General features: G+C 37.2%; 5 protein-coding genes across 7 annotated transcripts; 4 read left to right on the top strand and 1 right to left on the bottom strand.

Annotated features, from left to right (window-relative positions):
- Positions 1-8,505: 8,505 nt before the first annotated feature.
- LOC113063883 (twinfilin-1-like) lies at positions 8,506-24,163 on the top strand. The gene is given in 10 exon segments (XM_026234293.1): positions 8,506-8,605; positions 9,317-9,394; positions 10,276-10,454; positions 11,567-11,662; positions 11,754-11,858; positions 21,152-21,173; positions 21,176-21,276; positions 21,516-21,666; positions 22,338-22,459; positions 22,626-24,163. Coding segments are annotated over 10 exon segments (1,047 nt in total). The 5' UTR covers positions 8,506-8,580; the 3' UTR covers positions 22,794-24,163.
- A 62,413-nt stretch (positions 24,164-86,576) lies between these two features.
- On the top strand, positions 86,577-108,341 carry LOC113063575 (prickle-like protein 1). 2 transcript variants are annotated; one of them, XM_026233977.1, is made up of 8 exons: positions 86,577-86,788; positions 101,423-101,605; positions 103,532-103,645; positions 103,978-104,112; positions 104,969-105,172; positions 105,266-105,452; positions 105,869-106,714; positions 106,802-108,341. In XM_026233977.1, the coding sequence occupies exons 2-8, from the start codon at positions 101,435-101,437 to the stop codon at positions 107,722-107,724; spliced, it is 2,580 nt and encodes an 859-aa protein (XP_026089762.1). In that variant the 5' UTR covers positions 86,577-86,788; positions 101,423-101,434; the 3' UTR covers positions 107,725-108,341. The 2 variants fall into 2 exon arrangements, with proteins under 2 accessions (XP_026089762.1, XP_026089761.1); XM_026233976.1 differs by lacking the exon at positions 86,577-86,788 and adding an exon at positions 99,417-99,462.
- Positions 108,342-108,470: 129 nt separating this feature from the next.
- LOC113063751 (periphilin-1-like) lies at positions 108,471-128,665 on the bottom strand. 2 transcript variants are annotated; one of them, XM_026234084.1, is made up of 11 exons: positions 128,526-128,665; positions 127,754-127,802; positions 127,344-127,408; positions 127,010-127,219; positions 124,359-124,426; positions 121,051-121,188; positions 120,792-120,967; positions 119,847-119,882; positions 118,153-118,229; positions 116,017-116,148; positions 108,471-109,331 (listed from the first exon to the last, which is right to left on the bottom strand). In XM_026234084.1, coding segments are annotated over exons 2-11 (1,098 nt in total). In that variant the 5' UTR covers positions 127,755-127,802; positions 128,526-128,665; the 3' UTR covers positions 108,471-109,136. The 2 variants fall into 2 exon arrangements, with proteins under 2 accessions (XP_026089869.1, XP_026089862.1); XM_026234077.1 differs by having other exon boundaries at positions 109,065-109,331; positions 128,551-128,664.
- Positions 128,666-128,890: 225 nt separating this feature from the next.
- Positions 128,891-131,773, top strand: LOC113063824 (zinc finger CCHC-type and RNA-binding motif-containing protein 1). The gene is made up of 8 exons (XM_026234175.1): positions 128,891-129,038; positions 129,148-129,246; positions 129,695-129,723; positions 129,827-129,938; positions 130,021-130,128; positions 130,275-130,387; positions 131,178-131,247; positions 131,349-131,773. The coding sequence occupies exons 2-8, from the start codon at positions 129,163-129,165 to the stop codon at positions 131,487-131,489; spliced, it is 657 nt and encodes a 218-aa protein (XP_026089960.1). The 5' UTR covers positions 128,891-129,038; positions 129,148-129,162; the 3' UTR covers positions 131,490-131,773.
- Positions 131,774-132,192: 419 nt separating this feature from the next.
- On the top strand, positions 132,193-143,747 carry LOC113063841 (YY1-associated factor 2-like). Its single transcript, XM_026234226.1, has 4 exons — positions 132,193-132,345; positions 132,644-132,769; positions 139,958-140,086; positions 143,097-143,747. The coding sequence occupies exons 1-4, from the start codon at positions 132,320-132,322 to the stop codon at positions 143,335-143,337; spliced, it is 522 nt and encodes a 173-aa protein (XP_026090011.1). The 5' UTR covers positions 132,193-132,319; the 3' UTR covers positions 143,338-143,747.
- Positions 143,748-144,179: the final 432 nt, after the last annotated feature.

Genomic DNA, 144,179 nt, shown 5'->3' with positions numbered 1-144,179 from the left:
GGGGGGGGGGGGTAAGAAAAGAAAGTGTTTGTAGTGCAAGACAAAAATATTTTATTTATTTGTTTGTTTGTCTTGTAAAAAGCAAAAATTACTGGTAAAATAATTATTTCTAGTGCAAGGCAAAAATATTTATTTTATTGTCCTTTATTTTCATGTAATTTATTTGAAACATATTTAGATATTTTTATTGGAGAAAAGGCCAACAATATGAGAAACTGTTTTATACTGCAAGGCAAGAAAATATTTTATTTATTTATTTATTTACATTCCTGAAAAACTGAAAACTGAAGTCTGTGTGCTGTTTCTGTTCCTGCTATACATAGGCAACAGATTACATTCACTTATTTACCAAATCCCTGCTCAGTATATCCCAGCGGCTCTGAATGAAGAGCATCAAGCGGTCATGAACAGCAATCATCTTCATTCATTAAACAGCTCCTCTTTGCATCATTCCTGAGAGAGGCAAAATCTTAATATTCCCCTCAGCAAACTAGTGACAAGCTCTGGACTAGCTTGTAGAAATGTCATTAGCAAGCTGTGGGGGTCACGTTCCCAGCCCTCTAATCGTTTTTCAGTGGGCTGCTCTCCTACCCACTACAGCAGCATGAAAAGGTGTCCGTTCACATGATGCCATGCATCACTCTGATAGCCAGACCCCCTGGGCTCTTCATTAGACCTCCGTTTCCGCCAGATTGTGTGTGAGGGCCAGGGTTTGAATACGCAATGGGGCTTCTGCACAGACCAGGAATGAGCCGAGCTCATTGGATGGCCTGAACGGAAGTGTAGGATCCTTTGCATTGGCTCAAATGCAAGAATCGTGGCCATATGTTTAATATGCTGCTATGCTGTGTATGATACATGTATTTGAAAAATACCAAAAATAGTCAACTAGATAGAGAGACCACTTAATTTAACTCAAATTTTCAGAAAACAAGCATTTAAATATAAGATAAAAACAGATAGATAGATAGATAGATAGATAGATCATCATTAGGTGTAATATTAGTCTAAATAGCAGCAACATTATCCTAATTTCACTATTCACAGTGAATTTGCTGAAACAGTGAATGGGGTCAACAGGAGGAAGGATGGAGAATGGAAGACAATGAAAGGGAGGAGTGGAACGGAGAGGTGAAGTAGCTGCATGCTGTAATCCGGCTAAGCAGGCGTTTCTAATGGCCCTCTCAGTGTAAGACATTTACCGCCTCAAAATCCCCCTCACAATAGATCATTCTAAATAAATCCCTCTGCAGCACTCCCCAACACACACACACACACACACACACTGCGCTCTAGCAGTGCTTGATAAATGGCAGTGTGTAAACTGAGGTGATGTTAATTGAATCTGCGAGAGTTATTCATGCTGAGAGAAGCATTTTCAGCAGTTTGACTGGAATTTTCATGGTCAAATACATTTCTGTGCAATTAAGCTAGTTCATTAGTATTAACAGCACTGCCATCTACAACAGAGGAAACCCCTCTATAGGACTTCAGATGAGGAAATCAGCTATAAAGGGAACATATGTCATGATAATGAGATCCTAATATAGGTTCAGTCTAATTAGGTACAAGGATATTTTCTCCCCAATTTCTGGCCATTTCTTGTAATGTTGAGCAATGCAGTGTTGCTGATGTATGAAGGCAAAGAATTTAAACCTCACTTAGTGCTTTAGGACTAATTTGGACCAGGCACAACAGATGTTTTCCCTCTTTGCTTTTTCACAGGTTCCGGCAGGTCAGAGAGACACAGAAAAGTTCAAGCTCACAATGTGTTGTGGTTCCCTGCTTTTGCTTCAGGAACCAGATTTTATGTTGAGCACCAATTGACAATCCAGCACAGTAAAAAAAAATATATATATATATATATACACACACACACACACATATATATATATATATATATATATATATATATATATATATTTATATAAAGAAAAAAATAAAGAAAAAGAAAAGGAATAAAATAATTTATAATTATTTCTACAAATTTAATTATTGATTTATTATTTAATTCAAATTATTAAATGTTGTTATTATTTTTATTGTTATATGCATTTATAAATTATATGATTATAAATAATAATACAATTATATTAGACACACATTACAGAATTTATTATTTTGTATATTAATGTTGTCATAGTTGAAAGTATGTAACTCAACCTGTCTCCATTTATTAGTTTCTTTGCAATTTTTTTGGCATTTTATTTATTTATTTTTGCTTTAATATTTTGCCTTTTAGTTTAAAAATTAATATGTGGAAATACTACTACAACAATACTAATAAGTATAATATTTATAATATTATTTATAATAATATACTTAAATATAATAATATGATTAAATGTTATTTATTTATTTGTGTGATTCATTACCTATCAAGGAAACATTTACAAAGAGGCTTTAACATTAACTGTTTGTGAGTTTTGAGTTGAAAACCATTGGATTATTATGGTATATAAAAGCTGATGTTCACTAGGTTCTAATTGCTTTCAAAATATCATATATAAAGAGAATTACAGAGAGAAAATGCTGCTTATTCAGCTGAAAGAAAGAGGGAAATAATAGGTGAGATATTTCTTAATGGAAGGTGCTGACAAAGCTGGATGGTACCATCTAATTTCGGAGCTTCAAACCACACCCAACTCTGCAGCCAGAGAACAATGAACAAAAGCAAGAAAGATGTTTATCAAAAATTTTTCTCTCTTCATTTTTTTCATCCAGTCCAAAAGATGAATCTGCTATTGCAACTGTAAGTGAAATTAAATTACAAGATAATTGCGATGTGTGAAAGAGATCTCTCTCTTCCTGGTCCAGAGGATGTCCCACCCCCATCCCATGACTGATGTCTCCGCCACCTTTCATGACCTGAGCAATGGATGGGGTGATTACAAAAGCATGTACCCTGCCCCCACAAAACCACGAAGAGAAATATTCTGCTGTCCTCCAGAGCTGCTCTTAATGTACGCACATCATGAGTTGTTGGCTAGAATTGGTGCAACTATAAAATATGAGTTTAATAAAATAGACGGTGTAGCACTGGGGCGCTGTTGTGTCACCCATCATTTCTTGATTCATTGATAAGTCTGCACTGTGGAATGGTGAAAGCCAGTTGCACATCCCAAGGGCTGTCTCGCGTTTCATGTAGAGCAAATGTGGAGTGTCATTAGGTTAGCTTGAGATGGTCTTGGAGAGAATGCCACAAAATAGCATTTGGAGCAAAACTGTGCCTCTTGGTTACTTGTTTGTAGCTTGTTTCACAATGTTTTCCAATAACGTCAGGATTTTGTAAGCAAGGGAAAGGAAGAGAATTATAGGGGTCATGCCATGAATTTTCATATTTATCGCAAACTGGACCCATTATAATGCACAAATTTTGAGTTTCAGAGAGTGATACGCTCTTAAAAGGAAAACACGCCCCCACATCTCTACCTCACTATGTGGGAAGATTTGCATAACGCCACCCAGATGTTCACAGAAAGAAAGAAGGCATACCTTTTATTCTCGCTGTAGCATTGTTGTTGCCCTCGCCACCATGTTGTATAGACGCTGTGTGTTTGGTTGTGAAAACAAAACTACTTTGTTTGGGCTTCCAAAAGAGCATGATATCCGCTTTGTCATGCCTGGAGCTGATCTGTGCTGTTCGTGGAAGAAATACACAAAGTAAACTCCTTCGTATAATCCACCAGCCAGGCCGTGACTCTAGACCGCGGCTCACTCAAGGCCGCAGTGTGTGATGCTGTTTCGTTGAGAAAGAAACTACTTTGTTTGGCTTTCCAAAAGAAGATATGAATAGAAATCATGTTAATATCACATTTATAAAGGGTTTTATGTTTATGTCTTATCGCTCCGCCTGGAAAGGACATCCTAATATGTTAAGGGGCGTTACATTTCCGTCACACACTTGAGGTATTCAGCCAATCACAACACACTGGATAGCTGACCAATCACTGCACACCTCGCTTTTCAGACTGATTAACTTTGTAAAAATCGACGTGTTTCAGAAGGCGGGGCATAGAGGAGATGTACAGTATGTGGAAAATAATGTTTTTTCAACCACCAAATAATATTATTTTTAGCAACATCATATGACCCCTTTAAAGGGGAGGTCTAATGCTATTTTATGCATTCTGACTTATTTACACCATCAAAAAGTTGAATTCTAATGCTAAACATGGCTAAAGTTTCAAAAATATATATTTTTGGTGATGGAATATTGGAAGATATGAAGGATGCAATACTACTCTATAGGTTCTCAAGATTAACATGAGATTGGCTGAAACTGTGTGTGTTATATTTACTCTTTAAGAGAATGATCTTAGAGCATAAACTTTTTAGCTAAGAATATTGCTAAGAATGTTCTACGAATACATTTTACAGAATGTTCAAATTGCCAAGAAAGAACGTTCTTAAATATCTGAATGTTTAGAATGTTCACAGACGTTTCATTTACATAATGAAAATGTTAGAAACACATTTTTATAACTTTTTATATCTGTTAGTGTGCCTGATTTCCCATGATGCATCAAGATGTATAGTAGCTAGGCTTGCTTCTCGATAATTTAACTCATTCCGAAAGAACTACTTCGGTGCTAGGATGTTTGAAATCCCATGGCTCTGGGGAAAGCTTATAAATTATGAAAAATTGTGTTCCCTGCATGATTCATGGTCGAAAGAAGAAAAAGAAAAAGCTGTACAGAAGTCACAACTGGGAAATTATTTCATAATCGAGAAGCACTCATCAATGCACAGTCATTACACCTCGTGTAAACGCATAGTTTGGCAGATGAACATGTCTTAGAGTGACAATAATTGCCTTGATTGGTCCCTCTACAAAATGTTTCAAGTCACATTGTGAAATGAAACACACATTCATGCTGATTGTAAATTCAACTGGCTTTCCATGAGCCTCCTTTATAAATGTAGCACTGGATGTTGTGCGGCGACCATAAATCTCCTACTCTGCTGCTGAAGGTCATGAAATTTTAAGCACCAAAAGTTGGTGATGTCCATCTGGATATGAGCTATAAAGCAGCCAGACTGTGCCAAAGCCACTAAACCCGGAACCCACTGACGGATGAAGGTAAGAATGCTTTCAGCAGTGATAAAATGAGAAAGCATTCATCCATTTTATGACTAATGCATGTGAATTTTCCTGCAGATCCTTCAAACACAGGTATAACATCTTCTTTGGGGTGTAATTTGTTTTTTGTTTGGTTAAGAGGATGAATGGTGGGATTTTTCCTGTGGTGATGTTTTTCAGTAATGACATTTGAAAAGGAGCTAACAGTTGGATCCATTATAGCTCATATTAAGCGTGGGCATACAATATGCATCATTACAGTAGGTGATTTTATAAGCATATGCATAATTCTGTACACTAATATCATGAGCAGAAATATCTTTTCAGCCTCTATCTATTCTTTTCTCTACCTTTCACTATCTCCTTCCTACGCACACAAACAAAAAGCACACAAACAAAAAGCATAAGCCTACACATATTCATTCTCTTTCTCAGTCTGTGGCGTCGCCACACACACGTACACACACTCAAACAAATGAGACAGCTTGAGTTATGGCCTCTATATGTATCTTGATAAGGCCTTTCAGTTCTGAACAAACACCTGATGGCAGCTTTAGATGGGTCTATTTATTTTCCCATTACAGGAAGGCCAAACAATATTGGGCCTATTGTGTGTATTGGAGATTTTTTTCATATTTGTACTTGCCTGAGAACCTTCCTGACTGAGTATGTGTCCCATGACAGCTTTTTAATTTTGTCCTGTGCATTTTAATTCTTTTTTTCTTTTCTTTTCTTTTTTTTTCTCACTGCTGTGTTTCAGAGATGGATTTAACGAGTAATGAAGATTCACTCCTCTGTTAAGTTTATAAAATGACAGCATCTGGAGAAAGTGAATACTAATCTGCAACTGCTTTCCTGGATTTATATGTCGTATTTAGTCTAAACTTGTTAGTCTAAACAATTTGATTAGTGATGAGTCTAGAGGAGCTCCTAAAATTGATAGGATAATTGCGCCACCTTGTGGTCAATCCAGCAGACCTAAGCCATTAGTTTTTGACGGTTAAACAGCGTCCAGTTAATTGTACTGTTGTTTAGCAACATAACGATTGTCCAGCTGTCGAAACAGTTGTGAGCTGTGATGTGAAGTTACAGTAACTTCACATACAGCGCGTGACATTACGGTAAGTCTGTCGCTTACAGCCTCGTTTTGATCCGTGTTAAGGTCAATATGCCGTCTTACCTGATTACAGTCTATTGCCGATGTTTGAAACAGAATACAAATGTACCTCTTTTTGAAGACACAGAATACACTGTATAGCCTACTGTGGAAAAAAAAAGTTTCAAATTTTTCAAAAGGCTGCGATTTATGTAGGCCTAGATTTTAGCTCAGCCTACTAATATACACCTTTAAAGTTCCAGTACGCACCTTTAGGGGTTAAAAAGGTACAAAGATGTAATTACCTTTTGAAAAGGTATTGCCCTAGTGAGTGTAGCCTATATTTAAAAAAAAAAAAAAAAAAAGCAAACCATAGATATTACTACATAATTAATGTTTTGATAAGCTGTTTGCTACACATATCACACTGCATTTGAAAAGCATTCAGTTATAATTTGGAAAGTTACATTCCTTAACATTTGGTAAATAATGAGTCTGATGTTACTTGTTCATTAATCACAATGGAACTGCAACGCATTGCATTATAGATTATAATATTTTTTGCAGTGTGTTCTTTTGTAGGCCTCTACTCCACTTTCTGGCAAATATAGTAGGGCTTTATTGCATGCACTGAAACAAAAAATATTGCATGCTGTATACTGCATATTCCAGAAATAGCTTGTTATTCATCTGCATTTGAATGCTTGAGCTTCTAACTTTATTAGTCATATTGGATAGTGTCCCAGTTTGCTATGATTGTAAATAATCCCCAAGGACGTGTTGAATGTGAGTAGTCATGAAAATCCAGGTACTCTGCATTTCACAGCTGTGAGCTGCTGTCCTTTGCTTCACAAAGCCAGATAAACAGGAGCTTCTCGGATCACAGTAACTGTTGCATGAATCAGGTAATCCGATTACTGCACTTTGTTATTCTTAGCTATAGTGCTAATGAATCACTGAAATAGATTTGCAATCCAAAATAAGTTTTTTTTTTTTTTTTTTAATTAACCAGCAGCCAAGTTTAAGTAACAATAGAAATGTCATCTTTAAATAGAATATGCTATTACACACAGAACTGTTGCAGAGGATCTTGATTAAAGCCTTTGGCAGTGGGGTGTGTGGCCCAGTAACCTCTAATTCACAAGGAAGGTTTAGTCTGCTTTTATCGTGAATTGCCTTGCCATTGCTCTAGTGCCACTCCTCTTTGCTGAGTCTGTGGTTCATTTAACACAGACGCAGCAACTAAATCAACACTCTGGCAGTGTATTTATATAGTATGTCTGTGGGATGTTCGCAACTCCACCCTGCGTTTGAGAAATTCCACCGCTTCCAAGATCTGTCCCAAGTGCACACAGCCAAATGCCAAGTGCCCTGCTTCTTGCAGCATAAACTGCAACGTGCAAGGGTTTTCAATCATTCAGATGCCACGGACCTCCAGTTATGGTCATTCACATGCAATGCTGAAATTTAGCATTGCATGTGGATGTATAAAGACCCTATTTATGTCTAAATAGTATTTGGAAATTATCTAAATTTGATAAAGCTACATTATTATATTGTTTTCCTAATAATTATAGTGTTGTACTATAAAAATATTTATTTATTGACTTGTTTAATTACTTTTTTTAATTTATTTACTTCGATTACTTTTATTAATTTTTTACTATTTTTTATTTTCCTCATTTTTTATTATATTAATCTATTGTTTTTTTTATTTAACTCGTTGTATTGTGCTGTAAAATGTATTATTTATTAACTCATTTATTTACTTATTTTAATCAAAATTGTATTTATTTTTATCTATTTTTTATTTATTTATATTAATACATTTTTATTTATTTTTTTGTATCTTATTTTGTTATTTTTATTATTATTATTATTATTATTATTATTATTATTTAAATTAAATAAAAAAATTACACAGTTTTTCTCTATGATTACTTCATGCAGGCCCCTTGAGGGTCCCCAGATCCAACCCCTGCGGTTGTGGTTATTTTCAATCCAGGTTATTTCACTATTTGATATAAATGTGACCATTATATTGCATAAAAAATCTGATTGATTAAAAAACTCTTGACTTTACTTTTCTAGGTATTATTTACCCTCAATCCCTCGCTGTAAAAATACCACAAAATGAATAAAGTAAATATTACATTAGTCTCTTTACTTTTTTTCAGGACGTCCTCAATTTTCAAACTGAGTTAGCTACTGTAATCATCTTCATTTAGTATATTTGCAGTTTTTGTCTCAAAAATACACATGAACGCGCACACCACGCCGCAGTGGGCGGGGCCACGTAATGTCGTCACATGACAGGCATCTCAAATGACTGTAGTTCATTCTCCGACTTCCGTGTTCTTTCACTGCTACCATCTACCAGCCGGCCGACACGAGAGCCAGAATGTCTCATCAAACCGGCATCCAAGGTAAAATCCTTACGGTCTTTTATTGTCGATTCAAATAACCCGGACTTAGTTTATAGCGTTGCTTTTGTACATGTTCCTTTATTTGGCGCTTGTTTGTAAACAGAAGAACCTGTTGTTGTCGTCGCTGATACTGAATTAACGTTACCTTGTAACGTTAGAGTTTTATCGCGAGCTTCCAGTAAACAAACCAGAGCCAGACAGGGAATCTGTGTCAAGTGTACTCTGCCTTTTGTTGCATTAATATGATCATGCAAATAAACTCGGATTGGTCTTTCACTATCAGTATGTTTTCAGACTGAGTTGAGGATTGGGAAAGAAGGCAGCAGGTCTCAAAGGTCCAGCTGTAATAACCGTGTCTCCTTTATTCAAAGGTGTTGCTAGGCATTATGCAACAGACATCTGTTTACATTGAGCTTTTACTGCAGTGACGTTGTGTTACAGTGACAAGAAGTGTATGAATCAATGCAGTCATGCTGAAAGTTTAATTGAAGAACACCTTGCATGGTCCTATGCAAATAATTTTAATAAAAGAACATACTCCATACTCAATAAAAGAATGGACTGCAGTCTCCAAACTGTCCCTCACAATGCCACTTTAGATTCCTCAATTTGGTTCATAAGCCAAATTTCAATTCCGTTGTCCAGAGATGGTCAGCTTTGTTTCGCATCAGAATAAATGGTCTCATTGTGTCCTGTGCTTTCTCTTCTCAGCTACCGGGGAAGTGAAAGAAATCTTTGCGAAGGCCCGGAATGGAGAATATCGGCTCATCAAAGTAGTGATAGAAAATGGTGAGATGACTGTTGTACACATGAGAGTACAAACATTTGTTAAACAGCACTTACTTTAAGTCATATAAAAAAAAAAAAAAAAAAAAAAAAAAAAACCCAGCACAATTATCCGTGGTTTTCTCTGATTTTAAAATGAGGATGGGCTTTAAATTTAGAACCTTATGATATTTACTTTTATTTGCAAAACATCGGTTTCCCTTCAAACAGAATTGCTTAATTTGTTTATTATTTTACCAGAATATTAGATAAAACATGTCGACAATAGCGATAAAAAATATATATATTGTGTTTTGTAACACTTATATTAAGATAACTTAAACATTAGAACAAATTTATCTTTAAAAAAAATGTACTTAAAGGTACTTAAAGTTTCACTGTATTAAAGTTGTTGCTTTCTTGTTTATCTCGCATCAAACTAAAAGCACTAACATCTTTACAAATATTAGAACTAAAATAAACTAGAAATAAAATAAAATGTTACGAATACATTAATGTGATCAAAATTTTTTTTTATATTTTGGTTGAACTATTCATTTAGTAGTAGTAGTAGCACTACTAAATGAATAGTTCAACCAAAATATATATATATATAAAAAAAAAATATATATATATATATATATATATATATATATATATATATATATATATATATTTATATATATATATATATATAATTACTAAAACTTAAAAAAATTCAACTAAAAGTAAAAAATGAATTCAAAATATTTGTCAAAAGTAACAGTATCTCACATTTTCTGAACTGCTAAATAATACTCTGTAATTTTTTGTTTTACTGTATTTAGTCAAATACAGAAAGAGACTGTCAATGTATGACGCAAGAATCTTATCACACTTTCCTTTCTTCTGTTGTGTTCATGTAGAGAAGTTAGTTCTGGGTGGAAGTAAACGGGCTGCAAAGAAATGGGACCAGGAATGGGACAGCTGTGTTCTCCCTCTGGTGGAGGATGACATGCCCTCGTACCTTCTCTACAGGCTGGATACCACCAACAACCAGGGTTATGAGTGGATCTTTCTGGCCTGGTCTCCGGATCACTCTCCAGTGAGTTGGTTTGCATGCTGTCACATCTTCTTTCAGCTTGTACGAGGCCAAAGGACATCATGAGTTGACATTGCTCAGTGCTTTTTAATCCATCCACTCCATATACATATAATATCCCTGGTTTAAAGCTCTTTAAAAATATCTGGTTGCCAGTTAAGCCTGTCCATATGAAGACAGGTTATAATAAGAGGTTTTTGTACTGCTATGTGGATATGATCTTCGAGGATGTTGTACCATTGTTATAACAAACCTTGTAATGTGATCTTTTACCAAAAGATAATTATCAGGTAAGCTCATATAATGGAAACCTTGTTCATTTAAGCAAAAGAGTTAGACATTAATCTACTTTCACGTTTTTTTTTTTTTAATGAAAAGCATGGTTGACCTGATACAGAAAACGTACAGTTGTGCTGCCAATTTACAATTCTAATTTTCTCCCTTAATGTTCAACAACTAGAGGGAGACTAAAATGGCTAGAGTCCCAATCGCACCCAAATCTAAAGCCTACTCAAGTTGCTCAAACCAAGAGCTTTCCTATAACAAAGCATCTTTAAAATTGAAATCTAGAAATTTCTCCTGGTTGGATTCAAGTATTAAAAGGAATAGTTCACCCAAAAAATTAACATTAGGTGACAATTGTATCCAGCCTAAAACCATACAGGATGTATACGACTCCGTTTCTTCTTTAGAATGGAATTTATCATTACGTCACTTGCACATTACATCACAATAATCCACACGACTCCAGTCCATTAATTAATGTCTTGTGAAGTGAAAAACACAAACCAATCCATCATTAAGCATTTTGAGTCATATGCATTACTTGTGGATTATTGTGATGTTTTTATCAGCAGTTTTGACTCTCAGTCTGACGGCACCCATTCACTGCAGAGAATCCATTTGTGAGCAAATAATGTAATGCCAAATCTGTTCCAATTATCTAATCAAGAAATAAACTCATCTTTTATATATATATATATATATATATATTGTTTGTTCTATGTTTATGATTATATGATTATAGAAATATGTTGGCCTAAAACAGATTAATCTGATGCATGTTCTTGTTCCTAAAAAGAAAACTGAATCCAGACTCCAACTTTTCCTTTCAGGTTCGACAAAAGATGCTGTATGCTGCTACGAGGGCCACGCTGAAGAAAGAGTTTGGTGGTGGCCACATTAAAGAGGAGATTTTTGGCACAGTTAAGGTATGACATGTATCATCTGCCATTCTTTAAATCAAACCTTGCATGGATGGCAGCCATAGGTTTCCCCACTAATGCATCTCTTTCTGCTCAGGACGATGTCTCTCTAAATGGCTATAAAAAGTACCTTAGCTCCCAGGCGGCGCCTCTGCCTTTGACTGCAGCAGAGGAGGAACTGAGGCAAATCAAACTCAATGAGGTAATGCTGACATCAACATAAACACAGCATGGGTGTACACCTTAGTCAGGCTCTGCTGAGGCTTTATTAAAACAGGGCAAAAACACATTAGCCCAACAGTCCAATCAGGCCTTTTGTATTTTAGTAACTTCACGAGCTGAACAAAAAGAAGTTTCTTTACATTACGCACAACATTATCTCGTAACAAAACGATGCGTCTTTGCTCTATAAAAGCCATGTTTGCATTGTGAACTAAAGCACACAATGTTGTTTGCTGAGCAGTAGTAGTAGAAATACTATAAAGGATGTCCGAAATCACCATGTGTATGGAAAAGTCTTTGCAAAAACATAAATGTAATGTAATATTTAGAATCAAACATACGCTGACTGAAAATAGAGAAGCTCAGTCCCATGCACTCTCTCATTTAAACCAGCTCCTGGAACCAATTGCAAAGGATGCTGCTGGCAACGCATACAAACCTCCCCTCATACCATAAAAGGATACGATCTGACTCTTAAACGCTTCGTTGGCTGTTTCAAAATGACAGGCAGCATAAATGAACCAATCAAAAGGCTCTCTGATCCCCCCACCCCCACCCAGAGCAACAGCAGCTGTGGGAGGAAGATAATGCTACACTAATCTACATGTTTGAGAGGAGAGGAAAGCAGCTTTGTGCTGTTTTATTTTTATTAATTTGTTGAAGGAGGGATTTTATTGAGTAGATGGGTGGATGAAATGCTGTTCCCAATCCTGGATGAGAGTCAAAGCTGGGGGTTCATTCAGTGGGTGCAGCACAGAATGTCAGTTTAAAAGAATTGTTTTCTATTTTAGTATATATTAAAATTTAATTTATTCCTGCATTTGTAAAGCTAAATTATATATACAGTGGGGCTCGAAAGTTTGGGCACCCTTTGCAGAATCTGTGAAAATCAGAGTAATTTTCAAAAAATAAGAGAGATCATACTAAATGCATGTTATTTTTTATTTAGTACTGTCCTGAGTAAGATATTGTACATAAAAGATATTAACATTTAGTCCACAAGACAAAAAAAAATGCTGAAATTATTAAAATAACCCCACTCAAAAGTTTGGGAACCCTTGGTTCTTAATACTGTGTTCTGTTACCTGATGATCCTCGGCTGTCTTTCTGTTTTGTGATGGTTGTGCATGAGTCCCTTGTTTGTTCTGAACAGTTAAACTGAGCAGCGTTCTTCAGAAAAATCCTGTCCTGCAGATTCTTCAGTTTTCCAGCATCTTTGCATATTTTAACCCTTTCCAGCAGTGAATTTATGATTTTGAGATGCATCTTTTCAGACTGAGGACATTTGAGGGTTTCAAACACAACTATTTAAAAAGATTCAAACATTCACTGATGCTCCAGAAGGAAACTAGATGCATTAAGAGCTGGGGGGTGAAAACTTTTGGAATTTGAAGATCAAGGCAAATTGTACTTAATTTGTGTCCCGGGAAACATACAAGTATCTTCTGTTGCTTACGAAGGGCAGAACTAAATAGAAAAAAAATATATTTCAACAAAATAAGACAAATTTGGCCATCTTCATCGTGTTCAAAAGTTTTCACCCCCCAGCTCTTAATGCATCTTGTTTCCTTCTGTGAATGTGAATGTTTGAATCTTTTTAAATAGTTGTGTTTGGGTCCCTCAAATGTCCTCAGTGTGATAAGGTGTATCTCAAAATCATAAAGTCACTGCTGGAAAGGGTTCAAATATGCAAAGATACTGGAAAACTGAAGAATCTGCAGGACCTTAAAGATTTTTCTGAAGAACGCTGCTCAGTTTAACTGTTCAGAACAAACAAGGGACTCATGCACAACTATCATGATATATAATCATGCACAATTTTTTTTAAATAATATCAACATTGTAAGTCTAGTATGCACCAGAGATGCTCACAAGTCTCTGAGCTAGAGTCCAAGTCAAGTCTCAAGTCTCTGAGCTAGAGTCCAAGTCAAGTCTCAAGTCTCTGAGCTAGAGTCCAAGTCAAGTCTCAAGTCTCTTTATTATATTAAGTCTTGTAGTGTATTTTCTTCTTCCATGGATCTGAGGAATCACACTATCTCAGGGTTTTGTTTCAATAAGAAAGATTTTATTTTCAAGAGAAAATAAAACCGAGAAAGCTCTGCAGAACAGTCTGTCGAGTCTGTGTCGGTTCTCTATTTTATACAGTGCTTCTGAAGGCGGCTTCACATTGATTATGCCTGATTAATTTACATATTGACCAATAAAAATCTTCCACATTCTCCCCTTTGAGACTTAGTAAGTCTCACATTTGATCATTTTTATCCAGAGTGCTACTCCATAATGCAGTCATATTAGTTACTCTACCTAATGACTAAATAAGTCACATTGTATTATCACCAGTGACTAGATTATGAAATTCCACTCTGAGGGATTACTGGACCAAACATCTCTCTCCTAATTTGACAAGGAGTGAGTAAAAGATCCAGTCTCCCTAACCCCTCTTTTAATAGAAAACATTGTTAAAAGCATGAATTTGCAACTGGTTCAGCATTTGCCTGGTTCTCATAGTTATGTATAAAAGGCATAAAAATACATACATCACATCACACATTGAATATCACAAGATTATAAGAGTTGATCTTCAGCTCAGATACCTTATGTATCACAGAGAGCCTTTTTTGTTACCCTCAAAAATCAATTTCCCATTATCTTGACATTTTTAAATTTAATTTGCTTAGCTGTGGCTTTAACTGGTGCCCTCAATATAGGAAGTATACAGTAAAATAGTAAATCTCCTGTCAATAATGCTTTCCCAATTTAGTTATAAACTATGGTCCTATTTTATTATCTTTCCAACATTTTCTTTTTCGACCATTCTTAGCCTTTTCAATTTGATCAATTCTTCATTAAATGCTCCCTTTTTGAGCAGTATTATTTGGTATATAAATACAGCATTGTCCCCCAAACATAACACATACTTTTCCTTCTTCAGTTTTCAAATAATCTCGAGCTTTTCTATTTTGCTCCTTTCATTCTATTTGTTGGCTCATATCTGCTGCCACGTATTTTGATCTCAGTAGCAGTCCCATCACTCTCTCATTCCATCTTCACCAGGGAGACTCTTTGCGAGTCGTTGCAATGGTCTTTCCCTCGTTGGCAAGGGTGGGTTCGTTACTAGCACGCCCTTCATCCCTCACTTCATGCTGTGTGGAGATGTTGAATCTGGTTGACGTCTTTTAAGGTTAGAGATGTGAACTCAGGTGTCACTCTGTAACCGTTTTGCTGATTAATGCAAGGCTCTCTTGAGATCATAACTGCACCCTCACTGGTTCTCTTTGATGGAGCGAAGCATTCCTTGGCTTTACTGGAACTGCTGTCACCTGTAAATGGAAACCTTAAGAATTTTTTGTTAGTGTTATCAAGCATGCTTATTTGTTCATCTGCTAGTCGTCCTTCTTGGTGTGACCTGTGGAAATGTAATGTGGGTTGAGGGCTGTCTTGGCCCCTTTTTGAGCTTTAACAATTCCAGTGCTGTCCTTATAATAAGAAAAGGGTGAATGCCCATTTTCTATAATATAATAAATAATTTGGTTTTACTCTGTTATTGGCATCCTTACTATTTTTAAATTAATTTAAATTTTATTCTCAACAATTTGCTTATTTAGTTATCTCTTTGTTTTGTAAACTGAGTTCCCCCAGATTAATGGATAATTTATCTAAGCCTATCTTGCTCCGTAGCATAGGCCTTTTGACCTGGAAAACACTCAACCCACTTTATTTATTTTAACAGTCAGAAAGACAATATTTTATCCTTTTGACACAATCAGCTCCATCATGATATGCTGAAAAGAAAGTTAAATGTGGGGTGGACAGAGCAAGCTTGCTTTGCTCTGCTCTGTCTTCCCATGTTATACGCTGCGCATGTGTGGAACTGTTTTTCTTTCTGCCACAACAAAGACCTAGGTACTGACCAGGAAACTTAACCAAATTCATCCATGGTCATTATTTTACTGGGCATAAGTTTGCCCTGTGGGCCCACATTCAAATTTGTATACAGCTGTTTGGGCAAATTGATTGAATTGCCTCAGTGTCTCGTCAGACACTCTCTTTCATGCCATACAACACCATCATTCATACTTTTTCACACTTTTCACACATACTTTTTCACACTTTTACACCCCTTTTTTGCCAAAAACTTTTCTTTTCTTTCTTTCCTTTGTTCAAAATCTAATAGATTAATTTGTTTAGAATATTAGGCCTAGGCATTGGGCATTTGAGAGAGCCAATTATCATTTCTCAAATGTCATGTGTCTAATTTACAGTTTAGTCAAATACTTTTTTGTTATTGCTCATGAGCAGCTCTGAGAAGAGGATTGGAGATCTCTGCATAATCTAGGTTCCATGGCCATCAACATTTCCTTCTTGTTATCCCCAGTGATGACAGTATATGTAATTACATGATTTTGGAAATAATGTTTTATTCAGTTTTACCTTAGAAAATTACCTGTAAACAAAATCGAGTGACCAATATTTCAATTTTTTCAACCATATATTTTTCTATTGTTCATCAAGATACCAATTTTTTTTTTTTTTTTTTTTTTTTTTTTAAAGCACTCAGCATTGTTGTCAAGTATTCATTTATGCACTTTCCCCTAGTTGTTTAATGAAACAGCCTTACTATGCCAAATCCAGCTCCATGTTTATCTGATTGGTGAGTCAAGTACTCACTCCTGTCTGTCAAAATTATTTTTTCTTTAAGACATGAGGCTGGACTGGAACCTATTGAAAAGCAGATTGAGAGAGTTAGTTAAAACACAGAATTTAAAGAAATGCTGTGAGACCAGTGAATAATCAAGATTAAAACATAGTAAATAAGATAATGAAATAAAATAATTAACATTTGAAGCAGTCTCTATGTGTTCATTGAATCTGCAGGACCTGTGCACTGAAGGAATGGAAGTCCTTCTGGTTAGATCATCAGCCTGGGCTGTTGTACTAGGTTGTCAGTCTGTGATGGCACTCAAAGACCTGATGTTGTGGTGTACGGTCTCCGTTGTTTCTCTGCTTCTTCTCAGTCTGGCTTCTGGTTGCTTTCTGCCAGATTTCTGCAGTTCATAATGTTCTTTTCACCCTCAGGAAAAGTCTCAAGTGAAAGATTCACCTTTTCCTGCTTTAATTTCAGTCTTTATCCTTGCTGAAGTGTGTTCTCCTCTTTCAGTAGGGGAGGGGAACATCCATCAGCCCCTCCCTCTTCTTCTCTCTGTAGCTGTGTTTGCTGCTTTGCCACTTCTCCAGTTCATTGCTTTCCTTTGTCAAGGCACTGTTCCAGAAATCATCTGAAAGTTTAACACTCAGAGACTGCATTAATCAAATGTACCTATATAACTTCTGACCAAACTGTGTCTGAGCAATCAGCTTTTTTCTAATTTTCACTCTTCAACCTCTTTCAGTAGTCCCTTAATAAAAACAAAATCATCTGGTTGATAACAGCAGTTCTCTTATTCTTTGTTAGTAAAGCAAGTTCTTCATTGCAGGAAAATAGCAAGCATTTTTTTTTCTTCGTTGCAAGATGCAGAAATCAGCTACCTTTATTATCTAAGTATACAGCAGTAAAATAAAATAAACCTTCCTTTTATAACAGCATGACATGCATATGGTAAAATAAAGACTTCAATCATAATTTTTCTTCTATATTTGCATATATGATTTAGAATAATCTGGTATTGATGAATTAATGTTTCCTAACCAACATAAAATAATTCCTATTATTGTAAATAAAATAATTAAATTTAATTCTTTAAGCAGCTAGTTCCCTTCCTATTATAAAATGCCTATGGCTTTTAAATCAAAATGTCTATTAACTTGGTCACCCAATCTTGCTTTCATTCCACATTGCACAAGTTATTTCTTTTATTTTTACATTTACACAAGCCCAATCTCTGAAACTCTGTAATGGATTAACTTTCATACTGTCCCAGGGATAACAAAATACAAATTTTAGATGTCTTCACATATTAGATATAAAGTTTTAAGCACGTGCATCTTTTAAATTAATCTATTCAGACAAGTTATTAAATAATAAATGCATATCTTATTTTAATTAATTTATTATTATTTCTATATTCCACCATATCTGCCATCTCTATATTAGTCCATTTCTTGGAACATTTATTTTTCTCTAAAACAACCTTCATACAGTTGACTTTATTGTTTTAGGGCTCCTGCATTCCTTTCTCAACACCAGCAACCCCTCTCTGTAACCTGATCACTCCCAAGTGATGGTCCAGGAGGGGAGAGCACCTCTTGCTCCACCCATGTTATACAACTTTACTGTGGAAACGTCCTCCTTTGTTCTCACTCCCACTACACTGGGCTCAGAAAATTTTCTCCCCTTTGCCCTAGACATCCTAAATGCAAAAATCTATTATAGATCTTGGTTCAAACTTTATTGATGCTATTTTCCTAACCTCATTCACACTTTCTGCACTCTTTATTGAGCCAGAGTGCTTATTCTTGCATACTTTTTCCTTTTATTTAAGGGATAATCAGTCATTAATTGTCCTTTTATTATCAAGGCTCATAATACATTCATCCCTCTCAAGTGGATACTAGTTGCGTCCAACTCCACCCAGCCACCCTGAAGTGACTGTCCAAGAATGGTGCGCAACCTTTTACCCACCCAACACGGAATTTCTTTGTTCACACATTCATTCAGTCCGGACACAGATACATTCACACAACAAAACACAGCTCTTCCTAGAGCTCGCTCTACCTAGAGCGTCCTTAAGGGCCCATCTATTCAGTCCTTCGAGAATCTCACTTATACATTCTCAAAGCGGTATCCATGGGACTTTTCCTCGCGATTCCTTAACTAATCTGCTTATCCGTTTATCACTGTCCTTACTCGGCACAGCTATCCAATAAACACAGACCATTGCATACAATGTCTTTCTGCCTACACTATCCAGATTAAAATCAGGCCTTTTCTCAAAGACCTTTCAGTAAACCAAATATGTGTATGCAGTTTTCTTCTGGAAACAAAACCCCCCATTTTTATTTATTTAATTAGTTCTAAATTTGGTAGAGCAGATTTTAAGTGACCTTACCGCTCAGAACTGACCAGTCAACAACACACACTAATTATATAAGCAAAAATGCTTACCTTATTCTATGGTGGCCACCACTGTGTGTGTGTGTGTTGCTCATCAGTCAGCTCAAAAGCAGTCGTCCACTCTGCTCCTTTCCAGTCCCATCTGGGGTGCCAAATGTAGTGTATTTTCTTCTTCCATGGATCTGAGGAATCACACTATCTCAGGGTTTTGTTTCAATAAGAAAGATTTTATTTTCAAGAGAAAATAAAACCGAGAAAGCTCTGCAGAACAGTCTGTCGAGTCTGTGTCGGTTCTCTATTTTATACAGTGCTTCTGAAGGCGGCTTCACATTGATTATGCCTGATTAATTTACATATTGACCAATAAAAATCTTCCACAGTCTCTGGTTATAATAAATGTTCCATCACGTACAGCGACCCATCCAAGCTGCTTAGAACACTGCATAGCTATATATAAGGAATTCAAAGCATGTAATATGTTATTATGACAACTCTATCTATTAGCATACAATATCAACTTTGATTTCGGTATATAATCAGTGTAAACAGGCTATTGCAACATGACAAAAACACCAAGAATGCTTTACTTTTAAGTTAATATCTGTATTTTGCATTTATGGATTCAGTAATGGCCTTCTGTCTGTCCTGGCTGTATAGCTGCACACCTCTTGTCTGGCTTAAGAATGAACAAAGCTACGCTGACTTATGTTATTCATACAATACCTACTCACAAATAAACATCAAAAACAAAGCCGGCTGCAATGAATTTCTGTGCAAAACAGCTTTTACTACAAACACTTCCACACAAGAACATTGTTATCACACAAGAACATTTTGATAGAGAACCAAGAATATTTAAAGTAGATAAAATTAGAATAAATAAAATGGAAATGTCTACATACTATTACTACTGTAAACTTTGCAAATAGGACATCAGACCCTTCAAGTCAGTGAACAATAACAAAGTGGGCTGCAATGAATATCTGTGCAAAACGTCATGGCTCCGCTCCTACCCAATGACAGAGGCACGCAGGTTTTTTTCCACTGGAGTACTCACGTGAAGGATGCGTGCACAACTAATAACTAATATCATCACGCTATAAAGGGTTGGCCTGCGCTGGGTGCCCCCCTCCCCCTATAACTGTTCTGTATCGAGGAGGAGCCCATTTGTGTGCATCTGTGTGAAAAATGCGCTCTGAAACACGCATAGGAAAAAAGAGCGACAGAAAGAACGGCTCCCATCGTTCATGTTTATGAGCCGTTCAAAAGAATCGGTTCGTTCGCGAACGTCACAACTCTAACAGCGAGCTCATCTGCCGTTTACTAAAAATTAACATTGTTCACGAGTCCCGCAGCTCGAGTCCGAGTCGAGTCTGAAGTCTTTCGAGGACGAGTCTCAAGTCGAGTCTGAAGTCACTGTTTGTGCGACTTAAGTCGCACTCGAGTCCGAGTCTCAAACTCGAGTCCCCATCTCTGGTATGCACCCTTACTGAATAAAAGGATTAATTTCCTAAATAACACAGTGTTTCTATATGTATATGTTCTATTTGATTATATTGATATTAATATAAATAAAACAATAAATGCTTAACAATTCATATATAATTGTACTGACACATCCCTATAATTTATCCTTGGTTATTTTGACATTTTATGCTGCAATTAATTATATAAAGCAGGAAAAATGCTTTAAGCTTAGTTTGGTGTGTCAGGTTGATTATTTTAACCCTTTAACTTTCACCCTGTCCCGTATACGGGACGCCTACATTTACTTCACTATATTACAATTAAATCTAATCTAATCTTGACAAACTATATATCGTATACTTAAAATCTCAAAATGTTTCCTTTAAAACCCATTCAAAAATCAGACATTGCATTACCATGTAAATCGTACATCAATATAATGTTACAAAATGTTTTCATTCATGAATTATAAAAATGTAAGTTTGAATCGTGTACTATAAAGTCTATATTCAAAAATGTGAGTGACAGTTAATTTTGCTTCTTTTTGGATGACATATGGCAACACTAGTGGCATGCTAATTTATCAAGGATCATAGTTTAACAATAAACATTCTCAAATCTCAACATGCAGTGTAACAACCTGGCTTTATAATCTAAAACATGAATTGCAGAAGAATCTAACAACCGTTGTGACCGCTTTAGTGTTAACAGGCCAGTGCATACACATTGTTAAAGGCTTATATGTGTGTTTTCAGTTGCAGACAGACATCCATGTTGACACAAGCAGCAGACTCTTCAGGGAGTGGCGTTCCCTATGCAGAGAGAAGCTATTCAGGCTCTGGAGCAGTTCAGGGAGAGAAGGATTAACTACGTTCAACTGGTACTTCAGGCCTTTTCCCTGAACAATAGCATCTCATCCGACCTTTTCATCATTATCATCCTGTATATTGCATTCAAAGAAAACCCCTGAAATGCATAATGGTACTGTATGTTTACAGTTAGAAGGCAGACAGGTTTGGTTGACCCCTACCCACAAAACCACCAATATGTGATTGGGAATACATGTTGTAGAACTGAGTAATTATTCATATACACTAATTATCTCCAACCTATTAACAGGAAATAGATTTTCCTAAAGAATCCATCAAGTTGTCCAGCACGGCTCCCACGGAGCTGAAAGATTTGCCTAAAAGGATCCCAAATGATGCAGCTAGGTATCACTTTTTCCTCTACAAACACTCGCATGAAGGAGACTACCTTGAGTCCACAGGTAAGAGTGACGTGTCTTATGCTCATTAAATGTGTGCGTGTGTGTGTCTCTCTCTCTCTCTCTCTCTCTCTCTCTCTCTCTCTCTCTCTCTCTCTCTCTATATATATATATATATATATATATATATATATATATATATATATATATGTGTGTGTGTGTGTGTGTGTGTGTTATGAATACTAAATAACGTGTATGTATTATGTAATTATTAAATAATATGTTAGGAATTATTACAAAAAGGCTTTTGAACTGTATTTTTTATTATTACTTTTTGTTATATATGTTTGCCTTTCTTTCTTTCTTTTTTTTGGATAATGTCTGTTAATAGTTATTGATTATACAAGTAAGTTGGTCTGTTAGTTAGAACATATTTATCTGATTTATGTTCCAGCTTATTCCTAAAAAATAAGAACACATTTTTTTTTTGAAAATTAGTTGACTATTTAACTGTTCAGGAGAAATATACATTTATTTTACATTTTATAAAAGTATATTTTTTGAATTACCATTACCGGTTATGCATTTTTATTTTTCTAAGATTTAAATGTTTAAAATCTAATGGCAGGTAATATTGGTGGGCTGTGTGACAATAGTTTCAAAAGTGCTTATGATAAACGCATATGTATAATGCATTTTCAAACTGTTTTTTGTGTGTGTGTATGTGTTTTCAGTGTTCATCTACTCAATGCCTGGTTATAAATGTGGCATCAAAGAGAGAATGCTGTATTCAAGCTGCAAGAACCCTCTCATAGACACAGTGGAGAGGAACTTGGGCATTGAAATTGCAAAAAAGGTATTATATGTTATATATGCTTGCCTATATAACCCTTTTCACTGTGGTATTAAATACTGCATACACCATTCTGCTAAATTCCTGGAAGCAAGTGTCATTTTAAGGTTATCAGACCATTTACAACAATGTTAATGTTAGAGTTATCACCTTTGATTCTTCCTTTCAGCTGGAAATTGACAATGGTGATGTACTTACCAGTGACTTCCTGTACGAAGAGGTTCATCCTAAGCAGCATGCATACAAGCAAGCTTTTGCCAAACCCAAGGGGCCGACCGGGAAGAGGGGGGGCCGTAGAATTACACGGGCGCCAGGGGACGGCGGCGATGATGATTAAACCTCTTCCTGTTCTGAATCTGACAGTGGTACATTCCACTTAGTCTAATGAATCCCGTCCTCAAAGCGAATTCCCCTTTTTACCCAGACCCATGTAGACCACAGCCCTATAGACTGATCTATGCACAAAGTAATACACTAAGCCTGTGAAATTACATTTTGTAGCTTGCAATATGATACGCTATGTCGAAGAACACAGATTGATGTAGACGTGAATGTTTTACCAAACTTCACTCGCATTCAAGAATGCCATCTGTGATGTTCCTGGTAATAGTTTTAACACTATTATGCTGTTTACTTGCATATTAGCCAAGATTATGATATAGAGTGCAATAATGTTGAAATAGACACTCCATTTAGTGCTTGTTGTCCAGAAATAGATATTGATTTTCAAACCTTTTTGAAGATAGTTTTTGAGAAAAAGAGATTGTTTCCCATAAACAGATATGTAGTCAAGGTATAAATTGCACTTTCAGTGGTAGCTTTCCAGCTTTCCATTTTAGCTTAGGAGTAACTTTAATATTTGTCCAGGAAAATGGCTGTGGAGATTAGGCATGATTTATGTTTGGAAGTCTGGAAAGTTAAACAGTCCACAGGAAGGTCAGAAGTTCAGATCTGTTTTATGAGGCCATATGCATTAATTAACTTTCTGATTGATTAGGTTGAAGATTTTCTTAAGGAGTGACTACATAAATGATCAGTATTCTGACAGCCACTGAAGCTTGTAGGGATGATTTCAATGAAGGATTTGCCAAGAATATTGTGCTGAAAAGGTTCCAATACCTTTTTTTTTTAATGTTTTAATTCTTGAAAATTGGTCTTGTAATTTTTTTTGTTTTTAAATGTAGGATTGTTTAATTATAGGGATATGATAATAAGATAATAGAATCCATCATAACACAAATCTGAAAAAGTGATGCCTCTCTGCATCTTCGATATTTTTCACGTTATTCTAGTGAAGACTAAACCCGCAGAGATACTATTTTTCTAAGCCTGTACAGCTGTTTGTCCAGATGATGTCGTTGTGTAACATCTTGAAGTGAGTGTCCATGGTTTCAGAGGTTTAGGGTCATCCTGTCTGTCTGAACGAATGTTTTACATGTCATCTAATGGCCAGCCTCCATTTCATGCCATTTGCAACCACACTAATGTATAAGTGCTTGGAGTTAAGTTCACTCAGCATCTCACTTGGGATGCTTTTGAAAGCACTCATAAGGGAAGGGACTGTAAGTTCCAGAACCTCTGGGACGATCCATCTACTGATTCACATCAGGCGAACCACTATTAACATGTCTCCTATGTAAGGGTATTATGAAGTCTGGAAAGGAATCATTGAGTCTTAAATGTCTTTTTCTATGCATTGTATAAGATGGAGGATAGAGAAAAATAAAACGATTTGAAAGAAAATTGTACAGGTTCTGTATTTCTCACTATTTTAACAAAACAAAAAAAAAATATGATTTTAGATAGACACACACACACACTCACTCACAATTTAAGACTTTTATAACCAGAAAAATGTGTTTGTGAGATTGTTTCAATTGTAGCCCATTACCTGACAAATTAGATGACAAAACTTGTTAATCACATAATCCATTACATTACACAATTGAGGTAATGTAATCAGACCATTTTTTATTACTTTTAAATTATCTATTTTCTAACTTGTCTATAACTTCGTTTTAAATAGAATATTCTTCTACTCTTGATATAAAAATACAAAGAGTGCATTCCGTTCATAATTAACAACATGAAGTGTTGAAAGACATAGTAATAAATGGTTAAACATACTGAGTGAAAATTTGAATAAAAATTAATGTGTTCATCAGTGGTTGATGCAATGTTAAAAGACTTTAAATTATTTTTTGTAAATCCAGATGTCAAATGCTGCTCATTGTGACTTAATATGACAACATGCCTCACACATTTTGTATAAAATCAACACTTCAGGTTAAAAAAGTACTGAATCTATTTTTGAATCCTTGCTATTTCTCGGTGTTTGCGCTTCTGTGTCTTTAAGAGCTGTATCAGATGTGAACTGACAACAATAACACGCGGGTGAGTGCAAGCACTATTTTCGAATATTCATATTTTGCTTGCTATGTATTATGACGCTACAGCATTAAACGAACCAGCTTTGTAATGGTGATTCAGTTGTTTGTATTGGATCATTGTAATGATAACACGATACATTCTTCTTTACATTTCATTATAAGTTTAAATTACATGCCTATACAAGTTAATAAATCACTCAAATAATAATGAAATGATTGAGTGACTTAATCAGTATGTTCGTTTAGGGCTTCAGAATGGAGAGGGACACTCTCTCGTGCTTCATATCAGACCATGACGGTTTCCATGGAACCATAAAAAAACTCACCTCAAGACTTATTGAGATGGACACCAATGAAAAACTTGCTAACAGTCCTAGTCTTCAAGAAGAACATAAAAAAGACCTCGTCAACCAAGGCAAGCTATTAAAAGGGATGATAAACTAAAACAATCTAAACCAGATGACGCTGACATTTTAAATCAGGATTGCTTTGATCTGAATGTAATCCTGGGTCCAGCTGTGAACAAAGAGTTGGAGCATTTCACTAACAAAATAAGAGTAGCAGCTGGTGGGCAAGAAAAGGTGGAACTGTCACTGAGCTCTTATCCTGATAAACCGTAAGATACAACTTTCCCCTTTCTCCAGACTGTGACCAACCAATCAGAGACTCGGGTCAGAAAGGACCCAGACTTCAGTGAGCTTGGTAATTGAGCCTTTAAAGGAGAAGCTGAGGAAGTCTTCCAGTACATTGATGCAGAAGTACCAGGTTCTGCATTCACCTTCCTGTCCGATGATAGCAAGGAGCACCGAGCTTCAGTTCACCATTTTGTTAGCGAGCAGTTTGAACGTCTTCTGGTTCCCAGCAGTTAGCAGAAGTGAGAAAAAAAGTGTTTATTAATGATGGACATCTGCTGATGCGCAGGTAATGCTTATAAATCTTCACTGTGTGTTGTTTGCTTGTAAATCTACAGGCTGCTATCATTTTCTCTTTGAAGGAGCACCCCTTTGAAAAGCAAATGATGGTCACTTAAAAAGGTGGGGAAGGGGGTTGAAAAAATGTAGAAGTTAAACCCCCTGCTGTACATTGTGCTGGAGTGCGGGGAGGACACCGATCCCTCACACCTTCTCACTCACATCAGACCAATCACTCATATCGGAGTGATCTGGTTGGACTTGAACCAGCAACCTCTGAAACCATGAGGCAGCTGTCATTTTACAATAAACCAGATACATTTTCAATCCATGACACCACCACAGTCCTGGTTGTGAGTAACACATTTTTAGCCATTAGTGCCACACATTGAGGGCTAGCATTTAGGCCGATGTGTTATATATATAAAGCAATATGAGCTTTAACGCTCAAACTCCACGATCCCAACACAACACTCTGCATCCTGAGTCACTGACCCAGGTGAGTTAATGGTTGTTTTGAACGGGTTTTGTTGAGAGCTTTTTATTTTTTTTCTTAGTTTTGCTAGACACCGTAACAACTTTATCTTCTGCACCACTGCATAGTGGCTTCTGTTGTAGTGTTTTAGATGGGAATACGATAAAATAGCATTTTACAAATTCTATAAGCCACAAAGTTTTTTTTTCCTGTTTAGTGGTAGAAATAATGACAAATTAAGTAATCATAAATATTATAAAATACCTTAAAAGGACTTTGGTTAATAGTAGGATTTGAACTAACGAACAAAAAAGTGACATGACATTCAGCCAAGTATGGTGACCCATACTCAGAATTCATGCTCTGCATTTATCCCATCCAAAGTGCACACACACACACAGAGCAGTGGGCACCCATTTATGCTGCAGCACCTGGGGGCTCAATGCCTTGCTCAAGGGCACTTAAGTCATGTTATTGCCAGCCCAAGATTTGAACCCACAACCTTAGGGTTAGGAGTCAAACTCTCTAACCACTAGGTCATGACTTCCCCTAGTTTGAAAGATTGAAACAGTTTACATTATATCCTGAGTCACTGAATTTGTGGTGTTTAGGTGTGTTTTTCTTTTGTTTTTTTTTTTTTTTTTTGCTGGATGTCAGGTTTAGAAAAGAAAAAAACACACACAAAAAAAAAAACATGCATTAACACCAAACATCAGCAACTCAGCTTGACATGAGTGTAGCATTAGACCGACATCGCTCCATACTGTGTAGCTTAGACTCAACATATTACAGTTAGTCTAAAGTACAGTTTACAAGTAATGATGTATCAAAAATAACATTTTGTTTCAACTGACATTTAAATAAGACTTTACTTCACAGTAAATACAAGTTATCTTAAATCAGGTTTCCTGCACATGGACTGATCACTGGTGGTTTTAATGAGAAGCAGCGCTTGTACTAAACTACTGAACTAGCCTAAGGTTCCGACTGACTCTATTAACCTACAGTAAGTCTACAAAAGAGGCCAAACAACGATTACTGATAATTCTGCTTCATAATATGAATATCAGATGTTGATTTATTCAAAGATTATAAATGCAATGCAACAACATTGGATTCATTTGTGCTTCTGAAGTTCTGACAAGGAGCTCAGCAAGAGAGCAGCATGTAAACGAAGACTAAATAACCTGACAGGGGAACTGTACATCTGAATTACACATAAATAGACACTTAATGACTTAAACACAACGATTAATAATTCTAGACGTGTAATTTTACAAGAGAAATACACTACAAGAGAAGCAGGCGTTACAGGTGAGTCGCGTGACATCTTCCACTCCTGTTAGTTTATGGGCTCAAGTGTTTACTGTTACGTGACATCATGAGTCTGTAACTCAGCGGTCATCTGCAGAGTACGCATGTGTTGTTGTGACTGTTATCAAGCGTCATGTTGTCGAGCAGCATCTGATTGTGTCAAACTGAAGCCTGATTCTGTCGACTGGTGGAGCGGATGGAAACTGCACTTCAGTTTTAACCTTATAAATCAGTGTTTCTCAAACTTTTTCAGCACAAGGACCACTTTATCTTCCAATTTTTTTCTGAGGACCACCTAACAGAATCCCACTCTAACACGCCCCCAAAAACCACCAAAATAGGAAGGATAAGCTACATTTAAGTTTAATATGTGACTGTTTCAAGTCAAAAACGAATTATTCAAACACAAATGCAATAATATGATCAGAAATTATTATATACATTTTTATTTAATTTGAAAAAGTAAATGTGAAATGAGTTGCAGCTTAATATGAGCAACAAACTGCACATGTGGAAAAAAAACTGCAATTAAACATACTGTAACAGCCTAGGTCCCACTTAATGCCATTCCAAAGAGCCATTATTTTAAAACTGAGGTGGTGGGTATAGGAAGTCTATGGTTGTAACTATGGTAACAATAAAATGCTGAAAAGAATGTTCCCCTTAATGTCCAATATCACTGAAATTACTGGGATTTCACACATGAAACAAAAACTAGTACATTACAAAACTAATAGATCTGTGGATTCTAGATTTTGAGATTTCCATCTAAAACTTAACGTGAATATTAATGAGACGGGTGGTGCTGCTTATCACACATCAATGTCTGGCTCCAAACACTTGCCTAGTTTAGGTAATCGTTTCGCGGACCACTAGGGGGCGATGGCGGACCACTAGTGGTCCGCGGACCACACTTTGAGAATTACTGTTATAAATCAAATTGGATGGACATGGATGGATGGATAACAGGCATGAAACCAGATCAGGTCATATCAGAGGCGCTCCCCCTTGTGGACAATAAGTGTATCTGCATTAATACATGAAAACAGCAGGAGGAGCGAGACTGTGTATCCTGATCTTGGTGAGCCACTGTCCTGATTTTTTCTCCAACTCTGATGAAAAACAGCTGAAGCAGCTAATCAAAGTCTTGAGGATTAAACAACTTTCAGGATGATGTGTTGGACTCATGTTTTTTGCATAAGTGGCAATTCATATATTTAATTGGCCTATATCAGAAACGCCAAACAACAAATTGTTGCAAATAATTGTGACTCATAAAACATTGGTTTGCCTAATTCTTTGGTTCAAGTTGAGATAGATTTGATGCTAAATCCAATGGAATAATTTCCTCACTTTCTGGCGCTTTTTTTTCCTTAAATAACTTAAGGAATATTTTGAGGTCACCCCTGTGCACGACTAGAATGCATTTCGTTCATAGTAGGTGCGCTTCATCGTTTTGACCACCAGATGGCAGTATGCAGAAAAGTTTTGAACCCAAATTCAATAAGTTTGTATTGAAAGAGGTTGTGAGATGATACATTTTTCTTGCAGTAGGGTTAAACATAATATTGTACCAAAACATTAAAAAGAACAAAAAACAAATGTATTCTCAGTAAACATTGTTTAGCTAGTGATTTTGTTCAGTCAGTGCTTGAAAGACCAGGTTTGCAGTGACCTGCCAGTGCTCAATATCTGTGGACAGTCGGGCTTGGACTCATAGAGGAAAGTTTATTAAAACACAGGCTCTCATTCATAAGTAACATAAACAGCCTCGTGGCCTCTAAACCCCTTTAAACAAGTGCTCACTCTGTCTCTTATTCTGTATCTGACTTTCTTAGATCCTTAATGTCTCTCATCCTGTATCTTCGTTAGTTATCTCCTCAATACTCTAATCAAAGTAGGACACAGTATTAATGTTAAGCTTTATATGCCAGCATCAAACCCCAAAGGACAGAATAAACAGGATTGGTTAAGGGACTGGGTCATAATGTTCCTTTTCCAGTCATCATAAATGATTGCATTTTGGCTTCTACCACATCCAGAGAATGTTTCACACAGTTCTGACCTCAGAGAGCAGTGTGTTTTGTGTGCCTCCGCTATGGTGGTCAGTGTTTAAATCTGTCAGGATGGGCTATGTTGTTTAAACATCAATGTCAACTGTGGTAAGCAACCGATGAGCAAGCGTAGTCTTCATCTTAGTCTGGATGTTAAATAGTTTGGAACTAAAAACGATGTTCTCCGTCTTGTTTTCACAAGAATTCGGTTGTTGACATTGAGACCCCAGCGTCCTCTCCTTTTCTCTTCATTATGAGATTTGCGAAGCTTGGCTGAAGTGAGCAATTAAAGTTAACAAATCATCAAAGCAATTTTGGAGTTATGTGTTGAACTTCACGGATGAATCTCACACAGAAATGTCTGGGTCATATTTCACCCCAAAATAATAATAATTTTAAAAAAAAACAATAGATTATATTTTGCATACATAAAATGAAACCTTTCATTTAATATAATCCTTGAATAAAATGAGAACATTTTCTTCAGAAGTATAACTGAAATGCAAAAAATTTAATAAAATAAAAAATAAAATATGATGATGAAGATTATTATTAATATTATTATTAAAATGAATACACAGTGAAAACTATCCTGTATGTACACAATGTTACTTAAAAAAATTATTTATTATTATTATTATTATTAAAATGAATACACAGTGAAAACTTTAGCTAAAACTGAAAATCCATGTAAGCAGCTCTCAGATTGGAGTTATATGGTTGCTGGAATTTTAGCTTTGCATCATAGAAATAAATTGCATGGTAAAATATCTTAAAACAGAAAACAGATATTTTAAATGTACATATTATTCAAAATATTTCTTGTTTTATTACATTTATGGTCAAATAAATGCAGCTTTGGTGAACATAAGAAAAAAAAAAAATATATATATATATATATATTTATATATATATATATATATATATATATATATATATATATATATATATATATATATATATATATTTTTTTTTTTAAATATATATATATATATATATACTTTGATTAACTCCTAAATCCCAGTGTCCTAAATTTTCTGTGATGACAGAAACATGGTCCACAAATCTGTTCGGTGTCACTCCGCAGGGCAATCATATTGATCTGTGGAAACCACTAGCTAAATTATCAACAACTGACAGGCAGCGGAGATCGAGAGCAATTGTTGGAGGCAACGTTTCCAGTGTTTTAACATTTCAGAGAAGGACTTGGCCAACTGAAATAAACACACAATCAATTCAGCTCACAAGTTTTTAGCCATGCTGTTTTTTCCCCTTCATTTCATAACCACAGTCTCTTGATGCTATTTTCATGTTTAATCTACAATCGCAACATAATGTTTGGCGTACGAAAATGCCAAAGTGCTTTCCATTGGGAATTTTCGCTGGATGGGTTTGAAATTAAAAGCTCTTGTAAAAACTATTGTGTGCCCTGCTATGATGCGGAGGTATTTGGTTGCCATGGTGAGGCAAAGCTCGTAATTTTTAATGGTTCTATGCTCGGTTCTGCAGAGCCTTAAGCAATGGCTCTGAAAAACTGCCAACCTCAGCAAACGCTCTGCGTGGGGCATGTTATAAGAGTGGAAGCTCCATACACACACTCACACACACATATGCCTACCTGCAAACGCTGGCACACGTAGACGCCTTCAAGAGAAATCCGTCTGCCCTCTTGTGGAGGTGGCCTGCAAACAAACATTTTCATTAACCACTTTCAGCCCACAGATCAGATTTTGTATCTAACTCTAATTGATTGTATAAGATCTTGTCATTAAGGCTGGAGGACAGAAGGAACAGCTGGGATGGAGACTTGTAACAGAATCAGGGAATAATAAATATCTCTCAGCTCCATTCTATGACCATTAGTCCTCAGCAGGAGACACGTCCATCCATCACTGCCAATGAAAGATGGCTAACATTTTTACTCAGTCTTACCTCTCTTCCTTATCTTATTGCACTTTCGCCAAGTAGGACATGTTCCTTAACTGGATTAACAATGTTGATATTAGAACCTTGCTTAAATTGAACCAATCAGATTTGACGAATAACTCCAAAGCACAAAAATGTATCATAAAGTCCATCTACTTACTTACTTCTAAAGGGATCATTCACTCAAAAATTAAATGCAATAAATTATAAATGCAATGCAACAACATTGGATTCATTTGTGCTTCTGAAGTTCTGACAAGGAGCTCAGCAAGAGAGCAGCATGTAAACGAAGACTAAATAACCTGACAGGGGAACTGTACATCTGAATTACACATAAATAGACACTTAATGACTTAAACACAACGATTAATAATTCTAGACGTGTAATTTTACAAGAGAAATACACTACAAGAGAAGCAGGCGTTACAGGTGAGTCGCGTGACATCTTCCACTCCTGTTAGTTTATGGGCTCAAGTGTTTACTGTTACGTGACATCATGAGTCTGTAACTCAGCGGTCATCTGCAGAGTACGCATGTGTTGTTGTGACTGTTATCAAGCGTCATGTTGTCGAGCAGCATCTGATTGTGTCAAACTGAAGCCTGATTCTGTCGACTGGTGGAGCGGATGGAAACTGCACTTCAGTTTTAACCTTATAAATCAAATTGGATGGACATGGATGGATGGATAACAGGCATGAAACCAGATCAGGTCATATCAGAGGCGCTCCCCCTTGTGGACAATAAGTGTATCTGCATTAATACATGAAAACAGCAGGAGGAGCGAGACTGTGTATCCTGATCTTGGTGAGCCACTGTCCTGATTTTTTCTCCAACTCTGATGAAAAACAGCTGAAGCAGCTAATCAAAGTCTTGAGGATTAAACAACTTTCAGGATGATGTGTTGGACTCATGTTTTTTGCATAAGTGGCAATTCATATATTTAATTGGCCTATATCAGAAACGCCAAACAACAAATTGTTGCAAATAATTGTGACTCATAAAACATTGGTTTGCCTAATTCTTTGGTTCAAGTTGAGATAGATTTGATGCTAAATCCAATGGAATAATTTCCTCACTTTCTGGCGCTTTTTTTTCCTTAAATAACTTAAGGAATATTTTGAGGTCACCCCTGTGCACGACTAGAATGCATTTCGTTCATAGTAGGTGCGCTTCATCGTTTTGACCACCAGATGGCAGTATGCAGAAAAGTTTTGAACCCAAATTCAATAAGTTTGTATTGAAAGAGGTTGTGAGATGATACATTTTTCTTGCAGTAGGGTTAAACATAATATTGTACCAAAACATTAAAAAGAACAAAAAACAAATGTATTCTCAGTAAACATTGTTTAGCTAGTGATTTTGTTCAGTCAGTGCTTGAAAGACCAGGTTTGCAGTGACCTGCCAGTGCTCAATATCTGTGGACAGTCGGGCTTGGACTCATAGAGGAAAGTTTATTAAAACACAGGCTCTCATTCATAAGTAACATAAACAGCCTCGTGGCCTCTAAACCCCTTTAAACAAGTGCTCACTCTGTCTCTTATTCTGTATCTGACTTTCTTAGATCCTTAATGTCTCTCATCCTGTATCTTCGTTAGTTATCTCCTCAATACTCTAATCAAAGTAGGACACAGTATTAATGTTAAGCTTTATATGCCAGCATCAAACCCCAAAGGACAGAATAAACAGGATTGGTTAAGGGACTGGGTCATAATGTTCCTTTTCCAGTCATCATAAATGATTGCATTTTGGCTTCTACCACATCCAGAGAATGTTTCACACAGTTCTGACCTCAGAGAGCAGTGTGTTTTGTGTGCCTCCGCTATGGTGGTCAGTGTTTAAATCTGTCAGGATGGGCTATGTTGTTTAAACATCAATGTCAACTGTGGTAAGCAACCGATGAGCAAGCGTAGTCTTCATCTTAGTCTGGATGTTAAATAGTTTGGAACTAAAAACGATGTTCTCCGTCTTGTTTTCACAAGAATTCGGTTGTTGACATTGAGACCCCAGCGTCCTCTCCTTTTCTCTTCATTATGAGATTTGCGAAGCTTGGCTGAAGTGAGCAATTAAAGTTAACAAATCATCAAAGCAATTTTGGAGTTATGTGTTGAACTTCACGGATGAATCTCACACAGAAATGTCTGGGTCATATTTCACCCCAAAATAATAATAATTAAAAAAAAAAACAATAGATTATATTTTGCATACATAAAATGAAACCTTTCATTTAATATAATCCTTGAATAAAATGAGAACATTTTCTTCAGAAGTATAACTGAAATGCAAAAAATTTAATAAAATAAAAAATAAAATATGATGATGAAGATTATTATTAATATTATTATTAAAATGAATACACAGTGAAAACTATCCTGTATGTACACAATGTTACTTAAAAAAATTATTTATTATTATTATTATTATTAAAATGAATACACAGTGAAAACTTTAGCTAAAACTGAAAATCCATGTAAGCAGCTCTCAGATTGGAGTTATATGGTTGCTGGAATTTTAGCTTTGCATCATAGAAATAAATTGCATGGTAAAATATCTTAAAACAGAAAACAGATATTTTAAATGTACATATTATTCAAAATATTTCTTGTTTTATTACATTTATGGTCAAATAAATGCAGCTTTGGTGAACATAAGAAAAAAAAAAAAATATATATATATATATATATTTATATATATATATATATATATATATATATATATATATATATATATATATATATATATATATATATATATATTTTTTTTTAAATATATATATATATATATATACTTTGATTAACTCCTAAATCCCAGTGTCCTAAATTTTCTGTGATGACAGAAACATGGTCCACAAATCTGTTCGGTGTCACTCCGCAGGGCAATCATATTGATCTGTGGAAACCACTAGCTAAATTATCAACAACTGACAGGCAGCGGAGATCGAGAGCAATTGTTGGAGGCAACGTTTCCAGTGTTTTAACATTTCAGAGAAGGACTTGGCCAACTGAAATAAACACACAATCAATTCAGCTCACAAGTTTTTAGCCATGCTGTTTTTTCCCCTTCATTTCATAACCACAGTCTCTTGATGCTATTTTCATGTTTAATCTACAATCGCAACATAATGTTTGGCGTACGAAAATGCCAAAGTGCTTTCCATTGGGAATTTTCGCTGGATGGGTTTGAAATTAAAAGCTCTTGTAAAAACTATTGTGTGCCCTGCTATGATGCGGAGGTATTTGGTTGCCATGGTGAGGCAAAGCTCGTAATTTTTAATGGTTCTATGCTCGGTTCTGCAGAGCCTTAAGCAATGGCTCTGAAAAACTGCCAACCTCAGCAAACGCTCTGCGTGGGGCATGTTATAAGAGTGGAAGCTCCATACACACACTCACACACACATATGCCTACCTGCAAACGCTGGCACACGTAGACGCCTTCAAGAGAAATCCGTCTGCCCTCTTGTGGAGGTGGCCTGCAAACAAACATTTTCATTAACCACTTTCAGCCCACAGATCAGATTTTGTATCTAACTCTAATTGATTGTATAAGATCTTGTCATTAAGGCTGGAGGACAGAAGGAACAGCTGGGATGGAGACTTGTAACAGAATCAGGGAATAATAAATATCTCTCAGCTCCATTCTATGACCATTAGTCCTCAGCAGGAGACACGTCCATCCATCACTGCCAATGAAAGATGGCTAACATTTTTACTCAGTCTTACCTCTCTTCCTTATCTTATTGCACTTTCGCCAAGTAGGACATGTTCCTTAACTGGATTAACAATGTTGATATTAGAACCTTGCTTAAATTGAACCAATCAGATTTGACGAATAACTCCAAAGCACAAAAATGTATCATAAAGTCCATCTACTTACTTACTTCTAAAGGGATCATTCACTCAAAAATTAAAATTCTGTCATCATTTTCTCGCCCTTTGCTTGTTTCAAAGCTTGCATGAGCTTCTTTCTTTAGCTGAACAGGAAAGAAGATATTTTGAAGAATGTTGGCAACCAAACAGTTACCGGTAGGCATTGACTTCCATAGTATTTTAAGTCAATGGCTACTGTATGGTTGCCAGTATTCTTCAGAATATCTTCTTTTTAGCTCAACAGAAGATGGAAATTCATACAGGTTTGGAACAACTGAAGGTGACTAAATTATGAAAGATTTTTCCGTTTTGGGTGAACGATCCATTTTGAAGCCATACTGTAGGATAACTTTGAACAGATCAAAATGTAAGTCAGGCCTGCAATGTTACTATGGGAAAATAAAGCTGATTAACGCTCAGTTTTGCTGTATTAAACTGATACTCAAGCATAAATTCATGCTCATAAGACAGATCTAATTATGTGCACATATGCTGCTTCAGTGAAACAGGCTGTATGCATTAGCTCTGGATCAGTCTGCTGGGCGATGGGAAGGATCTGACCTGATGTCTCTTCAGCAGGAGGAACAGTATAGGTCACACTCGCCGCCTGTTGTTGCTCATGCTCCAGTTCACCAGAAAACATGGGCTGATGTACCAAGCAAAGAGAAGTTTGTCTTCATGTACTTTTTAGTTAAGGATTAGTTCACTTCCAGATTAAAAATTTCCTTTTAATTTGCTCACCCCATGTCATCCAAGATGTTCATGTCTTTCTTTCTTCAGTTGCAAAGAAACTAAGTTTTTGAGCAAGCGTTCTAAGCATTCTACTTTTTATCCCCAAATGCTTGTCTTGCACTAGCTCAACTTCTCGAAGTACATTGTCACATTGGAAGAGTTGTATGTGATTAGTTCTGTACTTTGGTCTAAAGGTAAAAACATCACTTTTTTAATTTATTTTTTTTTTTTTTGGAAAGGGCATTTTACTTTCTCTGCATGTTCGTTTGGGTCCATTCTATGTGACTTTTCCAGCATGATTGCGTGAGGTCGAGCTAGTGCAAGAAAAAAGTATGTAAATTGTAATTTTTTTTTAGGAAATGACAGATCGTTTTCTAAGATAAGATGCTTATTCCTCGGCTGTAGAGCCCTTTGAAGCTGCATTGAAACTGCAATTTGAACCTTCAATGCATTGGCTCTCATTGAAGTCCACTATATAGAGAAAAATCGTGGAATGTTTTCCTCAAAAACCTTTCTTTTCGACTGAAGTATAACAGTTCTGTACTGTTCTCTGACTTCTCTCCAATGCATGGTCTCAAGGGCTGTTCAGTGGATTCACACTTCAGAATCTTATCACAATGAGGATATTATTTGAGTATTTTACTGTGTAGTATAGAAGGCATATTCTGACAGGTGGTATGAAAACTTTCTTTTTCAGATGTTCTGTCTGATAGAAAAGTGACAGCACATGTTTTGTTGACCACTGCACAATTTGAGGTACCTCCACATAATTTTTTGACAATTTATTGACAATGGACATTGTTCCCGAACCCTAATTTCAACGAAAATCCACTAATGGGACTGCACCTTAGCCCTGTATGGGAAACAGGGATAGGGATGTTTGTCTTTGCAGCCGTGACTAATAGTATTTAAAAAGGGTTTAGAACAAAACAGATTCATAAACTTATTTCATTAGAGGAAAAACTGCAAAACTGTGAGTTATCCGTCACATATCTTACAAGTTCTTAAAATACACTGGTTGAGTTGACTTGCAGACAAGTTCAAGATAAGAGCACAGAGATGCACTGGTTATCACTCAAGTGCATCTGCATCTCATTCTCCGTCACAAAGATTCAAGAAAGAAAGGCCACACATGAAGGAAAGCGGTTTCACTTCAGATGCATCAGCTGATAAGAGCTGTCCTTACTGTGACTGGGCAATCTTACCGCAAAAGAGACACTCATCTATTGCTATTGTTGAGCTGCTATCAGCTTCACACTACAATTTTGCTCTGAGTGGCTGCGGTCAATGTACCTCCATCGTCCTTTGTTGTGGCCTTTTTGAGCAGCAAAAAAGACCATTGGGATCATCATAAATATTTTTGCCTCTCCAGGTCAATGTCGGCCCTGTGAAAATAACTCTTTGAAAAGAGATGAGGCTTTGCGTTAACTAGCGCCACGAACACCGCACATGACGATTAAAGAGTTAAAGGTGAAGTCTCCGTTTGATGTGGGGAGACAGAGACAATGATACTCATTATCGCTGGCGCTGCAAGTGTCTCCACCTCTGGATCGGATCAGGTGCTAACAGGTTGACATGAGGGTAATTTCTAGCTCGTCTGGGGTAATTGAAGAGCAGCCATATAGACCAGATTTATAGGCTACATTTTATGGCCCGATGATAACTTTCTCTGGTCGGCTGTGCTGTGGGATTGTTAGGCTTGGCTCTTTGCCTTAAATTAAAGGAGGTTTGGAAGGATGAGAATAAAAATACAACTCTAAACCACTGACATCCAATCCTGATCTGTGAAGTCTTATGAGGTCAACGCCAAAACCCACGTCCCATGATAAGAACTCATATGCCAGAACTCACTTTAATGCCTCTTTTCTGAGAACTGAGAAGGATAAAGGTTGGAAAAGCTTCACGATCTTTTAGTTCCCTTAGGGGGCCTCACATGTCATGTTACACTACATGGGGAAAGTTGTCACAAAGGAACCTGCCATTAACAGTTAAACGTACTGAAATATATCAGTTTTGAAACCGTTCCTGTGTGAAAACCAGCCTTTTCCCTGTGCTTTTCACTACTGGAACAACTGCACAGAGAGGAATCTAGACAAAAGTACAATTATAAATCATATTTCTCAATCCAGGAATAAAAAGCTCATTTTAGTGCCTAAAGTGGTCGAACAGTGAAACGAAGCGTTCCCTTACACTTGAATGATTATCTCTATCTCTGTATCTCTTGGCTGGCCGCCATGGCCACTGTCCGAACCGAAGAAAAAATGAATTGCCTCCATAAATACATTTAACTAAAGAAATAATTGAATCTTGTCTTATGGATGGACCTCAATTGCTTATTGAGCTGTTTTAAAAGGGGAAATTCTTCAAACTGATGTAGACGATGACAGACATGAGCAAAACACTGTGGTCCTTCCACATTACTGACTATAAATATAAAAACGCAGTATTTTAAAGCACAAATGACAAAACAGCTGACAAGATGGGAAGATGAATGTCTACTTTAGCCCACATTTGAGTTTTGGTTTGAGATTCTACATACTTTATACTCTTAAAATGTTTCAAAATATACCAGAATTCGACTATTCATTATAATTGTTGTGATATAATTTTAAAGCAATATCCTAATTTGCATTACTGGCTGAGATACTGTATATAACTTCATTCTTTATGATTTATAAGCTTGTTTCTTCATGGGGATCAAAAATAGTCCTGACAAGAACAAGGATTTTGGATATTTCCATTTCTGTGGGGACATTTAATTCCCATAACCTGAACCACATTTGTGTATTACAATTAAATGGCAAAATAACACCATGAATGAAATGAGAAATGTTTTTTTATTTTTTTATTTTTTTTTATTTGTTTATTTTTTTGTGTATGCTCTTTTCACATATATTATATTATTATATTATTATTATTTTTTTTTATTAGGCAAAACACCATTATTGGCTTGTTGGTATCTACAAGAATTTTAATAACAGTGCATCCTTATTTTTCTTTCTTTCTTATTATGTGAATGTACAGTCAGCTGATTATTATTGCAAAATAAAACCCTTTAGGTCCATACAAGTTTTATTTTGCAATAATGACCAGCTGACCATTATCTGCGTGGAATGTACTAAGTATTATAAGGCGGCTAAATGTCAAAGAGAGTGATTTTTGAGTGACTAAATATGCTCTACCCATCTGGTCTGACACACTTTTTCTTTTGGTCACGTTATCTAATGTGTTCATCTCTGACATGCAGCACAGTCTGTCACTCAAACAACAGTGTGACCATTATCTCCCCTCCACATTAAGCCAGTGCACTAGGCATCAGTTCAATACCAAGCCTCGCGCCCTATATCTGGCCTGGATCAATGCATTGACTCTTTATGCACTCACAAAAGCAGAGAGGCTGAGAGTGGATCAAACGGCCCACATTCCCACGCCGTCACTCGGGCGTCCTGCAAGACAGCACGGGGTCCTGACGCACGTGCATCTGCTCACAAGCCCAGCCGACAGAATCAGCCTGCGATCTCATGACCACGAGACGTGTTTGAAGCAGTGCCGCCGGAGCTCACACAACGACGAGATCTCTGTGAGAAAAGGTTGGAACGAGTCCCTGAGGAGAACAGCTGAGGAAGGGGAATGCTTTGTACAAGATAAAGGGATACAGTGATACACTCGAAAAAGCATGTGACAGAGTGTTATCCACACAGGGGATATGTTTATCTGATTTCAAATACACAGAGAGCATTTTTTTGACTCTTTATAGGTGTTTTTGATGTTTCTACAGGCTGTCAAAAGGACAAAAAGCGAATTGTAAAGCACTGGATATGCCTCATTATGATACACAGTAAATTATGAATTTAATTTTAAAACACGTTTTGACATTTTTGGGGGCATAAAGTCAGACATGTCAGGGTGATACAACTGTCCAGATATCATAATGAAGAAAATAAAGCCTCATTAATTCCTTGAAAAGCACATTACATTATCAAGTACAATGTAAAACAACAACAAAATCTGCTTATACATCAATTTTTTTAAAGTTGTATATAAAGATTATTGGAGTATATTTTACAAGAAAATACAGTTTCAGTTTTTCTACTTAAAGGGGGGGTGAAATGCTATTTCATGCATACTGAGTTTTTTACACTGTTAAAGAGTTGGATTCCCATGCTAAACATGGACAGAGTTTCAAAAATTAAGTTGTATGTTTGAAGGAGTATTTTTGTTCCAAAAATACCTCTTCCGGTTTGTCACAAGTTTCGGAAAGTTTTTTTCGAGTATGGGTCTGTGTGACGTTAGATGGAGCGGAATTTCCTTATATGGGTCCTAAGGGCACTTCTCCCGGAAGAGCGCGCGCTCCCGTATAGCACAGCAGAGACATTCACTGATCAGAGCGAGAGCGAATTGTCACAAAAGAAGTGTGTTTTTGGTTGCCAGGGCAAGACAACCCTGCACAGATTACCAAAAAAAAACAGGATTAAGGGACAAGTGGACGGAGTTTATTTTTACAGAGCATCAACGGAGTTGTGCAAGTGTTTTTGTTTGTTCCCTGCATTTCGAAGATGATTGTTGTAAACAAAATGCGATGTTGTCATCAAACTGCACTTTCCACATGTACAGCTTAAAAAAAAAAAAAAAAAAAAAAAAAAGACGACATAAAGTGGAACTTAGTCATTTTCCAAAACCGCTAAGCAAATATATACAGTTTCAATACATACTAGGGCTGTGCAAAAAATCAAATGCGATTTTCATGCACCTCACATCAGTAAAGACGCTCCTGTAATTAGAAGTATATCTCCAGCATGTGCGTTCAGATCAGGGTTGCCAGGTTTTCACAACAAATCCTGCCCAGTTGCTTCTTAAAACTAGTCCAAAACTAGCCCAATCGCGTTTCCGGGAGGTTCCCCGATAAAAATTGCTTCCCGGGGTTAAAATATAAATTTTCGGGAAGGGTTTCCCTGGTAAAATTAGCATTTTAGGGGCTAAATATCACGTTATTGGTATTGGGATTGCTTCAAACCGCGGACATGAAAAACAACCGCAGACTTGGCAACACTGGTTCAGGTGGAGCGGCAGTTACTACACAGAGCCGTAGTCTACCATCAACTGACACAAAATCACTTTCAAAATCGACAAAGAATCGCCTGCGATTTTAACATCGATTTTGTGTAGATTGTCAGTGAATTACGGCTCGGTGTAGTAAATGCCAACCAGTGTTGCCAAGTCTGTGGTGGTTGTTTTTCATGTCCGCAGGTCACAGCGACCCCAATACAAATAACGTGATATTTAGCCCCTAAAACGCGAATTTTACCAAGGCAACCCTGCTAAAAAAACGTATATTTTAACCCCGGGAAGCAATGTTTTATCGGGGAACCTTCTGGAAGCAGGATTGGGCTAGTTTTGAGAAGCAACTGGGCAGGATTTGTTGTGAAATCCTGGCAACCCTGATCTGAACACACGTGCTGGAGATATACTTCTAATTACAGGAGTGTCTTTACTGATGAGATGTACATGAAAATCGCATTCGATTTTTTGCACAGCCCTAACATAGAGACGTCGTTGCTGATGCTGCTTTTGTTAAATTTCAGCCTCTGGATCTGATTCTGGATCATAAATATACGCTGAATCTGACTGTTAGCCATGTTTTGTTTTGGATGTTTTTTTTCCTCACGGTAATGTCACAGCTTCCAAACGCTCTCAACGCAAAAGCTTACTCGCGCTCGTGATTCTTTAGCTCCGCCCACATGTCACGCCTCCAGGCGCTCGTGTTTTTCCGGGAAAAATCGGTACAGACTATCTTTCTCTTATAAATATAATAAAACTAAAGACTTTTTGGAGTTATGAAGGATGCAGCACTACTCTATAGGTACTCAAGATTAACAGGATATTGAGTGAAAACTAGCATTTCACCCCCCCTTTAAAATGTTTCATTATTTCTTTGTATTTATTTGCTAAATTTACTAGCTATTAAGTGTGTCAAAGTAAGTATTTTAACAAAAACTGCTTCGCTGCTTATTTTTGTGTTAATAATTTGAATTTTCGACAAGACACGGTTAGTTCAGGTTGTAAAATTTCACGTGGTGCAGCTGCTCGAAAAATTTATAATTCATGATATTTATAAAACATACTATTGACCGGGGGACCGGAGAGTGTGTTCCAACTATAGGGGGATCACACTTCTCAGCCTCCCTGGGAAAGTCTATGCCAGGGTACTGGAGAGGAGAATTCGGCCGATAGTGGAACCTCGGATTCAGGAGGACCAGTGTGGTTTTTGTACCGGTCGTGGAACACTGGACCAGCTCTATACCCTTTCCAGGGTGCTGGAGGGTTCATGGGAGTTTTCCCAACCAGTCCACATGTGTTTTGTGGATTTGGAGAAGGCATTCGACCGTGTTCCTCGCGGCATCCTGTGGAGGGTGCTCTGGGAGTATGGGGTCGGTCGCCCCCTATTTAGGGCTGTTCGGTCCCTGTACGACCGGAGCAAGAGCTTGGTTCGCATTGTCGGCAGTAAGTCAGACCTGTTCCCGGTGCATGTTGGACTCTGGCAGGGCTGCCCTTTGTCACCGGTTCTGTTCATAATTTTTATGGAAAGAATTTCTAGGCGCAGCCAAGGGCAGGAGAGTGTCCGGTATGGGGACCATACAATTTCGTCGCTGCTTTTTGCGGATGATGTTGTCGTGTTGGCCTCAGACCAGGACCTTCAGTGTGCACTGTGGCAGTTTGCAGCCGGCTGGAATGAGAATCAGCACCTCCAAGTCCGAGGCCATGGTTCTCAGTCGGAAAAGGGTGGATTGCCCACTTCAGGTTGGTGGAGAGTTCCTGCCTCAAGTGGAGGAGTTCAGGTATCATGGGGTCATGTTCACGAGTGAGGGAAGGATGGAACATGAGATTGACAGACGGATCGGTGCAGCTTCTGCAGTAATGCGGTCGCTGTACCGGTCTGTCGTGGTGAAGAAGGAGCTGAGCTGTAAGGCAAAGCTCTTGATTTACCGGTCAATCTACGTTCCTACTCTCACCTATGGACATGAGCTGTGGGTCATGACCTAAAGGACAAGATCCCGGATACAGGCGGCCAAAATGAGCTTTCTCTGTAGGGTGGCTGGGCGCTCCCTTAGAGATAGGGTGAGAAGCTCGGTTACTCGGGAGGAGCTCAGAGTAGAGCCGTTGCTCCCCTTCCACATCAAGAGGAGCCAGCTGAGGTTACTCGGGCATCTATTTCGGATACCTCCTGGATGCCTTCCCAGGGACGTGTTCCAGGCATGTCCTACCGGGAGGAGGCCCCGGGGAAGACCTAGGACATGCTGGAGGGACTATGTCTCCCGGCTGGCCTGGGAACGCCTCGGGGTTCCCTCGGAAGAGCTGGAGGAAGTGGCTAGGGAGAGGGAAGTCTGGGCATCTCTGCTTAGACTGTTGCCCCCGCGACCCGGCCCCGGATAAGCGGAAGATGATGGATGGATGGACTATTGACCTTGTTCAATATATTTATATTAACACTTTTGAAAGTGAATAAAATATTCATACTCAAACTTACCTTTCCTATACTTCCATACAAATCTTTTGCATTGCACGTGATAAATAAAGTCATGCAGGTTTGAAACGACATGAGGGTTAGTAAATTACAACAATTTTCAGTTTTGAGGGAAATATTCCTTCAAGTCAAAAAACCCATATGTCAGTGTTAATTGCATTATATGAATTTAATGTAATGTGAGAAAAAAAAAACGCATAATGCTACAATGCATCACAAAATTTCCTTTAACAGATACAAAATAGACAGAGGCTTGAAAACTAAGTGCTTCAATGCAACATTCTCATAAAAAACTCCCCACATGCTAATGAGTTTGCCTCTCTTGTTTACGATCTGTGGCTGGACTTGAGTTTGAATGCATTACACCATAGACGCAAAAACCCACAATTAAAGCCATGCCTTTCACATCTTTTTAAGAACCACAAGAAACCAGGTGATCCACAGCATATGCATCAAAGAAAAGACTAAATCCAAAATGAGGCCGACCTAACTGACTTTTCTATATCAGTACCTTTTCATTTAAGTGAGTTTGGCTATGATTTTAAATTCTGCATTGGAAGATTTGCTTAATTAGATCACAGTTTATCCAGCAATCGAGTCGTGAGTTTAATTCAGCCCAGGAAGATTGCATTATGTTGACTGCAGTAGATGAAATACATGTGGGTAAATGGTTTTTGATGACTGCCATTAGCAATTACAAAGACTGGGTGATTAAAAAACACTTACATGAGTTATATAAGGTTAACTTTTTCAATTAAAAGTGAAACAATGTGAAACCCCTGGGCCTGTCGTGGTGGTGTTTTACCATCAGAGCGACTCCCCCTCAATCTCAGCTCAATGCCTTCAAACTGCTAAACAATGAGCCGGATTGTGCTTGCCGCTAGCAGATTTTGTGTAATGCTCCTAAATTAACGTGATAGTGATATAATGCTCAACTCTTTCCCTTGTAGTGTGTGTGAATAGCATGGAGAACTTGCACAAAAGCAGCTTCATGGATCAGTCATTAGCACACCATTACGATTGCTACCCTTTTTCCTAAATCTAAGCAGGCATTATCTGTGGGTGCAGAAGGAGCTGCACATTAACAGCTTAATCGGAATTTAGTTAACTAACTTTCAACAAATATATATATATTGTTTTAATTAAATGCAGCTAAAATAAATTGTTTGCAACCACTTACCTTAAAAAAATGTAATGATGGAAAAAAAGTATTGCTTTTTTAGAGGAAAAAAAGAATGAGTGCAGCCAGTTACCCAGCATACCCTGCAGCAGGTTCAGAAAAGACTAAGTTCGGACTAAATACTTGACTTATTGTCTTAAATTATGTAAAACAGTTTGGGAGAGTGTTCATTAAAACCTGTAGTTTTAGAATTAGCTTTTTTTATTACATGTTGGCATTGTGAGGTTACCCTCATGTAAGCCTGAAGTGCCAAAAGTGTAGTGCTGGGCTGACAAATTCAGTTTTATTGTGTTTGTTACTGATTAACGCTGTGTTTGGGGATGACGTTACAATATGTTAAGCATCATGTGTTTCTATTATTGATGTATAATAGTTTGTTTTAACTAAACGACCATGTGAACATTATATAGCTATACTGAGTAGTGTTTTTGTTTTTAGTTATTTTGTTGAGAATATATGTATATGAGTATTTTTACAACATTACTAAATGAAGAGAAGTACATTTAGATTTCATTATAAATGTGAGCAATGATGGGTTTTTTTAAATTCTAAAGAAATTAGTACTTATTTAAGTAAACATAGTTACCCAGCGTGTCTTGCGGGAGGCTCCAAAAAAAAAGACAAAGTTTGGACTGCATACACCCCTTGTGTGAAATGGTTCATGAGAAACTGAAGTTTTAGAATCTGTATTAACTCATGTTACATTTATGTGGTTTTCCTCATTTAGGTCTATAGTGCCAAAAGTGCAGTGTGTGTTGTCAAAGCTGTTTGTTGTTTGCTTATGTTTCATACTTGTGGTGTTACAAAAGATTTCTGCTGTGTAGTAAAGAAATCTGATGCCATGTTAAGGTCATCGCTTGTTGATCGCTCATGTTAAGGTAAAAAAATTGGAATTAGAATCAATTGTACCAATCCCTTCACTATTTTAAAGTGCACTCAAAACACTACAGCGAAACCCGCTGGTCAAAATGTCCAAATTCAATGATAACTTTGCCAAAACACATTTTACAAACCGCTTGCAAAGGTTTTCATTAAAGTATAATGTATTAAATGAAAGCTATAAATTATTAAATACCATGAAACTGCATAATTTCTGTTCTTGTACTGTTTATTTAGTATGTTTATAGAAAGTCTTGGCTAATTAGGCCAAGCACAGACAATTAACTATCAATTAACTGTTCTTTTTTCATTATTCACGAGTTAGTAATTAAAACGGTCCTACATTTTAAAACTGATAAAAGATCAGTTAAAACCATATGTTAGTTATGGGTGCACTTTGGGTCAATGCCCCCCTAGTGGCAAACTATCTAAATTATAAAACGACTTCAAACGATATGACATAACATGACACTGATTTGAAACAAAAGGCGTTGAGGCTGCAAAGCTTCATGAAGCAGATTCAAAAGAGCCTTCTAGAAAAACTGAGCTTTTTGAAACTGAATCATTCGTACCAATTGATTCACAAATGACTTATTGTTTTAAAGCGCTCAAAACACCACAAGCTAGCTAAAAACTGCTGGTCAAGGTGTGTACATGCAATTATCAATTAAAGGCCCTGATATACTTCAAACTAAATCGAAAAAAATCAGGCAGAAACAAAGTTAATTTTGAGTTCGTTTCAGCAGTCCAAAACAGCTGACCAAAGCGAACTTTCTGGGGGAGTTTGTTTAGGCTCCTAAACACCTTTGAGCTTCCATTGGTCCGTGGCGGTTACAAAATTGGTGGGTGTGTTCTGGAACGCCACCTTCTTTGACGCGCAATTTTCTTTCCCGGATTCATTTCTCATTCTACAGAGATCTGAGCAAAGGACAGCATCTCCTGAATACACTGTATCGAATAGCTAGAGAGACTTTAAAGATTCAGAGAAAGTATTTAATTCCTAAAAAGAAACTGCAATGAAGCTTGGTGTCGACAATCTGGAGTTATGCAAAAAGCGACGCAGAGAAACATCCGGGATAAGTTTTCCAAAGCCATTAAGATTGAAAGGAAAGAGTAAAGATATAAGGTAGCAAGAACCAAATATATGTGTTTCAAATAAATGTTACACCTTATAGCATGGGGGTGTCGGAATTTTCGAAAACAGTATACCGTCGCTCAGCCTTTTCAAACTTCTTTTTGCCCCCAATCGATTAACCAAAATGAACTTCGTTTGAAGTATGCCAGGGCCTTAAGACATTGGTTCATGGGTTCACATCAAGGCCCCCTAGTGACAAACCATGTAAATTATAAAAAAGCTCAAAACACCAGGACATAGGGAAGCATTGTTTGCTTAAATTGACAGTTTGATTCAAACTAGTGGTAAAACATTTAAATTAAATAAAACATTTATGTTTTCAAAGCTTCATGTAAATGCATACAGTGCAAGCAATATAGAATGTGGGTGCTGTTGTCATCCAAACAACATTTAAATTACGTTAAACATTTTTGAAAAAGTTCTGAAAAATTCCAGATACCTTCACATTTCCATTCTTGCAACATCACTGCCATACATCAGCAAACGGAGGAAGCACATGCCACAACAGCACAGCAATCTGTCCACTGTGGAGCCAAATGATAATGGAAGCATGCTACTTATTTCTGTCTTCTCAGAACATGCAGCTATATCTGTGATCAGAGCTCCACTCACATGAATCCAGACGTGAATCGAGGCTCAGTTATTTAGAGATGCAATAAAGAGGATCTGTCTTTAATTAAAAATGCCCATCAAAGCTTTGAGGTCGAGTACCTGGGTTTTGTTCCCAAAATGCACTCTGGCATGTTATGTGTATTTATTTTTCAGTTAGCTTCAGAGACACTGCACCGACCTCCAGCCACAGAGTGCCTTAATGTCTCAAAGAGATCCAAGTACATTATTAAAAACAAAGGTGCTTCACGATACCATAAATTAACCTTTTTGTCTAAATGGTTCCATAAAGAACCTTTTTGAGGCTCTTTGAGGCTATAAGAGTTGTTGTTAAGGACATTACCACAGTGCTGAAGAGTTGTGCTCAGACTCAGGATGGTACGACAACTATTACTTAAATTAATTATTAAAATATAGTATTAACAGCTATGGTTAATATTTTGTTTATTCTGGCAGTCATTCTGTTTCTGAGTCTTCAAGCATGAACAAAATGCTTTGGTTCCTCAACTCATAACACATTCAATTTAATTTGGTTTTGCATGCAAACTGTAGATGTGATTGATGCCAATTAAAGCAGATAAGGTGATGTGTCTGTCCTAAAGGAACCTAATCACATTAACTGGCTCCATATCATGTCTGTACAGTGTAAGCCACTCACTTTAATGCATCCATTTGCATAATGTGCTGCAAATTCCCCCGTGTGGGTGTCTGTCTTATCTGCTATAACCTTGTAAAAGCTTGTCAGCTCTTTGAACATGCTTACACCCAACAAAGGCATTCATGAATCTGAATTAATTTGACTTGAATTCAGCTGACTAGAAAGATTGATGCAAACATGTAACTACAGATACAGCATATTAAGCATGCTTATGAAGAGGCAGCTGCCCATAATGAGCTCAGGAGGAGCATCCATACTAGGGTTGCGACATACGCCTTATTACACATGGAGGAAAAAATTGTGATATACAGAAAATAGATAAAAACAACAAACAGACAAATAATTTGATTATAACTGTAGGGAGAAAAAACTCTAGGAGATGCTATATTATTACACATAAAAGAAATGTTTGGATTTTAAAAATATTTGTAAAAATCTTAAAAATATACATATTCATTTATATCAAAATAAATATAATATTTCATTACAAATTAATGGTTTCAATAATTAATTTCCCCATTAATATATCTCTCTTTTAAATTAAATGTATTTATAAATAATAAATATGCATTAAAAAATAAAAATAAAATAAAAAAACATGATACAGCATATCTTTGGATTTCAAAAATGAAAGTAAACATTCTAATTCTAACATTCTAATTGAAATCTATTTCCAAAAGATTGACTAAATGTTCCAGATTTTGGAGCCTGACCTTTTGTAACAACCTACTTAAAATCTAATGCTGAAATATTCCTTTTCGGTTATTATAATCATGTGACCTGATGCTCTTGGAAGGTTGCAAAACTACATCAGCATTTTATAATCCATATTCATGAGGTTAAATTTGCCATAAGAACTGCAGGCGGTGTGCTTGAACATTGTAGATTTCACTCAAATCAGCATATTTTCAGATAGAAATATGTCTCCTCTGTACTGTTTGTGGATAACAGGAAAATCTGAGTGCTTAAAGAGAATGAGCAAACTTACCAAAATACTGTGAAATAAAAAAAAATACTCCCATCATAATTTAAACAGCTATACAATAGCATAGAACACATATAGGTTGCATTAAGTCCAAGCACTATGGGCCATTGAAAAAGGAACCCATATGTTTTGGATTAGCAGTCGAAGTTCATGCAAGAAAATGCGCAATTATGTTTGATTTGTTTGCCAATTAGAGTTTCTGAGGCAAACCCACTCATCAGAATGGAAAACCTGAGCAGGTCAGACCTTTGAGAGCCCCTGCACTCATAGTCTCCCAGTAAGTCTCGCCCTTGACCCCACAGAGAAAGGGATTGTGGGTAGGCCACTTTTGTTGAGGATGCCCCCTGTGGATTTCCAAATAGCTGACAGAAGGAGACTGATTGGTTGCAGTGGGAAGTTAATCTGTCCCAGGACCCGTTAAGCACACCGGGACAGATCTGAATCAAGAAGACCATCTCCAGATTGCAGGGCAACATCAGTGCAATTGGAGGCTGACCTTTCTGAGTGTCCTACTCAGTAATAATCAATACCGCCCCCTGCCTTATGACAGGAAATATGAGATGATGAATTAATTAGAAACTGACTTCCTTTTGAGGATTAGCCAGACAGAAGGAGGAAACATTTTAGAGCAGGAATCTTAGGAGATCCAAAAGGACACTTCCAATTAAAGAGTAAAAACCAACAGGTGTTGCCAACATGGACATTTAAAGACTATAATACTTATTAATCTGAAGTATTTGCAAATGTTTGTTTTCTGAATCTACCTTCTGAGGTTCAGATGGATGATTAAATAGATGAAAAATAGATCAGATAGAATAGTCAAGATTTTCTGAGATCTATTTGGTTTATAGCAAAATGTACATACATTTATATCAGTTGTCCTTGTGGGCAATGCTCTGACCTTGCAGTGCAGTTGGACAAACCTTGCAGTGCACCTTGTACAACATGAGATCGAATCTTGGTTTTCCAATATTGTCACCCTCTTTTTCATTCACTTTGTTTCCTATCAAACCAAACTGTCCTGTCTGAATAATAAAGCAAAAAGTGCCCAAAACAAGTAACACAACACTTGTAAAGCCTGAGAAATGTGGCTATATGAAAGATAAAATAAATCCACATGAAGCCTTTCCACTGGTTAAATGTGGCAGTGGCGCATATATATAATATTTCTTGTTCAAAGCTTAAAATCACTTAATTTTGACACACTTTTCAGAAAACATGACTTTTTACCTTATAGAATTTTGCTTCTAGAATGTTTAGATATATTTGGACTAGGAAACCAGAAATATACTGAGTGAGACAATCTTAAAAGTATAATTAAAGTATAAAGTGTAGTTCTTTTTCACAAGAGCAAGTCATTTGCGATTCATCATATCATCAGATAATAGTTTGGGTCGAATCCAGAGTTTGTCCTGATACAATGTACACACATGGAGCCAGACTACCTGTCTTTAAAGAAAACAAGCTCCTGTTGCATGCCTGTCACCGCGTCGAATGACAGCATAGGATCACATTTAACTGCTGTTTTCAGGGGGAGACTGAAACGGATTGTCCTTTTACCTTTGACAGAAAAACTAAAGGTAGACTGTGTAAGACAGTGAACACAGTGTGTTTTTCCATTCAACTGCACTACGTTTTTATTGTTTTTCTACGTAGCTAGACGGACATCATCTAAATTGCAAGACCCCCCACAGTGTTTACACCCCACACAGAGAAAATTTTGTTCATTTTCAGTTATGTTTAAATAAAGCATGAGGCTAAAAGTCTCATTGCTAAGGAAAACATGACCACCACGCTTTTGATCGTTAAGAGTGAAATCATCCTCCTTATAGGAAAAACATCAGGAAAGAAAACTTGTCAAGTCATTACAGTGGAATGGGAGCGACTGGTCTTTTTTTTTTTTCCTTGCGTATGTCAGTTGTCTGGCATCCTTGGACTCTATTGTGATATGAGCCAGTGGTTTCATGTCATTCCCTCTTCACTAGAACTATTCTCCATGGAGAGGCTGCAAAAATCCCCCTCATGTAATCAGTCATGTTGTCTGTTCGGCTGCCAGACGTGAGGGCCGTGAGCACTCAGATCTCTATCTCTATTAGAGGCTCTTCTGTCTTTGCGAAATGTTCTCTCTCCTTCAGCGAGCACCATGCGCACCACGGCCCTGTTTACTCTGCTTTATTCACCCTCTTCAGACAAATCTCCCTAAACGAAGCGGAACGCAAACTCAGCGGAGGTCCTGTCACCCGATTTTGGATAAGATGGATCAGTCTCCTGTCCTATCTGCTCATCTCGGGTGGATGTTCCCTGCTGTGCTGTGGGCTTCTGAGGGCCAGGGTGTATTTTCTGGAGGGGGGCCGGTTCTAATATTCCGTCTCAGTGCTGTCAAAACACTTTGGCAGCTGCTTCCCACACTAAAGTCGAAACCTCATAGAACTCATAAATCACATGAGCCATGACACAGGTCTGTGAGACGCTGAAGGCCATTTTTCAGTTCAGTACTAGGAGTTTCTTTTCCTTTGACATAAATCTCAGTTCATTCTTCTGCGACAGACATCTTACAGAATATCTTTGCGTTGTTGCTTTTTTTCCGCTCCGTGCTACAAGTCCAGCTTCTAGCCTCCCTTAGCCGATCATCCGGTAGGTCCAGAAACGTTCCAGCGTACAGTCATAAATTTCAAGGGGCAAAAGTAATGTTTTATTCAGAAGGAAGAGCTTGCGTTGCAGATGCTCATAAATTTCTCAAGATTTATCCAGATAGTGGAAAGTTTTTATTAAAGTCAGGAAATGATTCGCTTATTCTTGCCCGGAAAGTTTAATTTCCTTCTAGCTCTGATACTGTTTTTGAATCTAATCTGTGCATTTTCAAGAAGTCGAGTTTAAATTTGCTGATTATAAAAAATGAGGTAGCGCATTCACATAATCTCACCAGTCATAATGATGATTTCTTTTTCAGAGAAGTTTAATTTCCTTCCAGCTTTAATAGTATAAATGATCATAATCCGTGGTTTTATAAGAGCTAAAGATGATGTTTCTGCATTATCAAGTTGATCTCGCAATGCATATGAAATAATGAAATATGCTGATTACTCACTAACATGCATTAATGCATGTGCACATGCAAACACTCACACCGCCTGCATTCGTGTATTAACTCGCTGCATATTAAAGTGACAGCAAAAGTATATGATTGAACTGTGTCTAAGGCCCCGATGGTCTGTGTTGAATCAGCTGGTGGCGGTGTTTGTCCCAGTTTACCTCTGCTTGAACCCAATTTAGGACAAAATCCCTAGAAGTGTAACTGCCACATAACCATTCTGACACGAACAAGCACATCAAGCTAATCTTTTATAGAGGCGACTATAACACACACACTGGAATGAGGAATTAAATGTATTATATTTTATTTATTCTAGTTGCATTCAAAATAAATTGCCGAAGAATTAAAATAATAATAATTTAAAAAAAAATTCATTTATTTATTCAAGTTTGTTTCATAATTAAAAAAAAGCTCAAAGATAAACACTTTCCATCCAACAATTATTTAACTCAGTTATTTAACACAAAGATTATAAATAAAATTAGCAATACAGTTTATAATAAATAAAAAAGTGAATAAATATTGTTTATGTATTTACTGTATATAATTGTATATATTATGAATTGCATTCAAATCCAATTTGCACAAACCTATTAATAAACAAATACATATACATACATGCATATGTTAATTTGTGCGTTCATTCATTATAAACTGCATTTTCTAATCCAACTGATCATTTTTGATAATGAAGTTACATGACTGAACAATGATTATATAGTTTCTTGAATTTTTATATTCCACTGAAACATGATTTAACCTGCATTCAAACCCACACTGCTGTACTGAGCATTCACTGTAGTGTTCCTTCTTTGTTCCTGATCTTAAAATGAGTCTTAGTCACTGCTTTACCATGGCAGGATAACCTCTTGAATTAAGCTACTGCACACACGTCCTCTGACTCTGCTGGCTCCAGAGCTCTTGCCACACAGATCTAAGCTTTTTATGTCTGTCTGTTTGGGCAAGAAGGAGATGACGGCGTCTGAAGTCTGCCAGCATGTCCCAGTTCTTCTTTAGCTGTGCTGCCCTCACGGTTCAGCTCCTCGGGTCAACAAAATCTTGTAGCCTGCAAGCTATGTGAAAACGTCCCAAGAAATAACGGCAGTATAAAACTGTTTGCCAGAGTCAAGCTCGGTCAGAAATGAAAGATCCAAGTTTCTCTTCCTGCCTGATATTATCTGTGGTCTATATCCTTAAATTGATGGCTCCACTGAAGTGGCTTTTCCAGCATTAGCTTGCTGTGCTGTAAAGCCTGGCCAAATGCGTTTAGTCATGGTTCATAAAAGAGATTTGACAGGTGATATGGCCGCTGAAGAGGTGTTTTGTTGAAGTAGAATGAAGCTTCCATCAACGGAGACATTTCCTTTCGACATAACCGCATTCCTGTGGTTTTAGATGTGATAAAATGTTACCCTGATACCCAATGCCATACCACTTTTAAACCAAGGAGCTATATGGCATTTAGACATCAGGGATTTAACTAGGGTGCAAATTACGAGCGGGGGTTTGGGGGAAGGGGAATTCTGACACCCCTATTTAAGGCTCAAGTAAAAAAAGGCAGAGTGCCTTAAAATTACATATAGGGCCTACTACACTTAAATTCTTTATATTACATTAGAAATATTCACTAGTATTTACAAATGATAAAAACATAAAGTAGGTTTAGACATCAAACAGAAAGAACAAATATCTGCCCGTGGGGTAATTTTGTTTGCCATCTAAATGATTATTTTAGTTTTTTTCACCCCTTGGCAGATTTTTTGTTCTTGTTTCTCACTTTATTTTGACTTTTCTTTTCTTACTTCATATCATAAATCACTTTGTTTCTCAAGTAAATGTGTCTTGATTTAAGAATGTTGAGATATTTGTACAAGACAAAAATACTAAGATAATTTTTTTCTTTTTTTCTTTTTATCTAAACACGTAAACAATTATGTTGATAAGTTGTATTGCAGTATATTTCAGTTTCTTTACTTTTCTTTACTAAATTTACTAGCAATTTCTGAGGAAATTTCATACGTTTTGAAGTGAAGAATATCACAGAAAAGTATTTGAGATAATGCACAAAGGGTAATTTTGTTTTAATTCTGTTTGCATGAGACAGATCTTGACAGATTACACTTTAAAACTGCGTTCAAATATTATTTTCAAAAGTCATATCACCTGACATTCATAGTATGATTTGCACACTGAACTGAACTCACGTTTCAAGGCATTGTTACATATAGCCATTTACAACTGGGTCTGTAAACGCAGTTTCTTGAAAGGGTAATTGCATTTCCTGCTGTCTCGGCTGGAGCCAGTCATTACAGAACCTGTTTTCCAGTCCAGTCATGCACAAGGTTATATCTGCAAACACGAGAGGCCCAGGATTTCCTTGACCTTTGCAAAGGTTAATATCTGTTCAAATCTGAGGACCTGCAGTGATGAAGGACAACATTTGGACTCAATGCTAATTCCAGGGTTAACGGGCTGTAAATTGCATTGCCACGACAACTACGGTGGTGGCGTCCACTCGGTTTCACATTCCATTCCAAGAATGCCAAACAGTCGAGCAGACATGAGACGAGGATCACAAGATGACCTCAGAAACAAGGCCAGGGCCTCGGGGATAAGTAAGACCAAGCGGATCTTACCAGAAAATTATCAAAAACCAATAGTGCATAAACCAACTATGTTAATTAGTCAAACAGTATCACTCCATTAAATGATTATTAAACTATCCAGTCCCATGATGATGTACATCAAAGGATAGCAAGAGCCTAGCATCCCTGAACCACAAAAAATAGCTCTGCATCTTCAAATAATTACCACTCCGAGACGTCTCCAGAAAGATGTGTCACAGAGCAAAGGAAACAACCGAGAGATATTGACAGCCTTGAAACAACCCCAAGATACAAATCCATAAAAATAACACAAAACAGAAATGTCCCACATGCTTGTGATCAAACAGTGCACTTCATTTCACTTGAGGTACTGCAGAGAGATTTATGCTTGCTCATATTTCATGGTGACTGATGATAGTGCATATTTCTGGGACAGATAAAAATGACCCAGCAGGTAAAATGTGGTGGTGTAACTTTGAAGTTGTCCTACACTGCATCCCAAACAGATGCAACAAGATAAGTTTCAAGAAAGTGATTTGTCTCTTCACAGTGAAAGTAAATATGTTCCACGAAGGGGTACAATCGAAGTTGTAAAAATGATTTATCTCGGTTTGAGGGGTTTCTCATATCAACAAAGCACTTCACAGGAGAAAAAATGAAAACTGAAAAAAGAAAAAACAAACAAACACATACTGCGCATTTTGCAGTGAAAAACTATGCATTACAGACAACCAATCATAAACCAAACCAGCTTACCTCATTAAATATTCATGAGCTTTTTACAGTTGTAAAAACAGTAAAACAGATCATATACGTTTAGTTAAAGCATCTGACAGAAAAATAACTGCCAGACCTTTTTACATGTTTCAAGCTGTTATTAAAATTATGAGTTGTACACTTGCATATATAATATCATATAATATAATATAATATAATCTTGTTAATTCTTTTATATAGCATTTTATAAAAACTAATTACACACATTTAAATACAATTTTGAAACATTAACCCAGTGTTTGCAAAAATGATGTATCCTGCAAAAGAATACACAATTAATGACTACCTTGGGGTAAAATATGAATTTAACTAGAATTGCCTTAACCCAAGGTTAATTTAAAGTGTTTACACTGTGCATGAGAGGTCTTTGTTACTAAAGGCTCACTTATATTTGTCACTGCACATTAAACAGAGGTATTTTAACATGGAAAACTGACACACTTCACCTTTAACTCAGACTTGGGTTATATTTTTTTGTCATGTGTCTTTGTAGCTTAACTGCATGTAACAAAGGTAAGAGCTTCTCAGACATCCTGGTCCTTATTTTCTCTGAAACATAATAATTTGAGCCGCCTGACTGCATGACCTGCCTGAGCAAATCTCTAATGTCGATGACAAGTTTGAAAAAGATTTGGGTCCCTCTCATTTCCTGAACGATCACTCGTATCACGGCCACAGAAATCAGAAACATGGAGCGTGATGAAAAAAGACAAATGCAGGAGTGCCTTTCCTTGGGCCCCTTTCAAAGCCATGCCAAACTGTCCACCCCTCCCCAAAGAGCGCTGAGTTACTGCCCTGCAGTCCTCTTAAAGCATTTTTCCCTAAATGTCGAAGAACAGCTCTCAAAAGCGCAGATCTGCCAGCAATACTCCTCCTTGACACTAGTTTTATTAGAAACATCTGGAGGCATCATTACAAGATAGAGAACTCAAATACATGCAAAGAATGAGAGAACGAATGGATTAATGAGTTTGTGAGAGAAAGTGAGAATTAAAAGCAACAAAAGAAGGCACACCTCTTCCTTCATGACGCTGCGTGTCTGAAACCATTGAGATAACAACAATCTCATCCCGAGGCTGACAAGATCTTATTAGAGCTCTTGACTGTCCTGGCCACCTCCACAGAGGGATTCTATTAGAGCCATCTTCACACGATCATCATGCAGGTCCTCATAATTGCTGAACAAACATAAAGACTCTCAGAAAGTTAATAACTGGGAACACTTGAACGTGGAAAGAGATATAAGAGAGAGAAGGTGAGTTGCAGAGGTGTTGTATGGTCGGCCAGAAGAGTAATGGAGCCATATTATCATGCCTTTCCCGTTAGCAAATAGTGCAAAAAGCCAAGGAAATGAGGGATGATAGCTATTATCACCCCATTCCTGACTTGTATGTGTATCTGGGTACAAAAAGGAAAAGGTGACTAATGTAAGAAAATCCAATATAAATGTCCTATCTTTCATATTATATTATATTATATTATATTATATTATATTATATTATATTATATTATATTATATTATATTATATTATATTATAATTTAATTAAATGTTTTATTTTATTATAATATAATATAATATAATATAATATAATATAATATAATATAATATAATATAATATAATATAATATAATAGTAAAATAAAATAAAAATCATACAAAATAATTACTTGTTTTTCTATTATTATCATCTATCAAAATCAGAACATCTAGAGTGTAAAATAACGTCCTATTGTATTTTCACATACATTCTGGGTCCTCAAATAATTTTGCATGTTATTGCACTTTTAGGGTGGAAAGAGTGAAAGATTTTTGGGCAGAGAGAATAGGAGAGGAAAAATAGATTATCATGCATTGTAACAGCATTGTCTCCAGCTGACATTGTGTGGAATGTGCTCAGAGGCCTGATAAGCCCTGTATGGAGGTCTGGGCATGCTGGAAAACATGCCAGGTTTACTGTGTCCCTGGATGTTGTCGCTTTGCCAAAGAACTCCAGGGGGTGGAAATTTTGCTGATTGTAAAAATGACATTCACTCCATTCTCTACTTTATGGTGTTTGTTCATTTTAGAATTTTAGTCTAGTAACCTTGACAACATCTGTGGCGTAGCAGAGGAGAATTAAAGTGTCTATTTAAATCCGGGCGTTCCTTGATACGGGTGACCTCTGTCCTGTGGGAGACTCGTTTACAATTACATTATCATTATGTACTGATGAACAGTTATATAGAACACATTACAGTCGGGATCATTTTATGTAGAAGACGCATGAGTCAGAGAGACACTGATGGTCAGTGTTGGGAAGGTTAGTGAACAAGTCTCTGTGTTATGAGAACATGAAGATTTAGGAAGAAACACATGGTTCTTGTTTAGAGAGAGAGAGAGAGAATAAAACAGAAAGACAGGCATTCCATTCTGCAGTTGGTTTTAACAATGGATAATCTGACTCTATCATTTATTATATGGCAGCATAAGGGCGTTGTTTCAACCATAGGGACTTTTGGCTCGATGGACTTTCAGAAAAACACTTTTCACACTCTCACTAGTTTATTTAATTTTTTCCTCTAACATCTGATATATTTGCATCGCAGAAGAAATGGTTCATTTTTTTTTTAAGTTTGTACAACACGCCAAAGTATTCTGTTTTAGAAATGACATTGTGGAAATAAAATAAAATAATTAGACATTTTAAGCATCCAAAGTAGCCTACATGAACAATATTAATATAATTTTAGAAAGTTACAGCTTGTTTATAAATTCTGTACAATAAAACCTATTCTGTTTACAAATTATATTTAACTTGGATTACACTACTGAGGAATGGTAGTATTTTTTAGGTCTAAAAGAGTAAATACTCTTTGTTTGGATGTTCACATGTGAAAATAGATTTAAAAAATATGACTGAAAGTCTGGGTGTGAGATAGAATAAAACAATAAAATCAGTATATAAATGTAACTAAAATAAGGCATGGTTAAAATGTTTCCAAGACAATTTTGAAAAGATGAGTAAAGAGAAATAATCTGTTTTAATAAAAATCAACCCCTGTGACATAAAAAGTGCCCATAGCTGAAGAAACACCCATAAATGTATGTCGGGCTCTGCTTGTACGCAGACACAGCCGATGTCTGTATGTGTATAACACTGATGCAGTCTGACAAAGTCCTTTACCGTCTTCCCATAGGCCTTTGCATGTAATGAGTCATTGCAGAGATGTGCAGTCTGCTGCTATGAGAGCTGGAATCTTTGTCAAATAAGATAATATTATGTGGGCTACAGATAGACAGATAGAGGACACGTGTGATGTCTTCAGCCAAAGTACCCATATCTCACATGACTGTACAGGTAACCCAGAGGTCACAGATTACACCCTATCAGCATGCCCAGAAGGAATCTGCTCAGTTTTGTTTTTCTTTTTTTCACATTTTAAGGAGAAAAGCACTGAAATTCAACAGATTTACACTTTTACCTTTAGCTAAAAACATGAATAAAGTAGCCAAAATGTTATTAACAAACACATAGGGGTGTGGGATCTGTAGAACTCTAATGGAACAAATATGGCTTGTTTCATCTATAATTCCCTTTTATGAGTCACACCTTCCAGAAGAGCTAACATTTTTCTCTGATGAGGTTCTGATTAAACCAGTAAGGAAACCACTGATATTATTTGGCCCTTCCTTCATAAGAAAGGCCTATGCACTACTCCTGTCAAATAGTGGCTGCTTTATTTACACGGAGCTGTCAAAATCTGTCTCAGGGGACAGACCTAATTAATTATTTTCATATACATAGTTGAATATTTGCTTATTTGTTCAAGGATTAGATTGATAACAATCTTCTGTGATTCCTACAAATCTATCAATTTAATTAACATGGGAAATGGCTGCCGACATGCTGGAAATAAAAATAGACTTTAGACATAAAATCTTCTGAATAAATTAGAAAAAAAGAGCTACAATTATCCCTGCTCTTTTTTATTTATTATTTAGACCTCAGTTCTTTTCCATGTTGTTCTGTTCCTTCACCATCAACATTTTTTTGTGGATTTCAAAAAATAAAATAACAAATCGGTTCATAACCTGCTGTGTTCATAACCACGAAGTGGCATATGAAGACACGGCATGGATTTTGAGTAAATCTGACAGGCCAAATCAACAACAGACCCCTCTTAGAAATTAAACCGAAAACAAACACACACACATAAATAAACACATTCGATTCTATAACAGTAAAATATGGATTGTGTCATATTTGCTGATGTCTAAAAAGTTATATGTATTATTAACTACAGGCTTATATATAGTAAAAACACTTGGAATAGTTTTGATGTTGTTGTTGCTGTTGTTGTTGTAAGCATAAAAAAATGCAATCTGGAAATATTTTATATGATAACCTTGGTAAATGATAGTGTAGTATGCAAAATAATCTAAATAGTGCTTTCACTAGCAAAGATGAGATTCTATATTTGATGCATACCACCCTTGATCACTAGTGAGTGTACAATCATGTTAAACAGAAATCGAAACCTTCAGTGTTGTCAGTTCTTTCCTCCAGTTCACATCCTTGTTTACAGGTAGACCTGCCAAACTGGGTGGCCTGAAGCTCCTGATCAGAACCTGACCTGCTTTCAGCCTCAGGGCTTAACGTTTGTTATAGTCTGCACTACAGGGGGTCACGACTTCCCATGTCACGCTCTAATTATGAATTTCACATTGATGAGCCAAAGATGGGCTTGTAAATAAATTGTGAGCAAACGTTTTTTTTTTTTTTTCAGTGAAGGTGGGAGATTAATGCCTTCTCATGTTTTTCTTAGAATATCACATTGTTTTATTTATTTATGAAATGTTATTATTAAATGTTTGAAAATATTATTTGAATTACTTATTAGGAACTAGGTGTCATTATGAGAGTTTGATATGAATATGTGAATGTGTTTTGCATTTGTTTTCTTTTTTTTTCTCCCTATTTTTCAAATGGAAAAGTGTATATGTATGTAATTGTAATCGTTCTAATTATTATTTTTTTTTTATTTTTTTTTATGTGTTGGTGGTGGGTATTACCACATAAGGAAAAAAAAGTGAACAGAACATAGAAGGAAAAATTAGGAATGATTATTGGTAAAAAAAAAAAAATTATCTAAAGGAAATGTTCATTTGCATAATTGTATTAAATGTGTTTTGAAATGAAAGACATGATAAAGTATATACATTCCTCCTCATATTTCTACATATTTGTATGGGAGTTTGCTTCCTCCATTGTATAAAAAAAGACAATTAGCTAATTATGACGTTTTTTCCTCACATTTTTTTATTTATTTCACAATTCTGACTTTTTTTTTTTTGAAACTTGCAATTACAATATACAGAAAACTATATTTTAAACTATACTTTATATAAAAGTATAAGAATTGTGAGATAAAAAGTCTCAATTACCTAATTTATTTTGTGTTCTGTAAAAAAAAAAAAAATTCTGAGAAAGTTCTGAGAATTTTTTTTTACTTTAGTGTCATGTATACCATGTCAGTAAAAAAGACTTAGTCTCTCCCCCTGCTCTCATTCAAGGCCATCTATGATCCCATTGGGAGACTGTTTCCTATTGGGCAGTCCAGCCTTTGGTTTCATAGTCAGAGCTCGTAAAACACTGAGCAGAGAGGAACGGGGAGTGACTGTCTGCCACACTTACATCAAGCGTGCTGCACTCGGCTGAAGAGGTTCAGCGCTCTAAGAAAACACTGGATGAAGTGCAAGCCAATGTTGTTGCACGTAAATCAGAGACGGAGCCTCGCAGAGACAAGACTTTTATTTCTCTAAAAGATTTATACAGCTAAACAAAGAGAGACATAGACCCTACGGTCTTTGTTCTGCTCAGAAAGAACGTATATGAAAGTATACTATATACTTATATATATATAAGTAAGTGGTGCTTGTTAATGCAAGCCTCGCTACTGCTCATACTTAAGATTAAGCAATCAGACTTAAATGAAATAAAAACTGGACAAACAATGGAAAACATGGGGGGAGATCACATAGACACCATTGGAGGGATGGGAGCCATTTCTTGACTTGGAGGAGGGCTCTTTTGACTTGAGCAATTTCATGTTAAGATATAAGGATGTTCTGAAATCATTTGGGTGCATTGTTCAGTGATTTGTTTCATAGTCAAAATCTAGTTATTTCAATTTGTTTTGATAAGTTCAGGAATTTTGCGTGAGTGAGAATGATTTCCCCACACAGATTTTGCAACAGTGTTACACATATTTCTTGCAGAAAGCTGCTTGGATTAAAGTCACTCGATTCTTCGCTACACAACAAGTGGCCACAAAAATCATTAAAATTTGCTAATGAGACCACATCGCTGTTTGAAGAGACCTCAGTATATAAATGCAAAAAGGATACACATGAAAATATGTTTGTTTAAAAAAATACTTTTTTAAAGTTTATAAAAAAAAGTATATCATTGCAGTTTTCTTCATTTTACAACGGTGCAAAAACTTTGCTCTAATCCTTTAGGCCTCCTTATTTTTTTGTTTTTACATGTTTGATCCTCATTTTGTTCTCTTCCGCAAGCACAAAGTCATGAAGGAGGCATGAAGGATATGAATCTGTGTTTGTGTAGTCTTGGCAAAATTCCCCACACTCCCAATCATCCGTTCCAAGAATAAAACAGCACAAAGCAAACTGAGTTCAATTCATTTTTCACTTGTATCTGATTCAAAGAGCAGCTGTTCATAAATATGTCTGCATTCTCCAGGGTTTGGAGGAAGACAAGGCACTTTATTGAAGCGCACTCACTGTTATGTTAGTTTTGATTCCTCCTTCAACTATAGGAGCTTGAGAGTGTTTTTCCTTCTAGAATGAATGTGATTAATCTATGTATCATTTTCCAAAGCCTGCGCAAGCCTGTTAAATGCAGAAGCATCTTTGAAGACTATGGCATGAGTAGCCAAATGCATTTGTTACAAACACAAACAGGCTTGCCCCATTAATCAGTCAGAAAAAACAAAGGAAGTGTCTCCTTAACCCTTTCCAGCAGAGGTTGTATCAGAAAACATACATGGCAAGTTTACAGGATTCATCAGATCAAATATCAACACATTCATCCATCCATTTCAAACTAACCTTTTTTTCTTTACAAGGACCTCATTCATTTTTAGATTCCTCCTACACATCACCAGAGTTGCTGTCAATCATCTTAGAAACAGTTGTTTCCCTTTAGGCTTGGATGGACTTGTCTATAAAGGACAAAATGGTTAAGGCAAGGCAAGGCAAGGCAAGTTTATTTATATAGCACATTTCGTACACAATGGTAATTCAAAGTGCTTTACAAAAAAGAAAGTAAAATAATAAAGAAGAAAAATAATAACAAGAATAAAACAAGCAATTTTAATGATTTAATGAGAAAATGATTTTACATAAAAAAATATATAGTGCACTCAGTTCGGACATTGCACAGTGCTCATTCAATAAATGCACAGCTAAACAGATTAGTTTTAAGTCTAGATTTAAATGTGGCTAGTGTTTTTGCACCTCTGATCTCTTCTGGAAGCTGATTCCAACTGCGGGCGACATAGTACCTAAAGGCGGACTCCTCTTGTGTGTGAACCCTTGGTATTTCTAACTGACTCGATCCTAATGATCTGAGTGGTCTGTTAGGCTTATATTCAGTGAGCATATCTGCAATATATTTCGGTCCTAGGTCATTTAGTGACGTATATATGAGTAAAAGTACTTTAAAATCAATCCTTAATGTAACTGGAAGCCAGTGTAGGGACCTGATGACTGGTGTGATATGCTCAGATTTTCTGGTTCTAGTCAGAATCCTGGCAGCAGTGTTCTGGATGAGCTGCAGCTGTCTAATGGTCTTTCTGGGAAGGACGGTGAGGAGACCATTACAATAGTCCACGCTGCTGGTGATAAAGGCATGAACAAGTTTCTCCAAGTCTTGGCTGGAAACAAATCATCTAATTCTTGCAATGTTTTTTAGATGATAGTATGCTGATTTAGTTACTGCTTTGACATGACTACTGAAACTAAGGTCTGTCTCCAGAATCACACCAAGTTTCCTGACTTGATTTTTAGTTGTTTGACCCCTAGAGTCAAGGTATGCATTCACCTTGAAAACTTCATCTTTGTTTCCAAATGCAATGACAGTTTTTTCCTTGTTTAAATGAAGAAAGTTCTGGCACATCCAACTATTAATTTCATCAATGCATTGGCAGAGGGAGTCAATGGGGCTGTAGTCATTTGGAGATGAGGCTTGGTAAATCTGGGTATCATTAGCATATTTGATAGGCAATTTGGTTCTTTCTCATTATTTGACTTAGTGGGAGCATATACCGGCTAAAAGAGCGGTGCAAGAATTGACCCTTGTGGGACTCCGCATGTACTCTATAATAGCCTATACTCACATAATAGCCTCTCCCTTCTAAGTATGACCTGAACCATTTGAGTACCATCCCAGAAAGCCCGACCCATTTTTCCAGTCTCTCTAGTAGTATGTTATGATCGACAGTGTCAAACGCAACACTGAGATCTAGCAATACCAGCACCGATATTTTGCCAGAGTCACAATTTAAGCGAATATCATTTATTATCTTAATGAGTGCTGTCTCTGTGCTGTGATGCGGTCGAAAACCAGATTGAAAATTGTCCAGGTATCCATTTGAGTTTAAGTATTTGTTCAGCTGATTAAAAACTACCTTTTCTATAATGTTGCCTATAAAAGGAAGATTAGATATTGGTCTAAAATTGCTTAAAATGGTGTTATCAAGATTGCTCTTTTTCAGGAGGGGCTTAACAACTGCAGTTTTTAAGGAATTTGGAAATGTCCCAGAAAGAAGTGAGGCGTTCACCACTTCTAAAAGATCTGCTTCTAAGCAGTTAAGCACACTTTTGAAAAAAGATGTGGGAAGTGTGTCAAGATTAACAATGAAACCTGATTCTTTCTGTCAGACCAATAAAGATGTGTCCACATGAGTTAGTACATTTATTTTTACAATTAAAATGCACAATAATGGCACAATCTCATGTGCAATCCCAGTTAAAGCCTATGAAACAAATGATCTTTACCTATAGCCGTACATACTTGTGTTTAAATGAGCTGCCTAGTACATATTCAAATCTATAATTAACCAAGCATTAACCTCAAACAATTAAATTACAAAACACTGTCTACTCAATCAGTCGAATTCTGTTTTCGTTGAGTGAAATATAGAAGGTGTTGAAGCATGTGTGCTTACTCACTAATGGCAAAATCTGTTGTAATGGTAAATAGTGTCAGTTCAGACATGTGCACATGAGATCCTTATCCCAAAACAACTGGCGGGCATCAGTGAAAGACAATCCTGGAAGAGAAGAATAGAGAAGAAAGTGAATGTCCACAACACGAGCACACTGAATCAAACATGCCTGAAGGTCAAGGCCTGGCCTTTGTGCACAAATAATGTCTCGGCTGGAAATGCTGTGCATGATTCATTTTAGGGGCAACGAGAGCTCAGGGGCTACATGAAATATGCAATGTTGTAAAACACAGACTTACAGATCTTGACAAGAGTGTGTTGCACTGCAGGTGCCTGCCCAGGGATATACTGTAAAGTGCCCTAAAACACGCACGTAGAGTCACAGAAAGTTCACAAAAATCAAATCTCTCTTTAAAATCTGAATGATATACAGACCAAATGCTGATATTTTGGAAACTATATATATATATATATACAGCTAATATATATAATATATACTATATATAAGCACAGCTAAATGTAACATTTATTATAATGTGTTTATGTGGGCATAAGTTAAAATTAAAAGATGCTATTTTTTTATGTTCTATAATGGTTTTGGCCCATTAAATGTTAAAAATAATGACTTTTGATATTGCTGTTAAATAAAATATGCTGTCTTTAAGCTGTTTCCACTTTAATTTTGTAAATTCGATCTGAAAATATATTTCTGAATATAAATTCTAAGTTGCATTTAATCGCTCTTTATGTCCATGTTTTTATTATATTTCTAGGTTTACATTAGATGTCGAATTACGGATTTTCAATTAGTGTCAAACATTTGGACCCCAAAATTTGATTCCTAATGTACTTTCATGCTTTTTAAGAAAGTGACCAGTCAAAAAGGAGTGAATATTTAGACTACTCAAACACTTTAGTTTGGATATAGTCCAAAAGAAACATGATAGAGAAAAATATGTGTCGATTAAGGCTCTTGTGACCGTTTAAAAACCTCTTTTATTTCATGTTCAGTAACTTTAGTATCCTGTGGTGTGTTTGCGGTATTTGGTTAGCCTGCAGTTAGTTATTAATTGGCACGTGCACTCACGACATTCAACCCACCATACTGGGGGTCTGACCTAACTCCAGCTGTGAATCAATGCAGCAAGCGGGAGAGGTTCAATAATTCCCCATCATGGCGGTTTCACTGCTGTATTGATCTGTAGTGCCACAGATGCTCTGTAGTGAGACTTTGAGCCGCACATCACCTCTTAAATGCCACGAAACTAACTGATAAAAATCATCCACACGTGTTTAATAATGATTTAAGAGAGAGTTCAGATTTTAAAAAAAGAAGATTCAGTCATCATTTACTCGCCTTCATGTCATTCCAAACCAGTAAGGCTTCATTTCTTCTGTGGAAAACTAAAGAAGATAGCTCAAAAAAATGATCATACTGATCTTTTTTTTGAGCTATCTTCAAGCTTCAAAAACAACAAAACACCATAAAAACATCATAAACATAGTCCATAACATCTGTGATTCTATATTTCTGAAGAAACATTATAGTTGTCTCGAAAATCCATGGTCACCATTCACTTTTAATGTATGAGGAAAAAAAAGAGTAGAAAACATATGTAGAAAAACTCTCAAAACATGAGGGTGAGTAAATGATGACAGAATTTACATCTTTATGTCAACTATTGCTTTAACTTTCCCAGGCGTTTCTCAACAGTAAATTACATTTTAAATGACCCAATAAGTTGACCTAAAAAAAAAAAAAGAAAAGAAAAAAAAGAAAAGCATGATAAATTCCCTGTATATATTAAATAACATTATACACTGTAAATAAATAGGACTTTAAATGCCGATTTAATCCTCTGGCATCATAAATGATTTTCTATAAAAGCTGACCTCATTAAGAGCATATATCATATTTGCATTGGCTGTCCATCACAGTGGTGGGTTAAGTTAAGCTCTGTGTCCTATTTTAGAGCCCTGGCACATAATTAATCATGCAAATGAGGTTAATTGCAGCTATTGTTTAATAGTGCCCTACTCCCATTATTGTACTGTTTGCGAAGCTTGATAAAAACTCAACCTCTCATTTGACTGTTCGATCCCACAGTGGGAAAATAACCTATCCATCCCCCCATCCCAAACACAAATACAAACAGAAGTAAAAGAGGATGGTGAACAGCACACACAGTTCGTGGTGACACACAGGGTTCTGTTAAGGACAGGTTGACACCAGCTCTCTTTGTTAATCAATGGTTCAGTCAGTTATAGCTGCAGTGTGTTTTTATAGGAGCCTTAGGGCTGCATTATGAACCAAAGTGTAAACAAATAACCAGGGCTAGGGAGGGGGTGCCTGGATCTTCCCTGGGGCTGTGCCTACATATGGAGGACAGGAGAACAATGCAACATGTATGCAATAAGAGTGAGGGATGTTTAGGGAGGTTTAGACCGCAGAATTCAGTTGGGCATTCATAGAAATTCAGAGGAACCAAATGAATAATTTATAGACATAATCTTTCATTATCATTGAGTCAAACTCTAAATTGAGGATGATGAATGTCCCTAAATTGAGGATGATGGATAAACTTGAAAATAAAATGCAATTAAATAAATCACAAATTTATTTATCAATTTAATAATAACTGATAAATAAATAGAGAGCTTTAATTTAAACATCTTTAAAGTGTAAATCTATTTAAAAATGAAAAACAATACACAAATAAATGTTTTAAGCACAAATAAATTTATAAGATGTAAGAGAGAATGTAAACATTAAATGTTAATATGTGATATGTAATACAAATATATAAAAACAAATGATGTAACAGTAAACTAATACATTTATATAGCTTTTTAAGTGCAAATATGTTTTTAAAATAATGTTTAGAAATACAACAATAAAGCAATACACCAATAAACGTTTTTAAGTGCATTTTCTAATATTAAAGAACATATCAATAAATAGTACATTAATACATTGTGAATATTTTTATTTATTTTTATTAGTATTTAAAAATATTACAACAAAATTATAAATGAATATGTTTAAATGCAAATGCCTTTTAAGTATTTTTTATAATCTTTAAAAATGTAACAATAAAGAAATACATTCCTATAACTGTCACACACCTGGACTCATTTAGTGTTTAGTTTGATTAGTTCCCAGGTGTTTCTGTTATCTTCCTCATGTGTTCCATGTCCCTGTTAATTTAATGATTCCATCCACCTGTGTTTTCCCCATTATCCTCTGTACATAAGCCTTTACCTTTCAGTTCTGTTTTGTCGGGTCTTCTCACTAGCTACTAACTTCACTTGCTACTTACGTGTGTCTACCTCTGTGCTCCATGTTGGAGATCCCCTGTGTTGTATATATTAAAAGCCTTATTCCGTTTATCCGCGACTCCGTATTCCTTCAGGCAGCGTAAAACCTTGACAGAAGACCCGACCTCAAAAGAGAAAGTAGAAAACTGCGTGTTTTTCCCTCCGTTTTGTTTTCGTTTGTTCTACAGTCTTTTCTTTTCGTAGTTTCTATGGATCCCCTCTATCGTCCCGAATTCCTCATCCTCCTGCTGAAGCAGGAAGGACGTTCTCTCGAGGACCATACCAGATAGTTTCTTCTACTAGCTAATGCCACCAGCTACCCGGACGGCGCGCTCTGCACCTTCTACAACACCAGCCTGAACTCCAAATGCAGAGCGTTGTCGTCCGGAGATGGTCCTCGAGAGGATTTCGCCGCATTCGTGGAGTGGACTCTGGCGAGAAATAGCTCTTCTTTCACCATCTGCCCCATAGAGGATCTCGCCAGTCCCACTCCCGACCCAGAGACCAGCCAGCCACCATCTCGCTACACGGAGCCAGAGCCCACCGCAGCCGCAGAGCCCGAGCCATTCACCGACAGGGAGCCGGATCTCGAGAGCGCGACTGACCAGGTGTGTGAGCCGGCCACACCGTGCATCGTGGGAGTCCTAGTGGAGATCGAGGGCGTGGAGGAAAGCCCTGCCCACACTCCTGCGACTGAGGGTGAGCTGTATACAGTCTCTGAAGATCATATGGAGCAAGTTCTGGATCTGATGGACTGGTCTATGGAGGTAATCCCTAATTTTCCTATTTCCCCGCTGGTTCCGTCCAGCCCTGAGTCCCCTGTATACCCTCTCAGTCTCCCACTCCTACCTCCTCCAGTCATTTCCTCTGCTCCATTTCCGCTGGTTCCGCCCAGCCCTGAGTTTTCTGTTTCTCCACTGGTTCCGCCCAGCCCTGAGTTTTCTGTTTCTCCGCTGGTTCCGCCCAGCCCTGAGTTTTCTGTTTCTCCGCTGGTTCCGCCCAGCCCTGAGTTTTCTGTTTCTCCGCTGGTTCCGCCCAGCCCTGAGTTTTCTGTTTCTCCGCTGGTTCCGCCCAGCCCTGAGTTTTCTGTTTCTCCGCTGGTTCCGCCCAGCCCTGAGTTTTCTGTTTCTCCGCTGGTTCCGCCCAGCCCTGAGTTTTCTGTTTCTCCGCTGGTTCCGCCCAGCCCTGAGTTTTCTGTTTCTCCGCTGGTTGCGCCCAGCCCTGAGTTTCCTGTTTCTCCGCTGGTTCCGCCCAGCTCTGAATCTTCTATGTCTCCGCTGGTTCCGCCCAGCTCTGAATCTTCTGTGTCTCCGCTGGTTCCGCCCAGCTCTGAATTTTCTGTGTCTCCGCTGGTTCCGCCCAGCCATGATTTTTCTGTGTCTCCGCTGGTTCCGCCCAGCTCTGAATCTTCTGTGTCTCCGCTGGTTCCGCCCAGCCATGATTTTTCTGTTTCACCGCTGGTTCCGCCCAGCCCTGAATCATCTGTGTCTCCGCTGGTTCCACCCAGCCCTGAATCTTCTGTGTCTCCTGTATTCCCTCCCAGCCTCCCTCTCCCGCCTCCTCCCAAACCTGCTGGTCCCTCTACTCCTCTTTCGCTGGTTCCGTCCAGTCCTGATCCTCCTGTCCTTCCTCCCATCCTTCTCCTCTCTCCTCCTCCTAGACCAGCCAGTTCCTCGCCATCCCTGCTGGTGCCAGTCAGTCCCGCAGCTCACCCTCAGTCCGCGCCATCGGGGCGCGATGGTTCGCCGCTGGACTGCCAGTCTCCAGCTCCGCCTTGACGCGTTAAGGCCCTGTCTCCGCCTCCAGCCTCCGAGCCCTGGACTCCTCCTCGGTCCTTCGACCCAGCGGCTCCGCCTTGGCTCTTAGCTCCCTCGTCTCCACCGTGGCCTGTCATCCCACCTGCTCCACCGGGCTCCCTCGTCCCTCCGGCTCCACCTTGGTCAGTCGTCGACCATCCGCCGCCTCGGGACTCCTCTCCTCCGGTTCCACCTCGTCTTTCCATCCCTCCAGCTCTGTCAGGCTCCTCCTTCCCTCCGGTTCCACCTCCATCCTCGGTCGCTCCGGCTCCACAGCGGTCTGCCAGGACCCCGCCTCTGCCTTGGTCGCCTGAGCCTTCTGCTTCACCTAGGCCCTCCGGATCCTCGACGTCCCCCTGGCTCTGCGGCTGTGCTGCTCCATCTTGGGCTCCTCACCCACCGGTGCAGTCTCCGCCTGTCGGCCCCCTGGTGTCGTCGACCCCTCCTTCACCATGGCTCCTCCCGCCGTCGACCCCACCTTGGATCTCCGTCCTGGCTGGTCTCTGGTGGACCATCTGGCTCCTCCTGCTCCTGTCTCCTCCCTGGCTCCTCCCTCCGTCGTCTCCTCCCTGGCTCCTTCCTCCGTGGTCCCTGTCTGCTGGCCCCCTCCTGGGAGTCCGTCCTCCACCAGAACCTCCTCCCAAGTTCCCACCCACGCCCCCCCCTGTTGTTTCTACGGTGCGAGGACGCACCTACCGGGAGGGGGGAGTACTGTCACACACCTGGACTCATTTAGTGTTTAGTTTGATTAGTTCCCAGGTGTTTGTTATCTTCCTCATGTGTTCCATGTCCCTGTTAATTTAATGATTCCATCCACCTGTGTTTTCCCCATTATCCTCTGTACATAAGCCTTTACCTTTCAGTTCTGTTTTGTCGGGTCTTCTCACTAGCTACTAACTTCACTTGCTACTTACGTGTGTCTACCTCTGTGCTCCATGTTGGAGATCCCCTGTGTTGTATATATTAAAAGCCTTATTCCGTTTATCCGCGACTCCGTATTCCTTCAGGCAGCGTAAAACCTTGACAATAACTTTAAAGTGCAATTATATTTAAAATAGCATTCTAAATAGTTTTAAAATGTATTAATAAGATCATTTTAAATGTGAATAAAAAAACACATTACCCATTTGCCTTTTTATCCATTAGCCAGCTGTTTTTTTTTTTTTTTTAAGACATTCTAATCATTCATCAGAGATAATTCACACTGGAACGTCTTTCCATGTGTTAAATCAAAACTATTATGTTCTTACGACTCTTTTCTAACTTACATTACACACATGGATAAAGCAACTGGGGTTTCCTACATGTGAAATGTGATTAAAGTCTTAAATGAAATTATTTTAAATGGTTTAAGCTGAAGAGCTCCAGTAAAGGGTTAAAGATGCAGACTTGTGATACTGCTGTCCCTCTGGTCACACATTTGGTTACTTTGGCCATGATGTGACCACTGAGCGGCCAAAAATGAGGTTAATAGATGTATGTTGATCTGTCAGATGGAAAGGCGCCTTGTTGGCAATGTTCATCCATCATGGTGCCCGGCCATCCATTTAGCCTCTGACACTACACGAACCAAACAGCCTAATCCAATTGCTCACACTAAAAGGACAAGTTTGGGGTGATGGGGGTGAGTCTTCTTAGGGGGAACAGTGGCTTTCTTTGGACTTTTTCTTTGGACAATTTGAATGCACTTTATTTAGAAATGTAAAACTTTAATTCATCAATGTGAAAATGATAATGAATGAACAAAGCTAATAATCTTTTAAATAAACGCGGATCTGAAATTCAATTTTGTAAGCAGACCTGCAGATTTGTGTCTCTCTAATGAATGTGTGGTGTATATAATGATTTGTCCACCTTCTTAATGATGAAGTCAGACCCCATTAGTCTACTGAATGCCTCTGTCTCCTCAGGCACTGGGGTGTCGCCACTGTTTCCCTCTGGGACGGACGACCTCTGACTTCATCAGCGTAAAGCTTGTCTCCGTGGGGAACCCTGCAGCTTTGGGGCCATGTTCCTGCTGAGAGAAAAAATAAGCATGTAAACACACAGTTGGAGATTTCCAGAAAACAGTCAAATGAGACGGTGAAAGTGTTCACTCCTATCAAGAGCCAATCCTAACCAATACACATCCACCAATCCTTTTGTTGTTTGACAAATCTGTCATGAAATATTGAGTGAATATTTCTTACACCATCAACCTTGCTTTCGAAACTCAGATTTAAAACTAATTTGAATATCTTGACAATCTACATTGTATTCAAAAGCATAAAACAAATCATGGTTGTTAATAAATATTATTTATGTGACTCTGGAGCACAAAACCAGTCTTAAGTAGCATGGGTATATGTATAGCAATAGCCAAAAATACATTGTATGGGTCAAAATTATCTTTATTTATGCCAAAAGATATTAGAATATTAAGTAAAGATCATGTTCCATGAAGATATTTTGTAAATTTCCAACCATAAATATTAAAACTCTATTTTTGTTTAGTAATATGCATTGCTAAGAACTTAATTTGGACAACTTTAAAGGTAATTTTCCCAATGTTTAGAATTTCTTTTTCATTTTTTGCACCCTCAGGTTCCAGTTTTTTTAAATAGTTGTATCTCGGCCAAATATTGTCCTAACAAACCATAAATCAATGGAAAGCTTATTTATTCAGTTTTCAAATGATGTATGAATCTCAATAAATGTAATAAAAAAAAGAACCTTATGGCTGGTTCTGTGGTCCTGGATCACATATATATTTATATAAATATAATATACACACATATATATATATATATATATATATATATATATATATATATGTGTGTGATGCATATATTGTATGCATATATATACATATTGTAAGGCTTTTTGTTTATTTGTTAGGTGCTGGTAAGAAAATCTGAAACAAGATGACTGATGGCACACAATGTTAGCTTCTCTCCCATGAGAAGAAGAAGAAAAAAACATCTTTATCTGTATTGATTTCATATTTACCACTCCCTTCTCAACATCCAACATGAGTGTTTTTAGCACTCAGAGAGTCTTGTCAAAACCATATTTAATTTCAGTAATAAGTAACAAGTGATTTATGGTATATTCCTTAGCTGTCAAGCTAAGTGCAGGAAAACACATACAGCGCTGTTATATATGGCAGCCATGATGAAGACTTTCCTTTCAAACTGGTAAGAGCAGTCTGGAGGCCCTGAGATCTGTTTATGCTTTGTTTAAAACCCTCTCTCGCATTTGTTCAGCTGGGTTGCTTTTCTTGGCATCAAAAACTATGAGGGCCCAGCACTGCAAAATCCAATCCCCCTCACCCAGGTCCTCTCTTGGCTCCAGTGACGGTCTCCACCTTGCTAAGAAGAGATGAGGAAATATACATATATATGGAATGTGAAAAACAAATTGTAGTTCTAACTTTAGAATTAGGAAGCATATTTGTTCTGCTCTGACTCTCATAACAACCTCTGATGCTGTTGAAGCCCCCATAATGCATTGCAACATCAGGAGAGTCCATGAGCCCACAGCAAATACATTTGTGGTTACTTGCGGGTATATTATTCTTTGTGGAATGTGTATCTCTTTGCTTCAAGGGCATAGTTTGTGATTCATGGAATAGAGGGGTGTGTTGGACATGACTACAGTCATTAAGTCTAAGTAAACAATGACTCTGTAAGTATGTTGAAAAGAAGGGCTCTTCTGTTCATATAATAAGAGAATGTTTATGTAGCATTCATCAGGAGCATGCTGACGACTGATAAACATCTTTGTGGGTCTCTTTTGTTGTCTCTTTTTTTTCCCATTCTTATGGCATATCTAAATGCATTATTCAGCAGACTGATGTTTGACTCGTGAATTAGAAACACATCCACTCCATTTATCCACTCATATAACATGTGGCCTCTAACAAACCCTCAAGGGTTTTCTCTCTCTCCCCTGGGCCATTTTTCTTGCTCACAGCTGAGACTTGTAGAAGTAGATTAGATTTAAACTGATCCAGGCCGCAGACAACCTTTTTCCACTAAGGGTGGCTAAAACCAACTGGTCTCAAGCCAGAAACAGTTAACGTTAGTGTGTGTAGGATGCTGTCTGCACCAAATAAAAGAAAAACATCTCATTCCGGCAGAACAAAACTATATTTTTTGTAACAAAAACAGCTAATGCTGCGACAGAGCAAAGTAGCTCAGTCTTTAATATTCTTCATCATTCTAAAATAATAATAATAATAATAATAAATGTATACAGAATAAACATACTTTTATTCAGCAAGGATGTATTAAAAACTGATTAAAAGTGAGAGCAAAGGCATACATAATGTAACTATATATAGTCAAATAATTACTATATATACATATGTGTGTGTGTGCCTGTGTCTGTTTATATATATATATATATATATATATATATATATACACACACACACATACATAAATACATGCACACTTTTTTTTGTTCACCAAGTCTGTTTTTATTTAATTAGAAATACAGAAACAAGAGTAGAAACTCCAATATTGTGAAATCTCATTCTAATTTAAAACAACTGTTTTCTATATTAATTTATTTAACAATGTCATTTATTCCTGTGATAGCAAAGCTGAATTTTCTGCAGCCTTTACTGCAGTTTTCATTGTCATTATTCTAATGACGGTTAATGACGGTTGCATTAAAAGCATCATTTGATATTTGGACGTTAAAGTGTGTTTTCAAAACACGCAAGACAACAGTCGATTCTTTACATCCAGATGTCACACATCAGTTGTGTTGGTGACGCCATTTCAGATCGAGTGCCAGCATGAAGTGAATCTGAAAGGCGCCAGAGGTCTCACCTATTCTCACGGCTGCTAGTCCATTTGGCGTGACCCAGACTGGCAGGATTTATTTCATAGGGGTGTCGTGACAGATGATTTGTGAGGACACGTGCAGTCAGAGACTGTGGAATGAGAGAACGTGGTGTCCTGGATAGCAGAGGGTAGGTGTCAAAATGTTTATCTCCACCACGGAGAGAACATATATACCACATACATACCACTCTATCCTCAGAGCTCCCAAACAGTGTATTATTAACCCCACACATCATTTTGAAAGAACTGCTGCAAAGCCTTGAATAAATCATCTAGCTCATCAATCCAAACCAGATGAGCTCAGAAGAAGCGGCTGAGTCTTTAAATCAAGCCAACATGAAGTGACATTTTGTGTCACTGCTAAATCAGACACAAGACATGCTCAGAGTCATGTCTGACACTTTAAGCTTGATCAGAAGAACCCAGAGCAGGACAGATACAGGTCAACACAGTACACAAAATGAGATCATAGCAAATTGCACTGTGAGTCACTGCACGTCATTTTAATTTGGAACATTCCCCCTTAGATGTTGAACAGAATTCTTTTCTTTGACAATGTTTTTAATAATTAGGATGGTTTTTGTATATCAAATAATTCCTAAAAACTAAATATAAATGAAATAAAATATGTCTTAAAATATTCCTGTGAAAACAAAAATTATTTTTCGGTGAAATGTATGATGATTACAGGCTGTCAAGTTCGGCAGCAATTTTTGCTTCGGTTCATTAAAAAATAAAATTTAAACAATTTTAATATATTTTTTTAATCATTTATAACATTATAATATATTATTATATATTACAATAAAGTAGTACTACAATTTTAGCTCTGGTCATTGCTAAATAAAAACTGTCTGCCAACAACACAGCACAGCACAGCACAACACAACACTAAAATAAAAATAAGGCATGACACCCTTGCTAATTTGTACATTAAACAATACTAAACATAATCAACATCTGAACCCCCTGGGAGCTGGAAATCATTTTCCACCGAGTTATTTGGTCATTTGTTTATTGATTTTTTTTTCTTCATCAGGAAAGGAAGGAAATTATGGCTCAGGGGCTTCAGTCCAGCTCCATCTGGTATTTTGTACAGTTTGGCATCCACACTGAGGTTGCTAATGGATCAATATCTTTAAATTACAGAAGGAAGATTCCCAGACAACATGTAGTTAAGTTCTGGAGCAAATTACACAGTGTTTCTTATAACCAATGTACATTTTTACAGTACTAAATGTAATCACAGACAACGACACTCACTCTTTTCCAAAAACAAGGTTATGTCAAAATTCTAATTAATGATAAGCAACTCAAGATATTAGTTTTATCAAATTTCATAACACCAATTTGTTATAAACATTTCACATTTCAGTAGATAGCTTCACATCTCAAAACTAGTCTCCTAAACTACTTTACATTTGGTGACTGATTATCCTGAAAAAGATATTTAACCTGAGGTACAAAATTTTAATATTCGCTTTTTTTCCCCCTCATAGAACCCTAATCACAAAAATAAAGGACGCTGAGAGTGAGGGGTACAACTGGAATTTCAGAAGTGAATAATGGTTTTACAGTGTACACCTATCCTACGGGATAGTCTGCGAGCCGAGCGAATCACTATGAAGGAGCAGAGATTATATTCTACACACGTTCAGCTGTTTTCGCTGGCACGGCTCTGTGTTTACATAGTTGTGGGAATGGTGAGAGATGCTGTGCTCGGTTGTGGAAATCCACTGTGCTTGTGGAAACCAAAAAGCTGCCTACCTCAGCCCTGAGGTGACAAGCCTACTTTCAAACTGGTTAACAGAGTTTAAAAGCCAAAGCTTTTGAGCTCAGATGTGCCTCTGGCTTTTTCTCTGTTTAAAGTAATTGTCATTGCAGTGTGGTTTGTTTCCTTTTAATCTGTGAGATCAGACCATTCAATATGACCAAAATGCCTTGTCTACAGAATATTATGGATATACTGTAAGCAGTAAAGATGCCATAGATTTCATAGTGCTGTGTTAAGTTGAGAATCTACTTGTGTGTTTGTAAGTAGGCACTAGGAAGCCATCTGTCAGGCCAAATATGGCAATGAGAAAGTATACTTGTTTAGAGAAAGTGGGGAGAAGGTCCTCTGTGATTAATTAGAGATCCTGATGGCAAGGACAGGTGCAGTCTGGAGAGAAAGAGAGAGAGAGACTGGCGAACGGTCTTTTGGGAACAAAACACTCGCGCACACACACCAACACTCACACAGACAGCATTCTATCTGAGCACTTAGAAAGGGCACCTCACTTTAAGCGCGAACACTTTTAGTTACACATACACCCATTTATCATGGTGACATTAGGTTTTGCACAGCTATTCTCTGCTAAAGTAAAATGTTCCTCCGGGGGAAAATATATAAGTCTAACTATGTCTGTGACTCTTTTGCAATGAGTTAAGAGAGGAAATATTAATCAGTTATTCAGCCAATTATTGTCTGGTGTTTTTTTAGTTTTGTTTAGTGTTTCATTTAGTTTTGTTTATGTTATGACTAGCTTCATTTAGTTTAGTGCTTTGTCTATTGTTTCCCTTATTTTGTTTAGTTGTTTGTTTGTTTTTTTTAGTATTTCATTTAGTTTTGATTAGTGATTTGTTTAGTTTTGTCCAGTGTTTTGTTTAGTGGGTCATTTAGTTTTGTTGTGTGTTTTGTTTAGTTTTGTCTAGGGTTTTGTTTGATTTTGTCTGGTGTTTTATTCAGTGTTTTGTTTGGTTTCATTTAGTATTTTGTTGTTGTTGCTTTGTCTAGTGTTTCATTTGTCAAAAAATAGACAAAACTAACCTAATGTTTTGTTTACTGGTTTAATTTTGTCTAGTGTTTTGTTTAGTTTTGTTTACTGTTTCGTTTAGTCTTTGTGTTCAGTGGTTCATTTAGTTTTGTCTAGTGCTTTGTTTATTTTTGTCTAGTGGTTTGTTTGGTTTAGTTAAGTGTTTTGTTTAATTTTTTGCTAAATTTTATCTAGTGTTTAGATTTGTGTTTCATTTTGTGTATTTTGTCTGGTGTTTGTTTAGTGACTTGTTTAGTTTTGTTTAGTGTTTCATTCAGTTTTATGTTTTGTCTAAAGTTTTGTTTAGTTTTGTCTATTGCTTTGTCTAGTGTTTCCTTTATTTTGCCTAGTATGTTCTTTGTTTTTCTAGCCTTTTGTTTAGTTTTGATTAGTGATTAATATAGTTTTGACTGGTGTTTTGTTTTGTTTATAGGTTTGTTTAGCTTTGTGTAGTGTTTCATTTAGTTCAGTCTAGTGTTTTGTTTAGTTTTGTCTATTGTTTCATTTAATTTTTTCCAGTGTTTTGCTTAGTTTAGCTTTGTTTTATATTTTGTTTAGTTTTCAGTATTTTGTTTGTTTTGTTTAGTTATGTTTAGTTGTTCATTTATTTTAGTGTTTTTAAGTGTTTCATTTAGTCTTTTGGCTTGTTCAGTTAGAGTTTGTGTGGTGCTTCATTTAGTTTTTTTTTTTGTTTCTTTTGTTTAGTGCTTTGTTTTGTGTAGTGTTTATTTTAGTTCCAATAAGAGCTGCCCCCTAATAGTTGACCAACCATTAGTCAACCAGAGGAGGCTTGGTTGACCAAATTTTTATCAGTCTCTTGTTGCAGAATACGATAAAAATCCACATTGGCAAAGTCACACAGATTGTTAAAGGCTGGTCTATATGGTAAAACATTGGTTAGGGCAATGCAAATGCTTACATATATCATTCATCAACCTCAAATATGGCTTTATCATCTGAAATATATTAGTAGCAGCAACTTTACATGGCCGCTCAATCTAATGTTGTTAGAGAAATGTGAAATTTATTATTAAATTATGTAAGCACATCACATTAAAGCAGATATATTCTTCTGTACTGGATTATTACACAGGTGTTCTTCTCAGGGATCATATTTTGAACAGTGACTCTCAGTGCTGACTGTCACACTACTGTCTGTTTCTAAACGCCTCTGGCCTGGCTACACTTCAGTCAACAGTTACAGTGCTGAGCATGCACTTGAGTTCCTACAGGTTTGTTCAGTGTCATTTCTTGTTTGTGTGTGTGTGGCAGGGAAGAAAAAAAACAAAGAGGGAGATGACAAAGACAGACAGACAAGGATAAGTGCACGTCTGAACAGATTGATGCACGTAGATATAGATCAACTTCTACAGAGAACTGTGCAAGGTATTTGAAATGGAGGACAGAGAACAAACTGAAAAGTGAAAATAAATGGGAAAATCTTGTAAAAAGTGCCAGACAGAAGAGAACAAAGAGAAAAAGAGAGAGGTTGTGGAAATGATTTAGTGTGTATGGGAAGTCCAAAAGTGATGTTAAAAGGTTTTGGTCTGAGTTTACAGATTAGATTTATGAAGAACAGAATGTCTCACATATAAGACTTTTGGTTTATATATATATATATATATATATATATATATATATATATATATATATATATATATATATATATATATATATATATATTCATTTATCTATTTAAGTCCTTATGGCAGCAACAACTGTTTTCAACATTGCTAATAATATGAATATACACGTTTGAAAAAACTTAAATATTAAACACTTTTGACTGGTTTGAGTGTGTGTGTGTGTGTGTGTGTGTGGGTGGGTGGGTGGGTGTGTGAGAGAGAGAGACAGAGAGAGAGAGAGAGAGACTGTGATACATAATGAGCAAATGTTTAAGCAAAGGAAGAAAGAAATGAAAACAACCTGAATCTGGAAAAATTTAAGAAGAAGTAACAAAAGAATGACAGATGTTGGAGAAAAGAAGAAGATGGGGAGAAAAGATAAAGCACCAAAATTCCACAGAATGGTAGTGAGTGAGAAAGATGAATTAATGTTTATCACACAGTTACAATGAGGGATAGACCAAAACAGAGTAAGAGAGACAGAATCCTGTGACTAGATCTGCGTTAGGGACATAGCAATAGGGCTGGTCTCAGCAAGGCTCCATGTTGAGTGTTTTCCTTGAGCAGCCATTTCTCAAAGTATGTCCTAGAGGTGAGGGCAGAGGCTGTTTGGCACATGCTCAACAGATGTCTCTCCAGGAACTGCCTTTTAACTACAGGGACAAAACTATCTGTATTGCCAGCCTGGACACTCCAGTGCTGAGAGTAATTACCCTAGAAAACCAACCAATGGATCAAAGATTCATTTTAGAAATAGTTAGAACTAGTAGTAAAAAAAAATCCATTTCACACATTATTGCTTCATGTTTTAAGAGTCTATTTTCCTTTACCTGTCATTTAAGGCTTAACTTTTTGTATAATCCTGATTACTTTGAAATGGGTGTCCATTGCTCCAGGCTTGCATTATTGGGTTCACAAACAATGACAATTTATCTTACTATACCCTGCAATGCATTCGTTTTAACTGACTGAACTAAACACCGGGTTCAACATCAGGCTTAGGCATGTGTGCATGAATGTGGACTCTGTTGTTACACCATCCTTAAGAGCTACAAAATAAAATTTTAAAACGTGTTTTTGCAGAATGTACAAATCTGAAAAGTAGTTAAAATAATGCTTTGTTATGTAAAATATATCTGCAATTATGAACAAGATGTCTAGGGGTTAATTAACCCAAAAAGCAACACATATCATATGGCGTTGCAAATGCAATTGACCTCAAATGAGCCATGACTCCTCTAGAGAGATGAACTTAGTCCAGAGAGAGCAAAGAAACAACCAAACTCAAAACAGTCTAATTAAACAATTATACTTTTAACCTTTCAAAACTGCCCATAATGGCACAATGAGATAGGGGAATAAAATCAACTAACTAGCTAACTAGACTAAAAGAAAGCAGGAAAAAGAAAGCAAGCAAGAAAGCAATAAGCAAGAAAGTAAGAAAGAAAACACCATATGGACTTTAATGAACTATTTATTTTCTAGATCCTCTTGTTGTGGGTGGTCACAGGTATGGGAGGAGGATAGAGGTTGAGGGTTTCACGGCTGCCAGCTTTCACACAAAAAGTAAAGTCCTCCCCTTAGAGTGTCCTGTGACCGCTGGGTCAGAGAGGGATCAGGAGAGGGGCAGAAATTCAAACCCAGAGAGAGCTAGACTTCCTGCTGATCTTCACCTCAGCCTGGTGCAGACAGCCTATTAGAGGCGCTCACGGTCTCACAGGTCGGCTTATCTCAGAAACATGAGAGAAGCTGTTTGTCAGGGGAGAGGGGTGCTATTCCTCCCAAAATCTGCTTTGGATTTTGGTCACAGCCTTCGGTTCATTTTAGCCCTGAGTACTTGCAAAGGCTTCACATAACTGAAGTGTGTTTTGCATGGTCTTGATAACAGTCACACTTTTCTTTTCTTTTTTTCTAAATTTACCAGTTTATTGAAACAAAATTTTTTATATAAATTGTACAGAAATTCTGAAACTCTCAAGTTCACTCATTTAATAACACAACAAAAAGGGCCAATGACAATGCAGATTTGGCTTGGGACCTTGCTGTGTTTGATCTGAGCGTATCTGCAGATCAAACGAACAAATAAAAAACACGAAACAAAAGAAAACAAACAAAATAACTTAAAAGAAAACTAAAAAACTAAAAAGAAATCAAAACAGCACAAGTTAACAAAATGGAAAACAACAAATTAAAACAAAACAAAAGAAAGTAAAACAATACAAAAACAGAACAAACAGCTAAACAAAAGAAGGCTACTTGAAGTTGTTCAGCCCTAATAAATGCTAAGAAAATCTCAGTTTGATGTCATCAACATCCACATTTCCCTCTCCGCATTTGCATTCCCCCTTTCCCTCCTTCCTATCCCGACTCACTGGCATCAGCGTCACCCTTGGCTCTATGTTATATGACTGTGACATTCCACAGGACAACCTGGAGCTCTGTGACGCCCTTCACTATCTCCCTGCCAAGATGGGAAAAAAAACCTTCACTCCAAGAAGTCTTTGGCCTCAGCATCCAAAATTAGACAATTAAGACTAACCTACACATGCTGTAGATTAACAGCTATTTCCAGAAATACGAAAATTGATTGTAGAAAAACAAAGGTATTTAACTTGCCAGTTAGTGGTTTTAAAAGAAAACAACTGTCCGAAAAATTTAGAGAAGCACATGATCAAAAGCACAAGTAGTCAGGGTAGATGTATTTGAGACAGTCCTTGGGATGGTATGGTGTCTTTTTTCAATTTTCCTTCCTTGCCCCTGTTTGTTTCTCAGTATTCCTCAGTAAACATCAACCCAGGAGATGAGACCCTGCCCTACCCCCATCCTAACCAACCACACTATTCTACCACCCAAGGCCAAGCAGGAAACAATTGAGATATTTGCTTGGTCCTTACCACAACCACCCACAATTTGTTTTACATTCCAATCAATGATCTTGCACAGTTCCGGTTACTCTTCCAAGTATCAGTGATAGTCTCACTCTAGGTTTTGTTTGTTTAGCCAGTTTCATAAGTACTGCACTGAAATGCACTGGGTTAATATTGGTTTAAAGAGTGTCAAGAGGCATAAAGATGTCAATGAGAGATCTGGCATTAACAGCCAAAGCTGATGCTGTAGTTTTAGTCAAAAGCATGAGGAACTGAAAAGAAATTTAGCAGTGCCAATAACAACAAAGAACATAAATCAGGTGAAAATCCGCACTTGTCAAAATTCCAAACTACCAATGAAAGAAGGGAAACAATGTGTGACCATGAGTCCCCTCAACTCTGAAACAACATCTCCAGCAGCACTTGGCCTCTCAGTTCCATGGAAATGAAAACTCAGTTTGCATATTATATGGAAAACTCCACAGCAGTTAAGTTGTACTTAAATGAAAGCAAAGAAAGATAGAAAAACACACGACTCACAAGCCTGGTCCTGCACACTGACTTCTGCAACTCTAATGACGTAGTAGCATAATTTTAATAACAGCTGCAAAACATATAAAAAAAAAAATAAATAAATAAATGAGAAAATTTCTGTGAATTAAACTTAATTTTGGCTAGTCGTCACATGTTCCTTCAGATATCATTTTAATATGCTACTCTGGACTTTCTGAATCCAATAATATTCTAATATTTAACAGTAAAACCTCAAACAAACACAAACAAACAGCACACTGCTCCAGTTATGAAAGTTTGTCTTGTTTAACAGACTGTCCATTGCCAACAAGCATAATCTGACCTTGTTGAGGAAAGCCTGCAAACCCTGGGCTCGGTTTTTAGTCCTTGACATTAAGTCCATGAAATCATCTGTATCCGGACCTCAAAAGAGCAGCTGACTTCAGTATGTGCAGCAAACTTCCGTCCTGTCAATTACATCCAAAGAATAACGCTAATTAAAGCCTCACTAATAGGGCATAGAAGGGCCCAGATTGACTTTATGTGATGGGCAGACCAGGCGGTGAAGTACTTAAGTGTGCTTGACCTGTTTTGAGAGTAAGCCTGGATCCTGGACCAAGACTCTAATTAAGGTTAGATTGGATGTGAACTCGGTAGGGATGAACTGAAGCAACAAGACTCCTAAAAGGGATTAAGGAGTAACAAGAATACCCTGACTTTTCATCACAGGCCTGACAAAAATAACAAACGGCAGAGCAGTTGAGTCCATGTGTGTGCGTTTTTCAAGACTCTCAAACATAAATATTACACTTAGATGCACAACTCATCCTGTGCTGCATACAACAGACACAACATTTTAAACTGTACAGCTTCTTCAGGTGATCGGGCGACTTTTACCTGGTGCATGATAAAATTGTGTATATGGTGTAAGTCAGATTGACAAAATGTTGGTGAAACACAAATGCAAACACCATAAAAATGTACTGGTAATAGAAAGTTCTTTTTATCTGACTCAGGCTGCATGTATAGGCCAGTGTGTTTCCCCCAGTAATAAGAGACCCTCTTCTCTGCACATCAACAGGCCCTTTGTTTTTGTCAAAGGGCAGAGTTTAAGTGTGTGGGGTACACAGAAACCAGGGTGCATAACTAGTGCTGGTCTGACTTATGGGTTAACACCCCCTCCTACCCCTTAATGAAACATTAATGACTTCTTGCTATGCATTCTTGCCAGAGGCTGAATATGCAGGGAAGAAATGAAAAGAATCCATTGGGTTTAGTTTTACACAGTAGTCATCTGAAAAGTCTGTAAACCTACTGACCCTCATGCTACAAAATGGATTAATGGGTCACAACCCAAACCTCAGACTATCGATTCGGCTACAGCGTGAAGGAGTGATTTACCCTGAATCATCACGCATACAACGGATAACTCATGTGCTACATGAGACAGCATGGCTGTTTGAGTAGATCGGTTTCTGAAATTCTAACACCCTGAATGTAATTAAATCATTTGCTACTTTTGGCAGGGTTCAGATTCTTAGCTAGATTGATTAAGACTTCAGTGTGAAACATACTTTGAAGCTATCTTACACCATCTTTGAATCAACTAGGACAAAGAAATCAATGGCATGTAATTTTGTAAAGCAACTCCTGAGCCTGGAGCATGTAGAAAGCAAATGACCTAAGATTTGATCTGTCCTGATGTTGAGTTTGACACTCTATTGTTTTTTTTTTTTTTTTTTTTTTTTATATTATTATTGTTTAAATCGAATTCATGCATACAGTGGCTTGCATACACATTTTCTTTAAGTGTGATTTACAATTTCTTTTTAAAATTCATTCTAATTGAGCAAATAATAATAATAATTCTGATATCACCACAAAGAAAAAAAAAAGCATTATTCAACCTCTATGTAATTTAGCTTAATTGTGTTTTGTTCTTATATATTAACTTTTTACCACTTTAAAAACTTTTGTCTGCCAAACCAAAGTCATGTGATTCCATTAACATAAAAAAACAGAACATAAAATGATGAAAAAAAAAACAGTCAAAAAATAAAAAATAAAATACCTGCCACCCATCATGTCAAGGTCAACAAGATTCTTAAAATATCAGAATACAGAATGAACATTTCATGACAAGGTCAGTTCAGGTTGTAAATGTCATGTGGTGTGACTTATTTATGAATTAATAATGAATTTAGTTTTTTATTTTTAACCTAATTATATATATATATATATATATATATATATATATATATATATATATATATATAATACATTTAAAATGTGTATATACACATTCAAAGTGTAGAAAAGTGTTTATTTGTGTGCATGTGCACATTTTGAGTCATTAAACAGCTTTTTTTTTCTTTTTCTTTGTTTTGAAAATGGTATAAAACCTTTTCAAAACCATAGAAAACCAGCATGAATAAAAGACGAAAATGTATAAAAATCTTGGCACATGCTTTAAACTATATACTTTTCTTTATGGTCAATCTTATATTTCACTAAGCCACAAACATCTGCGTACATGAATCCCAAAATGGCAAAATGGATAGACTGACCCCTCTTTCTCAGTCAGATGTGTGCTCTGCCGAGTTAATCTGCTCTTCCGTTCGCTCCCAGCATGTGTATAGTCTTACCTTTATGCACCACTGTAAGTAGGATTAGTGTTTCAGTTGTCTGTGGGATACATAAAGGCCTAAAGCACTATTAGGGGTTCCTTGTCTGTGAAGAGCAGGTGGAGAGAGGAAAGAGAGATAGGGAGAGAAAACGATCTACAAGCTGACTCTACGTTTCCAATTGTGGGAGGTGTGCGTATGTATGTGTGTCATTGTGTGTGCAGACTTAAGATGAATAGGGAGATAAGCCCCTGAGATTAAAATGTATGGTAGAAAGGGGTTTCTCCTGGGCTGTCATTGTGTATGTGTGTTAGGGGCAGCCCTGTGAAATAGGTCAGGGGCCCAGGCCGTCTGCTGTCGAGAGCTGCGGAGCCGGTTCTGTCAAGGTGTCAGAAAAGTGATGTTTCTGTACTCTAAAGCTGTTAAGTGAACTCAATCTCAGTGCAAACACACACAGTTACAAGGTACTGATGGACAAGACAGACGAGACTGTCGGCTGAAGAGACTCAGATGTGTAGCATTAACCTGTCAAGATTCCAGTTAATGCATTGAACTAATTGTCACCTATAGGATGGGAATTCTGGATTTGCAATAACTCTTTGATTAATATGAATCAAAGCTCTGCCTCTCATTTTACATTTTCAATCAAATATGTAAAGGACGGAGTGTAAGTGCTCTTAAGTAAGCCACTTCACCTTGGGGAACCTCAAGAGTACTGTAAATCTCAGTACCTCCCTTCTCTTGCCAGATTTACACAGTCCCAGACAACTGGGGTGCTCTTTGCCCTAAAAATATGGTGAGTCAAGACTTACCACATCAGGCTTGATGTCAATGACATGCAGTGTTATTGGTTCGCACATGTCTTGTCACTGACGTCAGGCCTGGTGTGGTGTGTGTTGCACTCCATAATTAAACATGCACAAGTGCATATGATATTTGAGAGCTACGGGTGATTTAGTTTTTAGACCAGTTTTGAAAATGTGTAAAAAATGTATGGAAAAATTACAAATTAAAATTTAAAAATTAAAATAAGAGCAAAATGTTGGTTTCTCAATGAACAAAGGAGTCTGCTGTTTAAGATATATATAATTAACCAATAAAATATTGTCATAAATTGATTTATTATTATTATTATTATCATGTCTGAATTTACAGTAGAAAAAAATTTCGAAAAAAAAATACTATTCTGATTTCTCCACTATATCGCACCAATCAATGTGCATTTCTGCGCATTAATTCGTCCGCTGATGTTTAATTTACTTTGGACCCCCGGAGAGTGAGAGAGCAAAAGCAAGAATGTGTGCGTGGAGGCATTGGAGGGGGCCGCGCCTCTGAGCCAATCAGCGGAGAGTATCGCTCATGTCATTTCAGCGCAGTGAACACACAGGCTCTTTAACTGACTGCAGACTGCGTGTTTACTCATCGCATCTGGGATTCAAACTCGCTTTTCTCCGTCTCCGCTATGCTGACCCATTGGTTCGCGCTGTTTGGATACTGAACAGCTCCACGTCCTCTACAGATATCGCTGGTTTACTTTCTGTCTTCTGGACTCGAGCAAATGACACAATTTGAGAATATTTTCTAACAGCAACGGAAATAAATCAACTCATTTCGTCCCGTGAGTATGTTTGAGCATTACTGCATGTCCTAAAATAGGCTGCTTTGTTTTGTTTTAAGAAATATAGGGTCGTAAAATGTCTAGTAATTATTGTGATGTGCAAAAACACGGGGGAATCAGAATCAGTCTTTTCCAGCTGCGTAGGCATGAATTAAAGATAGCCTTCCATAATGGAACGCAAAGAAAGTGTGTGAAGTTTCAGTTTAGATTTTTTTTTTTTTTGGGGGGGGGGGGGTGGGGGGGGGGGATTCTGAAGGGGAAAAAATTATAGTTTTATTCATATTGCTTCTTTATGTTTTAAAAGCATTTATAACTAAATTATGCGATGACCCCAAAATGTCAACTGGTCTAACCATGAAGTAAAAAGTATCTTAGTAAACTACATCCAATCAAAATAACATTTCTTTAGAACATAACAATAACACTGAGACACAATTAGGATCTATCTAAAGTGGTCCACCCTGTTTTATGTTTTTCTTTTCACAAGCAAACAAATTGGCTTTCTGAATGTTGGTTACACTACACTGACTTTGGTTTGCCAGACGAAATTAATATTGTAAAAACATAAATTATTCTCATATAGCCTATAAAATGGCTAATAATAAAATAAAATGCCGACAGACATTACAAAATCTCCGGTTAACCCGCTTAGACATTTTACTTAAAGATCCGCAATTCCATTTATAGTTTAAAATTTAGAAATCCGTTTAAAGTTTAGAAATCCAAATACATTTTAAAGTATTTAATTTAATAACTTGACTAATAGAATCAGGACGTAACTGCATGTTTGTGAAAAATAACTCTATGTGTGTAACATCGCTTAAACTATAGAAACACCGCGCTTTACCTACCTAACAAAAGTGCGTAAATCGCACGGTGTTACAGCATTATGGATGTCTGCTGTGAAGCCCTGCGGGTCTCCAGATGTGTCTGTACACACACACTCAGCTGCTCCTTGTCACTCAGGTCACAAACCGGAATTAAGTGTCTCTCTTTCCTGTCAATCAGGGTGCAGTTTGGTCTCCTGACATTAAGCTCATTTTCTGATCCATGACCCAAAGACTCACCTTTTCCGTAATAAAAAGAAAAGAATGCTGTTAGTTGTTAAGTACTAGCCGTTGGGGACCATTTCCATATAAGGCGAAAGAGACGCTTACCTGATCGGTTCTCTGTGAAACATTTGAGTAGACTCGGATTAGCCCGAATGGCGCACATTGTCTTACTATATCTTTCATGAGAGTATTATTCTGATAAAATATATATACTTTAAACCGCGTAATGTACATCTGTTTCTTATTTTTGAGCCAGTACTTTGTGAATTAGGTGTTGGTGTCCTCTAGCGGTTGCTCTGCTAGTGAAGATTTGGCCTGACGATGTCTTCATGTCAGTTGCTCAGCAACAAATAGGAATACGTCAGAACAACCGTTAACTTACATAAACTTAATACATTATCTATCAATTTCATAAATCTATTCAACTTCAAAATTACATTTTATCCCGTATTTACAGGAAATTTTAACCCCCAAAATGGTGTCATCATTCACTCAGCCTCATGTTGGCTAGCGTTAGTTAGAATGAGAGCATTGCATCAACAAAAGTGAGTGACTAAAGTTAATTTTGTAACACGTTAAAATGACTGATGAAGAATTAGCAGTTTTGAGGTGATCTACATCTCCTTTAAGCAATGCTTGGTATTTTAAGACACTCCATGTGGGAGTGAATGACAAACCAGTTAACTAGACCCCTGGGGCTTCTCAGGTGACTTAAGTGGAAGTGGCAGATTTCCTAATTTCCAAATGCACTGAACAGAGATCTGAGATTACGTAAAGACTTGGTTAATAAATGAGCCATTACGACCACATGTGAAGCTTGGTTTCAGCTGACTGTACTAGAGAGTGATGTATTGTATCCTCTTGGCTTACTTAAATATCTCAACTGTGTGTGTTTTTTTTTTCAGTTGGGTTATGCAACTGGCTATGGAAAATAAATCAGAATTGTAATGTAAAGTCATAATTTAGACAGTGAGTAGATATGTGAATATGTGTATGATGGGAAACTCTTGAACAAATTTGCTCATCTTGACATTTTTATGCTTTTTTAGTTTGGGTTGGTTAAGCTATCTGTATTTGGAATTTATGATAGATAAATTTGTCTAGTATGTGAAACAGAGGGATATTTGTGTGAGAACAAGTCTGTGTGTGTGCGTGTAGCTACAAGACAGGACAGAAAGAGTGATTCTAACTCCAGATCTTGGCTGACAGAATATGCTATGAGGAGTGCTTGTATATATGTATCTGTGTTGATTTACTAGTGGCGGGCAGAGGAGGTTCACAGTGGCCCGTTTATGCTGAGAGGCCTATGCAAATCACCCCACACCTCAAACGCATTTGGTAGCTTTCTGTTTGCCCGGCCTGTGAATGTTGCCAAGTATGGAGAGGGGGCCAGAAACAAGCTGCTCTGTCTAGTTGTGCTGAAAGAGTCAAGAGTCAGATTCTGATACGGGCCAGCTGACATTTAAACTAGCAACTGCTTCAGACCACTTCATAGACAACAAATATTTCCTCAGATAGCAACCAGAACAACACTGACAGTAAAGACATTTATAATGTTACAAAAGATATAGATATATATATATATATATATATATATATATATATATATATATATATATATATATATATATATATATATATGTCAAATACATGACGTTCTTTTGAACTTTCTATTCATCAAAGAATCCTGAAAAAATGCATTGCAGTTTCAACAAAAACATTAAGCAGCACAATTTTCAATATTGATAGTCAGAAATGTTTCTTGAGAACAAAATTACCATATTAGAATGATTTCTGTGAAGGATCCTGTAACACTGAAGGCTGCTGAAGAATTCGGCTTTGCCATCAGAGTAGTACATATATATAACATATTTCAAAATCCTGTTGAAATCTAAGGAAAATTTTATTAAAAGCGAGCACAGAAGACAGAGAAAATGGAAATAAGCCGTCATGACTGACAGCTTGTAGGTCGATGCACTTGTCTGGCTTGATGTGGAAGATGCATGAGTTGTTTCTAATTACTCGGTGCCTGAAAAATAAAACACAAATTTCTGGCCTTAGCTCACTTACTAAACCAAATCATATTCATGGACGTTGTGGAACAGCGGGTCGATATTAAAACACATCATATTCCACAATCTGAGTTGAAGGAACACATAAGGGAGGAGACAAATATTGAGTTATGAGTATGAGGTAAGAAATAGTCGATTTTTTGCAAAGCCAAGGGATCAGAGCAATTTTTTCCCTTTTTTTTCTTTCTTGTTTAGATTTTTGTAAATGCAAGTGAGAACAAGTTGATTTGGCACCGCAGTAATTACCCACAACTGGCAGTATCAGAGCAGTAGATTAAAGGCAGGTAATGATTTGGCTCAGTCAGACAGACGGCTGCTGGCAGCTGCCTTATAATCAGAGTGTGAGGATGAGACAAGGTAAACATGTGCGGCAGACGTTCAGCAGCCGGCCGCTTCTGACAGCGTGGAGATAAGGGCTTCTCAACTGTGATCGTGCAGTCTTCCTGACAGCTGAAAGGTGGCATGCTGCTTGAGTTATTATATCACGGCTGTTTGGAATGAAAAAAGGAGCACAGATCAATGTTTCTGCTGTTATGATAGCTGATTGGCATTGAGATTAAATATATATTTACATTGCAAATGTAACTTGTTTTATAAAAGCAGGTGTGATATTTCAGAGACAGATTTCTTTGCTTGTGCGCAAATGGATTTCCCGCTACCTATGCTATGTGAATGTTGTCACATTACCAGGCCTTAAAAAGTCAATGCTTTTTGCAGTTGCAAATTCAATCAGAATGTCCCTATTGAAGTCCATGCAATCATTTGATGGTCAAATATTCTGTCAGTCATAGTGGCCTAGTGGCTAATACATGTGCTCAAACACATGAAGCCATGGTGCTTATATGAGCAATGTGAACTCAGATTGACTCTGCAACATTACCCATTCATGTCAATATTATAATGTGTTGTCCATCTCTCAAGTGGCACCTAAAATAAGAGTACTATTAAAGAAAATGTAGTCTGAACAATCATGCATTATATTCTAGGGCTTCTGGCACTATATAATAGATTTCTGTTTGGAAAAGATCACAGTTTAAGTCTGTATTCAATTAATATCTGGCCAGCTCTCAAATCTAAACAATTTAAGTATGTGCATATTCATATTTGATCACAAAATATTTCAATAATATTTCAAAATATTGATTTTTGAATAAAACATTATTTTAATACAGTAACTATAAAAAATGAGAAATGCATTTATAATAGTATAAATAACGTCACATTTGTAACATTTTTTGTAACTGCTTGAAAATGTCAGCTACTCATAATTATATTACCACTCTAAACCAAGTAGATAACATGCAGCCTAATATTTACTGTGTATTTATTATTATATTTTAAAAATATATATTGTTATGCTCAGGTCTAAAATGTTTTATTTTTTTTTTTGCACAAAGTAGTTATTTGTGAGTACAATAGGCATTTAAAAAAATCGTTATGCAATATTTTGAAGCAATTATGAGCAATTAGAAAAAATCATGTAATTTCATTGGTCAAAAGGTGTGAGAACTCTGAGCAAAAACCTTATAATAGTAAAAGTATTTTAACATCAAAAAACATTTCACCTTTAAGATACAGTAATGGCTTCTTCCGCATAGCGTGGGATGGAAGACATGCTTATAAATTTTCTGTGGTTTACTAATGAATGCTCGGGGCTTTCCAGCAAACTGCAACTAAACAGAGATTTTATTGTGCGCTTGTTTGGCTGGTAAAGGTATGGGGGTTTAACAGCTAGCATTAATAACAAGTTGTAAAGAATCATCCTGTGTGTTAATATGAATGAACTCCCGGAAACCAGACCGTTTTGCTTTTCTAGAAAAAGAATAACGTCAGGACGAGATTCATTATCTATATGCGTTCAGCTGTGAAATGCAACATGCAAAGGCTTGTTTTGGAGTCTCATCCTTTCTGCTTCTATGCTTTTCATGCCATGAAGCTGCTGAAATTCACACTGTATATATGTGTGCATCCATACAGTTTACTGTAGAAAACCAGAAAGTCTCAGAACGCCCCTGACATCTGTTCAGGGACAAACGGCTTTACCTTTCAATAATACCTGTTGCTCCTCAGAGAGACTCGATGAGGATGATTATACGTTACTTTTCCCATGACCCAATTCTTCCATGCCTAACGAGACTGTCTTTTCTGCAGCATCTGCAGAAGATAAACAGATTTATTTAAACACATCTCACAACATATCATAAACATAATGGGTCTCATTCATGAAACACGAGCAGAACGAATTTTTGTGTAAATTGCGTGTAAAGTGGTTCTGGCGTAAATTTTCGGATTCATTAAAACGTTCGTATTTTCCAAATGTTAGTTGGTACGAAAGAAATCTACACCTGCTCCCAGCCACGCGTAAATAGTGCGTTTAACGTCTGAACGTTTTGCTCATTAATACGGCAGCATTTTAATTCTTAATCGGGTACATATTTACACAGCATTTTGAAAAAAAATATTATATATAGTAATTACATACGGTTTTTCTTTTCACTTCTGGGACTGTTCAATTAACAGATGAAACTCTATTAACATCGTCTGTAATATGCTGCCAAGCATCCTTTTTTTAGGACCTGATACGCCACTATGTACGCTTGAAAATAAAACGTGGCGTTTTGAATGAACTTCTGATAATAAAACTTCAATTTCTGCAGCTGAGAAATTTTTATTTTCATTCGCTTTTGAAAAGACGTGTTGGAATCATTCGTTTGGTGTCATAATATGATGCTCATATATAGTTGTCAGGTGGATTTAATGGGAGGGATTTATGGTAATTGAGAATGAGCGTGCACGCGCGTCCCATTTACCACTGATTGGAATTCATTAACACACACACACACATTTCACTATCACATCTGACGTTTACGAAGTTTTTGTGAATCAGGAGAAGAGTTTTCGGGAAGTTCTCTTTACGCGCAAATCACTCACATATTTACTCGTATATTTACGAATGTTTCATGAATGAGACCCACTGATAATATACAGACCAAATTATGATATCAGTATTGCAGCACCAAAGATGCGCAGTATCACTTTCCAATGCACACAAAATGATTACACTACAGAGGAAGTATAGCTTCAGCCCAGGTTAAAGAACTTTTGTCAGAGGGGCCCCTGACACAGACAGGCATTATGTGAGGATTACTATATCATCTCATGGTGATGAATTACATATCATCACCGCGACCCCAAAGCAGCACTATTCCAACAGGTATAAATAGCCTCACAGTGAAAGTAAAGTACAGTCTTTTTTTTGTCAAAAAGTAGGGATGGTGATTAGCACCAGGCTTGTCATGTTACCATCTTATGAATGATGTGAAACAGGCTGGATTGTATAACACCCTATGTGTGTTTAAACCCAAACAATCAACCTGCCCTGGGGATCTAGTGTCATTACTGTTGCATACTCCCTGGCTTGCATTTCCCTGCTGAGAGAGGAGTAATTACCCTCCAACTGGGGATGATGCAAGATAACATTCACAGTTGCACGATTTATCATCAAAATGACTAAAGTCTGTGTTTGGCACTCTCTGAACGGTGTGTAGGTGGCCTCCAGATCGCTTTACTAAACCTTGACCATTTGACCAAAAATAGCTATGCTAACTTAAGCATTCTTGGCTTCATTTGGGATTTTAGAACCACAAATGCCATTTCACATTTAAAGTCTCAACTACATGGAAGCAGTGACTGATCTTTTTTCGTATTGTGATATATATCCCGAGTTAAACAGCTTAGCAAAAAAAAAAAGGCTTCCATGCTGCTATTAAAATATGATTGGTACTTTTAAATGTAAAGCAGTACTATGCCTGAGCGGATTATTTATGTAACATTTTATAACACAGCAATGCTATTGCTTATGTGAAAGGTGTCTGTTTGACAGCCTTTTCTGTGTATTAAACATGACACTTAGCCAAAAGATTGAGTAACTAAACTAATCATTTAAAGCTCATTAACAACAGTTGTTTACTTAGAGCTTTCCTATCACCAGACTAGCCGCTAGCTTTACTTTGCCGCGTTTGTTACTGCCACATGAGTGTAAACTGCCATTAGACGGTGAGGTTCGTCAACTACATTAAGTCAATAATCTCTTCATCAGCACCTGGTTAAACTGCAGGCCAGGATCCGGAGCCAGGAAAAACTAACTAATGAACTAGCAAAACATATCAGGCTCATTGCTTCAACATGTTGCAGTGTATCCTCGCTAATAAAAACAAATCGCATGGACTTGTACCTCTCCTTGTTATTCCTGTCTGTTGCACTTCCTCTGTGTGTCGACCTGGGAGTAAAATCTCCTTAATAATCACAGTCAGCAGCATTAGGAGCAGATGTTCGGTGTTCGTTTGGTATGAGGCAAATGATTGTAATTAGGAGATGTAGAGGTAAGGGTCTGATGCTCTCAGTGGAGTTTGAGGAGGGTTGTTGTTGGGCTGGGTGGTCTTCAGCTCTCTAAATGAGGCCCTCAAGAAATTTTTTAGACAACCAGACTTTAAATTTAGCTCTTATTGTGAGTAACGAATCCACACATGTACAACATATATATGCTTAAACATGAAAAATAGCTGGCTGTCTGACAAATGGCCTGGTGGACACTGTATTTGTACCTTCTCTCTTTAAGTCTTGATCATCCAATATGGGTCATATTTCAACCCACACTTAATCAAATAAAAGAAATAAACAAAGGAAATAAATTATCATAAGTTATTATAATTGTAAAGAAAATACTAATTGATCATAAAACTACTTAAAAATAAATTCTTATTAGCATAATATGAAAAAATTCAGTAAATTTGTTGTGCTTAAAAGTAATAAATAAAAAATAAAAAAGTAGTTGTTTATAATATAACAGTAATAATAATAGTAATTATTATTATTTATATAATATACTTATTATCATTATTATTAATAGCATGCCATGTTGCATTACAGCAACTGTGAACTAAAAATAGTGTGGGGGGAAATTGTGTTTTTGGAAAAATTGGAATTACAATTTTTAAAACAAGAAAATGTTGTATTTAATTATTGTAATTGTTCATAATATATGAAATTATGTCACAAGACAAAAACGGGCCTAAAAACAGGCTTTTAAAAAAATATTTAATTATTGAAAATATTGTCTTGTAAACTCTCAGAAAAAAAGGTACAAAAGCTGTCACTGGGGCAGTACAGTACAGTACTGGCAGTACAGTAAAATTTACATATTTTACATATTGTGCATATAAGGAAATTGAAAGTACATATTAGTACCTAAAGTGTACATATTTAAACCTTTTTGACAACTTTTCCCAAGGGACAACTTTTGTGTGTGCGTATATATATATATTTATATATATATTTATTTTAATTTTATTTTTTCCTGAGAGCGTACAACTTTAAAATACATTATCTTTTGGTGTGAAATAAGACCTGGTCATTATTGCAGCAAACAATACAAAAAATGAAAACTGTTGGTTTTGTGCATGTCTTTTATCTCACTGTTAAACCTTTGAAAGTATATATCCTCTGCGGGTAAGCCCACCTGTGTCTAGAGAGGTTAGCGTGACCTCTCTTTTTTTTTTTAAGTGGAATGTATCAGTTAACAATATCAAATTAGGCAGGCAGGAGAGGGCATGGGGGCCAGTATTAAAACAGGGACCATTATGAACTAAATGCATGCACAAACACAGCTGGATCCCTGCACGCACCGCATATATTATCATTACTATAATCATCTCCACATTATACCATATACTTTTATAATACGGTCACATCTAAATGCAATTACAGTATTTTAAAGTCTTAATTACAGTATTTTACTGTCAACACGGGTTCAGGTCAGGTTTCCAAACTGAATGGGGATATTCATGCATCCACACGAGGACAAAATACAAATATCTTTTTAACCCACAGGACTAGTTCTTTTCAGTCTTGATTTATATAATTTGTGTGGCAATCGTATTGAATAATGTTGTTTTACAGTATTGTGGCATAAGAACTATCAATTGAGGTTTATGTAACACAATACACCATAAATCCCCATGGGATTAATATAGGAAGATGAAGGTTTTTTTTTTTTCAGGACCTTTATTTACTTGCTGGCTGTTTGAGACAGTGGCTAATGTCCAAACGATTTAAATTAGCTTGTGTGAAAACCTTTAAAAAAGCTCTTTATCTCACAACGTGTCTCTACACATTACAGTGTGTCGGTAATGCTGGGTAATCTGACCTTTCCACTTGCAAACTATTCAGGAACATGACTATTTCCTTTTTATTAGGCTTTACAACCCTGTGAAGGTGTCTTGCAAACATTCACTGGCAAGCTATAAAGTTTTGGCACATGTAAGTTTACCCTTTTCTTTTATGACCTGATATCTCACACTAACTTGTGTCTTTTTACTTTTGCGTGAGTCTGAATATTAACACAACAGTGAGAAAAGCCCTTGCTAAAGCATTGATAATGGATATGATGTCTTGACTGGCAGGAATGGGTGAAACTTTTTTATCAGGCTTCAACGTGTGTAAGGCAGTTTCCAGGTGTGAATAGTCAATTAAATTCAAATTCAGACTTCAGTAGCGAGTTCAGTAGTGGACTGACCGTGAATGAACTGATAATGGGTATGAATAAGGACTTTGCAGTAAAAGCTTGGTGAATTGCACTATGGAAAATGGAGGGATGACCATTTGAGATCTCAGTAAACTTGATTGTTTAGTTTGTGCATTTGAACTATGGATGTTTAGAATTAAGTTTGTGAGAATAGCAGTAGTTTTACTTGGGAATATCTAGGAACATTCTGACTAATTGTGTAAATTGTAAGGAAATTATTTGAACTTCCATTACGGTTAGTTTTTTTTTTTTTTTAGAGACTATTACAAATGCAACCAATTTGTCCAGGAAAATGAACTAAATGTATAATGTAAATTTAATGTAAACAGAAATGTATAAATTAGCTTAAATTTAAAAGCGGGCATTAGTAGGTGTTCATCCCACTGCTAAATTATCCATTTGGCAGAAGCATCCGCTTGATCTTTATGTCATTATTTCTCACGGCCGACTACATTTCTGTATGTCATACTTCAATTACATTACAAAAATACTCAGCCAGGGAAAATATGTCAGAGCGAGTCTGTGTCAATTCACAGTTATGCCCTGAAAGACTATTCGATGCATCATCGCTTCCTCCTCCGTAATCCTCAGTGTTACTCAAATCAGAACGGCTGATCTAAAGAAACAGTATTCGAGAGAACGTCTGCGGCTGTCAGGTGAGACAGACTCTGATGTGTTGTTCTGACAGTGTGAATTAAAACACATACGGTGTGACACATCACAATTCGGTCGTTATCAAATTAATAGTGCAATCAGCATCCTGCAGAGGCTCTGATAAAAATGGCTTAGCCTGAATGTAGAGAAAAGAGGTAATGCTGAAATCCAAAAAACCCTAGCTAGGCATCCAACACTTTATTTTGACATAAACATGACCGTATTTGCTTACAAATGTTGGTTATGCTGTAATTGGAGCAGCTGCGTGTGACCAATTGTGCCATGATCCATTAGTTTGATGCCTTGTCATTAACACGGGAAGGAAAGAGCAAATCTAAATACTTAGAGAGATGAGCGGAGGGAGCAGGGTGTGCGCGGGGGTCAGGGGTCACTCAAAAAAGCGTCATTAATTAAGTAGCACTGACATGTGAATGCAGTAGGGCAGCATCCATTCTTAAACACTTGTCAATTGGCGTGGCAATGAGGTGAAATATGCGTTATCGCTTATAATGGCTCGCCTGGGGAAGGTCGGCCCATTTTACAATGGGAAGAGGAGGATGTGAACCTTAGGTGTTTTGCACTTAGTTTTCCTTTACTATAAGGTTTAGTGGTAATAGGCTGCAACTTAAGCTTTCCAAGGAAGCAGGAAGGGTTGTGAACCTACTCCAGGAAATGATGGGAAGAAGGTCTGTTAACTGTAATTTCTTTGTCTCTATCTAGATAAACATTCACAATAAGATGTAATTTCTCTAGAAGAATAAGGTTATTCTTTCTCATTGCTTCTCTTGGTTTCATATTTCTCTTATTAAGAATCGCTGTGGCATTTTCTGCCATTTTGATGGTGTTCCTGATAAATATCTTAAGAAGAGAAAGGGGTTTCTGACAAAGGTCATCCTGATGGTTAAGTGGTTCTTCACAGCTTCTGCCAAAAACCGAAGAGAAATCCATGTTGGTTTGCTTGTACTGTTGTTGCTATCTTATCTGGCTGTCTAAAATGACCTCTCAGTTCTGGAAGATGCTTGAGTTCTTTACAGTGACTTTAACTAGGATGATTTGGCAATTGTTCAGTCTAGCAGTTTCACACAGGCTTAATGTGGCATTTCAACTGGATCGTGATGAAGTAGCTATGACCAAACAGAGATGAATGTGAGGAGGGTCCAGCCTTTGTATTTGGTGAGTGTAATGACAAAACCAGCATATCTGTCATTAAATACTTGCAAATGCACTCTGAACTTATTAAAAAGATAAGATCAAATATAACCCTAAAACTAATTATGCTTTTTCTACCAATATTTTTAAAACTTCCTGAGAGCATATGACTTCTCGGGGGTTTTTCCTTTGTGAGATTCCAGAACTGGAAAGGAATCAACACAGTAAGGTCCTTGTATCCGACTGAAGTGTGGAGGTGAGAGATGGCCATTGGGACCATCGTCACTGTCAACACACAGAGTTCAGTCTGAAGGAATGAAGAGGAGGGGGATATTGAGTGTATGGAAATGTCTCAGAACGTGTGCGAAGCGACTTCAAGTCAGGTTGCGAACCCACCCGTATAACCATTGTTCTTTGATAAAAAACAAATGACTCTGATGAGCCGGTTCTTTTAGTGAATCAGTAACATACAGTACAACCAGTGTAGTCTTATTCCTTAGAGAACGACAGAATGAATATAAAGTATTGCAACAGCGGTTTACTTCAAATGTACTGAAAGGTTACATAATTCATTATTCCAATCCCATATCTGACTCTGTGAGGTTAACACATATTTCCTGAGTGCTCTCTGTTCTTCCTTGACATGATAAATGTAGCTGAAAAAACAGGAAATCTTGGCCATTGGTGGAAGAAAACAAGCCCTTGATGCAACTTATGCAACACTCAATGGAGTATGAACTCTTCCAGGATGTACTTGACTTTGAATGTTTAGGAACAAAACAAATGGCTCTGTGGACTGAAGAGGTTCTGCCGTGGGATGTGGACAGCTCTCTTACAGCAGGAATTTGGATGAAGGTTGTTTTGGGATGGGGTGTATTTCAGATTAAAGGGTAGGGGGAAGGCTTCAATGTGAAGGGGGCTGGCCCAGAGGGGTCTGACTACAAGAAGACATGCTACTTGGCACACACATTGATGCATTCATTTCAACGTGTTCACAAACACAGGAAACAACTGCATTCTCACTGACTATCTAAGCTACAAACCGTCAGTGGAATTTAGACAGAATTTACCTGATATCCTTGTGGACATGCTTGCTAGTCTCCTCCTCCATAGCTTTCACTAATTGGAGGTTTTCCTGAATGCTATAGGATGCATTACACACAGGTAAGATGCTTCTCCAAATGCAATCAAGTCTAAACTAGTCTTACACTGTAAATATGAAATTCTAGACTATACTGTCAGACTGATTGAGTGATAAGTATTTGATGACAGATAGAAACAGTAGTTGAAATAACATGTTATGGCCATATAAATTTTGGCATTACGGAGCTGAGATGAGAAGTGGTCACAAAACAAGAAATGGACAACATTTACACTTGGATTAGCTCAGATACCATTTACACCTGAGGTTGAGATAAATTGATTGTACAATCTTGAGATCTAATCATTCAAATCACATTTGGAAATAGTTGAAAAATGTAACTAATTTTATTTTGCTTTTATGAAGTGCTTCAGGTTTCATTCAGCTCAATCTTTGGTCTTAATCAGCTCAGTCTTTGGTCTCTGTATGCATTGAAACCAAAGATTGCTTGGCCACACCGTTGCATGCAGCATGTCAAACTCACTTAGCTTACTTGACACTTTACATTAGAGAAACTTTAATATCCTAGGCTTGACAACAGGGGCACTGTGAAGCCCAGGCTTGTTGGATCTCAGCCTCAGGTGGAATGGTTATAATCCGAGCCTCAGTTAATCCACACACAAGTCTGTGTTTATTTCAGAAGTGTTTCATATTTGACACAGTAACTCCCGGCCAGCGCTGAACGCACACTTTCCTGTCTGAGGTGCCAGTCAGATTAGTTGCATACATCTGGAGCATGTTTAAATTTCTCTGCTGTTGCGCCTTTTTTAAAACGACCTCTCTTCAATGTTGCTTTACTCCTACGTATGTTCCTTTGAAAACAGGGCAGGGTAGATCCGTTCTGTTTTTGTTTTTGCCACAAAGCCACACATTGTGTCGGTGCCAGAGAGTGACAAGGTGTAATGTGAGTGCTTGTGTATGTTGGCCCTGGGAGCCACAGCAGGTATTTCCTACTCTCGAAGACATTTTTTTAAAGAAAGTTGGCAGAGAAAATACCAAAGCCTTTAGATTTATATCTATGTAATTCAAACAGGATTTTGAAATGATCTGATACATTTAGAGAGCCCCAAATTAATTCAGGTTTCTTTCCAAGGCATTCATACTGATTTAAAATCCTAGTCTGCCACTTTTTCTCATTGCTTGGTTCAGAGGACTGGATGTGGGGTTGACCATTCATTGTCATTCAGGTGTGGTAATTGCTGAGAAGTTACTGGGCACTCATGTGAGAAATGAGTTCGCATTTGACCGGGGTCATAGAAGGTGAGCTGTATTGTGATTGAGGCAATCCAAAATTACATTTTCCATTAAGAGAACAGGGAAAATGTTATCTGCCCCAAGATATCCCTACCTATTGAAGCCTCTTTGTATTGCAAATCTATTATCTTTGCTTCTCTGAGTATTTAAAATACTGGGAATAACAGATAACTCATAACAGTCTTAGGACTTTCTCTGTGACTCCGGGGCAAGCTGAGAGGGGGCTTGTGAAGCTCCAGCTTCAACCCAAACAAGGGTGTTCACTCACTATATCGGGCTCATTTGCAATTCAAAACACTTGAAGTAGGAGTGTTCTTTTCAACACCTTGGGACCAAAGGCATTTTATCTGACAGAAAGTACTCTGAAGTGCTTAAGCATCAAGATAAAGAAGGCCTGGAGAAAAGAGTCACGAGTATTTAATCCTGCTTCGTGTACACATTGACATCTTATCTGCAAGCTTGAGGCTTGGCCTGAAAGGCAAGACTCTGCTGACATTTCAAAGCACAACTTCCCTTCGTTTTACATATCTGCCAATTCTCAAAGCTCGGACAGATAAAGGAAACCACAGCACTGGGAGTTGCTCTCCATCTCAATTTTAAGATGTTTTGAGAACATTCTTCCCTTAAGGATAATGCAGATTTCACAAAACAGATGCAGCTATAAACTTTGGGTATCAAACTAAATGTTAAAATTGAAATATCTCTTCTTTTTTTTTTTTATCTGAACAGTGGCACCATCTGATGAGTCTTGAGACTACATCAGGGATCTGGCCCATTACTCGGGCACCGGACATGGACTCGAGAGGAGCCAAAGTGGCAGTAGGATTTCAGAGGAGCTCAACCTCTGATGATGACTCTGGATGCGCTCTGGAGGAGTACACATGGGTTCCTCCTGGACTACGACCTGACCAGGTAAACCTTAAGCCTCAAATCTCTTTATATGCATAGATTTCCCACCAAAGTCCAAAAATTCAGGCAGAAACTGTTTTACCCTTTCTGAATCCACAATTTTTAGACAATTCAAGCCAGATGAAAGCAGCTGATTTAAAGCATTCCATTTTTTTCTGGTTTTACTTCAAGTCTGATTCTCAGCCAACATAGATTTGTGATATAAAACGAGCTAGTCAAGCTTTTTGAAGTTTGTTGGCTGCCTTCACACTTGCCTATGAGATTTTCAAGAGGGTCTGAGCTTCTGAACGTGAGTTTTAGGTAATGCATGCATTGCTGGCATCTCATCTACCCTGACACACAGCTGCACATGACCTTGCACGGAGGCCAACAGCTCTTAATCAATGTACACTCTGACGTGGGCAAAGTCTGGCAAGCTTTCTGAGGGGAGACTGGACCCTCTCAACCTTGACATTGAGCACACATGCAACCTATATCTGACTGACAGGGTGTTGATGGGCAGCACAAAGACAGCTCAAAGTAAAGCAGAAAACTTTTAAAGGGCAGAACAACTAGTAAAGAACTACAGAGACAGGAAAATTAGGGAGGGAAAATATTTACATGTTGAAAAGTCAAAAAGTTTTCTTAGAAACAAATACCATCGTGTGGAACGAGAATTAGCTTTGAATACTCCCTGCAGTGTACAAACTGTTGCAGGCATTTTATGTCCCCACTGAGATGCGTCTCAGCAAGTGAAGTCATTAATGGCAAATTACTGCTATACACTGGCAGGAAAATTAATAGAATTTTTGTTTTAAAATATATCAAATGACTTGTTACGCTTTTTAGATGGTTTGCGGATTAATCAAAGATGTTTGCTAGAATTTGACTGTCTGGTAAATATCTCCCAAATCCATAGTTCAATAAAAAAAACACTTTTCAATAAGTTTAAATTTATGCACAATAAACATTTATGAAAATTTTAACCACATTTATTAATTTATGTTAAACGTAATTCATAAATAATTATATTCAATAATCTATTTTAAGTCAGCTATTGAATTCGAGAAGTACAAATTACCTATTGAATTAGATTAAGTTATCAGAGAACCTTATTTAAAAAAATCTTACCACTGTCAAAGCTAGTATCCCTTAGTGCATTGGCTTAAACTGCTGGAATTGTACTTGTGTGGTTCAAGCGCTAGTCCCAACAAAACAGCTATTTAGAAAACCTGTTTCTTGCCCTGCTGTGTGCAGAAAGCAAACAGAACCAAGACTGTCTAGGGGCTAGTTGGCACTTTCCTGAAACAAGGCAATACACAAACACACATGCAGAACCAACGGGGGTGGAGGTTGGTCTAGAGTGAAAGAGGGACTGGAGTGAAGCTGAATGTGTTTTTTTAACCCCCACCTTCTCCTCGTTTTTCAAAACGTGGAGTGGGAGGCCTGACATCCTCATGAAAGCTCTTCTCTCAGTTCTGTAAAATGCACTGCAATCAGCTTTGAAAGAGGAAGAAACTGTAACTTGAAGGCAAAAACATAATTCCTGAGATTTAGAGAGAATTTAGGGCAATTTGTATGACAGCTCTTGATCTCGATCCCACTCGCATTCCCAACCCCACTGCTACAGAAATAACAATCTGCCTTGATCTGGACAGTAACACTTAAACACAAGGAACATTCCAGCAGGCATCTATCTTTGTGTCTTTAATGGCATACCGCCCCATAAATATTCTTCAGGGTCGCCACTGACAGACACTGCTGTTTAAATGCTTTGTCCCGGTCACTGATATACCCACTTCCCCCTTGTTGGGGGAGACAATTGGGAGAAGCCTGTATGACAGGTTGAACGATGTAGCACCGATTGAGGCTGGTGTCTCATTTCAGCTTTCAGCTGTTGAAAGCAAACCCTAATCCTCTCACTCTCTGTTTGGCTTTTTTCCCCACAAGGTTCAGTTCTACTTTTCGTGCCTGCCAGAGGAGAAGGTGCCATATGTCAACAGCCCAGGAGAGAAACACAGGATCAGACAACTACTCTATCAGCTGCCACCACATGACAATGAGGTACGAAGAAAAAACTAACAATGAAAGTGACTGAGATGACTGCTGGAATACACAACGGTTTTACTAGAGGACTTTAAGATCGTGTAGATAGAAGTGCGTACAAATCCCTCTTGGGTTTGCATACAAAGATATGTAGTTCTATCTCAATGGTGTATCTTTATCCTTTTCTCTAGCAGCAATTAAAAGTCCCTCTGTGATTTTTATGGTGCTTGCTGTAAGTCCTTGTACTGTGTACTTTAGCAAATTCCTGGCATAACTTTGGGTTACAGATCTAAAAGGCTCTTCGCGTGTGGCATTAACATTGCAAATCTTTTTTTACATTTGCTTCACAGATCCGATACTGCCAGTCCCTCAGTGATGAGGAGAGACGAGAACTCCACATGTTCAGCATTCAGAGGAAGAAAGAGGCACTTGGAAGGGGAACACCAAAACTGCTTCCCAGAGCCCTGCAGCACGTTTGCGAGCATGTATGCATAAACGTTCCTGGTATTTTTCCCACCATCTGTAAAAATTTTAACTTGCAAATATCAAATTTAAATTAAATTAAAAATGTTATACTCATTCAACTGCTACACTTGAAGGAAGATATATAGTTCTTCCTGTGACCATTAATTCTGGCCGTATCAAATCTACTTAAAAATGAAAATGCAGTTTCTGCTTCATGCTACATTCACTTGGAAACAGTGTTGACTTGTCATGGCAAATCAGACAACTTGGAATCAGGCAAATGGTTCAATTATGGCCTAAAGACAACCAAAGCACAGAGAAAAATCATGAAAGTATTCCAACACACAATATTTGGCTGAAGACCATCTCCTTCAGGGACTGGAGTTAGCACATGAGAGCCAGTTCAGAGGGTTGTTTCCCATTGAGAATACTTATAAACACAAACCAAAAAAGTCTAGCATCATAATACCTCCGAAAAACAGATGTAACCCGTCCACAAATTGCCACACAAGACACCGCAGAGCAGTGCTAATCTCGGGTCTCTGGTTTCCGTTGCCGAAGAACATTTGCGGGACATTCAACACCCCTTGTTTCCAAGGCCAACGGCCATGTAGTAATAATGGGAAGCAGCTGTGAAATGAATACTTTGGCAAAAGTACTTCTAAAAAGACCATGATCATGCATTTGATCATGCTCAGTTGGCCTTTAGAAGACTATTCCAACAGATACCGGGGTCTATTTTTAATTTAAACTTAATGTCTTTGTTCCAAAGAAGAATGAAGATTAAAGCCAAGTAAATTGTAGGATGACTTTGTATGACCAGAGCAGCCATACACCCAGCCTTTAATTCTAATAAAATCTTTTTTTAAATTACAGTGTAAAGACAGCATTAAGGGTGGAGACATGGCAGTGTTTGCTTCACGAGCGGGCCCCGGTCCTTGCTGGCACCCAGCATGCTTTACTTGCTCCACTTGTCAAGAGCTTCTGGTAGATCTCATCTATTTCTACCACAATGGCAAAATCTACTGCGGTAGACATCACGCAGAGCTTCTGAAGCCACGGTGTTCAGCTTGTGATGAGGTGAGGATATATATAATCTTCTAAAGGACTGATATATAAAGAAACTAAATGTTCATAGCCAATACACATTTCTAATTATATGTCTCTTCATAGATAATCTTTGCTGACGAGTGCACTGAAGCTGAAGGTCAACACTGGCACATGAAACACTTCTCTTGCTTTGAGTGCGAGACTATTCTAGGAGGACAGAGGTACATCATGAAGGATCGGCGTCCCTTCTGCTGTGGATGCTTCGAGTCACTATATGCAGAGTACTGTGAGGCCTGTGGGGAAAATATTGGTGAGTTATCTTTGGAACAATTACAAATTGTATGGCAGGATGACTATTCCTGCTCCTGAAGGTCCACCAACTTGCAAACTTTAGCTCCAACCTGGTCCAGCATAACTGCTAGAAGATATTGAGTGATCCGGAATACCGTAAATGGCTGATTAATTAGGCTTAAAGGGAATCTCTACAGCAGTGATCCTCAAATCTGGCTCGCGGGATCCACTTTCCTGCCAAGTTTAGTTCCAACCCTAATCAAAGGGTTAGAGCTAAACTCTGCAGGGAAGTGGATCTCGTGAGCCAGATTTAAGGATCACTTGCTTTACAGGAAGGTGGCCCTCCAGGAGCAGGACTGGCCAGCTGTGTTACCTGTATGACTATCTGGTTGAAAAAGTACAGCTTTTCTTACATGTTGATTTCCCTTTATTCAGGAGTCGACCATGCCCAAATGACATATGAGGGTGTACACTGGCATGCTACTGACAAATGCTTCTGTTGTGCCCAATGCAAAACATCCCTGCTGGGCTGCCCCTTCCTTCCAAAAGAGGGCCGGATCTACTGCTCCAAGGACTGTAGCATAGGTGAGGACGTCCATGCTTCTGACTCTTCAGACTCTGCTTTTCAGTCTGCAAGATCACGGGAATCTCGACGTAGCATACGAATGGGCAAGAGTAGTCACCCTACAGAGCAGTGCCAGCAGACAAAACTATATTCAGCAACAGATTACAGGACCTCCAGTCTCTGTGGTGACAACACAGAGACCGTGTGTCATCAACTGGAGAGAATCAACTTTGCAGAGGACAACTACTGGAGAGACCATGATGAGCAGGAAGGCCCTGAGGACAGTGTGGAAGATTGGGCTGAGCATGAAGACTACATGACTCAGCTGCTAATGAAATTTGGAGACCGTGGTGTCATTCACACGGAGGACACCAGGCCAGCCGAGCCATGGATGATGAAAGACTCTGAGACCAACAGGACCAAACCAGAAATGAAGATCCACAGCCATAATTTGGCAAGTAAGAAGCACCACACAGAAATGTATTGGGCTCAGTCTCAGGATGGACTTGGAGACTCTGCCTATGGTAGTCACCCTGGTCCGGCTAGTGCTAGAAAGATTCAAGAGCTGGAGATGGATCAGGGAGCAGTACCTAGATTCTGGTCTGAGCCCAGGCAATGGTATGAAAACTCATTGGAGTGCATTACAAGTGAATTCCAGAAGGCAGAGCTCAACACTGGAGATTCAATGGACTCTCTAGCTCTCTCAAATATTACAGGTAGGAATGTCATTTTAAACATCTTTCACAGTCTTGCTCCTTCTTAAATTAATCTTAATGACTCATAACATGTCTTCCATTTCTCAGGAGCTTCGGTGGATGGAGACAGCAAGGACAGACAGACCATCTACTCCCTCCAAAACATGAAAGACCAAGAGAGAGAGTTGGATGAGTGTGATAACATTAGTAACATGGGCACACTAAACTCCTCAATGCTCCACAGAAGTGCTAATTCCCTGAGGAGTTTAACCTCTGAGCTGGACCATGAGGAGACACTGAGGCAAGGAGAAAGAGAAGACGAGGAAGAAGAGGACAGAATTCCACCTTATTTTGGAGAGGAACTACCCTCTCCACTGCATCTTCCAGTGCTGAGAAGGACCAAGTCTCAGTCTCAGCCCCAATCCAGACCTCAGCAAGTGAAGTTCTCTGACGAGGTTATGGATAAAGGATATTATGGCGGACTAGACTTGAGGCAACCACCCATGAGTGAGAGGACTCACAGACGGACCTATCACATGGAGGAGGAGCCACAGAGACATCCTGCTAACAGACATCACAAACGCAGACAGGGCCGGAAAACACGTTCAGAAAATGCCTTGCACCTGCCTTCCAAAAATCAGGGTAAATTGCATGTTGTGCCTCAGATAATCAGCTCAAGCATACCAGAGCCCAGAAACGGTATTCTTTTAAATCACTCGTCACACAGTCAGCACTCTTATCATCAAACCCCATCAGACTTTGCTCAGCAGGGCATGGTCCGAATGGACCACTTCCAAAACTTTTGTGACGGTGATGATGACGACTCGTGTTCAACATGCTCCTCTTCATCTTCAGAGTCTGAGGAGGAGGGATTCTTTCTTGGTCAGCCAATTCCCAAACCCCGATCTCAAAGTTTTCATTATTACACAGATGACTATCCGACTCGTGTCACTGCTTTAACACCTCCTTTCAGTTCACGGACCAAACTGAAAAAGAAAGGTCATAAGGGCAAGAACTGCATCATTTCTTAGACTTTAGACTGAAAGCATCTGCTGCAGCTGGAACATACACACGTGTGATTCTAAAGCTGGAAAACAAAACTATTTTCTTGAGATTTAAGTTTTCTTTACAAGTACGGAGTGTCAGTTGTGTTGCTGTTGGTCTGAACAAGGAAAGTTAACGTAATATTTTCTTGTACATTGTATAGCAAAACCATTATTCCCAAAAAAGCAAAATTTCTTGAGTAGCATGTAGACTAAATAATTATTTAATAGTGCAAACAATGTATATTTGTTAAATTAAGATTGGAATACTGATATTTTTATATCCAAATATGTTAAATGATTAATTACCACGATTCCTGGCCTCAGATGGAGTTATAATTATTGATCAACAAAATTGAGGTTTGCCATTTTATTGACCAGGGGTTTGCAAATGCAAAATATATATGCACTATTCATATGCTTAATGGCCTCGTTATGTTATTCTGCAGGTGTAATAACTGCACCCTTAAACATTTTTCTGTCTACGATATGCTTATGCGCTTAAACAGTTTTGGAGGAATCTTCTCTCTATTATGTACATTTCACCACATTTAACATACTATCCTAAGATGTCAATAAAATAATTCAAGAGCAATTTAATAAACTCCACTGCACTTTGATTTTTCTGCTTGAGGAAACTAAAAAATATGATTCCTAAACATAGCAACTTTATTTAATTACAAACATGAAATCACAAAAGGGTTTTAAATCAAAAGGAAAAACATGCATTGTAGTAGGTTCAAGACTCTTTAATACTACACAAAGGAAAAAACTACACAAATACTTGTGTTGGGTTTTCACAATATAGTGGCCAGAAAATGTGATAAAAAAAAAGATGAAAATGCATTATTGTCAGCTGCACAGCTTAACAGTACTACAGATAGCAGCAATTTGCTGAACCCATACAGATTACTTACCATAATTCATTCATCAACTTTTCTCACTGGTTTGAATGTAAGGGAATTAATTGGCAACAACATAGAACCCTTTCAGTTTATACACAATTGATCAGAACAAACAGCATCATCTAGTAAATCTCCTCAGTGGGTTAATAATCTCTATATCTTCTGCAATTAATGATGAATAGAGCAAACCCTCTTCTGACACTGCTTTCCTTGTGTTTGCCATCTATTTTTTATTATTTATTTATCTTAATGTTGAAAGGTTACAAAAAGATTATACAACCTAGCATCGACTAGTGTCAATGGATGAACGGAACCACATAAATGAAATACATAAAGAGATTTTCCTTGCCCCGTTGCAAACCAGGAAGATTTCTTTTAGGTGGACACTCAGTACACAAAGTACATTGGCCTTTACATAAACCATAAAAAACAATGAAGGACTTTTGTATAGGTACAGAGGGAGGAAAAACTGCTGGTTGAGTAAATGGGGCCACCTTAGACAGCAGGTTCAGGCTGTCGTACCACTTCATCTAGTTCAGCAATGAAGTTTTTCAAGTCATCAAGGCATCGCTCACGGATCTCAATCAGGTTCTCTTTCAGTGGGTTCTGCAGGGGCTTTTCTAAGGTGGGTTCCTTGGCCACCAGCATCTTCACCACCATGCCAAACGTCTCACAGTCCTGACGATAGACCTATAAAACAGTCCAATGTCTGAAATTATAAAGCTGTAATATTGTCCAACATGTACAATGTGCACACAAATGTTATTGGCAATCCCCAATCAATGCATAACAGTGTATAATCATGTCTAGTTACTTATACCTTATCAAACAAGGTTCTTTAAAGTGTGTTAAATGTGGCACCGTAAAATGTGGTTTTCTTTTCCATTTGGCTTTCTGACCAACATAAAAACACATGCCTTGACAAGCTCAGACAACAATTTATTGATAAATCATCCTGGAGCTCACAATAAAAATAACAAAAATTCTGCCGAGCAAACCATTCAGATAAGTTGTTAACCTTTTAACATTTTCATTGGCCTTGAAAATTAAATGAAAAGTTGCATTTAACATTACATTTTTAAGCAGCAAATGTGCCGCATTACTCTAGCTGGAAACAATATACCCTGCTTGGTGCTTTACTTTTCTGGCAAATTCAGTCATGACAGTCTCAAGACCCATCTCATTGAACAGACCATGAAATCATCTTAAATCTAACTATTTCTGTTCACAAAAGACATGGGGACAGAGAGCGGTTTTGTTTTGTATTTAGGAGAACATTCTGCCTTTCCGATCTACCATCCAGACGATAGAACTAAGCCCCAAACCCAAACTCTCAGAGCTCAGTTATGTTTACTGTGGTTGGATAATCAAACACTTCTGGACATCAAAGCAATGCTTCAGACCCAGGGGAGACTGCATAACCTCTGCAATTACCTTGACTCACACACAGCCCTCAGGACATGTAACTTATAGCTGGAGATCATACATTTACATCAGGAGACTGTCACGACTAAACGATGGCACAGAGCAACACAATGCACCCAGCCAAAACTGAAAGAAACTGATGGTAAAACATCTCGCAAGTTTCCAACATGGCCCTGGCATTACATAACCATACAACAACATCTGGAAGTACTTAAAATATAACAGTAACTGAAAACTTTGGGCATAATTAAATTTAAAAAAGACAATGCGTATCTTCAGTGGTTCCTGCTACCTGCCCCCACAAGTCTGGAAAAGAAATGTGGCCACCCAACTAATTGTGCTGACTAATAATTTCTGCAGTGAGCTCATTAGCTTCTAACATAAGGGCTCTTTCCCATGGCTGAGATCCTGGTTCCAGGAATCACAGAGGCCCACACACAAAGCCCAGAGTTCTTGTGTGAGAACAGCCTCCAATAATCATTAAGTCGAATAGGTTAAATGAGAAGACTCTAATAGTCAATTAGAACATTCCAGAAGAGAATGGAGAAATTATGTAGAAGGGAAGTACTCAGAAGCCTAAGGCTGCAGGTTAAGAGACTGCAGTAAAATAGTCAATCTGTGGGACTGTTTAAATTGCATTAACACTCAGCAAATAAACCTGGTTGCTGGAGCCTTGTAGCATATGTGCTATTTTATAAAGGGGGTTGAAAATAAATGTTAATGTAAGTTATACATTTAAATCAGTACTATATACTAGGGCTGGGCGAAATATCTAATGATATGATCATGCGCACCTAGTCAGTAAATCTGGTTCCGTGATTACCGCTAAATCGCCATCACCTGCTTTCAAATGGAGCAGCATTTAATAGGCAGAGCCGTAGATAACTGACCAGCTATGCAATTTCGCTTTCATTATCGAAGGCGATTCATCTTGGATAATGAATGCAATATTGCGTAGCTTGTCAGTGATCTACGGCTCTGTCTATTAAATGCCTCTCCATTTAAAAGCATGTGATGGTGATTTAGCGGTAATCAAGGAACCGGACTTACAGACTAGGTGCGCATGATCATATCGTTAGATATATCGCCCAGCCCTACTTTATACTAAATAAATAAGAGTTTGAACTAGAAGTATTATGGTAGTGGTATAACTGCTTGCTTTTGCAAAACTTGCAGCTACAATGTAAAGTTGTGTGGAGTTTTCAGGGCGTTATGTGGTTGCGAAGGTGTATTGATTGGTTTTTAGATGGATGTTTAATGGTCCAAGCCAATAGAGCTCGTGCCTAAAGGCGAAATCACAGCAAAATTTCAGAAATTGTTTCAGACAAAAAGGTCCATTGTTCAGAGTCAGTATGTACTCTTGAATCTGAAGTCATTGTTTGCTGATGTAGCAAGTTTGCATGAAAAACTTGAATGATAAATCTGCACGGGTGAATTCCAAATTGCACCGATTCCTATTAAATGAACTGTATTTTGATGGTGAAATTTTAGTGAGCAACAGTAAATGTTACAACATCTTTATATTCTATGATATTTAGGTCATTAAAGTCTTTTTTGTGCCCATTTTATTGTATGCCAGACATAAAATCTTAAGTCAGATATGAGTTACAGATCCTGGCCGTGAAAAAAGTCAGTACATGTGATTCCCATGAATAATTGAGAGTCCATGTGGGCGTTAACTGTATGTGTGGCCTAGAATTAAATTCAAATTAGATGAGAAGAGGGGGTTATGGTACTGTTATTGCAATGTCATCTGAGTACAGTAGAAAGCACTCCTCGGTACACAATAAACCACTACTAAACTCAGTAAGCAGGGATGATCTGAAGCAGAGGTTACAGGAAGTTCTGAAAGACCGCTATTTTTTAAACAAATTTATTCTATTTGCAACACTTTTTCTGCTGCTTTGCAATGATCAAATTAAACATTTTATTAGTATCAGTTGTGTTTCTAATTCATATTACTATGCTGTCCTTTTATGAGATAACCTTGAACATGCAAAGCCACACTGAGCTTAAATAATTCAGAACAATTCCAAGAATGCTGGGAAGCGATTTCCTTATGCATGCTCTACTTCCATAGACTTCCTGTGAACCCCACCTCTGTTACCCAATCAAACAGGAAAGCTGAACAGGACCTAGAGTGTGTGTGTGTGTGTGTTCTTGTTCAGCCTTTCATGTGCCATTTTTGTACTGTGGGAGGCTGATTCCTGATTCCGGGTAAAGATAGCAGAGAATTATTCAGGAAGGGCGGGAAAGACAAGGAGGGAAAAGTGGGAAAGTATCTATACACTAATAACTTTCAGAGTGGTTCAACGAAAGTTCAGTTCTAGTTGTGTAAGACCAAAGTTAGGTTCAATTAGATATAAAAGCTTGGAGTATAATATTTTGCCATGTGAAATTTCAATATATTCATCTGTACGCCCAGCAATAGAGTAAACATAGCATTACCTAAATAAAAAGAAATTTACTGTACATACATTAGCATATAGATGCCCCCAAACATATTGACTAAAAACCACACAGAACTAATTTACAATCCCAAATAACTGTTAAGGATGCATATTCACTTTAATATAGTATACTCTAATGCCTGTGTTTTCCAAAAGGAGCATAGAAAACCTAAGCATAGCGAAACATCATGTAAGGGTAATGGCCTTTAGGGGCAACTGTGTATTAGTCTGTTATTTTATTTGATCTGACATATTCAGATCAGAAACATCAAACGCGATTAACAAACGAAGGAATCAAACATCCCTGATGGACCTCAAAAGACTTGCTTCAGACCCAGATTAAGCCTCACCATGGACTGCAGAACTATCACAACAAAGATGCCCTACTTACAGTACTTTAGCAGCAAGGAATTCAGTCTCGTTAGAAACACACGGGCTCATCTGTAAAATAAACGTCTTGCTGGTCAAAACAAAACAATCAGGACCCAGCTAGATTCCTCTTTGAGCTTGACTTGAACTGAACTTGTTTAAAGTATATGCTCTCTGCCAAGATGAAACATAATAATAAAAAAAAGATGATGATTGGACAGATAAAAACAAAAACAAAAAGTTTAACCATAAATTGTACTCTTTGTTGTAACAATTTTGAAGAATTGCACTGGTCGGTCTTTTCCATTTAATTGGTCCCCATGTGTACGAGGCTTTCACACTGCAAAATGGATGCAAAAGCACCATAAAGAATTAAGTGACACTTCAAGGTTTCTGAAGCCATATGATAGCGCATGATAGATAGAAACAAACTAAACTTGAAGTCATTATTTACTGAATTCTTCAGTAAACTGTTAAATGTTGTGAACAGACCATTGAGTCCGTGTTGAACTCAAGAACCAGATCAGTACAACTCATGAAGTAATGATCCAGATCAGTTTTGAGTGCAGAAAACAAAAGATTAAACATACAAGAACAATCCTTTGTCCAATCACATAAACTCATGTTTGAATCAAGATCAATGGTTTTCTTGCTTGTACACCATCATATGGTTTCAGAAGACATGGAAACTAGCTCAAGAGTCATACAGGCCCTTTTTATGGTGCCTGTTTATTATCAACTCATTGTTTTATTTAATGGAAAAGAGCAACTGCCGCATTATTAAAAATTTCTACATTTTTGTCTCACAACCCTTTAGATGTATATTAAGTGTATAGAAACCAAAAAGCATGCTGTATAGTGCATGCCAGCTAAATGTTTGTTGAAAAAAGGTAAAGTGCAGAGTGTAGAGATGGCTAGACCAGATTAAAGGAGAAGCTAAACATCTGGTGGACACTTAAACAGAAACAACACACACACTTTGTGAAATAACAGGCTTTGGCCTGAAAGGCATCCAAACACTGTCACTGAAATATGTGCATTCAGGGCAAATCATAACACACTCTGACTTCTATTTCAAAAGAAGTGCAGAAAAAAAAAATTCCTGAACAAATTACAAAAATGTAGTCATTTATGCAGGAAAGGATGCTTAAGTGATTGAGAATACAAAGAGCTATTCAAACCCTAAAACTGATTCAAGGGACTTCCTGTTAAGGAAAGCTTAGCCATACATAAAATCAGATTTGTTTTCGATATGTCGAATAAAGCCGAATAAAACTCATGATTGGGACAAATCTGACATTTAAAACTGTGCAAGTCCAGCAGCTATTGAGCCAAATGCTTGTTCTCAATAGCCGCATTTCCATTGTCGGGCCAGGGCTTAAAACGGGCCGGTCGGGGCTAATAGCCTCGGAACAGTAGCACCGAGGCAAGAATAGCGCAGGGTTTCCACACTCAGGCCTGAAGCTTTGCTGCATGTCACTAAAACACGCCCTTTACACGACTCTCAGGAACAATGACACGCGACCCCATAATTTCACCAACAAAGAGAAGTTATCAGAAAACTAAGAAATAAGTCACTGGAACTAGAGCGATCACAAAACGAACATGATAAAAGCGGGCATTCGATTGCATGCTTTGTTAAATATTCAAATTCAAAAGCATCGATGTTTTACTATAGAATAGGTAAGTGATACATTGATCAATGAATTAATTTATCAGAATAAATGTATTTATATTTTATTGATTTATTTTGAACGCTTAAGCGTTATGAAAATAGCCTGCTTATTCAGTCAAGTCTGTTTCTGTTTATTTGTAGCCACAGTAGCTATCCTTTATATGTCACATTTAGAATGAATGATAATCTCTTATTTTTATGAAAGCTCCCGAACAAAAAAAAAAAATATATATATATTTTTATGAAAGGCTACGTGGAGCTAGACGAGACTTATGACAGATAATATAAGGTACTAAATAAATACACGATTGTGATGGAGAATAAGAAACAGATGTATGATTTCTTCAAACGGTCACATTTACCATGTTTACTATAGTAATGTTAATGCCTAGCGTGCATAGTCTTTTACATCGCTTATAAATATTTCCGACCTTGTACGGTGATAATAATCCACATCCGATCAAATTATTTCAAATACACACGCTGCTGACTGAAAGTGAGTTTTGAGCTCAACTTATTTAAAAAAGTTTTTAATGCTGGTGTTATAGCTGTTAGCTTTCTGAAATGATCCGCAGCGCTGAGCTCAGAGAAACTCCGCCTTTGTTCATAACCACTCCTCTAGCCCCAGCTGGCCCGCTTTGGCCCAAGGTTTTCGTCGGGCCAAAAAACCCCCGGCCGTTGGCCCCAAGGAAGCCCCGATGAGGCACGATCAAGCCCCAGAAGTGACAGTGGAAATGCGACTGGCCCTGGCACACACTAGCACGCCCACTTTAAGCTCGACAGTGGAAACGCGGCTAGTAGGAGGGCTGGCTCACCAATCCTGTGAAAGATCCCATCAAATGAAAGATCCCATCTTTCATTTAATAGGGCCAGTAAACAAGAGGAGGAGAGAGCAGGAACTTTATTATGATCATTCTGAACCTACAGAACGATCAGAAAGGTACAGAAAGCTGAGACAGTGGGTCTTTTACCTTTGTATCTCCTTAGTAAATGTGATGGATAAAAAGTGGAAGTACTCAGAAGTACCCCAAATCCTCTTTTAAATTGTGTTGTTGAACATAATAAATGCTGTACTGTAATCTTTCAATGCTTTAAATAACCTAAAATGTAAATAGTTAAACTCTTTCTCCTTAGTAAATGTGATGGATAAAAAGGAAGGAAAAAGACAAAAAGTGGAAGTACTCAGAACAGAAGTACCCAAAATGCTCTTTTAAATTATGTTGTTGAACATAATAAATGCTGTACTGTACTCTTTCAATGCTTTAAATAACCTAAAATGTAAATAGTTAAACTCTTCTGACAACCCTATTAATAATATACAGCATCATGAAAAGGAGCCATTAAAACAAGTATGTGGCCATTAAAAAACTGGCAAGGCACTTTCCTAACTAATTTAGACACTCTCAGAACTATAGAAGAAGAAAAGCTCCAAAGCGATTTTTGGCGTTTCTCAAACCTTCTCAATTTCCCGAGCCTTGGCAGCAATAGCTTGAGCTCGTCGCTCTTGAAAGTCGTCCATGACAGAGGAAGCTTCATCTACGATGGGTGGAACTTCATCTGTGGGCCCCTCCACCATTGTCATGTCCTCCTGCAGTACACAAGACAAGGCACTTTTAAAGGCTAGATTAACACAGAAACATGTTCAGAGTAAAACACCCCAACAGATGCAGGAAATCAACATTAGGGAATTCTGATTTCTCTAAAAAAGAAAAGAGGAAAAGTTATCCAAACGCAGAAAAATGACAGAATGGATACAAGTCCAAAAAAAAGTTAACAAGTTGGCTCTGTCTATTTAGATCTACGACTTGGACCTAATTGGATACGTTTTGTCTCAAAAGAAAATTATATATAACGGTCCAACACTAATTAAACAAAATCAAAATAATATCAATCATTTGATCTAAGTGGAGACAGAAATATATTTAAGACAAGAACTGCAAAGGCATTACAAACAAATATGAGCCCACCACAGCAAAATCATCTGTTCTTTGTTCTTCAAACAATGAATCCCCAAAACAAGTGTGTTTGTTGAACTTAAGAGACCGCCTATCAAGCTGAGTTTACACTGGCAAAGCCTTTTCATCTAAGGCACAAGGTTATGGCTTATGCCCCAAGAACAGAGCTATGGAAGAAGATCAAAGGCTGAAGGACTGAGACATCCACCAACCAGAAACAACTTTCATCTGTACATGGTTCAGAGGTGAATCTAAGTGATCAAACAAAAGAAACCCACAGAGGTTCTTTAGCAAGGCATTTCATGTTGTGTTGGCTTGAAACTGAAGCTTGATTCAAGCATTCTTGAATCAAAACACTGATTGAGTACTGGGACAAAACAAAAAACTAAAGCTGAATTATTTTACAAATTACTTGTATATGTAATGGCATATGTTTGGGTGCAACCTCAAACTTCATTTTCATCAAAATGTGTTTTTCCCTTTCCTTCACTCAATATGGGTCACCCTCAAATAAAAAAATAATGTGTTAAATATCAGTTTATTTATTAAAAATGTATATATTCAGAATAACTTTATATGTATTATAAATGGTGATATTTTATAAGAAAACCACTAATATACAAATAATATGTTAATTTGTAATAGATATATTTTATTATATATTAAAAATGTTTTTAATATATTTAAAAAAAAGATTTTTTAAATATTTTGAACATCACACATTACAGTTTTATTTTTCTGGTGTTGCTAAGTATTTATTCTACCAACTTAAATCTTAAAAATGATCAAAAATCCTGAACAATTTCTTTACAATATGGGTGATACACCTGAAATATTACATTTTGTGACACTTAAAAAGCACACACATTTACCTATTATTAAATAGTAAAAAAAATTATACATATATATATAAAACTTAAAAAATAAATTAGCATTTCTCAAGCTTTTAAGTAAGGAAAGCCAATGTCTTGGGAATCAGTCAAAGAACTAGTTTGCATAACAAATAAAATTATATTCACAGAGGAGAGTCAAATGTAAGTATTTTTAATCATAATTTTTCTTTCTTTTCTTTTCGTTTATTTAAAAATCAGCAAAGAAAATTTTTAAGTTACCCATGATTATTCTTAGATTCGGTTCACCTAAGCACAAACAAAGAAAAAAAGAAGAGAGTACATGAGAGAAAAAGTTAAACCAAATTATTTTAGGCTCTCAGTGCTCCCAAGAGTATGTCCAGAGTGCTCTGAGCCTCTGATAAGATTTTGTGATAAAGCTGAGAGTTGAGCTAATGGATTTCTCCCTCTTTTTTTAGCCGTGCTGCGGCCTGGGTGGCCCAATGATGTCCATGACTCTCCTTCAGCGACCCGCCGTGTTTTGTGTCAGTACCATGCTTACAGTCTGAACAAACACGACACGGGCCGCTTGCCTTTCATACGCCAAATAGTACCCTTTCAAACCCCACCATATGGGAGAGAGGAAATCGCAAGCAAACAGCGTTTCAAAAAGAAGGAAAAAGATCTCCAGTTTTTTCACCATCAGCTGAAATTGCTGGCATGTCACACTTATTATTATTTTAGCGGATGAAAGGGAGTGTTCTGGTAAGCACATCTGTTTGGGAGCTGTGTGTGTGTGCGACTCACCTTAGTGGCTGATACGGAGCTATGGGGCGAACCGTCTCGTGATGCACTCACGGAGGGGCCGGGGGGCCTTTCCCTGTCTGTAGAAGATGAAAGACTGGGATCAGAACATAAGAAACAAAGCATCTGTTGTAGGACGTAAGCCAACAATACAGCTATAGTTTGGACATGGATCAACATCCCCTAGAAAGCCACGGAATATGGCCTTGCTTGACTCATTTGCTGCCATAAACGTTTTCACATGCTTGAACGGATCCTGCTCGTTTTCCGAACATCCAGCTGGCGTGCAGAACCAGGTGGTTCCCTCGCTGCCGATCAGGACTCTTCCCTGCAGGCAAACCGCAGCCAGGTGCCTGCAGTGTCACCCCGTGACCCTCTCCGTGTGAGCTGTGTGCTCAACACCTACGGATTCGTCGGCAAGAGATCAAGGAATGCTCGCTAAATTGATTTGGAGCGGAGAGAAGCCTATGACCAGAAGTTCTGTTTAGATTTACACAGATATAAGATTCCAATCTAAATCTCCTTGCGACGTATGCATGCACATCAAACGTCTGGCAAAGAAAAGCAAAAAGGGAACGGATGAAAGCTAGAGAAAAAGGAAAGGTTTAGCAATCAGACACACTCCTGTGGACTTTTTACGAACCCCGGCCAAAGGAAGTGCGAGGATAGCAGACAAACAAAATGAGGCTCTACGAAGGTGCGATTAGCAACGCTTTCTCTCAAGTTACCGTGACTGTGGGCTGACCTTTAACTTATAAAGCAAAGCGAAACAAAATCTCCTTGTGTGTGAGCAATAAACTTTATATTCACATAAAATGGTACCCAGGTGACTGAATACCTAGGTACACTACCATTCAAATGTTTGGCCAGTTTATTTATTTATTTTTGTTAATACTTTTAACCAGCAAGGATGCATTAAATTAATCAAACAAGAAAGTAAACGGTTGCTATTTTAAATAAATATCGCTCTTTTTAACTCTATATTCAAATAATCAGTGTATCATTTTAAACAAAAACATTGAACTGTTTTCAATGTTGATAATATTAAGAAAAGTTTCTCGAGCACCAACAGAGCATATTAGAATGATTTCTGATAGATCATGTGTTAATGAAGACTGGAGTAACAGCTGCTGAAAATTCAGCTTTACCATCACAGGAATAAATTACATTTTAAAATATAAGATAAAACATTTATTTTATACAGTAAATATATTACACAATATTACTTCTTTACTGCATTTTTCATCAAATAAATGCAGCCTTGTTAATTTTACCAACCCCAAACTTTTTAACAGTAATATTATGTGCATGAAATTGAATTTTTTCTTTGGAAAGTAGCCATCTTTATTTATTTATTTGCAAAGTAGCCATCTCATTATTGGAAAAATATAGTCAACCAATCATAATTGCAAAATAAACCATATCAGGATGATACAAGACCACACTGTTGTGTTTATTTATTTCCAGTGATATGTCCGCCTGTACGTTATCCAGTAAAAAGATTTATTTTAAGATTTTATTTAATATAACATTTATATTATTTCATTTTTCTCCATATGTTCCAACAAGCTATGTTAAATTGTTTAGCAAAAAAAATTCATTTTGTTAGACTAAATGACCATTTTTCAAAATTGAATTCATGCAGGCTTACTCGTGTATAATCAATATGACCGAATAATCGACAATGTTTTACTCACCCGGTCCCCTGCCTGGCCCGAACGGCTCCTCAAATCCTGAAACGCAGGAAAAAAAAAAAAGTGTATATCATCAAAAACAGTAAACAAACTGTATTTTTTAGTGAACAATAATTCAGGTGTTTTTGATATATTTCTTTGATCAGTATTAGAGATCAGATCACATGATCCCATGCAAGCCTGCTACATCTTTTCACAGCTGCATAATTTTGGGACGCTCACTTGGGGTACGTCAACCCAAACACGTGCATCCAATATTGGCTGCTCGAAGCGTCACTCTGGAACTTATTACTGAGGATTTCATTATAGTAACAGAGAACAGCGAAACAAACACAGATGGGAGTCTTTATTAGGACAGGCTTTGAGTGACATCATCTGTGACCGGAGGTCTGCGGTGGACGCTTCGGTATAGTCATGTACAAGCCTGTCTGTTTTCAAACACGATAACTCACATCAAACCTGTCTGGGAAGCATTTAGGACGTTTATCTATGAGAAATAAAGCATCCAGGAAAGGTCTTTCCACTCTGCAGCTGGGCGAATTAAAATGTGCTTGCGTGCAAATTAGTCATGAAAGCCCTTAAATCAATCAACAGGCTTTTAAATGTTTCAAATACTAGACCACGTCAGGTCAAAGACTACACTTCAAGCTGTGCACTGACCCTTTGTACCATCTAGAGTCTGTGTGTGTGGGAGATCCAGCCAATGAGATTTCTCCAAGTGAAATGCAGAGAGGTTTGGCAGACTGTCTATACCTGCGAACACCATTGGCATTAAACAATGTTGAGTTGCGGTTGAAATGTTGAGGTCATAAATGCCTCAATATTTGTGTCTAAGTATATACACTTCCATTCTAAACCCAAAAATTTGAACAGTAGTGCAAATAACTCAAAACCAAAGAAATACTAAGTAGTGATTGAACAGGCATTTTGACTGAAGATTTTTCATACTTTTCCCCTGCTGAGGTGGGAAAGGATGCACTTTGCCCCGCTCTGGTGAGTAGCTGCGGCTGCTTATGCTGGACCCCGACCGACTGTGAGGGGAAGGGGGAACGTCCCGCCGAGCTGGAGAACGCTCACGTACTGGAGGGAACGGCGCCTTTCTTCTCAAGCTGTCCCGCTCCTCCCTGTGAGAGAGATGAGCACAGATAAGCAAAGCTTTCTTGATTAACATGAGGTACTTTACTTTTTAAACTATGTTAATACAAACCCCCGGTCCAGGTTCATTATGGCCTGTATGAGGGTGTCGTCTCCTGCATCAGGGGCTATTGCAGGCAGAGACCTGGGTGGAGGAGGGTGAGCACCCAGGACTCGTGCATTCGGAGGAGGACCTGCACGACTGCTCGGTCTGAAGCAGGAAAAGAAAAATAATCCATGGATTAGAAATATTAAGCGCACTTTTTTTTCTCATTAAACATTACTAAGCCAAAATAATGATAATACTAATGATAAATAAATGAAGTACAAATCTATTCCAGCTTTGCAATCACAGTATAAATTACATGTTAAAAAAATAACCGTAAGCATCTTTAAACATACAAAAAAAAAGTAAAAAAAAAAATACAAAAAAAATACAATAAAAACAGTTCAGCGGACAAATATTTGCATTCACATTATGGATAAGAACTATTCAGCATACCCTTTTTTCTCATTAAACATTTAAAAAAAAATAAAAAAAATCAATCACAGGTAAACAATAATTTTGAAAATATATTAAAACACAAAAGAGAGCTTTTAAAAATATATACTAGACCAAAATTTAAATAATTAAGCAAACAATTAGCAAATTGCAAATTTTAGCAAAATAAGTAAAACGTGTGGTTTAAATGGTTGTCCACTGTCCTCTGACAGGTTGAGAAGGGGGTTAAAGGGGGGACTATCTGTTAATCTTAAAACGCTTGTTTATATGAACCGTGCTCTGTACGGTCAGATTCTGAGTGTATTGAGATGAAGGGTCAAGGAAGAGGAGACAAGAGATTTCTCCGGGCTCAGGACTGTGACTGTCGCTTCAATTATTCCTCTTTTTTTATATGTATCACACACATATTTCCATAACACATATGACTGACTTATGGAAGACAAAAGATTATATTTTGAAGGATGTTTTAATTGTTTTTGTCCATATCCAAACCACATCAGACCAATTTATGAACACACACAAAAAAAACTTTTGCATTTTCATTTTTGGATGAAGCATCCCTTGTTGTGTTAAAAGACTTGTATTGGTTGATAAATATTCAGAAAAGGAGGGACAGAATATATTCTGCTACACTGGTCCTGATGACACAGATTTAAGATTCTCTTAAACTAGTTTCCACACTGGGCTCATTCATTTAAGACTGTACCTATTTGTGCAAGGACCAAGCCAGAGGCTTCACATCCTGCTTGTAAAAAGCAACTCAATATAAACTGCACAAAGAAAAGGGCAAAATGAGGCTTGTAAAAAGTTGCAGCGCAGCCTGACAGAGCAGCATCACAGTTCTGCCGAGTCTGCCCGCAACCAAGACATTCATTAACACACATCTGTTCTAGCAGCAGTAAAACCCCCTTCAGTTTACTCTGCTCCCCCTCGACTCACTTTCCCTGCCAGGGCCCTCCGGTCGGTCTCACAGGCTGATTACGTGCCACTTATACGGCCTGCCGCACAGGCGAGACAGAGGACGTAAAAGAATCACAGGCACCTGGTCCGGGTGACCCTGGCCTGAACCCCAGCCAGGTTCCCCTCTCACAAACACACACGACAATGTGTCCGCACACAGTGTCCTCACAAAACTTTAATGACCCTCGCATCTGTTTGAAGTGCAGGTGACCCTGTCTGCCCTGGACTAACAGAGCAAATTACCACATGTCTGTCTTTACTGCCAATATGAAACTAGAATATTACCCCATGCCAAAAAAAAGGGTAACTTCTCACTACCAATCACGACAGATTAAAGCACTGAGAAGGTCAAAACAGGTACTTTTAAGCATGTTTGACAAGCACGATTATTCAAATTAGCGAGAAAATGCTTTATAAAACCATATAAAGGACTTTCTCCAAAACTAAATCTTGGGAATGTCTGATTTTAATAAGATGAGAGACTTAGATGAGTATGACTCCCTAATATCTAATTACAAAAGCGCCACCAAATGGTAAAAATGGACCAAAATCTGCTTTTCTCACAGTTATTAAGCTTTAACCACAAGGTGGCGCTAGAGTCACCAAGTGTAGTTTTACAGTCACCAGTTTTGATTTCTGAAAGCAGTAGGCATACCTTAACTAAAAAGACAGCCCTACCCACACACTTTGGAAAAAAATTATATAAATCGTCTCATTTTGAAGAAAACAACCTAAAGTAAAAGCTGATATAGGATTTTAGGCTAGTATGCAAGCACAGATGTAGTTATCAGCGCAGAAATATGATGCATAAGTTTGCTTGTTCGCAGGAGTCATTTCAGTTTTCGTGATTCTTTTGAAAATGATTCGTTGTTATGTCACTGTAATGCATAAGATCTGTGAAATAAACAGTAACATTCCTGAAAGTGAGAGCTTTCATTTGATGTGTCTATGTCTATGTTTGGTGAGTTTGTGTGCTATAAATATGAAAAATGAACATTATTCATCTGATTTCTCAAGGGGGTGGTTGCAGAAGAACTTTATCAAATATAAAAAATTAATGGAAATATTTTGGGACTTGCAAGAAAGCAGAGGTTCTACGCTTTCAAAAAATATCATATATGTCTAGTTTTGTGCTTCAACAGTTTTTAGTTTTTTTTTAAATAATATGACCCCCCCCCCCCCCCCCACTGAACCACCGGTGGGTCGTAGGGTTTGGAGAGCTGAAGAGAAAACAATGATGTCACCATTTAAACAAGTTTTCAATGCTTCTTAATAGGGGTGTACCAACACTAAGTTAATTTGGCTGCACTCCATTTCTGCTGCAAACTGTTGCATTTTTATTACCAGAGAGACTGATTAAGAGATATGGAAAACCACTGGGAAGCTCACTGTGCTCCTCCATTTGGCAGAGTGACTGTCTGTAGGTATTTCCATGGGAGCTGAACAACAAAAACCAACCAGAGAATGTAGGACAACTCAGAGTTTGATTTATGCTCCTTATTAACAAACTTCCTTTAGTGTCTTACTCAGAGTATAAAAACAAGGCATTATAGCTGGAGGGAACACAGCTTGTTTTTAGAAGGAACAGTCCTGCCATCTGCTGGGGAAATTACACGCGCTTCAGTGGACATGTCCACTCTGGACTCCATTGCGTTTTCACAGTGTATTAAGATCCTGAAATGTGTAATGCGGAAAGGTGATCCAAAATGTTTCAAGGCCAATCAAACCATGTTTGGAGGTTATCTGAAATGCATGTAACCACTTTGCATTTGTAACTTTTGCTGAATCTAATCAAAATACATGTATACAAGTGTGAGCCACTATTTCCAAAGAGTAGAGAGAGAAAAGATCGATTTATTTATCCAGAATACACCAGGAATACATTGTTTCCTTTGTAATGTTTTGCAGTTATGAAATACCTGAAGTCCATTTGGCGTCCACCTTGCGGCTCCTCTCTCGGACCTCTGTAGTATGGGAAGTCCTCTTGCTAATATGCAAAACAAAATAATATGAAGAAGAGGTGAAATATACAATTGCATTGCAACAAATTGTTGAGCATTTTCCATGTCTGATCTTTTTTTCCCCCTTTTTTTTTTAACCCTTATTCAAAACATTCAGGAGTGTACATATATAGTTTTATACCTAAGACAAGCATACCTATAACTAACACAAATAATAAATAAAAAGTCAGACAGACACAGTTTTACACATTAACAGGGGTTAAAGCAAACACAATAAAAAATCCTGAACCTGAACTTTTTTCTGGTGGGGCAGCACATGCAAAGACTGTGACATCTTTAACATTTGAAACGATACTATGGCAAAGTTATTGACTTACTTTATGCAAAATGTTTTTTTTTTGTGTGTGTGTGTTTTTATGAATATATGGTTGACCTGAAGAATGAAAGCTGTATCATACACTTGGAAAATTATGAGCTATATCACAATACACTTAGCTCACGAGATGAGACAAAATACAGACACTTAGTTCACTAAAACGTGACAATATTTTCATACTATTTTTCAGATTTTCAATGACAAAATATTTGTCTTTTAATTAAAAAAAAGTAAAACAATGCATTTGTATTTAGAAATATTTTACCTAATCTAGGGCTGTAACTAATGTTTATTTTGGTAAACAAGTAATCTGCTGATTATTTTGACAACTGAATAATCTGATATTTAGTAACAAACAGACTTACGTAAAAACCAGGCTTTAGTATGACTATTTATAAATAAACTAACGATGAGGCAATAATAATTTGCTCAAATAAATATCAAAACCAAGAAATTACGTGACTGTATTGAACATCACTGTTCAAATCTGATCAAATGAGGCTGAAAAGGTGTATTTTTATACTTTCATATAAAATTGTCTGACAAGATGGTCTAATACACATGCTATAGCTCTAAAACCACTGGAATTAGTCCAAACAAACATTTAAAATTTTTGTTTAAAAAAAATATATATTTTTCACCATTGTCATATCTTAAATACATAACCTGCTTAGCTGGGAAAACATCACATTTGATCACATCAAGTTTAGAAATGTTTCTTTAGTTCCTAGGATTATGCATGGTTTAGCTCCTCCTCCTCTAGTTGATTTTATTCCATTTAAATCTATTGACAACAGAGTAACAAGAGGTGCTGCATAATTCCACTTAGAAAAACCTTGTTTAGTCTAGCTGTTTTTTCTATTCAGAGCATCACAACAGTGGAATTCAATACCAGAATTAATTAGAGAATGTACACCATTTAACTAATCTAAGCATCATTTTAAGAAATGGCTTCTTCATAACCAACAATGTGAACATTAATGTTGTTTATATATGCTAATATTATTTTAATTGTTTTAATACATATTTCTTTTTTATTTATTTGTATTTATTTATTTTTTTGTCAGATTGTATAATTTGTTGTTTACATTTTGGTAGAATTTCATTGTTATTTTGTTTTCTATTTTGCTTCTTTTTTTCTCCTCTACTTTTCTTGGCCTAATAACATCTGGCAAAGGGAATACCGCTGAAAACAAGCCTTTGGGTTAGTTTGGGTACATTTCATTCAAGAATGTTGATTAATGTGTACACAGTCCCTTTTTTGTGAAATAAATAAATAAAAATAAAATACATAAAGTAATATACCTATACATAATATTAACATTTCCAACTCAAGTACATTATGAAAACAAATACCTACAGAGGGCGACAATGGCTTGGTGATGTTTCACTTTACAGCGTGATTAAACAATGTTTAAATCCACTTAAATGTAATATCTGGACACCTGCAGAAACTTTTATTTTGAAAACTCGATGTACAATACATGGCATATTTAGACATAGGTTAATTTATTTTCCTGTGTTGGCAAAGGTTTATAAATGATTTACGCAACAAATCTAGTGAGATGAACGTTAATTCAAATCCACAGAGGAAGAGTTTAGCCCCTTTCACACATACAGTCTTTACTGGTAAATTACTGGTAAAGTTAAGAGATCATGTGTGAACAGGACCTTTTCAAATATCCCCGCAAATTTGTCCTGGCAATCATATCGTTTTATGGAGATGACATGATTACTCTAAATGGTTTAGAAAGCTCCCCTGCTTCTTAATTAGTTATTCTATGTAAATACGCACTAGATGGACATCTTTGACCATTGCGCTCCGCAGCTTTCTGTTGTGCTTCTCCATTCATCGAGGCTGGGACACCGCAATTGGATACAATTATGCATGTCTCATGTTTATATGATTGTCTAGTAATGTTAGTTTGGTTGAGAGTGAAAGCTATGCTCCTCTCATACCATTGGTAGGCAAACTCGTGGTAGGCGACTCAAAAGTGATATCAATCAACAAGATGTTTATAGATGTTTATATATATATATATATATATATAGGACTATTTTTTTCTGCAGCCAAACGCTGCATGCCCGAAATCCAGCACAGTGCCAGAGAACTTTAAGCCCTGCATTAAGTATACACTGAAAAAAAAAGAAAAAAAAAAGTCAACAAAAATCAATAAATAAGTAAATTAAAGATGGAAGAAAAAAAAGAAAAAATCTGATCTCTAATACTTACCCTTCGCCCGGGTGGTCCACCCCTGTGCTCGTTTGGAAATGAGTGATGGCTGTCGCCATGATAACCTCTCTGATCCTCTCCAGGATAGTTGCGAGGAGCACCATTTGGGTAAAACCGAGGGCCATCATATTCAAAGCCACGGCCGTAGTCCTCGTCTGGCCGCCCGAAGGGTGGTCTCCTGTCCCCTTGAGCTTCTCTTGGATATGGACCCTGGAAGATCAAAAAAGCTCAAGCACAGCCGTTTGTCTCACAGCATAAACCAAGAATCTCAATTGTAACCTCACCCTCCTCATCGCAATGAATAAACAAAACAAAATAAATAAATAGTTTTTACCACTCTTCCTGCTTGAAACCGTTCCTCATAAACATCTCTAAGATTTCGCTCTCTCCTAAAAGCCACTGAGATATAAAAACATGGACAAAGATGAAATATTATTAAGATTTAAACCTCAGTAACAGTAAGGCACTTACACATTAATTATTATCTAATTAAATTAAATTAATACAAAACAAATGACAACCATCAATAAATCTTTAAATATTGCATAACACTGAAATATATATATATATATATATATATATATATATATATATATATATATATATATATATATATATATATATAACGACAGTGATATCTTATTACATTTTACTCATATTTACATTTTTAAATAATATAAACATTTTATCATATTTATGCATTCATAAATATCAGTCTTAAGCTTATTTCTCTAAATGACTTACTTTTAGTTTGTGAATGGAAAGAAGTTGTCTTCAGTTGTATGATGGTTATCTATGAACAAATGAGAGGTAAATGAATCAGGAATAGGGATGTGCCAATGTCTATAGCTGGCAGATTATTTATGTCCCATAATAATTATTGCTGATAAATATATGCAGCTTTGCGTTCAAAATAACTGAAAAGTAAAGGCTTTATCACATTTTATTGTACAGAAGAAAACACTACAATTATGTACTTCTGACTTTTAATAATACACTGTTTAATATATTTGTGGCTAGATGGCGTTAGAAGAAACATTGCAACAGATCGTTGATGTGCAACAAATATATCGATCTGATATGAGTGAAGCGCAATTGGTACCCAGAACTAACGTTAGACGTTTCAGAATTTAACTGAAATAATGTGGTTTTGTCTTGTATTTTATTTTCCATCTACTTCCAATATTGTAACGTTACTTATCAGACTGATAAGTTAAAACGCTCACTGTTTTCAAGACTTTATTATATAACGTTAACTTATATATTTATTTTTTTATCAAAGATGTGCAAGAACCTTTGCTTACATTTGAGCGTTTTTCGTGCTAAATTCACAGTCAACGAGGAATCAGCTCCAATTTATATTAATTTATGTTTTACCCGTATGTCTGCATCTCCAGTCAACAAACTGATGTGATATTATAAACAAATTTAAACCAGACTCAGTGATACCGTCTTTTACCAGTGTGCATGCATACTGGGAACACATGCGTTAACCCCAAAATAAGCGTTTACATACCGTTTACATTCGCTGTTTGACATACCTCCTGTCAATGTAACATTCCTTTGTATTTTGTAGCCAATTAACGTTTGTTAAATAATAATATTTTGAGACGAAACGTGGCGAGACGCTCAGTCAGTTGCTAAACAAACATCCACAGCCACAATCAAAAACAAAATGTTTCCGGTTTCATACCAGATATTCTTTTTTCAAAATAAAACCACTCAATCCTAATAAAATAACTTTATAAAAAATGTTGATGCTAGTATTTGCCGCATTTTAATTATAAGACCTTTCCATTGGTCTCTTTGGTTTATATAAATAGCAATTAATTTAGTGCATTTGTTTTGTGACGGAGGGTGTTATGTTGTGGCGGCGGCGTCTCTTTATCTTCCGGGTCGCGTTGCGTTGATATTTTGAATCGGATTTACACGCTGATTAAACGTGCATTTTCGCAAGTTTAGACACGATAAATGCAGTTGTTGTCATTATGGTAAACGTGTTTTAAATCAATAAGATTCTGGCGATTAAGTAAGTCTGAAATGCTTGTTTTATTGATGTTTTCCGTAAGCTCTTTTAGTATCACACCTTTGTTTATAGTCCTTGCATGGTTTGAAATATGTATTTTATTCTTTTGCAGATATCAAAGATAAATATGAGTGGTGGATTAGCGCCCAGCAAAAGCACTGTCTATGTGTCTAACATCCCATTCTCCTTGACTAACAGCGATTTGCACAAGGTACATATAACATCAGTTATATTTGGGGGAGTGGGGTAAGCCACTTGAGTGAGAAGTGAAACTAATAAACAAAATACATTTCATATGTATATATCTTTTATTTTTATTTTTGACGTCTTACCCTGAAGAATCTGACACACTTTAAACTTGAATGGACTGTCTCTAAATATATGGTCACATCACAAATATTATGCAAATACCTTAGAATAAGGGAGCAACGCATCTTATCACACTTCCCTTATAAAGTGAAAGTCGTGATATTTGCAAAGTATGGTAACCCATACTCGGAACTGGTAGTCTGTATTTAACCCAAAACACACAGCAGTGAGTAGTGAACATACACCCAGAGCATAGCCATAGTTACCCCATATATTACATTCTTTCATTACAGAATTTTAAAAGTAAGTTTACAAATATTGTTAACTTGTTTCTTGCAATTTCCCCACAGTTATGCTCAAAATATGGCAAGGTAGTGAAGTAAGTATCCTTTATTTTCGGGCTGCAGTGGATAGGTTTTGTTATACCTCTATAATTCTATCAAAGTGTTGCTTGGTCATAGTCACAATATCATTTTCTGAAGGGTTACTGTTGTCAAAGACAAGCAGACACGGATGAGTAAGGGAGTGGCATTTGTTCTGTTCCTAGACAGAGAGTCTGCTCATAATTGCTCCCGATCGCTGAACAACAAACAGGTATGATGGTTTAACATGACATCAAGTTAATAAAAAAGAACACATGAAGCCAAAGTTTTTGATTGCTCTTGAACTCTTTCAGTTGTTTGGGAGAACGGTGAAGGCCAGCATCGCCATCGACAATGGGAGAGCTACAGAATTCATCAGAAGGAGAAACTACTCCGACAAATCCAAATGTTATGAATGTGGGGTAAGTTTTCATCCATAATATGTGGGGTTATTCAATGATAATGTGTTGAAATGTGTTCATGTATTACATTTTTACAATGTGATATTCCTAATGTGTAGATGGTATTGCTTATATGTTTTTGAGGTCATGTAATTTGTCTCCGGCAGGAAGAAGGGCACTTGAGTTACGCTTGTCCTAAAAATTTACTTGGAGAGCGAGAACCTCCACCTAAAAAGGAAAAGAAAAAGAAGAAAAAGTTGCAGCAGCCTGAGGAGCCCGAGTAAGCAGTTCATAATATAACTGATAATTCAAACCGTGCTTTTTTTTTTATGCATTTAATGGAATGCATTACCCAAAAATTAAATTTGCTGAAAGGTTACTCACCTTTAGGCCATCAAAGATGTAGATGAGTTGGTTTCTTCATCTGAAAAAATTTGGAGAAACGTAGCATTACATTATTTGCTCACCATTGAATCCTCTGGAGTGAATGGGTGCCGCCAAATTTCAAACTGCTGAAAAAAACAAAAACAATACCACAATAATCCACAAGTAATCAGCATGTCTCCAGTCCATCAATTAACATCTTATGAAGTGAAAAGCTGCTTGTTTGTAATAAACAAATGTAAACTCTTGCTTTCAGCTAAAATAAATGAGTTTTCTATCCATAACATTGCCTTCTCCAGTGAAAAAGTCATCTCATCTGAATTAGGAGAGAAAAATGTAAATTATAATTTATTATAATCATGCACCTTTTCACTTCACAAGACCTTAAATTGTTAGACAGGAATCGTGTGGATTACTTGTGGAATTTTTTTTTTATCAGCTGTTTGGACTCTCATTCTGATGGCACCCATTCACTGTAGACAGAGGATGCATTTTTAACATGTGCTGTACATTTCTCAATGCGTTACGATGAAGAAACAAACTTGTCTACATCTTGGATGGCCTGAGGGTGAGTAGTAATAGAGCAAATTTTCATTTTTGGGGGGTCAAAATTATCCTTTAATCTTTTATATCTATGAACTTGCAAATAATATAAGTGAATACAAATTCTACTTTTGTTCTTTCAGAGAACCAGAGGACAGTGAAGAAGGAGAGGATCCAGCACTGGACAGTTTAAGTCAGGCAATTGCTTTCCAGGTCTGTGAATATTATATACTCTACAGTTCAGTCATCATACATTAATATTCCTAGTAAAAAAGGTTCAAAGAGAAAAATACATTTTTGCCTATCACCGTCAGCAAGCACGCATTGAGGAGGAGGAGAAGAGAAGGAAGCAGGTCACAGAGGATGTGTCTCAAGCATCTACATCAGAGGACACCCACAAACCCAAGATCAAAAAGAGCGCCTACTTCAGTGACGAGGAGGAGCTCAGTGACTGACTCATACTTTTATGTGTTCGGAACACATCGCCTCTTCTCAACCACTCTTACCTATTGAGAAGGTTACATATTGATCTGAATTTCTAATTTTGTCAAACTGTGTTGCGGAAATTCTGCTTACCTTCATCTGAGATGTTTGTTGTCATTTTATGCTCCTCATTCAGATAATTACACCTCCAAATATCGGGTATGTAGTAATGGGATTTAAAGATCCAGATTTTCTTATCTTGTAAATAAAGTGTAATTTTGTGTGTTTCGCAATTACATTCTTGTTATTGTTCCAGGAAGCATGGAAAATAAACTATTTTAAAATAACTTCCTGTCACCTTTGTCGTCAGCTCTCATTTTTTTACCCACTGATACAAGTTATGAAAGTTCAATATAATTACCAATTGTATTACCACAGTTTTACTACAAATACCATGTTTAAACTATGATTAGTGTAGCAAAACGATGGTTAATTTGTAGTCACCACAGTTTAAATATAGCTTTATTTGTGGTAAACCATAGTAAAATCTTAGTAAAGGTATGTTGCACCCTATTCGTGTAAAGTGCGATGAACGCATGTCTTTAATTTAGAGTAGCTCAGTTCCCTCACTCGCACTCGTCTCGCTCTGCGCCCGGTTGATTTGTGATGAAGCAGGAGCAGGAGGCTCAGGAGCAAGACCCTAGTTTTTGAGAAAATAGTTCGGCGCCGGATTGGTGGAGCCCGGTCACGTGGCCACCGCTGCGCTCGAGGTTCTACTACAGCTGGGAGGGAGCCGCTCGAGAGAGGACAGAGTGCGAGAGGCGGCTGTGCCTGCGACGCTTCGCACAAAGTTTTTTGGAGTATGGGAGACAAGAGGAGTCCGACGAGGTAAAAACAAACAGAAAGAAACTCCCTCAGCCGCGGCTTCGAGAAACTCGAGACCGTCTCAAGTCTTGAAACAGACCATTAGGCAGCGCGCGCCTGAATGAGAAAGACGCAACAGAGTGGCCACCATGGCGGACTGGCTGCTTTTATCAACCTTAAGTGTCATTTATTTAAAAGAAAAACAAAGCCCGCGTCGCCTGCGCAGGCGTCCTGCTGACTGTTTGCATGGATAGGATCATATGTGTGTCGGATATTTCTACAGTCCGATATGTGATGTTCTCTCTGTTTTGTTTTTTTGAAGGCCGAAACGCCAAACGAAACCCTCCGCCGACGACGGCTACTGGGACTGCAGCGTGTGTACGTTCAAGAACAGCGCCGAAGCGTTCAAATGCATGATGTGCGATGTCAGGAAGGGCACGTCAACACGGTGAGTGCGCCACACGACGCCTGCTTCTTCACATCTAGCTAGCTGCCTACCTAGACAACATTTTGGGCTTCACTCGATACCCCAGAACGCTGTCTAGATAGCCAGGTCGTTAGGTTTTGAGACAGCCGTTTGTCTTGGGTGTATTAATAATTACACAGTTAATACAATGTTTATAACCTCAGGAACCAGTGTCACGTTACTTAACTTAATCTCTGTTTGTAAAACACCCATTATGTCCTGATTAATGTGGGCTATTTGAGAAGTAATTGGGGTTTAATTTCAATTCATTTTGTAATTATAGTACATTAGCCAGGCATGACACAACCTATAAATAAACCACTGTGATGCCATACATTTTTTCCATTAGCAGTCTAAAACGATTTCAATAAATTGGCTTGTAAACCGTACATTCAGCTTAATTCTAATGCTTAAGTCGTTCATATTTTCATAATCTTCATAATTTGCACATCAAATGCATTAAAAATAGCAATTTGTAATAGGTTTCTCTGTTTTTATCTAAAAGCATTAGGAATGGACTCATACTACCGATAATACCTACTCATGTGGTATATTGGAGGTTAAATACTTGTACTTGGTATCAGTATCATTATTTAATGATTTAAATTAAGTGGTTGCTAAAGATTACTTTGAAAATATGTTAGTGGTTTGATAAGCATTTTTATGGAAAATCTCAAATTCATAACAAACATTTAAAGAATTAATGCTTGAAGACACAAACTTTGCCAAGGCTAAGCTGGAAAATTGTGAAGATAATGTTTCTGAAGTTGTGGTGACATTTACTGCTGTTCTGCAAATGTTAACCATCGAAATTGATATCAATAAGAATCAGCGCAATCTGGAATTTTGCATTGGTGTGAAAGATTTGCCCACATGCAGATTTCGCAACAGGTTGAAGTTGGTTTTGCAAATACTCCACGTTGACCAAAAAAGCTGCTTGGTTTGGAAGTAACTTTTGTATGCTGTGCTTTTTTTCGTTACACTTTTGACTAAAGTATGTGTTTTGCTGTATGTGGATACCCAGAGCTGTATGATACTTCTTCATACTTTTACAGAAACGGGAAGAAAAAGGATCTTGCTTAGAATAAATAGATTGAATAAAGACCAAAGATTACCTGTTTGAGTTACCCAAACAAATTATATTTTATGTTGAACCACTAAAGAGACATCAGAGCCAGTGGCAAATGTCAGAAGGACTAGCTGAGTTGAGACTTCTCTAGGCAGATACATGATCACTGAGCTCCCGCTGATTGCATGGAGCTGATCATCTCCGAAATCTGCGAAACACATTTTTAAATAGGCGCTGTCTTTATAAATAAACCGCATATTTGTGTTTAAAACAACTACATTCTCGCCTGAAATACTTTTAAAACTACATTTCATGACACGATAACAGTAATATTTTTAAAATTATCAGAATAAATGGTGGTTGAAATCACAATGCTGTGTGAACTCAACTGGCAGAAGCCCCTCCCATGACGCGAATTCGCATCTGTTGTGAAGTTAATTTCACTCGTGAATGCAGAGAATAAACTCAAAATGTTCAAGCATCCAACACACAGTAAGCAGGAAAATTAAAGTAATACTGTTTATAAAGATATGGTCACATTTCATGTTGTTTGCTGAACTTTCACGGTCAAAATCTAGTCATGAATAAGAATCTGGTATTTCGCACGAGGGCGAAACATTTCACCTAGATTTCAGAACAGTTGGTCATCCATTTCGCCATGTTGACCAACAAAAAGCTGCTTGGTTCGAAAGTGACTTCGGCGTGAGCTGTGCTTTCTTTCCGCTACACTTTTGGCAATGGAGGTTTAACTGAAATAGGAAAGAAATAGAAAATAACAGTACAAGAATACAAAGATTAATCAATTCAGGATTTTTCAATTAATCATACAGAATGTGGGGTCCTACACAATACTAGCATCTACTCTGCTTGTATCGGTCTCACAGATAACATCTATCCCGTGGCAGCGATCCATGAGAGCGCACTAATGACCTCATCAGAGAAGACATTTAATGGGCTCGTATTTTCTCACCTTCATCTCATCTGTCATAAAAATCCTGCTTTGGAACAGTCAGCGACTGAGTCGGCAGTCAGTTATTTCCCTTATATCATTAAGATGAGATCAGGTCAGGAAGTAAAACATTCATCATCTGCGTTTCCGAACATAAACGCACACTAAAAGCAGATGATGATGATGATGATGACAGACCTCAGTTGTCAACAACAGCGGCAGATAACGATCATCTTTCTTTAGGGAGATTGTTTATAAAGGCATAATTATGTTCAAGTTTCAGATCCCTTTACCACCGCTGAATTAAAGTATTATTACAGCAGTTATTTAAAGCCAACCAATGTTCATTTTTGCTGCAAAAGTGCGTGTGAGAGGGCGGTGGATTTTTATGTGGGGGTGGGGAGCTGTCACTCGTCTAGGCCACCACAGCAGCTGGCGTCCAGACGGCCTGAACTCATTTGCATTCAACGGCTTAATCAAGAATGCTGTCATCAAACGAGGCATCATCACATCAGGCACACACACACACACACAAGGATTCCCATGCCCATAAATAAACCCATGATTGCACATCTGCCCTGTTATAATGCCTCCGAGATGGCCACAAATGATGGGGTTTAATGATGATGTCTTCTTGATTGTATGATCCTCGCAGGTCATTCATTTATGAAGAAAGGAGAGCTTCTTGACACGCAGCTTGTTCACTCTTCTTCTGCTTTTATTCTGCATTTGCCGAGTGGTTGTATGTGTAATGCCAATGAAATGCATTGGTGTTGATTGCCGCTTTCAGCTTCGTCGTCTTTGAGCAGCCGTCAGATGACAACCGTGTGTTCGTTTAGATTGCGGTTGTGTGCAGCGGATAGCATATGAATGTTTTATAAGGCTAAGATTTAGCTGAGCCTAACTGATATGTGGCGAATGATACAAGGGTTAATTCAGAGCATGTTTGTGGGGCATCTCATCATATTTAATTTGTTTTAAAAGACATTGTTTTAGAAAAAAAATACAATTATCTGAACGTCAGTTAGAGCCTGTGTTGTTTTGGATCCCATTGACTTGCATTATAAGGACAAAACCAGGCAAAACAGTCTTCAAATTAGTTATTTTGTGTTTAGCAGAAAGTCATACAGGTTTGGAACAACAGGAGTGTAAAAACGTCAAAAGTATTATATTGGGGTAAATTATCCATTTAAATGACGCAATACTAGTTCCTAAGTGAATGTTGTTGTTTTTTTATGTTGCTTTGACTCATTTGCTCATTCGAAGAGAGATTTGTTACCTTGCGCTGACAGAATGACATGTAATTGATGAAGCTGCAGTGCTTCTCATTGAGCATTTCAGGCCATTCCCTCGCTGACCTAGCGAAACTGCCGGTCAAACCTCTTATTTCAGTGAACCGACACTTTTTGCCCCCAGCGAAAACTTTGCTCTGCAGGAGAGAGTTTATACCATTCAATTACTACAAAATGTAGAGAATGTCCCCTCTAGACCAAGCCGTTGTTTTTATTTTTTACTCAAGACCTCTCACGATGAAGAACTGGAAAAAGGAAGGCTGTATTATATTTTGTTTCACATTGGAGCTCTATTTGACCTGACACTATTGTACTTTTGTGCTGTCACAACCAGTTTAATGCTGTCGGTTATAAATTGTTGACATAACCTGTGCGCGCTATAGGGGTATCGCTAAAAGAACTGGACCCATCATCCTTCATGACTGTCAGTGTTGGTGAGGTGATGACAAACTGAGGATTTTCATTGCAAATGATTACAGAGCACAGCATAAATCTAAATTCTGCTGTCACAGTGATATTTTCTTTTTGCTTAACGATGCGATAAAACATGGATGAAAAAGTGTGTGTGTGTATATATATATATATATATATATATATATATACACACACACACATACATACATACATACATACATACATACATACAGGTTTGTAAGTAGATTTAAATCTTTTTGCACCAATATCTTGCATTTTAGGGCATAACTGCATTTAAAGTAGTTGTTGCCCTGCATCATATTTGTCAACAGTCAACTGTTTGAAATGTAAGATGATGTACAGGGATGGGGGCGGGGCCAGTGCATTAACTGCGTTAAAATATTTTAAATTGATTTTTTTTCCATAACAAATTGACCCTATATATATATAAACATTTTAATATTTTTTTTAGTTTTTATTATAATACCTGCATTATATAGTAATAATTAGTGTGCAATCTTGACATATTTCGAAAAAACAATTTGTAGCTATATGCATTATTAAATAAGTTATACCATGGCTTTCACATGCTTATCTAGTGTATGTTATTGGATGACTAGTCAGTCACTTGCTACAGTGTGGCATTTGAAAGAGTTGAGCAGCATGTGAAATCCTCTCTAATTGCGTGTGTGCAGAAACCCAGAGCGCTGCACTGCGATTTCTCATCTATTTGCCCAAAAAGGCAAACCAAATGCAGTCTGAGGAAGCGTTCCCAGCATGCCTCTGCCAAATAAACAAGAAGCTACATAAAACATCTACATTATTCGGTAATTACAAGAGCCAGTTGTCATTTATTAGAGAAATTTTGCATATAGTTTGCAAAAGCATGCAAAGGCGCATGCCCGTACCGTCTCAAATGGGTTGACCTCATTTAGATTCAGACAGTTATGGGCCTTTGAGGAAAGGAGAGAAAGCTGGATACAGAAGCGAGGGAGAAGTAATGTGGAACTGCAGTGTGGGATTTTGAAAAGCAGCTAAAAGGAAATGCAGACACTTGGAAAGAACCGAAAAAAAAAAAAAGCGTGGAGAGTTGGGACGGTGGGAGGCAGTGGGCCATCTGTCAAACAGGGGACTTGGCAGTGGAGCGAAGGAAGGAGCAGTATGGAGACTGCATGTTCACACAGTGTAGTGCATTAATCATGGTGTCCCCTCCCATCACTCAAGTCCATGAGGACACAAGTCTCCCCGGTACAGTCATTACGCCATTATAAAAACATGCAGATATGAACACATCTGAGAGACTCTCGGCTCAGTGTAGAGAACGCAGCCCTCATGTCCTTCTGATTTAACACTGTAATGTGGGAAAATTTGTTTTGTTTGTGCACTTATAGAAAAGACGACATCTTTGTAGACACATCAGTAATCCTTTGATGTAATAGCTGACATTGATGTGAGATTATGACGAAATTCAATGCGTTGGCTTGATTTAAACAGAAAAATTATTTGAGAAATTGAATCAAGTTATAGTGTGAGAGACTTTGCTAAGAATACGCAATATATATTGGTACCATATTCATTATTATAATTATTTTTTTATTTAGATATTAAACATACTGTATATTTGATTGCACGTGCTAGTTTCTTCTATTTCAACATTAATTTTATATCACTAATATTTAGCAAATCTAAAAATGAATATCCATTTTCATACTGTACATTATAATGTTTTGTTGCCTAAATTGACGTTATGGTTTATTTTAAATGGTTTTAGTTTGTGTTTACAGAATAGTGTAAAATTTTATTAATATGCCTTTTTATAAGTTATCAGCCATAACGTAATACAATTAGTTATTACATTAGCAGCATTAGAACATTAAATATGTATTAAAAATGTATTAAGAAAATTAAATTATTGTCATTATTCCAAAATAAATCTAATATTAACTGGCTTGCTTTGCCTTTCTGCATTACTGTAAAGGATAAATGTAAACTAATAGCACGGATTACATAAAGCATAGTTGCAACATGTGTGCGTGAGACGGAAAGTGTCTAATGATTGAGTAATTTCACAAATCTCTCTCTCTCCAATGACAAACGTTCAAAAATAAGCAGGATCAACAATGTTAATGCCGAATTGCTTTGTCTGGCATGGAGGAAATGCATCACAAAGTGATCGATTGATTTACTAACAGTGCTGAGTGTGAAGGGTGTTAAGAGTCCACAGCAAGCAGCTAGGTCTTGACATGCAGCAGAGAGCGAGGCAGGCAGACAGCTAACAACAACTAATAATGGCCGTTTTCACTTGCCTTGGGCTCGGGATCAATGCTAATGACCGGTTCTTGGCTGCTCTGCTTTAAGGCTCTAGATGTCCTAATTTCACATTGTGTAACTTCATTAGCTATTCCCAAAGCACCCGGGGGGTAATGGATGAAAGCGTAAACATTGCACCAGCACACAGATACTGAGAAGCTGTTTTTAAAAACAGTGTGTGTGTGTTGGCAAAGAAGATGGCTACAATTGCTGTTGTGGACTGTTTGGTGTGACAGCTGTTGTTCTTGACATTAGAGCAACGGTCACGGTGCATCCCTGTCGACTTCACCCGGAGCTCTGATCTGAGATCAGTATAGGTTAGTTCAGCTCGTAGGCCTAGATATAATCTGTAATTGCCGCAGCTGTCAAGTTGTTAAGGAGTGGTGCAACAACTGATGCATTGAAATGACAACAGCAATAGAGTATTCTACTAACAGACAACAGTAGGACAAGAAGGGCTGTTCTAGCAATTTCTGATTGGCTATTTACATCCATAGGTTCAGTGTGGATCTGGTGTTTTACATGGATTGTTATCATGATTTTATATTATGCATATATTCTCTCCGGTTTTTATTGTCAGTCTATTTTTTTAGGGCTGCCAAAGGTAATGTGTTAATTAGTATAATAGTGTTATTGCATCAATTTGCATTCTATTTCTATTATTTGTATTCCATGTACTTAAAACTGAAATAAAAATTGACAAACTAATTTTATTTAAGTTGTGGAATTACAAATGTATTTTAGTTTTTTCCCTTTGTTTTATTTATCAGTTAACTAATATATATGTGTGTGTGTGTGTGTGTGTGTGTGTGTTATGTTATGTTTAGACAGGGAAAGCTTGTATATTAGGGGAAGCTTATTACAGGAAGTTGAATTACCAGTTTTTGGCTTCCTGCTATAGAGAGGAAAAGAGATGAGTGAAATTGAGGCGTTTTTTCTACTAATGAGAAAACACATTATTTTCAGATTACTCTGTGTAGGCAAAACTTCTCAACTGGCTTCAACACTTGCCTGTTTTAACCTGCTTTTTCCCACATAGTCCTTTTCATCAGGCCCTGGTGAGCTTGAATCATGTCACCCTGATTTAAAATATCTCGCTTTCTCACTTCTCAGTCTTCCCTTTTTTTTCCCCTCAGGAAACCTCGTCCTGTCACACAGCAGTTTGCTTCGCCCACACAGCCCAAGAAAGAGAAAAAGGAAAAGACAGAGAAGGACAAGAACGAGAGAGAACCAACACTGAAAAAGAATAGCCACAAGAAAATGAGGTGAAATGTTGCATTACGGTCCCTGTATTCATAAATTCACTGCGTAGTTTGCACTCCTCAAACAAATTAAGTGGTTTTCTTTGGCGTTTTACATAGCAGGTAGCTCAGTCAGGAAAATATCATGTATTGTTGCTCTCTATGTGGAAACTATTTGAATATAAATTATATTTCATCTTCCGCAATGCACCGAGAATTATACTACTTTTTGTCCTCTTTTAGTGACAAATATTACAAATACAAATATTTGTAACCAATATTTGTTACAAAGTTTGGGGTCAGACTCAGTATCATTAATCTGTTCAAGGATGAATTAAATTGATCAAAAGTAAGATTAAAGTCATTTATAACCAGGGCTCTGAACCGGTTCAAGGAACGAAAACCGGAAACGAACGAAATTTTGAAAGGAACAGAACCAGAAACTAAATCAAATTTTATAGTCCCGAACAGAATCGAAAATTTGAAATGGCGATAATGAGTTAATAACGTTATTTTATCGTTCCATTTAATATTTGAAATTTGCTGTCAACCAATCACGAAGTCCAGCAGTACCTATGCAAATGTGACGCTGAAGCCAGAGAGTGAAATGTCCGCTCAGCTGTGAACTCATCATAGGCAAGTCTCAATGACAATGCACCGCCTTCAGGGCCGGATTAAGACCAAATTAGGCCTGATGCTGCAGCGCAAAAAGGGACTATTTTTTCTCGGCGTTGGTGCATGTGCATTCGACACTCAAGTGCCAGCATGCTTAGCCTTTCCTGCCCAACTGAGGGCCGCAGCTCTCATTTGATTATTCCCAACTTTGAGAAGCTCCGCTCGCCTGGGGCATTGGACATCATCATGCACAGAAAGATGCGCTAACCAATTTCGACATTTGGAAACGTGTGAGAAAGATAAAGTGATGACAAAAGCTCGTACAAGCTCTGCTGATGCGTTCGCAGTCACCGGTTTCTGAGTGCGCATGAATGCAACTAACTGTATCCGATTTGACCGATTAATAATCAGTTAAACGGTTTAAAAAGTCATTTATTTATTTCAGTAAAGTATCCAAATATTTAAAAAGGTTTGCTGCATGGTTAAAATACGCTATGCGTATATATATGTATGTAATGAGAGAGAGAGAGAGAGAACTTGCATATAAGCCTATATGTTTTTAGAGAGAAGAAAAATATATTATTTCATTCAGAAATGGACATAATGCAGACACAAAATGTTTACAAACATCAGGCTATAATAAACACTAGGCTATTTTGTATGATCATTTGTCATTCAAATACATCGCGAATACGGAAACTTTGATTTTGTGTGTCGAATGAGACCCAAAGTTGGTTTCAGTTTCATTTTAGCCTAAATTAATTAGTTTTAGTTTTTCGTTAATATTGATATACCTTCTTATATTTTTAATTGTTGTTCTTTTCTAAATACTGTTAATTGAAATGATTTTGTTGTGGAGTGAGGGGAACTTTTTTTTTGCTATATTAACCTCAAAATAATTCTTAGAATGAAATTTGGTGTCCGACTGTCGGACGCATATACAGCGTTACTTATTATACATTTACTATTATTCTATATTCTTTATATTAAATAACATTTTAGCACACAGATACGTAGGGAACGATGAAATATTTGGATTTGTGCCGAAAGAGAGAGGTATGCATCAGCTTCACCTTAGATTAATTTGTTTTTGGATTGACGTTTTTATAGCCTAAACTAATAGCTGTTTTTATAATGTTTTTAAACATTTTGCTTTAGACTACAGGCATTTTAGCCTTTATTATTTCGGAAGTAATATGGATAATCAAATGCGACGTGAGCCGGAACTTTTTTTTTTTTTTTTTTTTTTTTAAACGCAAATCTTATGATGTTGTTTTTTTCTTTTAACAATGCAGCAAATATTTTTAAATATCTTAAAAATACTTTTTCTTTAAAGTGTTCATAGATTTTTTTTTTTGTGATGATGATGCTGTAGCCTAACTTTACAGAAGATTTCTGTTTCAAATAAAATCCTATTCTTTTGAACTTTCTATTAATCAAAATATCCTGAAAAAATGTATCACAGGTTCCACAAAAATATTAAGCAGCACAACTGTTTTAAACAACAATAATAATGATGAGAAAGTTTCCTGAGCAACAAATCAGCAAATAGTAAACACCTGTATTGAATGGTAATATTTTACAATATTACTGTTTTTACTGTATTTTAAAAATGTACTGTTTTTGTGTATTTTTCCGAAATGTTATGTATTAGAGCCTGGCCGATATCTCATTTTGCCGATTTTATCGGCTGATATGAGTCTGTCGCTATTGTATCAGTGAATATGCCGCAGATATGAATTTTTATTTTTTTACAGAACATAGACCTTTTTCCTTAGTAAATGATGAGTGCCACCATTACACACATGAAATGCTTCTAAATGGTGTAAATACTTGGTTTGATCATCACATAATACATACACTCATACACTCACACACATATCTATATATAGAGGTCGGGCTCTATTATTTATATGTTTGTTCAAATACACGTTTCTGTATGTTAAAAAGTCTTCAAATTAATGTTTCTGATTCATCTCTTTAATGATTAGTTTGTTCATTGACTCCCTGATTTTTTTTTTTATTACCTCTGGTGAAAATGAATGAGAAAATGCTTTCAAAGCCAATGCCGCCAGCCTCACCTTCGTGCTCTATTATATTAGCAATTCAAGTCAATTTATATATTAAGCCAAATTAACTTAATATAATACAGATTTAGTTTCAAAACAGCTTCACAGTAACAAACAGTACAGTGTTGATGTTGCTAAATGCATCAGTTATGAAACTATTTAAATTTCAGCTGTAAAGCAGCTCTACAGAAGTTCTCAGTGCAGCTAAGTTTAGTTTGGTATCGATGTTGTCAAGTTCATCAATTATGAAATGCTATAGAGAAGCTCTACAGAAAAAAAAAATGGTGTCATTTATTCAGCTCAAGGGATGTCAAGCATGTCTGATCTGTTCTTTGCTCACTATCCTGTAGGCCCAGGTTAAAAAATGTGGACCGCAGCAGCGCACAACATCTGGAAGTGACAGTGGGGGATCTGACGGTTATCATAACAGACTTTAAGGAGAAAACTAAGCCCTCCTCCAGTTCGTCCTCCAGTGCAGCTGGAGACCACCACAGCCAGAGCGGATCCAACTCAGACAACACAGAGAAGGGGATCTCCAGATCCTCGTCCCCGCGAGGGGAGGGTTCCTCACTCAATGGGGAATCTCACTAAGAACCTGTGGATTACGAACGTTACTTCCAGTCTCCTGCACCTAATATATCCATTTTAAACGAACAGTTACAGGAGCGTGCTTATGTATGCCAAGACTTACCGAGACACAGACTTAACCCAGCAATATAAGCCATCTCTCACTACTTACCACAGTTATAAGATCAGAAACATAGGATTTGACCACAATACACTCACCCTGGTTTCTTACAATGCCCAGTAGGTCAGCTTGAGATAAACTGTAGAATTTGTAAGCAATTTTGATGATTGAATTTTGACGATTTAATTCCTATAGCACGTGGTAGTATTATGAATTGGATAAGTATTGTTTTTATGTTTGGATTTGGACATTGACACCCATTCTTGTTCTCGTCATTATCTTAAATGGTTCATTTCATAAACCATTATTTTTTTAAAACCATAATGTAATTTCTGCACAGCACCCATTACGTCTCGACAATTAGCCCTGGGGCTTAAAAACATTCAACTGGAACATTGTTCTGAACGTATTTAATGACGTGTCTGTTGCAAATTGTTACTTTAATATACTTTAAATGCATTACATGATGAAGTCATCTATGAATAACTGTGACCCAACAAGACTTCCTTTCTCAATTGTTTGTTGCACCTGTTGGTACTTTTTGTATGGTTTTATGAGATGCAGAAATTAATTGTTTAAATTGTTCTTGTTCATGCGGTTTTATTTGAAACTTGTCATAGATTTTCATTACTTGTGCGGCTAGTTTCTACCAGCGCTGTTTTGTGTTAGACTGTCTTGATATTAATTCTGTTAATTCCACAAGAAACGTAACATTTATGAATAAAAATGACAAATGTATTTGTAA

Source organism: Carassius auratus, chromosome 4 (assembly GCF_003368295.1).
Source record: "Carassius auratus strain Wakin chromosome 4, ASM336829v1, whole genome shotgun sequence".
Classification (NCBI taxonomy): domain Eukaryota; kingdom Metazoa; phylum Chordata; class Actinopteri; order Cypriniformes; family Cyprinidae; genus Carassius; species Carassius auratus.
The sequence above is the reverse complement of the archived record's forward strand: the minus strand, read 5'-3'. Positions and strand labels throughout refer to the sequence as shown.

Bases quoted from the DNA above. Each gene is read 5' to 3' on its own strand.
- LOC113063575 (XM_026233976.1), top strand. The intron at 101,606-103,531 runs GTAAACCTTAAG...TTTCCCCACAAG, and splicing joins CTGGACTACGACCTGACCAG to GTTCAGTTCTACTTTTCGTG. The intron at 106,715-106,801 runs GTAGGAATGTCA...TCCATTTCTCAG, and splicing joins AGCTCTCTCAAATATTACAG to GAGCTTCGGTGGATGGAGAC.
- LOC113063824 (XM_026234175.1), top strand. From the start codon at position 129,163: ATGAGTGGTGGATTAGCGCCCAGCAAAAGCACTGTCTATGTGTCTAAC. The intron at 129,724-129,826 runs GTAAGTATCCTT...CATTTTCTGAAG, and splicing joins AAATATGGCAAGGTAGTGAA to GGTTACTGTTGTCAAAGACA. The intron at 130,388-131,177 runs GTAAGCAGTTCA...TTGTTCTTTCAG, and splicing joins CAGCAGCCTGAGGAGCCCGA to AGAACCAGAGGACAGTGAAG.
- LOC113063841 (XM_026234226.1), top strand. From the start codon at position 132,320: ATGGGAGACAAGAGGAGTCCGACGAG. The intron at 132,346-132,643 runs GTAAAAACAAAC...GTTTTTTTGAAG, and splicing joins GACAAGAGGAGTCCGACGAG to GCCGAAACGCCAAACGAAAC. The intron at 140,087-143,096 runs GTGAAATGTTGC...ACTATCCTGTAG, and splicing joins AATAGCCACAAGAAAATGAG to GCCCAGGTTAAAAAATGTGG.
- LOC113063751 (XM_026234084.1), bottom strand. The intron at 120,968-121,050 runs GTTTGTATTAAC...TCTCTCTCACAG, and splicing joins ATAATGAACCTGGACCGGGG to GGAGGAGCGGGACAGCTTGA. The intron at 118,230-119,846 runs GTGAGTAAAACA...CATCTTCTACAG, and splicing joins CGGGCCAGGCAGGGGACCGG to ACAGGGAAAGGCCCCCCGGC.